This window comes from Onychomys torridus, chromosome 19 (genome assembly GCF_903995425.1).
Source record: "Onychomys torridus chromosome 19, mOncTor1.1, whole genome shotgun sequence".
Taxonomy (NCBI): domain Eukaryota; kingdom Metazoa; phylum Chordata; class Mammalia; order Rodentia; family Cricetidae; genus Onychomys; species Onychomys torridus.
Window position 1 is genome coordinate 6,088,781 of NC_050461.1, and position 144,179 is coordinate 6,232,959.

General features: G+C 45.9%; 1 protein-coding gene across 1 annotated transcript; it reads right to left on the minus strand.

The window, feature by feature from the left end:
* Positions 1-9,918: 9,918 nt before the first annotated feature.
* Positions 9,919-113,836, minus strand: LOC118570525 (prolyl endopeptidase). The gene is made up of 15 exons (XM_036169082.1): positions 113,730-113,836; positions 108,925-108,999; positions 88,977-89,110; positions 87,247-87,377; positions 84,923-85,132; positions 81,268-81,389; positions 64,276-64,381; positions 55,242-55,433; positions 51,124-51,321; positions 45,627-45,730; positions 20,321-20,457; positions 17,951-18,045; positions 15,411-15,542; positions 12,966-13,122; positions 9,919-10,659 (listed from the first exon to the last, which is right to left on the minus strand). Exons 1-15 carry the CDS (start codon positions 113,772-113,774, stop codon positions 10,365-10,367), a joined length of 2,133 nt encoding a protein of 710 aa, XP_036024975.1. The 5' UTR covers positions 113,775-113,836; the 3' UTR covers positions 9,919-10,364.
* Positions 113,837-144,179: the final 30,343 nt, after the last annotated feature.

Consider the following 144,179-nt stretch of genomic DNA (forward strand, 5'->3'; position numbering starts at 1 on the left):
ATCATGTGTGTTGATTTGTCTATGTTGAACCATCATTGTATCACTGTATAGACTTTTTGATGTACAGTTGAATTCAGTGTGTTCTATTGGCAACTTTGGCATGTGTCAGGGTCATGAGTCTAGTTTTTTTCTTGTTCGTCTTTGTTTCTCCTAACATCAGGGTGATTTTGATCTCTGTTAAAAGAGTTGTACAGATTTCCTTCCATTGGAAATTTTAAAATATTTTAAGAAGAACTCCAGTTAGTTCTTTAAATGTTGATAGACTTTATCGGTGAAGCCATTAGGTCCTGGACATTTTTTTTAGACTTAATTACTGCTTTGATCTCATTATTCTTTATTTTTTCTGCTTAGATTTTTCCATTTCTTCTTGCTTCAATGTTGTTAGTTTGTATGTGATTGGGAATTTGTCCACTTATTCTATATAGTTCAGGTTTGGCCTAAAATCCATAAATGCCTCCTTTTTCAACTTTGATTCTGTTTGTCTTTCCTCTTTTTTTCTTGATCAGTCTACTTGAGTGTGTTTTGTTTGGCCTTTCCAACACATTCTCTCTCTGTCTCTCTCTGTCTCTGTCTCTGTCTGTCTCTCTCTCTCTCCCTCTCTGTGTGTGTACATAAATGTTTGTATGTGCATGAACATATATGTGCTTATTTGCAATGAGCTTAGAGGTCAACCTTGGGTGTCATTTCTCAAACATTATACACCTCTAAAAGACTTATTTATGTTCTTAAATTTATGTGTATGGATGTGCATGCCAATGTGCATGCCTGAGGAGGTGGGAGGAGAGTGTTGGGCTCCATTGTCAACTGCCCAATATGAGTACTGAGAATGAACTTGGGTCCTCTGGAAGAGATGCAAGCATTCTTGTCCACTGAGCCATCTCTCCAGGCCCTATTGCCCACATTTTCTTGAGACAGGGTCTCTCACTGGTTCAGAGCTTGTCTATTATGCCAAGCTGGCTGGTCAGTGAGAACCAAGGATCTTCTTCTCTCCAAGAATAAGTGCTGGGGACTGAACCCAAGGCTTACTACATGCTGGACAAGTAGTGCACATCAACCTCATCCACAAGGTGCCTTAGAGATGATGTTATAGGAGCCTGATGCTGTGGTGCATGCCTATAATCCCAGCACCTTTGGAACTTGGGGGACTGAGGCAGGGCACTGCAAGTTCAAGAACATACTGGGATACACAACAAAAAAATCTAATGAAATAACCTAGGGGTGGGGGCAGGGTTGATGAGTAGAGATAACAGATTTAAGGGCCACTGTGCAAAATTATGCTGAGGTTTTCATAAGTCTGACACAGAAAACCTTACTTCTGTAAGAAAACAAATAGTGAACTTGATATAAAAACTACTCGCTTAGATTTTATAAATTGCTTTTTAATTTCTATTTGAAAATGTGTAAAAAAAAAGCCATGTATCCAATAGATGACCTTCATTTGTCTTCAAGCCTTGGGAATCACTATGAGGCACACAGTCCCACACCCCACTCAGAGCCTAGTAAACAACTCTGTAGTGCTTACAATCTTTACAATAAGACCACAGGACCTTGTATCATGTTGGAGTCCATTTTTCCTAGTGGCTTTTCCCAGCAGGTCTTCATAGAGAGGATGATTGGACCACAGGCCTGAGTGCAGTTGTCTGGGATGGTCTGCACTTGGCTATGCTGGGGGAGGTCTTTTGCTCCATCCCTTGGCATTCCTTTAAATACCCTAGGGCAGAGATAGTCGGGGGTCAATGGATTAGGATCCAGGCCTTTGTGGTGGATGTTATAAGACAGTTCTGTTAGTAATATAAGTTAGGATAGAAAGTGAATCAGGTAAACTTTTGACTTACCAAAATAGGATAGATAATGGAATTATTTTCTCTGAATTTGTCAAATACAAATGGACTAGACATTTTAGTTATAACTTTTATTCTTTATTAAAATAGAAAAGGGGAAATGTGGTGATACTATATTTGTAAAATGTGATTTTATTTGTATGTTAATAAAGTTGCCTTGGGGTCAGAGCAAGCCATAGTAGAAGTTGGGCGGTGGTGGTGCACACCTTTAATCCCAGCACTTGGGAGGCAGAGCTAGCCGGATCTCTGAGTTCAAGGCCACTTTAGAAACAGCTAGGCATGGTGACACAGCCTTTAATCCCAGAAATCCAGCCTTTAATCCCAGGGAGTGATAGCAGAAAGCAGAAAGGTATATAAGGCCTGAGGACCAGGAACTGAGTTAGTTAAGCATTTAGCTGGTTAAGCATTTGGCTGATTTAGCATTCAGGCTTTGGAGCAGCACAGTTCAACTGAGAGCCATTGGGATGAGGACTCAGAAGCTTCCAGCCTGAGGAAATAGGATCACGTGAGGAACTAGCAAGGTGAGATAGCTGTGGCCTGTTCTGCTTCTCTGATCTTCCAGCATTCACCCCAATAACTGACCTCAGGTTTGATTTTATTAATAAGTACCTTTAAGATTCATGCTACAGGCCCTCTCAAGACTATCCTGTATTTTCTATCCTTTTCTCTCCCCTTTATCCTTCTAACTAATATTTCTTGCTGTTCCCACTGAAGAGTACTCTGGAGAAATGTGGGGGTGGGAAATGGCCCCCACAATATCATGATCTCCAAAAGGATTATACTGTGGCACTAGGGAACTAAATTAAACACCAAGTGAGTATTTTAGGGTTGGTGGCACATTTGTGAGGTAATGTGATCCTCTACCCTTCTAAGTCATGGTGAACCAGTTAATCCTTTTAGTGTATATTTCTTCTCATGTTCTAGAAACACCCAAAAGGTGAAGGGCTGAGGCAAAGGCTGAGGGAAAATGCAGACCCTTGCTAGTGCATATGTATAGGAAAATATCCTGGTGCTTAGTTTTTAATACATCTGGAATAACATATCTACAGTACTGAGGACAGTTAAGCACTTGGGGAAGTTTGACTATTAGGAGACATAGCTACTTCCTGGTTATTCCTTATCTAACACCATTTTGAGAATACTCACAGTCCATGACTGATCTAATGACCATCTATTGGTTAAGACACCGTGTTAGTTTTTAAATTGATGTTTTATACTAAAGGCAAGGGCCAGAGTTTTACAACAGATTGGCAAGCTACTTAACAAGAAATAGGACTCAGGCTCTCTATAGGATCCCTTCACAGTTCTGTCCCTCACATCTATCTTCTAACAGGTAAATAAGGGAGAGTCTTCAAAGGTCTTGTCATCCAAAAGAAAAGAAAGACAGGCTCACAGTCCCTGATTGGAGGCCCTTGGGGCAGCAGATCCTAGTATAAACAAGGATAATCTAGTGGGGTTACATAGTCTGGTGACTGTGGGTACGTCAACAGGAGGGAGATGCAGGTGGAGGGCTGATGTACTCTGCACTTACAAAGCAAATTTCCTGTTCTTAAAAAAATACAAGCAACACTCATTTTACAGCTATGTAATATAGCAATTTAGTAGACAGTGGAGTTTCTGAGACTTAATGTGAGTGCCGTGACAGTGTGTGTGTGTGTGTGTGTGTGTGTGTGTGAGTTTGTGTGTGTGTGTGAGTGCTGTGACACTGTATGTGCGTGTGTGTGTGCGCGCGCGCACGTGTGTGTGCGCGTGTGTGTGTGTGCGTGTGTGTGTGTGAGTGTGTGTGTGAGTGTGTGTGTGTGTGTGAGTGCTGTGACACTGTATGTGCGTGTGTGTGTGTGCGCGCGTGTGTGTGCGCGCGTGTGTGTGCGTGTGTGTGCGTGTGTGAGTGTGTGTGCGCGCGTGTGCGTGTGTGTGCGCGCGCGTGTGCGTGTGTGTGCGCGTGTGTGTGCGTGTGTGTGAGTGTGTGTGTGTGAGTGTGTGTGAGAGTGTGTGTGTGTGTGAGTGCTGTGACACTGTATGTGCGTGTGTGTGCGCGTGTGTGCGCGTGTGTGTGCGTGTGTGTGCGTGTGTGTGTGTGTGTGTGTGTGTGAGTGCTGTGACACTGTGTGTGTGAGCACTGTGACACTGTGTATGTGAGTGCTGTGACACTGTGTATGTGAGTGCTGTGACACTGTGTATGTGAGTGCTGTGACACTGTGTGTGTGGCCTCGCCAAAGCACCTGGAATTCTGCCTCCACACTCTGGCTGGCTCAGGGGGCATCATGGGGTCTTGACTCTGTTCTGAAGCTGGAGATGGACAAAGTCACTCCTGTCAGAGACACTAAGATCAGGAGCATAGGGCTGGAGAGATGACTCACAGGCTGTGAGCACTGTCTTTTCTCTCAGAGGTTCTGAGTTCAATTCCCAGCAACTACGTGATGGCTCGCAACGATGTATAATGAGATTTGTTACCTTCTTCTGGCATGCAGGCATATATGCAGTGAGAAATCTACACAATAAATAAATATTTTTTAAAAAGAAAATAAATAAAAGACAATAAAAATCAGGTGTACAAGACAGGCCAACTTACACATATCTATTTCTTAATGACTGTTGTGGATCCATACCTTACCAGGACCTCTCTCCCTACACTGCTGTTCGTTCCTTTACCAAGTCAACCTTAAGTGAGCTTTACCCAAGTCCTGTGACTCCTCACCACCCTGCTGTCCACATGTGACTCCTCACCACCCTGCTGTCCACATGTGATCCCTCACCACCCTGCTGTCCACATGTGATCCCTCACCACCCTGCTGTCCACATGTGATCCCTTACCACCCTGTTGTCCCCATGTGACTCACCACCCTGTTGTTCACATGTGACTCCTCACCACCCTGCTGTCCACATGTGACTCCTCACCACCCTGCTGTCCACATGTGACTCCTCACCACCCTGCTGTCCACATGTGATCCCTCACCACCCTGCTGTCCACATGTGACTCCTCACCACCCTGCTGTCCACATGTGATCCCTCACCACCCTGCTGTCCACATGTGACTCCTCACCACCCTGCTGTCCACATGTGACTCCTCACCACCCTGCTGTCCACATGTGACTCCTCACCACCCTGCTGTCCACATGTGATCCCTCACCACCCTGCTGTCCACATGTGATCCCTTACCACCCTGCTGTCCACATGTGACTTCACCACCCTGCTGTCCACATGTGACTCCTCACCACCCTGTTGTCCACATGTGACTCCTCACCACCCTGCTGTCCACATGTGATCCCTCATCACCCTGCTGTCCACATGTGATCCCTCACCACCCTGCTGTCCACATGTGACTCCTTACCACCCTGCTATTCACAAAGAATAGCAAAAAGCAACTCAAAGGTACAGAGGGTACCAGACGGCAATATCCTCAGCCATTATACTCTCAAAAGCTATTAGAGTTTAGCATGTCTTGATGGATCACAGGGAATTTCCCACTGCAGCGGGGGAAAGAGTAGCCACAGAGCTGGCTTGGGTGAGCCATGTGTTCTGTATCCTGCACTTTGGGGAAGCAGTTTGCAAGCATCTGTGGAAAATACCACTTGCTAAGCCAGTTCCTATTCCCATGTCCTACTGACCTGCCTTTAGCCTTTCCCATGGAATCTACTTGGGTGGTTGGTTACACTTATGCTTGATGCTGCCCTTGTCTTCTAACTAACCTTAGTTCACCTCGTTATAGTGACTAGGGGCTTTCTCTTGCTATTTACTAAAGCCTTTGGCACTTAGGAACTAGAACACAGTTTTATTTTCACTGCCAACTCATGAAAAATTCCCTAAGTCACTTGCTACCATTGAGGTATTTGTTTACAATCCCATGGTTATTTGATACTGATAATTTCTAAAAATGGCCACCCATTACCCCCTGCTCCATAGATAAAATACCAGCCTGGACATTTACTAAGCCTTGATGGAGCCAGTCAGGAGTGGGCCTAGCCTGCCCTGGGCCTCCTGGCTGCCTCTCCCAGGCAGCAGGCTGCCTTTTGAGCTAAGGAGCCATCTCAGTGGAGGGAGCTGAACAGCTTTGCCCTGAGGAGTGAACTCTGATGTAAGGACTCCTACTTAGACTATCCCTACCCTCTTAGCACACGACTGATATGCAAGCTCAACTGCTCCCTGTCACTTGCTTTTCTTACTTGGCATTGCGGTACCCAGGCTAGTCCTGGATGACGCCCGTCCAGAGGGACGCATTGCTGCTTTTCTCTCTCACCACCAAAGTCTGACATCTGTAGTGAAGCACAATTTCCAGAGCATGAAACGCATGCCCATGAAGCATGATTCAATCATGTCGGAAGTTTACTGGGTTGAGCAACTTTCACATTAATATGGCCCTTTATCCCTAAGCAGTGAGCCATTTCACCTAAACGGTTGGTTGTTGGAGCCTGGCTTCTTTACTTAGAATGTCTTTGAGGTTCTTCTATGCTGGAGCATCCCAGGACTTTGTGAGTTCCCACTGCTGTTAGCCCAAACTCGCTCAAGGTGTCAGGGCCATCTGATCCAAGCAGCCTTCTTGCTTCACTCAAACTCCTCTGGCTGGGGTCACTTCTCAGTGCCACCCCAGTGGCTTCTCCTGGGTTGATTCTACTCTTTTCAGCTTGCCACCCAACTCTGCCTGCTCCCTGCTCTTCCCTGGAAACTTGGTTGTTTCCTGCTTTCAGCTCTGCCCTGATTCCTGCCCTCACACCAGGGCACAGTTTGTCCCCAGTCAATCCAAGGCTTTATTGAAAGGTAACCTCTTTACATTGACTGAAATAGCATTTCTTGTCACGGACTATACATCTGTCCTGCATTGTCTCTTCAAAGCTCTTAGTTCCTGAAATTGTTGTTTCTTTTATATTGACCTTTTTTATTTTTTATGTGCATTTGATGTTTTGTCTGTATGTCTGTGAGAGTGCCAGATCCTTTGGAACTGGAGTTAAAGACAGTTGTAGGCTGTCATGTGGGTGCTGGGAATTGAACCTGGGTCCTCTGGAAGAACAGCCAGTGCTCTTAACCACTGAGCCATCTCTCCAGCCCCAGTATATAGGCTTCTTAACAGAAGGGGGCAAGTGTCTTCCTCTGTTTGGGCTGTTGTAACAAAACACCATACACTGGGTGGCTCACACACAGAAATGACAGCTCTGTAGGTTCAAAAGCCCAAGATGGAGGTGGAGAGGACCACCTTCCTAGTCCAGAGGGCACCTTTGCTTCTGTGCCCAGATAGGGTGGATGAGCCTCTGACTTTCAGAAAGGCACCAATTCCCACTCACCCAGAGGCCTTGCCTAATTCTACCACTTTGAGAGCTGAGATTTCAAACATCATAAGGATTGTAACAGTCCCCAAGGCCCAACTGCTAGAGTTATGGTTCTGTGTACTCCTGGCTGGGAAACCTTGGGTCTTTCCTAAATAAATGGAGTTATAGCACAGGCTTCACAGCACTGCATGAGGAGAAACACACGGTAGCTAGTGCAGAGTGGGTCAGGGAAAACACCTAAAACGTTATTCTTCGTTTTCCTGCTGGGAGGGTCTACTCGGTGAGGGGAGGACTCTCTCTGTACCTACAGGCCCTTGGAATGTGGCCCTGCTCCAACAGCCTTGGTCCTCTTTCCACTTGACTGAACATCCTGACAATGTTTTCTTGGCTTCTTTCTAGCTCCCACCTACCCCCTCAGCTTCCCAGCCCACCATTAACCCACCCTTGGATGTCTGCACCCCGTTCTGAGAGTCAGTTCTGTGGTCTTCCCTGGAAAGCTCCCCACGGTTGCTAAAACTGTCACCAGACTGGACAGATGGCTGTCAACTTCCTTTTCAAACCGGAACCACCATTTGCATGTAGTCACCTAATGATTACTTGCAGGGCTTCACAACACTCCACGTATGAACACATTCACCGTCATAAATGTTACTAGGGATAAGATGCTCTGAGCAGGCTCAGCAAGACTCCAGACCAGGCAGTTAGACTGTGTGTGTGGCAGGCAGCCCCCCCCCCCACACACACACAAACACACACACAAATGCCACAAGCAATGTAAGACAGGTGACAGGCAAAGCATGGACAGAGAAGGGTGGCAATGAGTGGGGTAGACTGACTGACAGGTCTGGAAAGACCTGACCTCCAGTCTTGATTGACGCTAATTAAAACTGCCTTGACATTATTTATTTCCTATGTGTACATGGACAAGCCAGAAGACAGGTTGCAGGAGTCAGTTCTCTCCTTCCATCGCGGGGTCCTAGGGATTGAACTCTAGTTGGGAAGCTTAGTGGCCAGTCCTCAGACACCAACCGAACCACTCTCACTTTATTTCCTGTTTAAAGCTTAAGAAAAACAGACAGGTGCTTTTCCGTGTGGGAGCAAAGCCCGTCTAAAATTCAGATATGAAAATGAGATTGGAAAAGAGAAGTGATGTATGTTGGCACTCAGAGACATTGCTCTGTTTACGCCCCATCATGGCCACCACTCAGTGAGAGCTGGGCTTTGAACACAGGCTGTGGCACTGCCACAGGCCCGAATGCCACACTTCTGCTATCAGCTATCTGGATCTCAGTGGGGGAGGTTCTGCTGGATTCTGCGTGACCCGGAAGACACCCTGTGTGTGGACGGCTCAGCCACCTCCCCTCAAACGACTTACACAGCCTAGCAAATGTACTCCTTGTTCTCCGCCACGCTGGCCAGAGGCTGCACTGTCGACTAGTTAGCATCTCTCTAGAAGAAGCTGCCTTCAGTCTCAGTGTGACCTGCAGGCTAGTGGCATGTGCTTTCTCCAGAAGTGTTAAGAGTCTGATGTTCAATGCCAGCTGCACTATGCACGGCGCTCCTGGAAGCAAATGAGTAGACAGCATGATTCTAGAATAGAAAAAACAAACCTATTCCCATTTTTTAGTTGTTTGGTGTGCAATATCAGGCATGAATGAAAATGCTGTATCTAACCTTTGATTACAATTTGAAAAACTTCAACGAGCAACAATGCTTAAAGGGCATATATATGTGATTCGTGATCTGAACACAGTCACTGGGACGATTGGCATTGGGGTGACTTTGTGTAAAGTTAAGACCTCTCTTTTAATCACATTTGGTAAAGTAACACAAAGACCCTCTTTCTTATAAACCCGATCAGCAGTCCCAAACTGAAAGACAAGGAACAGTACTTTGTGAGATGTTAAAACACACCCAGAATATTCCTCCCAAAGCCTAAGTTTGAGGAATCTGTATGGTTCCCTCAAAAATTACCGGAGTGGGGTAGAGCGAATGGAAACATCTCCTCTTTACAGTATAATTGCATCTGGAAAGTAGTCTGTGAGTGAGAAGGGGCTTGGGAAATGCTGTGGGTTCCAGTTTAAGGGGAGACTGGGTAAACGACTCTTTTTGGGCAATTCACTTGTGTTGTCTGATGTCCACAAGTACTCTGTAACCAAGCCAACACAAGGGCAAACAGGTGAGTAATTTTAATTTTGCAGTCCACAGTTTTTGTGTGTTTATGTTGTCTTTGAGTGTGGTGCAAGCATGTGAGTGTGCAGGTGTGCCCATCTATGCACGTGCACTCGGAGGCCTGAGGATGACCACTTCCTTCCTGTCTTTCTCTGTCACCACACAGTCTCTCCATGAACAGGAAGCTCACCATTTGGCTAACCTGACCGGCAACTGGATGTTCAGGACCTGCCTATTGCTCCCCCACTGCTAGGGTTACAGGCACATGTAGCCTTGCCCAGCATTTTATCTGGGTGCTGTTATTCAAACTCCGCAGGTCCTCAGGCTTTCAGAGCAAGCACCCTTCCTACAGAGCCATCTACCCAACCCCAGTCCAGGGATTTTTAAAAACAGAAACATTCAAACCAAAAGATCTCAATCAGATCTTTACCTGAGTAGCTAACAGTGGAGATGACGAACTGTCTCCCACAGCTGCATCCCTCAAAGTGAGATGAGGTGGATGGATCAGCCTCCTTTTGGTGGTCCCAAAATTCTAATTGTTGGGACCTAACCTGTTGCATGAAGGTTACAGTCTTCATTCTGATAGTCATCTGCATTGTGAGGGCTGGCTCTCGTTGCAAAGGAACCAAAACTAAAGTCCCCACTCTTAAATAGCATTTATTAGTATGCAGTGGAGTCTCCCTTGAGGTCTCCCATGTAGTTAAAGGTTACGTTATGGTTAGAGAAGTAACTTCACTGAGTTATTATATATGAGTATGCCCAACTATGACCCTTCCTCAATCCAAGGGTCTAATATTATTCACATCATGTCCACTGTCATTTAGTTTCTTATCCAAACATGCCCCCTTTCCCCCCTTTTAAAATATGTGCCTTGATAGAGAGGGAAAAAAAAATAAAAAACAAAACATCAAGGGCTTGCTACAAAGGAGAAGCCTAGAAAAGATAAAACCCCACGGCGGTTCTCAGTTGCTGTCTGTGGCCGAGGCACAGTGCTCACACGGGCAGCTCTCTGCCCAGTGGTTTCTTGGTGAAGATGGTGTGAAAGCCCTTGAGGTTCTCTGTGACGGTTGGGAGGAGCTGGACGTCCCGTTTACTGAATCCACTCGATGTTCAGGCACCGTGCTATGAACGCAAACATATCTGAAACTTCTTCTATCACTTTGGCGGTGGGTTTCCCGGCCCCGTGGCCAGCCTTGGTGTCCACGTGGATGAGCAAGGGGTTGCTTTGCTTCCGGCTGCGGCCCACGATGTATTGAAGCGTGGCAATGAACTTCAGGGAGTGCAGCGGGACCACTCGGTCGTCGTGGTCAGCAGTGAGAAGAAGCATGGAAGGGTACTGGATGTCATCTGCCTCTGGAAGCTTCACGTTGTGCAGCGGTGAGTATCTACAAGGCAGAGAGAGGTACTTCCATGAGGATGGTATGATACCACAAGCAGAGCTACTACAGAAAACAAGAGGGCAGAGCGGTTCCAGGACCCACATGCTTTACCGGCCTGACCACTACCAAGGAGAACTGTCGAGAACAGCAAGTGAGGGCCACAGCAGCCTGTGCTGTGTGTTTAGGCCATGACTGTTGAGGGCTACTGGAAACTGGGGAGCTGGGTCGTTAACCTTGAAGGCTGCTGAAATAACTGAACTGCTTTGACTTGAACATTTCTGTATTGTCTACACAGCTGTTTATCTCTTGTTGAAGGACTTATGTCTGGCCTTTAACAGCACTCACACTTGTATCTCAGGCTAAACGCAGCTGCTTTAGGAAGGACACGTCTATCCTCTGGGATTGGCTGCTAATCTGCACACTGAGGAGGCGTGGTTCTCAGTCCAGCCCCAATGGAGAGAAAGCAGTGGGAGACAGTTTTGAAGCAGAAGTAAGTTTAACTGGTGAGTTAAGATGGATTTTAAGAAGAAAAGAACTGAGTTAAAGAATGACTGATAACAGTTAATGATAGGAACATCTGGGTATCTTTTCTTCACATTTGCCCATTATTTTCAGCGTGTTGCACTAATGGATATAATATATTGTTTCAGCACAGACTCAAAGTGGGAAGTATGAAAACAGCATCAATTCTGCTCAGTTTATCCTGTGAAATCCAAGCAGCCTGAGGCTCAGTTTCCCACTGTGCTGGGCAGCAGCGGATCTGGCTAACTGCTTCTCTTCCGCCCCACACACATGGGTTAGTTTTCTGCAGGGTGGAAACCCTGCCTATTAAAATTCAAAGACGTTTGTGGGGAGAACAATTCTCCGTATGCTACGGGGACACCCAGGAGTCCATGCACGACCCTCTCCAGCTGATGTGCAGGGCTGAGCTCTACGCTCACTCACAGGTAAAAGGAAGGCTCAGTCCTGAATGAGCAACATCAGAACATGGGAATCTCAAGTGCCATAAATTCCTGTAGAACCTTTCCTCCCTTTATAACTATTAGGAAGCACCACATGCTGTGGAACATTGTGACGTCTTGGACGTACAATTCAAACTTCATCATTTGAAGGGTCTTGGCCCCCAGGTGCACATCCAGTTAATCTCAATCATGACTTCTTTGGACACAGTTACACCAGAGAGTAACCACAGTATTCAGTTAGCTTTTGAGAATAAAATTAGTTGTTTCAAAACACTTAATCAGACACTTTAGATGAAGTTCAAAGGAGGGAAGTTAGCTACAAAAACCAAAAACGACAAATTAAAAAACGTTTTGAATTAAAGTTTATGATTTTTCTGAATTAAAAAACGTTTTGAATCAAAGTTTATGATTTTTCTGAATTAAAAAATGTTTTGAATCAAAGTTTATGATTTTTCTGAATTAGAAAACGTTTTGAATCAAAGTTTATGATTTTTCTGAGAAGACTGGGAACTCCTAAACACAGCTGATAAATAATCTGCAAATACTACATGTGGGGTGTGAAGAGAAGGAAACGCTCATCACTCGCTGCTACCCCTAAAGCTGCTGGGGGTTAGGAATAAAAGAAGTGTCTAACGAATCTAATTTCAAATTTTGTGGGTATACTGAGTGAGCACAAAAATGTTTTAACTGCGTTCCCTTTTAAAAAAGGCACCTGCCTCTGCTGACGCACAGCGTTATGCCGTTTTACGTGACTCCTGGTTCCTACAGAAACAAACAACCACTAGCACAGAACCACAGACTCAGGGCAGTCTTGTGTCATGGCAGTTTGGGCTGCCTCAGTCAGCTCCCTGCTCCAAGTGTCGCAAGGTCGTCAAGGTGTGAGCGGTCAGCACTTCTCCTGGGAACTCGGGGCAAGAATTACAGACTCCAGTTCTGAGCAGAATTCAGCCTCACATAGCTACAGGGCTGAGGTCTCCATTTCTTCATGGCTATGATTCATAGTGGGTCTCAGGTTCCAGAGGACCCTTTACCACCTGAAAAGTCCCTCCACAGCATGACCTACATTAGTGTTTGACAGGAATCTTAGACAGCCATTTTTATGGAAAGCAGTGTCTGGGGGTTTGGCTGTGACTCAGTGGTAGAGCACTTGTCTAGCACGAGCAAGGTCCGGGATTCAATCCCCAGCACTGCAGATAAACAAAACCCAAGGAAGGCAGGAGGGTGCTACCATCTCTGAGACTCAGCTGATTATATGCAGCTGAAACACCAAATGCTAATCCTGTTGACAATGGTCACTATTAAGATATCAGGTTTTGAATAGCATACAGGTAAATGTTAAGGAAAACATACTTGAGAAGCCATTCAAAGTGTTGTTTGCTGTCTGAGCACCCATAGTCAGTGGTCCAGGCATGACCGATGGTAAACTTATGGAACTTTAACATGTCCATCACTCCAACCTGGGCAATAACACAACCGAAGAGGTCTGGACGCTGATTTGCACAAGCAGCTGAAAATCAAGAAAGAGAAAAAAGGGAAGGTTTATAATTAAACATCTAAATGAACCCAGTACTTTATATCTTCAGGACACTGGTTGTTTCCTCCTTGGGCATAGGTAGTTTCCAGAAATGATTCAGGCATGAGTTTCCAGCCAGACCAAAGGAGAAGGCAGGGGTCTTACCGGTAAAGGACATTTACACCCAGTGTGAACATCGGTGGGGCCTGTGATGTTATCTGGTGCCCTTCTCCTAGCCAACTCGCTCTTATAGGTGATGGGGATTGGAAGGAACGTGTTCAGATCTCAGAACCTGTTCAGCGCAGAAGACGGGCTGAAATGCAGCTCTAGCCAACACTGGCATAGACTATCCTGTTTTTACAGGTTTTGTTGTTGCTTTTTTAACAGATAATCTACTGAATATTTGCCAAGTAAAATTCCCCAGTAAATAAAACCAAACTTGCTGGGCAAGAGAACTGAATGAGCCATTAAAACAAAACATGATTATCACTGCTGAGAAAGAGGGTCAGATGCCATGGAGTGGAGTAGGTGTCCCCAAACAACAGCCAAGGAGGCGGGTGGAAGCCCATCAAAGCTGCATGACTAGGAGTCTGTCAAAAGATCTGGACGACTCCTGCCTCTGGCAAAAACCACAGTTCACACCTTACTCTGATTCCATCCCATGTTAATAAATAGTACAGAGGTCCGAGCCACTCCCTCAGAACCCAGATTCTCTTGGAGGGTTAGGAATGTGCATGCCTGGAACGAGCATGCCAGCATTTTGATGCAGCTCTGTCTTTGTGGGTTTCTCAAAGGCTTAGAGGGATAAACCGAACTCACAGCAGAGTTGGTGAACCAGTAGAGTTCGACACAGATCACATGGTATTTACAACGTTCTTTCCCAGCAAGCCTTGGACTCCTTCATAGTTCTGTTGAACCACTTACTTGTAGTTCATAATATATCTAGACTCTGTCTACTTATTACTGCCAGAGCCAGAGCTTGGTCCAAGCCAGAGAGGCCTCTCAGCTGCCCAGGACTCCCAAAGCTTCCTGTTTCCAGAGAAGGGTGAGCGCTCAGGATGTATTCAAAGTTTGTCCTTTCTCGTTTGGCCTTGGGACACCTACCTGGCTCCATGAGGACATGAGCCTCCGTGTTAGCCTGAGGGCCTTGGTTTATGTATGACTCATCTGAACAGAAGTAAAGTTCTGTGAAGGTAGAGACATGTGCTTTGCTGACACATCTATGCCTAACACCTGAAGACACGCTTGGCATTTCTTGATGTCTAATAAAATTTGTAAGCTGCCCAATGTGAGTCCTAAGAATCCAACTTGGGCCCTCTAGAAGATCAGGAAGTACTCTTAACAGCTGAGTCACCTCTCTCAGCCTCACCCTTTCCAAATTTAAACAAGTAATTTTGGACAACTGTATTTTCACATTCATGAGCTAGCTTCACACTTATTTAGCAGGGCTCAGGATTTACCCAGGTCCTCAGGCATGTCAGGCAAACACTATCACTGGCCTACAAAGCATTTGGCTAAAGACCATGTTCAATGGGGAAAAGGTTAAGCACAAAAATCATGTTTTGACATGCCCCACATGTTTCAAAGGTAAATGAACAGTCACCTCTGAACTCCCAGGGGTAAGACTGAAAATTGTCATGTATTTATGCTGTTTACACATGTACCAGGAAACCATCTTTAGGACACTGGATGAGGAAGGACTTAGCCTGCCATGTACATGTTCATGAGTATGCCAAGAGCCACTGAGGGAGCAAAGATAAAATCTCACTAACCAGCAAAATTAGCAAAGGGACAGGCTTAACCCAGTATCACTAATCCCTGTTACGTGGGAGGAGCTATCCAATCCTCTGCTCTTTAAGATCTGGACAGTAACAGTCCATCTACCTCCCAAGGTGCCCAGCAGGTGTGAAGTATTCACACCAACCACCCCCTTCACTTCTGCATTACTACGAAAGTATGGATTCCTCTTTTGCACCCCTCTCTACGCCCACAACATTTAGCACCACACAGCAGAGGTTAGAACACATGTTCCACAGGGCTCACATCTTACTAGGTCTGAGTGGCACCGTCAGGGGTGGTGCCGAGGACTGCCAAGCTGTGGTTTTAGTGAAGCGGTCAGGGCAGGCTGAGCTCACTCAGCATGATGTAGGTGCAGATGTTCAAATGCAACGGAGCTTTGCGTTCTCTGCATTCCTCCCACGCTGAACCTCAGAGTAAAGTGGAGCTGTGTGAAAGCCCCGAGTGGGTCAGCCAGCGACTGATCGAATAAATGCAGCTCTCACCTACTAAGAGGCCTCCATTGGAGCCTCCGTTGATGGTAAGCCTCTTGGGGGATGTGTAGCCTTCTTTGACGAGATACTCGGCAGCACACTGGAAGTCATCAAAGCAGTTTTGTTTGTTGGCCAAGATACCACCTGTAAAGTGAAAGACAATTAAAAACAGCACAAAAAACAAATCTGAGCCAGGGAGGTCTCCACTGCTGACCAGTGTCAACAATGGCTGCTTAGGCCACACTGACAGACAGAAATGACTCAAATTGAAGTTTTATGGACCATGGAAATCTCACCAGCACACAACTGCAAACTCATAGGATAAATTAGTATTTTATCAACAAACTGTACAACTTCTAAGGTAAGAGCCCCAAAGAGAAAAGGATGATCTGTTCTGTGAGAGAAACAGGACATAAGAAGAATCGCTACTCTGAGAAGCTGAATGAGAAATGGACTAAGGACTCCTGTGGCCACCAGCCCTCCGAACTCCACCTAGTGCACACCGCCAGAGCTGCTGGCAAGGACTGTGCATGCTTCCTGCCCTGGAGACCTCCCCCTTCCTCTGTGCAGTGTTTGACAGAAAGGCGGCCCACCGTGCTCAGGAGCTGATTTAAAGGGAAAGCTGGGATCAGGTGATAGTGCAGCAGAGCAGCTGGGAACTTCTGACTGTTACATATTTCCCCAGGGACTCATCCAAGCATCATCACCTATCACCCCTCCTATGTATGACACCAAAGAAACCACTCAGAGGGAGGGTGAAAGAGAAGGCCTCAAAGGAGCAGATGTCTGAGGTAACTGCCTCAGAATGAACAAAGAACAGACTCAGATCTAATTAGATATTCAAGATTAACCACTTGTGCAGAAATTCAATTAAACATGAAGCAGTGCTACGAAAAGAATTTTTTCACATCAAAACAAACGTTATTAAGATTTTAATAAGCAATTACTGGTGAATTAGAACAGCTAGGATTACTTAGTTCCCAGGAACAATACCATTTGGTGTATGCGTCTATTTTGAAGCTCACTGAACAGAACGAGAGTTAGACACCGGCGTTCTGCACACCAGGCTGCAACTGGAACAGGTCTCCTTCTGGTCCTTTCATTACCTTCAAAGCAGCCAAAAAGTAACTTAGCTTTAGTCAAGCTCCGACTTGCCTACTCCCAAGGCTTTGGACAACGGTTGGTCTCAGGAATAAATGAGTGCAGAAGCAGACCAGGGCCAAGGCATCCTCCTTCTTACATCACAGGACCCATTCATCCAGAGGGGGTCAGGGTCACGGCCCATGGCCAGGATGTGTACACACACAACTGGATGAGTGAAAGGGGCTAGCCTCAGCCTACAAGTCAAGTTTATGCTACGTACACATTCTCTTTCCCTTGTTTCAACCATCTTTTCCTATCATAGTATGTATTATAAGTAACTGAGCTCCATCTACCATCAAGTCAAGAATCACACAGTCACTTTTATGTTGTTTCAAGTAAGGTGACAACTTGGTATGTTAGGAGCACTCAGTTCTGCTGTGATGGATCTCCTGCAGTTTGGATGATGTCAGGGAGCCCATGAGGATGTGCTGGACAACAGGGTCAGCACCTCAGTACTTACTACTAAGCACTTAGAAGAACCTTTTTAATAGATTCATTGTTGTTGCTGAACTGATGTGAGAAACCAGAACCCTAGACCTTGGAGGGTGGAGAATGGCCTCAGGTGTTCCCGCAGTGAGAGAAGAGGCCTGTCGGTTGGTGCTGATGACAACTTCTGGCTCTAACGACCACTCAGCCATGTTGTAAATGATGGATGGCAGAGTTTGGGGAGTGTGGGCTGGAGGGAGAGCTGTCTATGTTCTCCTCCACAAGGAAACAGACCAGAGCAAGTGAAGAACAATTCCGGCTGCAGGACAGTCTGGACAAGGTGTGGGAGGCTCCAGATAGAAAGAATGAAGAAACGGAGCCTTAGGTGAATCAGCAAAGATCCAAGCCGGGGCCTCTAAAGAATGAGGCTGGAACTATTACACGTGCTCCATGAGGCCAGGAAACAGATACAGAAAAATCAGGGAAGAAATTCTGGTATCTAAAGGTTACTCAGCCTTGCCAGCACAATACTAGGTAGGACATGCTGTCTCCAAATGCTGGTAGCCAGGATGGGCACACACTGGGGGCAGGGAAGTCATGGGACTGATTCTTTCTCTTAGCAAAAACTGGCCTGCTTTGAAACCTCTTTTCAGATAGCCAGAGAATGCCAAACTGAAAAGCAAGGCCATCAGGAGCCGAACTAGATACAGAAGCCCCCACAGACTACTCCTCCAGCACCTCAGGTGCTGCTGAAAAAAAAATTCCATTATGTCTGAAAAACCAGTGCTTCATTATCCCAAAGGAAAACAACACACGAAGAGAGCTGTTTTTACTTGGAGTGGTGTGGGCAATGAGTCTGAAAGGGCTCTGGCTCTGCCAAAAAGCTCTCAGCTCTCTCTGCCCCAGCTCTTTCCGACAGGAAGACCAGCGTGACCCGAGCTGGGTCAGGCCAGACTCGGGTTTCTGCAGAGGAAACACCCCACCTTTATGCCACGTTTCTCCATATTCACCGCCGCCTCTGATGTTGGCCACTGCAAGGACGCCGCCCATGTGTCTCACGAAAATGAGCCTGGAAACGCTGAGACACAGTGAGGACAGTTTAATCTTCCAGTAGCCACCCAGCATGACTCCTCCCTCCACCTCACAGCAAAACAACGATCCATGCAGCACAGCATCCAAATAGAAGCCCAATATTTTTATATTACTTAATTAAAATGAAAAACATGTAACTTTAGATTACTGTTTGTCTGCAAAGCTCATACACGTTCATAAACAGTACATTTCACTGTTCTGCATGGGCAAAAATCCACTGTGCAATTCATAATGCACACGTGATACGGAAATAACCAGAGGCCCCCATTTCACACTGATCTATCTACCTTTGTAACGACCATCATGGCAAACAGAAGCATCAGGCCAGGCAGGAGTGGTGCTGGGCTCCCTGGCCCTCCTGACAGTGGACCCACCGACAGGTAACAACACCCTGTCTAAACTGCTTGACTTGGATAAAGCAAGCTCCTCTCAAGGAGCGACTTGAACTGCACCTCTCCACTTCTCAGGAAATTTAGATGGTAATTAGACAATCCAGGATGTAAAGGATGGGAGATCACAGACTGGAAGGAACGAGCCTAGAGGCTGGATGTTCTAGAAATAAAAGACACTATAGCACGGAGTGTCCAGAAAAAAATACCATGCCTCTTGGAAACCCTGGGTTTTGTTTCCTTTTATTCTTTTTACTGGCCCTAAAAGCGTGCAGTGATACCTTTCTGCTAAAATTACTTTGCTTTGAACACTATTTCTGATGCTATCCTTCTTCTTTTTGTGAGAGGTGAGGATATGAAAGGGAGTCGGAGAAAGGCAGATACAATTAGACTAACCATGAACAATTAGCCAAAATGTTTTCAGACATCTCTGACGGTCTCTCTTGAAACTATGACATCCACTACAGGGATGAAATGGTCTGGGGATCCTCTCCAGATTCCTAGAGGTCTAGAAAGAACTCACTGTACAAATGACAGACTACTAGCTTTGAACACAGTAGATCCACTCAGGGACCACTGGGATGAAGGGAATGTGGAACAGTGTGCATGTGTCCTGTTATTCTCTGGACAAATCATGTGTCACCATCCCTGTGTAAACAGCACTCACTGGAAACTATATATAAAGAGTGGCAAACAATGCCATACTTAGGCTAATCTAATACATACTAACTAGCTTGAGTTTCCAGGTAACTGTCTCAGAATCAATGTGGCCTGTGACTGAACCACTGAGATATGGCTGAGATAGGAGATGGCAGCCGAAAGGGTCCCCAGCAGTGAGACTGCGACCTTTCAGCCTGACTTTAGGCTATGCCTCGGGAGTGGCACCATTGTGACACTCCACTGGAACCCACATCATGAATACTGCTCTGTATCATGTTTTTATACAAGAGCTCCCTTCTTCAGCCAACCAGAGCAAACAACCAACTCCTCAGTGTAGTCCAGTCTCATTTAAAGATTCTGAGGGCACGGGCCATCTTTCAACTTCATTAAACCTAAAATAATGAGCAGTTTCAGTTACTGAATGTCCAAACCAAGGCAACAGCTTTCGTATATCACGTTTGGGCTGATGGGTAGGAATTAGTGTGTCCCAGTCATCATTAGCCCAGAAACCTTCTCACAAACAGAAAGAATTCCTGGGTGAATCTGGGAAAAGATTTCAAATGAGGCACTGTTCACACTGCTGCTTCAAGTATGAGCTTCTTTTACTAAAAATACTCAAAGCAAATTCCATTTCACACTAATAATGGGATACTGAAGTTGGAAAAACAAAACAAAACCGCAACAGAAGCTATTTAAACAAATAATAGCAACGGACATAGGTAGATATAAGCATTCGTGATCTGATAAATAATCACAGAATCGTTTAAAATGGATGAGCCATTAGAGTACTCATAACATGTATTTATGGTTAAATATCAACACAATGTATTTTAGGCCTCGCTGAGAAAAATACAATCATTAGCTAGGGAGGCATTCCTCGGAAGAGAATCAGAGGGTAGTGACATGCTAGCCAGCGGCATGCCCTGGGGACAGGATGTCTTCCTAAGACCTCAAGTAATGGTAATCTTTCACAGCCAGGCAGCTGTAGACTCCACAGCTACTTCTTGAACAATCTATGCTATCGAGGGCATCAAATAACAACAACAACAATAATAACGACTGGCTTGTAAAGGTCCTATGGTTTCTAAGCAAAAATTCAAGAAGTTATTTAAAAGTCCTCTGTCCCTCTAAGAAACAAGCAAGAACCGTGTGAGGCAGCAGACCCCCACTGTGTGCAGAAGACCGTGTCCATGCCACGAGCCCTGTGCTTACCTGTAGTTGGGTGTGATGGAGATGTTGAAGCCACCATAGCCATATAAGAAAGCAGGATGTGAGCCATCCAACTTTATGCCTTTTTTATGCACAATAAACATTGGAATCTTTGTGCCATCCTTGCTAGGGTAGAAAACCTGTAACAAAGGAAAGCAGAAGCCTTAGTTACAACATGATGTGGAAAACACATGCAGGATTTTAAAGGTGAAAAAGAAAACAGTTATTGAATTCTCTGTTTAACTTGTACAGCAGCATGGTGGAAATCTAGTACTGCCAGATGGGTCATGTGAGAGTGAGACACGTTTTCATTTCACGGAGACTGGAGGTGAGCACAGGGAGCATGGATCTGGAAACCAGGAGGAGTCTGGCCTCTCAACCCATCGCTAGTGGGAAGGCTGCTCACTTTCCCTTAGCGGGTTTAATCATCCACTGTGTCCATTGTGCCCATCTCAGGGCCTTCATGGAGCCACAAAAGAGAATGGGCATTCAGTCCTCTGCTGCTCACCCACTCAGGAAAGCCAGACTCTGCCAATCAATTTAATCTAAGGAGACTCTTGTCTTGAAGACAAATTTCACATTCAACTTCCTCTGGAAAGGTCAAGACACTCAATATGTCTTCATTTTTCTAGGTTCAACCATTAAACAAATGTTAGTGAGCACAAAAAGGATTAGCTTAGAGAGCTGACAGGGACATCATGGAATCCTATTATTCTTGGCTAAACAAAGCCATTTTCTCAGTGTTGGTAATTAAGCCGCATAAACCTTTTCTAAATCTGGTCCATCTAGGGCAAGTTCAGTCAACATTTCCATATTCATTACTTTTGGGATATAGGACTAAAAGAAAAGGACAAGGAAGGGAACATTAAATGCTACTCAAGCGATAAGCCCAGACTAAGTGATAAGCTACAGGCAGCAGATAAACAGAAACGCTGTAAATAGCCTTTCCTTTGAGCAAACATGGTACTCTTACCCCAGCTGACATTGTGTGTGTGTGTGTGTGTGTGTGTGTGTGTGTGTGTGTGTGTGTGTGTGTGAGAGAGAGAGAGAGAGAGAGAGAGAGAATTTGACATGAGTTAGGGTCATCTGGGAAGAGGAACCTCTGTTGAAAAAACAAACAAACAAACAAACAAACAAACAAAATACCCCCTCCCCCATCAGACTGCCCTTAGCAAGTCTACAGGGCATTTTCTTGATTAATGATTGTATGGGAGGGCCCAGCTCACTGTGGGGGACGTCACTGCTGGGCAGGTAGTCCTGGATGGTCTAAGAAAGGCTGAGCGAGCCACATGGAGCAAGCTGGTAAGTGGCCCTCCTCCATGGTTCTGCTTTCCCTCCTGTCCTGAGCTCCCACGCTGATTGCCCTCAGTGATAAACTCTGTGGAGGCCAGATAAACCCTTGCACTCCCAAGCTGCTTTTAGTCACGGGGTCCAAAGGTAGCCAGGAAAGTAGTTAGTACTCATCAGGTTTAAAAAAATTTTAACTTGCCGATAAAAAAACTTCTGTTTCTGACTGTGGAAAGAAATACTGCTGAGGCATAGGATAATGCTCTGCAGATTTCAAATCGATCAGAGGGGACGGTTTTGTGTAAAGCCACGCTGTATGAAGTGGCTGGGAGCCACTAGCGGAGCCTAACTGTGTGCAGGACAGTGAACACAGAGGAAGAAACCCCGAGAAGCAATGGCATCTAAGGAACAGAGGAGGAGCTGGGTCACAATGGAAACATCTGTGCAAGCTTGGTGTTCCCTCCAGCTGTGCACAACTGCGTGAACTGCCTGTCCCCGCCCCACTCAGCTTCCCCTCCCTCCAGCTCTTGGCTGTCACTCAGGCAGGTGGACATATGTTCCTCTCTTCAGACCCTCATGTGCTCCCCGCCGTGTGACATTTCAACTCCCCACCCCCTTTCCTGCTCCATACTGCCATTGCCTAGGGTTGGCCTGGCACCCCCATGTCACGTGGCTCCAGGACCGAAGCATGCTTCTAAGGTGTTATGAAGTGAAGACAATGAACCATGATTTAAGTTGGCGTGGTTCCGATGTTACAATGACGGTATTTTAAGCTGTCTAAAAGACAAAGGGCAAGAAACCACTCTGTAAAAAGGCAATTTCAGCCTTAAAATACGTCCACTGCTCCTCTTCCGCCAATAACTGCGCCTACGCTAAAGCCTGATCCACCATGTGAGCATTTTGGAAACTGTCATTGAAAGTAGTCAGGGCTGGAGACATGGCTCAGTGGTTAAGAGCACTGGCTGGTCCTTCAGAGAACCTGGGTTCAATTCCCAGCACCTATCTGGTAGCTCACAACTGTGCATGACTCCAGTTCCAGGGGACCTGACAACCTCTTCTGGCCTTGGAGGGCATCATGCACACACACACAAGGTACAGAGACATACATGCAAGTAAGGCACATACAATAAAAACTAAAACACACACCAAAGGAAGAAAGGAAGACAGAAAAAGTAGTCTAGGCATTTCCCATCATACACTGGTTTCCTTTCAAGGCCACTTTGCTAGATTAGGAGAAGCCACAGACTCCTTACTTCACAAACACCACCAAAATGTTCTGCATTAAGTCTCTGCCAGGGGAGTGGGGTTATGATCCTCCTTTTTGGGGTCTAAGCATCTATGAAGAACCATTTTATGTTTCCAGGGGCCTGGAGCTCCTAGACGTGCAGACTTGGTACATTTCTGGATACTCGCCTAGGCAATCTGTCACTTTAAAGCTCCTAGACATTCAATCCTTTGTCCTGTTTCAGTTGTCAGCTTTCCTTGCTCTTTTTGGCCCAGTTCAGGATTCCTGGTCAGTCCTGTAACTGTCACGAATTCCTGAAACCCTGTAGCTCTAATCTCAATCCACTGGCTTCTGTTCTCCAGCAGCCGGGCACCCAGGGAATGACAGTCACTTCATCACAAATTAGCAGCGCCTGAGCTTCCCCGGCCCCCGAAGCTGCAGTGAGGCTGTCTCCATGTGCATTCCCTGCATTTCTTTACCCACGCCTTTCCCAAATGGCTCCTTGCCCTACCTAGCACCATAACTGCTTCCAACTGTTTCACTTTCTCTCTTTCCCATCACCCCACAATGGCAACCCCACTTGCTTTTGTATCTGACCCATCTTTTCAGAGGCCATCTGTTTGGAGTTCGCAAAAGACCTTCTCCAACCCCACCTCACCTTTGCAGCCTGGTGGCAAGAAGAATCACCAGGTCCTGGTGTTGGTCCTTACCTTCTCCTCCACTACAGCCTTCTTCCAATCACCACTTAAGCTTTCCAGGGCATGTAAATAGACTTAAGTGTCTCCAACCAAGCCTTCTGTCTGACCCGGCCTGCTCTTCAAGCAGAATTCATCGTTGGCTTTCTTAGGACTGACCTTCCCTAAGTGTGATCTATCTTCACAGCTTACTCATCTCCTGCCTCCTTTATTCCTCTGTTCTGTCTCTCCCAGCTCTTTCAAAAGTCACCAATGAGGGCTTTGGTTTTGGTCTTGCCCTTTGGTCTTCTACATGACTTCCATTTATGGCTATATCCTTCCCCACTTTGCCGTAAGCCTGGAAACATGCCTGCGTATACAAATCAGGGTCACCTCAAAACGCCTCTCCTTTCTCTGCACCTGTCCTTTCAGGGTGTCTACTGTGGCCACTGCCCTGTAATGGGATGATCGTGCTCTTTTGGAAACCTTTTAGTGGACAGGAAAACCAAGTGCTTATGTGGAGCTAGCAGATGCCCACTTACGAGGCAGGAAAGCCTGTCTTCCTGGCCTAATGGCTCCTCACACTGCTTCCATCCTCCTACAAGGGGCAGCGCAAATGGGCCATCCACCGGGCCCACTTTTACAAGGAGCCTGTGATGGGTCCATCTTTGACTTGAGTGGATTATAAGCCCCACCCAAGAGTCTATGTGCACAGATGGCATTTGGAAGCAGGGTTAGATCTCGAGAAAGCCATTTCAGTCCCGAGCCTTCATCAAAGATACTGCCAACAAAAAACAATGCCATAGCAATGCAAAGCTGAGCAGTAAATAAGAAAGCCTTTTCCCTTAAGTTTTTTCCCTTCAAAATGTAATTATTTTGGAATCCCAAGGAGCTGGAGTAGAGGGCTCTTCCCTTTGCTACTGTAAAGAAACAGACAAAAGGCAGGCCTTCTCTTCAGAAAGGCGCAGGACTCTGACACTGCACGACAGCGAGTCTATGTAAAGCTCGCCTGCTATAAGTGCCCATCCTCAATGAGCAGCTGAACGCATCTCCTGTGACCACCCAGCCCGGCCAGACCCGGGACCGAGCACTCAGGCCGGCCAGACCCAGGACAGCCTGGCCAGACCCGGGGCCGAGTTACCAAGGCCACCCAGACCCAGGACTGAGTACTTAGTTTATGCAGACCTTGGGTACCAGTTAAGCTGTCTGGTGCCTAGGTCTGTTCATAAATGCCAAGGTAAGACAGAGAAACAGTAGACACTGTTGGACAGGGTCGAGAAGATTTCTGTTTGCAAAGATGATGTCCTCAGTAAGAGACCACCTGTATTTTGAGCAGTGGCTAATGCTGAGGTGGGAGCTGCAGGATGAGCCCTGTCCTGTGGTAAGATGGGCTTCCTCATGCTTTCTCAGTGGCGGACCAGACTCCGGCCATCTAGGCCATCGAGGACCTGTGTGACTGTCACCTCCACATAAGCTAGCTTAGAAATCAAATGAGCTCAGCAGGTTGAAGTAGCCATGCCAATCACAATGACAGGCACGCTAACACCAGCCATCCCTGGAGGAGGCAGCATACTGGCTCCAGACTACCCAAAGCCCCAAAGGGCAAAGGTCAAGGAGTCTGACTCCAAACTAGTTCCACACACACTACTGAGGTTTCTGTACTCACACATTCTTCCACCCTAGGAAAAACTTAAACTGCTCATCTTGGACACGCACAGTAGTGTAACAGTGATACTCCACACGTACACTGGAGGAAGTTTAGCACAGTGAAGCTCAGGCATGTACACACTCACAAGGTGGGGCCTCTGGGAAGCCTGATGATAATTTCAGTGCTCCGGGTCTAAGGGTCAGCAGTCTTTTTTCCTCCCACCGGACAAGCATCACTGCTGGCTGCCAGCCTGCCGCCCCCTGTCCACGCTGTGACCTATTCCTGTTTGTAAATGTCCTCCCTGGATACAACTATGCAAAATGCTGCAAATGTCCCCACCTGTGTGGACTGGACAACATCATTTCTCTCCTTTCAATGGAGTGACTGACAGCCTCTAGGGCCCGCAGGACAAGTGTCTCTGTCTTAGAGATACTAGCTCTAGCATGCTTTGGTGTCATCACCGCCTTAAATGGAGACTAACGGAAGCGCTCTAGAAGCCGCATTTGATAGAGAGAATGACCACTATTAGACAATGAGTCTCCTTAGGAAGCCCACCCTGCTCCAGATGCCCAGTGCCACACCCTTCTAGTAACCGTCTAAACAGTACTTTTAGGATAAAACAGACACACTTCACTTCACAGGTGAAACAAAAACTGACGAACGAAGTCATTCCACTTTCTTAGACACTGTCATCACGCACCTCCAACGCACAGCCAAAGTTCCGAACTAAACAGATTCGTTTATCTTATTTATGTCTGGTGTGCACACATGTGTGGGTTCTGTGGAGGTCAGCAGAGGGCACTGGATCCCCTGGAACTGGGGTTAGCCATGGTTGTACACAACCCAGTGTGTGATTAATCACTGACCCATCCCTCCAGGCCTCTCGGGCTGAAACTTAATCCCTCAGATTCCTTTGCCGGTGGTGACCCCTAGGGACGAGGGGAGGCTGGGATCACATGACCTCATCAGAGGTGGACTACTGGCTTTGAAGAGACCTGAGCAGCCGCCTGCCTGCCTGCAGGCTGTGTCTTGTCAGCCCACCCTCTCCAGAGCCAGGCCTTCTTGGGCTCCCCAGCTCCCAGGAGCAGGACTGAATAAACCGTTCTTTACCAATAAGCCAGCCTTAGGTATTTTCTTCAGCTACAGAAACAGACTACGCAAATAATGAATTAAATTTAAAGTCATTTCTAATTCTGCATATTTACTTAAAACCATGCTGTGATGAGGGGTGAACGTGCTTGTGAGTGCTAAGGTTGAAAATACCAGCCTGCCCTAGAAGACTGCAATTCATCTGTCCTTCCAAGTATTTCACTTTGCGGGGATGGGATGGAATTTCAGAGTCACCTTTGGAGAAAGATATACAGGCAGACGCTATTCTAGACTACTGTGGGGTTGCAAGAGATGGAGATTTGTAATTCCTTCAGGGAACCTCCACACAGCCTTGGCCTATCTAACAGCCTGTTTTCATTATGAGGGGCCGACAATGTGTGTATGCCACACTCACTGTCTCAGTGGCAACTCCCCAGTTAAGACTCCTAACGGGTCTCTAGGAGAACGAAGGTTTTCCTGCTTCACACTGTGGTGTAAGCCCGGACACAGAGGGCAGACTGAGCACAGGAGAGATGAGCAGTGCGGCAGACATACCTCAACCCAGTGGGCAGCACCCCTGCCGGGTCACCTGGGTTTCAGTCAGTTGGGTACAAAGCCTGGCAAGACTACAGTGACCACGTGACAGGATTACAGAAGAAAACCTTGTCAGTCCCACTGGTGTGATCTCCTGTGACCTGTGAGCACACCGTGAGCCATTCATTCAGTGTGGGGATGTCCCCATGTGCCAGCAGAAGCCAAAGACAGCACCTTCTGCCACGGCTGTCTGTTCACAGTGTGCACGTGTGCCCTCATGCTCCTGTGCCCAACCAGAGGATGCACACATCCAGGGTATGAGTCCGGCACCGTTTGCCATCAGCCAGTACCTGCTAAGTGAGTGACAGGCGAATTGTACACTGAATCAAAGTTCTAATCCAAAACGCCCACACCAGCTACCATTCCTGCCCTCGGCACAGCAGCCTGGCCTTCCAATAGACTCCGACTTTCAAACTCTGGGCATGAGTTACTGGATTTACCCTTTTAAATACGTATTTTATTTTAGTGCGTGTTTATGTGTGGGTGATGGAGGCCAGAAGAGGGAGTTGGATCCCGGCCCACCAAGCTGGAGTTATGTGCAGTTGTGAGCTACCTGATACGGGTGCAGGGAATCAGGTCCTCTGGAAGAGCAGCAGGTGCTCTTAACCATCCAGCCATCTCTCCAGTCCCCAAAGCCTCCCCAGTACAGATGTGGTCCCATCCCCGCCAGGGCCAAATCCTTTCTAGCTTCCAATCCCTGTCGGGAGAAGCAGCCATCCTACACTTTCAGATTCCCATGCCACATTCCTTCACAAAGGAAATTACACCTGAACAATTAATTCTTTGGTAACCCTGGCTGCTCGCTGTATTGACCCTCTCCCCACACATGCAGCTGCAAGCATTTCAAAGCTGCAGGTCAGACACATATGTTCTTCGCTTGAATATTCCTACTCCAGAGAAAGAAACCTCAGTGTACAGACCACTCACTTCATTGTGGAGCTTGTTAGAAAGTTACTCCTTCCCTCAAAGTGTTAAAATTACCCAGACCACAAGACAACAAGCAAACCAACACCAGAAGTTAGGAGTCCTGGAGGCTGAACCTGGGAGCAGTAAATTCCTATGCAAGCCGATTAAATACAGTTCCTCATATTCAAAAGCAAACATGAGGGGCTGGCGAGCCAGCACAGCAGGAGAAAGCGCCTGCTGCTGAGTCTGATAACCTGAGCTGATCCCTGGGACCCATGTTGTGCTGAATGGTTTCTATCAAACTGCCACAAGCTGAAGTCATCTGAGAGGAGGGAGCTCAGTTCAGAAAGTGCCCCCAGGCTCAGGCTGCAGGCAAGCCTGCAAGGCTTTTTCTTGATTCGTGATCCACGGGGGAGGGGCAGCACATTTTGGGTGGTGCCATCCCTGGGCTAATGGTCCTGCATTCCATAAGAAAGCTCAAGGAGGAAAGGAGGGGTGAGTCAACTCCAGTAAGCTATTCTCTGTCACACCCCCTACTCCCCATATACACCACAAAACAAAAGCCTGCCAGTTGGGCTCCACACTTTCCACAACAGGGTTTCCTTCGTTTGTAATTTGGTGAAAATGTACTCTGGCATACTTGGACTTGTGTAGCAACACCCTTGCAGTGCTTACCAGGGAGGCCTGCATCTAAGGGGAACATTCCCTATACCCCAGACAAATGTCAGCCAATCAGGGTCCTGAACCCTGAATCCCCTCACCCCGACCTCTGCAATGATAAAAACCCCACCCTGCCTGGGCTCCAGGCTCTCTGCTCTCACCGCTGTATTGGACAGAGTCTAAGCTCCGAGCTTGAAAATAAAGGCTCTTTGATTTTACATACGGGATTCGGTCTCCGTGGTGGTCTTTTGGGGGTCCCTGTGATCTGGGACTGTAATCCCAGCTCAGAGAGGAAGATCATCAGTTTAAGACCAGCCTGAGCTACAGTGAGGTTCTGTCTCAAAGAACAAGGAAGGAAATACCAGAGAAAAGCAAAAACAACAACAACAACAACAACAACAAAACAGGTAAGAAAATTAACCTGTCCAAGCCACACGACCTGTAATTGATGGAGCTGAGGTCTAAGTAGGATCTGGCCCCAGACTCCATGTTCTTTAGCTACTGTAAACAAGGAATCAGCCAATCCCTGGCCTCTCCTTCAGGGGTGCTCCTGGGAGCTCTGTGTGGTTCCTTCGGTGCCTTTCCCAAATATGTGTGTCTCTTTGCCTCTGCATTTACCATGGTACCCAGAAGAGTCTGTACTTGGAATCCATAGGCTAGATATCCAACTGGGCCCTACACTCAATTAAGCCACATAAGAATTTTAAATGGCCTTTCATTAAAAATCCACACAAACACAGCAGCCTGGAGTCTGGCCACAAAATGCTTTGCAGGCTGGAAAATAATAAAATTAACTTTGGCTGAGGGTTGTAAAGATTATATAAGCCTTTTAAGGTCATGAGTTCCCAGCTTATTACTAATAAAAATGTTTAACATCTGACATTTTCCTTATATTTAGCTGTTAGACTATTAATTTAGCAATGCCAGGGCAGAGAGCTTTATGGATCTTAAACTGTTTAGCTCTGGTAATTTATTGCAAGAGATTGCACCTGCATCATAAAGCCAACAAGGATACTGAACTTCATTTCAAATCCTCATTAACTCAAAACTACAGCAGAACACTTATTTACTGTATTGGGAAAATACAATAAATAACCAAAATGCTCTGACTAGAACATTCAATTACAGAACAGAAGGGAACTGTGTGGCTCAAATTTTTGTGGCTGGGAGTTAGTTATTCACTCCTTAAGAGAGCAAACTATTAAAAAGAGAGCCAGACGTTAGTCAGGAGAAAAGGGAGCGAGGTCTGTGCAGTCCACAGCAGCATGGGAGGATTAAATAGGACTACATAAAGAGTAGCCCTGAATGGACAGCTCTGCCAAATGTCCTAGAAATACAACCCCAACATAACGTTAGTCCAACGACCACTATGTTATTTGCACATTCAACATAAAACTCATACTCACTGTGAGGCAGTGAGGAGCAGGTATACACAAAATAGAATCTGAAGGGTGTGAATCTGGTGTTGGAAAAACCTAAGGCTGCTATGATCCTCTGATCTGCATCTCTTGAATGACACAAACCACCAAAATAGACCCTCCAGGTGAATCAGAAGAAAGGGGTCTATGAGGGATGGTTTCAGGTCACTTAAGGAATAATCCTTAGGAGCCCTGGGGCGCCCCAGGGCTCTGCAGCCCCCAACTGAGAACCGTGAGCAGGCCAAGGCGCTGGACTTGAATGCATGCTGGCAGTGGCAGGCTTCAGAACAGCAGTCAATTAGGAGGGACTGTCCAGAGTCGCAGAGGCAGTATCTCCTTGCAGCTTCTAGGAAGAAACCCACCAGGAAAAGGAAAAGGGGTTGCTGAGGAGGATGGCAAATCACAAAGTTCAGAATTCCTGCTGGGAGAATACAGGAACAAATCCTTTCTGACTTATGGTAATTGGGTTGTGTGAAGTGTTCCTTTGTATGGGTGCATGGAGATCTCACGGGTGAAACTGGATCCTTACCCCGAGAGCTAGCATGATAGAAAAGGTTTTGCGTATTGCTTTGAAATGTTCCTAAACACAGATAAATATACTTTTAATCACACTCAGCCTTTTTTTTTTTTTTTTATCATCAGTGGTGATCGAGAAAATGAAAAGCCAAAGATGAATAATGGAATCGTATTCATGGGAGTCTTGAATAGAACATCGGACGCTGTTCTGATGATAGATAAACCACCAGGAGTGTGCAGGAAAGCTGATACAGAGCCAGCACACACTGTACAAAAATCCCCACTGAGTGAGTTTCACAGAACATCCCTAACAGTCAGCACACAAAGACTAGGCTCTCCACTGGAAGCAAGTAGGCTCCCCAACTCTACCTACCCACAGTGCCACTTTCATCCCCCTGCTCCAGGCTGGCGGGAGAGGACTAACTGGGGTACTCATCACTGCTCTGCTACACAGCATCTGCTACATCAGACCACCCCCTTGAATCCTTCTCCCGGCTTCCACGATGCAGACTTTCCTGGTATCTTTCATACTGGTGTCCTTTGAGACAGTCCTCCTTTTCCTTCTTACATGCTACTGGAGTTTGCAGCTGTGGCCATGCTGGCCTGCAGGTCCCTGCAGCTCTCTGAGCACCTGGCAGGTGGATGACCCCATGTATATCCTACACAGGCCCTTTCAAGTCTTGCTGCTTTGCTGGGACAGACCCTCTCCTTTGGAACAACGTCCTAGGTACCGCCTTCCAGAGTGGTCCTAGATGCTCCGCCTCTGGCTTCCTTAGGACCTAACAACCACCCCACATTGAATTGCCAGACATGCTTATTTTCCCTAGTAAACTCCATCTCTCCTTGTAGCCTGGGCATGACCAACACCGCCAGATAAAAGGTAGAGTGCTTAAAAGACTGATCTGTTTCAGCAGGCCTTCCCCGCGCCCCCATTCCCGCCCACTCACTCTCAATCTGCAATTCCGGATTATTTGCAGCAGGGGGTGCCAGCACAGCCGCCACTGTAGCACCCTGTATGTGGTGACTTCGGGACCTCACTTAAACGAAAGCCACAAGAAGGGGATTTTGCAGAAACACAAATGCTGCTGAGACTCATAAAGAAAATCTTGCAGCACTTCTCCTGCTTTGGTGATAAAAGTATGACAAAAATAATTCCTAAAGACTAGACCTTACAGAAACAGTTAGAGAGTAAACCTGTGGCGAATGTTTGTTTTGTTTCTAGTCTGCTCTGAGTGGGCAGGACCAGGGGAACAGAGAGGTGCCCTTACAGAAAGGCGGAACGGCCTTGTGCTTCTAGGTTTCTAGCCTTAAGTGCATTTCACAGTCCATCACTTGTCACAGCGGCTCTCATTCAGTCAAACATTTATGCGCATCTGTTCTGTGCTCTGAGCATACAGCAGTGGGCAAAACTGCATTCCGCTGGGAAGAAAGAAATGCAAAAATGTGAAGTCAGCTCACGGTGAGAGCAAAGAAGCAATAAAAGCTGACACAGGGAGGGAGGAGGGCTCTGCGGCACTCGAAGGTGTCTCCAATACACCGACAAAGCGCAGGAGTTGTCAGGTGGGGTGACGTGGGGGTGGCGCGTGTGTATAAGCAAAACAAGGTGGTCAGCCTGGCTGTGATCTAGAGGGCAGGAGGGAGAAGTCGTGGGAGGTGAGGCAGAGAGGCTGGGGGCCTGTGGGCGCTACCCAAGGCCGCACAACGAGCAGATGAACACAACCGTGAAAGACAGACTGGTGGTTAAGAAGTCCCAGCATCCTATGAAAAATGGTAAAGTCATTTCCTCTTCACCCGTGAGCTCAGGATGGGTTGCCCTGTCTGTGGATACCAAGCCTGGCAGTGAAGACAGTTTGCTACAGGATCAAAGATAACATTAGTTACTCACCTATGCAGCCCAATAAGAGCTCTAAATCCTATGGGGCAAAATGTTCACAAGAGGCTGCAGTCCACCCATGTCACCCTAAGGACAGAGCCAGCCAGATGGCTCATGTTCTTCCAACTGATAAAGAACATGCTTAAGGCAGTCTAGCTGTTGAAACAGCCCGCCCCGGTATACATTAACTCTGCTCTCAGCCTTGCAGCTGGGGAGATCCAGTGGCTGTGGGGGACACAGTGGTCATTGTGAGTGCCCCTGCTCTTCGAGAAGGGCCTGACTCTAAAGGTGGGAAAGACAAGGAGCAGGGAGAGGGAGGAGGAGGGCCAGGGAACCAGAGGGACAGGACCAGTCACCACATCTCCTGTCTGCCCTCTGCTCTTCAGCCTGCCCTCCTCTCATAGACCCAACGCTGGGCCCAACCTAGGGTTTCAGGATCCACAGGGCCCAGAGGCAAATGCTGGCAGACTAAGAGCCACAGGAAGCATGCCTGTAGGAACTCCATAAGGTAGGAAACATTCCTTAATAACAACAGTGTGCTCAGGGCACACACACTCACATGATTTGGAGTGTGCCAGAGAAAATAAGTAATAAGGTCCACAGAGAAAAAAGGAAAAAAAAAAAAGACTTTTTAAAAAGAGATATTTTTAAAGAAAGTGCTTGGAAAATGAACACATTGTAGTTGGAAGTTTTCCTGTGTCCTGCCTGGTCCTCGGTCAGGACGAATCTCTCTCACCCACCAGTCCTGCAGCCGCTCAGACCCAAGTAAACACACACAGGCTTACATTATTTTTAAACTATGGCCAAGGCAGGCTTCTTGCTACCTGGCTCTTCTATCTTAAATGAACCCATTTCTATAAATCTATAAGCTGCCACGTGGCCATGGCTTACCAGTATGCTGGCATGCTGTTCCTGTGGTGGCAGCTGGTGTCTCTCTGCTCTCTGTCTTTTCTTCTCTCCTATCTTTCCAGTTAGAATGCCCTGCCTAACCTTATTCTGCCTCACCACTGGCCAAACAGCTTTATTTATCAACCAATCAGAGCAACACATTCATAGTATACAGAACGATATCACCCATCAAAACATATAGTAACAAAATGGATTTTTTTTTCTTGATTGAATTTTAGGTAAAAGAATGAAAGAGTTCTGAGGTGACCCCCACATCCTCCTGAGGTTGTCTTGGTTCCTGGGCTCCAGCCCACTCTGCCCAGCAGAGGACTGGCTCTCACACCCTGCCTATTCTCAAGGTCTGCCCTATGATATGGTGGTATGCCGGATGTGACATGTGGCTGATGTCACTTCTAGACGAAAGAACTGAAAGCCACTGTGGAGGCCAAATCCTGTGCCACAGGGAAAAGCAATGCTTGGGCGGGAAGGCTCTGCAGACAGGTGCTGGTGTGAGGCTTGTAGAACAGCCTGATAACAGGATGTACACACATGAGCAAGTGTGGGTCCTTAGGCAAGTGTACTTGCCTAAGACACACAAGGCCCCGGGTTCAATGCCCAGTGCTGACTAAGTAAGTAACTGATCTCTGGCTTTAAGGCCCTGACATTCTAGAGTGGCTTGTTAATTAGCAATGAATAAGTAGTGCTGGTTGCAATCTAACTTTCCTTAACTCTGAGCTCAGACCACCAGCTACTGGAAATCTCACCTGTAAAGTAAGTTTTATAAGTCTGATAATTTTTCTTGGCATATCTCTGCACATTATTCTTCAGGAGCAAATGCAAATTTGAAGATAACCCGGAGGAGTAAGAGAGTTATGACAATCGGGAAGCTGCTGCAGGCCACAGCTTCTCAAAGTCAGATGCGTCCAGTAAACCTCCAGGGGAGTTTTTCTTTAAAACCATTAAGTGTTTCCTCTTGCAGGATCAGTGCAGGACCACCCCGCATATCAGGAGCCAAAGCTGCAAGCTCCGCTAAACCCTCCTCTCTTTCTCCAGCACGACACTCACACTGTCGAGAGATGCTCTTGTTACGATCAAATCTAGAAATGCTTCTTTCCTCCTTATCCATCAGCCAACAGCACGCAGCACAGTCTGCCACTCTTTCTGCCTTTTCATCCACCACATCTGCATTTCCCTTCCCTTCCTTGTTTCTCTTCCTTCTCTGGCTTTTCCTTGTCCAACCAACCCCCAGAAGAGTGTCTTAGTTCCTCTTCTATTGCCCCATCAGAACACCATGACTAAGGCAACATGAAAGAAACTGCTTAATTCAGGGCTCATGGTTGCAGAGGGTTCACGACCACCACAGCGGGGAGAACGGCGGCAGGCAGGCAGGCACGCATGCACGGTGCTGGAGCAGAAGCTGCACCACCACCATGAGGCAGCAAGATAAAGGGGAATGGCGTGAGCTTCAGAAACCTCAAAGCCCATCCTTATGGACACACCTCCTCCAACAATGCCACACCCCCTAGTCCCTCCCAAACAGGTCCACCAACTGTGAGGACCAAGCTCTCTAAATACATGAGCCTCTGGGGCCCATTCAACCTGACTGTGAGTGCCTGCCAAGAGGAGCCAGCACAGCACAGCTCAAGCGTTCCTCTCAAGAAATGAGGTAGTACACAGGGTCCATGGGCAGAGCCTGGCATACAGTGGGCAACATCCACACTCACTGCCACAAGGCAGCTGCTGCTCTCTGCCGTCTTTTGCTCAAGACTGACCTGCCAAGGGCAGGAATGATAAGAGAGCCTTACAGAGTTTGGGAAATGGAACAAAGACGAGAATGCCAGCAGTCACGTGGCTTGGCCGAAAACAAACCTGGACCCCGGCAGGAAGACGGCACCCGGCAGCGCTGAGTCAAAGCAGGCACTGAGTGTACAGCTCATACTCCTTTGTTTATGAATATCAAAAGCCAAGACTCTTACAACAAATGTAAACCCACGTATGATGATCAGGACCCGAGTGTCCGGCATGGACTCTCACATGACCTTCCTGTGTATAACCAGGACAGCACACCCATGTTCTAGGGTACATTTGCTCAACACCAGGCATGAGCTGGAATGAGCCAGTCCACCCCTCGAAGCACAGGCCCGGGAATTCATAACACCATCAAGGGATTACATGGTGGAAATGGAAAAGTTTTCATCTCTCTTCACAGCCCAATGTCAGTTACGCACGTCATGGTTTTTCCTCCAGGGAGGTAATGGAACAACCCCAACCCTGGGGATATTTATACTCACCCTGCCATCCATCCATCCCCATCCATGTAATCCAAGGCAAAGCAGAAAGGAAGGGAGGGGGTAAGAAACCAGAGAGCAGGTTAGGAGCCCACATTAGACTCATTTACCCCAAAAGACAGAGTAGAGCAGGAAGCCAAAAGCAGGTATACAGAGGGCCACCACAGTGTCCTCCTGGGAACCAGTAACAGAAAAGCAGGCAGGGCACCCCACTGCCTCCTGACCAGTCTGAGGAGAAGACATGGGTTTTGTCAGTCAGATCCTGTTCTAACCCCTTAATTCTTTGCCTAATGTCACTTATTAGAAGGCAGAGCTGTGGGGATGGACACTGAGTGGATGCATGTCTGTGAGGCGGAGCAGGAAAGAAAGCCACCTGCCTGGCTGCAGACGCTGCTACCCACACTCGGTGCACAGGGAGTCGAGGTGTTAGGTTGGTTCCCATCATCAGAGCCTCTGGTGAAATCACAAGGATTAAAGCACACAGTTTCCTTTCATTTCTGAATATATTTTAAATGGGCTCATGCTTCCATGTGTGGTGGTCAAGATTTAAACATGTAAATAAAGTCACACAGAAGTGTGAGTGTGCTGTGTGGCATGTGCAACAAACATGCAAATGGCAAGCCACTGAAGTCCTCACTAACCCAACGGGTGACATGAAAACACCACAAAGTATTTGTGCCTTAAAATAGTTTGTTAGAAATAACGTATTTAAAAATGTAAATTTGTGAGATTTTACCCCCTTTACACAAACAGTATTTCTAATATTTAATAAGTTCCCCAAGAATTTACAAAGTACTTACTTACCAGACACTGAGTGTTGAAAGTCTGAGAGGCAAGAGCGAGCATTTAGGAAATCTAAAGCCCATTAGTCTTTTTTCCCTCCGAATTATTATAGAGGTGAAGAAAAGGAATACCAAAGGCACACCCTGAACTCTTTCAGAGAACAACTAACTTAGAAGGATCCCCACAGGCTTGGAATCCCAAGCCCTGGCCTGGCTCTGACCTTAGGAAGCCATCGCCTCTGCTAAAGTGCTCACTTCAGTCTCCTAGTGTGAGACGACTCCGTCACAACTCTACACACGGCCACGGTCACTAGAAAGCATCTGCCTCAGTTTACCTTTCCCTATTACAAAATACCGAGGTAGTAAACTAAGATGCCTGCTGACCTTAGTTTCAGAGACTGGAAGCCCAGCCTCCTCGCTTCAGCGATCTATGGCACACGTGGCCGTGACAAGCGCACGTGGCCGTGACAAGCACAAGCGCAGGTGTGGGAGGAAGGCCTCAAAGCCCGAAACAGGAAGGCAGGTGCAGGTTCAGGTGCTGATGAGTTCCCGGCAGTTCTCAGGAGTGCTATCTCAATCCCTTCCAAGAGCAGGCAGCTTCCGCCCGTCTAGGGCCTCAGCTAGGTCTACTCCTCAGCACAGCCCTCAGGGACCCTCCCTATGGGTGAGCTCTTCAGGGACACCCCAGGAAGCCACAGCTCTGTCCGCAGGGCCAGACCCCACGATGGGACACACACGCTATGCAGGAAAAAGGAAAGAAGGAGCTATGAGACCAGCAGCCCAGCCTCAGGCTGCAGACCTGCACACCTGCAATGCCTCCACTTCTCACAGTAGGCCCCCCAAGGAGGCACCATGTCCACATCCTTCACACGCTAGATGGAAAACAGGAGTTGGTTATCTTAGGTTCCAGCACCAAGTCAAAATCCCAAAGAGTCATGTGGACACTGGCTTCCCTTGCTTCCTCACTGACCCAGACAACCAACCCTTCAGAGCTCATCTTTAACCTCAAATACTCCTACATCCTCAAGCCACAAATTTCTCCCTTTATTGGAGAAGCCATGTCCTTGTCAAGTGTTTCTGTGGGGACAGGGGAGATGACTCAGTTGGTAAAGTGTCTGCTATGCATGTATGAGGACCTCAGTTTCCATTTCCAACATCCTCCTAAAAGCCATTATATAGGTAGTATGTCTGTAACTCCAGCACTGGGATGGGGTTGGGGCAGCAGACAAGCAGATCCATGAGACATACAGGCTGGCTCGTCTAGCTAAACCAATGAGCTCTAGGTTCAAGGCCAAAGTGTAAAGTGATCATCAAAGATACACAATGTTGACTTCTGGCCTTAGCACGCACATACATGCACATATCCACACAAACATGAACATATACATACATCACTCTCTCTCTCTCTCTCTCTCTCACACACACACACACACACACACACAGAGTGCTTTTGTCTTTGTAGTGTATGATCACTAATGTTAAAACAAGAAGGCGAAAGGATGGAAAAAGCATTCCAAGCAAATGGAACCAGGAAGGAAGCAGGTGCTGCTATTGTAACAAACTAGACTGCAAACCAAAACTAATCAGAAAAGACAAAGGACAACCATTCTGATCAAGGAACAGTTAACCAAGAAGACACTGCAGTCCTAAACACATCTGCACCAAATGCTGGCGTTCCCACCTCCAGTTCAGCAGCAGTAAGTGATTCCAGTACCCCACTTTTCCCAATAGGCAGGTCATCCGGACAAAACCCGAGAAACATCAGAGTTGAATCATTACCACACATCGACGGATCTTGTAGACATCTATGGAAAATTCCATCCAAACACCAAAGGATACGCGCTCTACACAGCAGCAAGCCGAAGCTTCTTCTCTAAAGCAGGTCACATCCCGGGACACAAAACAATCTTACATTTGGAAAAAGTTAAACAACTGTACATCCTATCTGACCACAATCCAGTAAAGTTTAAAATAGAAAACAAAGTTCTCCTAAGTACACAAACTCAGTGCTAAATAAACAACCGCTACTGAATGATGAATGGGTCAAAGAAGAAATCAACAAAATTTCAATAGTCTAAGTTTTCATTGTTTACCAACTCTAAGAGTGAGATTTAGGTACCTGGCCAACAGGGGGTATGGCATCCTCTGTTTTCAGGGCACATTCCAAATACCTAGTTGGCTCCTATTCTGTCCTGTGTGGAAAGCTACTAGTTGTCCCCCAAACACAGTCAATACGCTTTAATAATAAGCTCCACACGGGGCACATACCTCCCCCTAGGATTTATACATTTCAAACCTCCTTGCCTTACTCTTTGCCCATAACATGCCAACAGATGTGACATATGCCACTTTCTACTACACAGCCAGAGCTGGTGTGGGCTGAAGACTGGATATAATGTGGCCAAACCCCCAGCAGCCCTGAGACCATGAGTCATGCCGAAACAGCAGAAGAGGTGGGGAATCCTTGAGTAGCTAGGCCCCTGTGTACTCTATGACCTTCAAGCCATGAACATTTTGATTTACTTTCCCTGGTGTTCAGAGATGTGTCTACACTGAGAAACAGTTTGGTCCGTTTGTTTTGTTTTGGCTGTTTGAGAAAGGATAAAGGCTGGCCTCGAACTTAAGATCCTCTTGAGTCAGAGAGCTGAAATCACATCCAGACTGATCTCATTTTAAAAAAAAACAATTATTAAAATGTCTAGGAACAAGTATCAATGACAGACACACTATGCACCTGATGTTGTTGACTATGCTCCAGAATAAAGACACCATGCCTCTGTTTTCTAAGCAAGGTGGAGCTTGGAGTGTACCTGCCTCAGTATCAGCAGAGCTCACCAGCAGTAGCCTTTACACCTCTCAAAGCCACAACTCTTAGGGAAAATATTAAACCTGCGTAAGTGGCTTTATTATATTTAACAGAAAATTCAGTAATATATGCAGATATCTGAAATACTAGAAATTTTATACACATTAGGTAAGTGTGAAGACATCTACAGCAAGAACAACTGTCACTTAAGGTACTAAGTTTGTGTTCAAGTGATTCACAACAGTTGCTGCATCTAATTTGAAATACGTATTACTGAGCAATAAACAGGTCTAAGCCATTGACATTAAATCAGTAGCTGTTTGACTCATTAACAACTCAGTAAAGCAAGCCTGTAAAGCAAAATTCCTACCGTGGGCTGGGCTACCGTCCAGGAGAACCAATCGGTTCCTGTACTTGGTGCCCTCCCTTATTCTAAGGCATCAGGCACAAGTTGCTGATTTCCTGGACCAATGTCAACTTAGACCAACTCATAATCTAAAACAGGACCAAGTTCAGAGGAACCCAGAGGAAGCACAGACATATTTCATGATGCAGATTTTATTTTTTATTTTCATCTTTGAATGTCATAAACTTTATCATAAATAAAACACCACATACCAAAACTAACCAGCTCTAAAGTCCACACAACTCAGTGAATTTCTATACAGTTAGAATAGGCATTTGGAACAAAAGCTGTGGATTAGCATTATATTTGACACTTTCAGTATTGGATATATATTTTATGCACATATCCACCACCAAAACCAAACAAACCAAAGTGCATGTCGGAACCAGACTAGAAGACAATCAGCTTTATGTCCTCCCTAACTTGTGCCCATCACTGCACTCAGCCCTTCCCCATCCGCTATGGTTACCCTTCATGTTCTCTCCCCTCATGTTATACCCACGTGTAATGTGTTTACACATAGACTTATTATGAGATTCCGCATATGAAAGAGCATGTGCTTTTTCTTTCTTTTCTGAGACATGTGACCTTTCTTAATGTTATACATTCTAAGGCCATCTATTCTCCTACAAATGTTTTAACTTCATTTTCCCTCAGAGCTGAGGAGTATTCCATTTTATGGCCTTTCAATGATCCAAATTTTATTCGGTTACCCAAGAGGGCTAGCGAAATTCTCAAGACGACCTTGATATCTACACATTATGGCTGTTCCTAGGCTGACAGTGATGCTGTGTTTTAGACATTGAAGAGAAGGTGTGTACCACACTGAAGCCAGCACCAACCACAGAGCCAGGGCACAGAGCGTGCTTCTCTCCTGTAAGGAAACAGCCCGTTGCCATCCTTCTCATTCTACCACAGCTGACCTTCAGAGAAAAGGACAGACATGCACTCTGCACAGGAGCATCACACCTCGATCCGGAATGCTGATGCACTCCATAAATCTGTTTACGCAGGACTACGTCACCACAAAAGATAAACAACACAGACACCGAGGCAACAAACAGAGAACGGATGGCATTTCAGGTGAAGAGTATTTCACAGTGAGTCCAGAACCAATGAAGTATTTCACAGTGAGTCCAGAACCAATGAGACCTCAGAGCTCCCCAAAACAATGGCCTTCACCCCCCTAAGCAACCTTCAACAATGTTAAATCTCTCTCTCACTGTGGTGTGTGTGTGTGTGTGTGTGTGTGTGTGTGTGTGTGTGTGTGTGTGTGTGTGTTGATGTGCTGAGGAACACACACTGGGATCAGAGCACAACTTGTGGAAATTGGCTCTCTCCTTCCACCGTGTGGGTCTCAGAGGCCAAACTCAGGCTGTCAGGCTTGGCAACATGCACCTTTACTGGCTGCGCCTTCTTGCCACGGCCCTTCCATTTCTAACCAAGGCCCAATTTCCATGAACCCAGTGCTACAAAAAGAATAATATTATCAACAATGCCACAGTCAGTGCTCTTGATGCTACATACGCTGTGAGCTTGGAGCAAAAGCTCATGGCATTAAAAAGCTTACTCATGTTCACAAATATACTCTCTCAATAGCAGAACCTGTACGTTGGCAACCACAAATCAGCTATTAGCAAGGTCATAGAAACCTAAATTAAAGAAAAGAGAAGCCCAAATCTAATTTAAGAAAACAGATATGCCTCTACTTTGACCCTAAGGCATGCTGGCAAACCCAAACAATGACCTGATGCTAACTTTCAAGGCTAGAGCAAACCACTGTGAGGACGGTCATCCTGAGGGAGTGTCCTACTAAGTGTAAAGGAGGCATGTACAGGCAGTGACACCATGGCCAAATGCTATCAACCCTTACTACTGTCCATCCCAAGCAAGTCTGCACCCGCTTATTGGATACTTGGATTCTTCTGATTTATCTTCTTTTATAGAATGTGAAGCTGTGGAGAAAGAGTTGTTGGAGTACATTCAGCTACTGGTGCATTTTCAGGTCTATGATTTTCTTTCTTTCGTTTTAGTCTGAGGTGAAAAAAACCAATCTCTCAGCTGGCTGAACCACAATGAGACTGTGAGAAGCCAGAAAGTATATTCTGGCTACGCTCCATTTCTTTGTTATGCCCTGCTCAACCACAGCACACAATTCCATCTCCCGATGACATGGGCCAGAGGCACCACAGAACAGTGGGGACTAGAGGCTTAGCTTCTTGAATTGACTGAAATTATGGAACCTCACAAACAATGAAACAGCAGACGCATGCTCTGAATGGCCGGGGGTGGCAAACGGTCAGTGATTAGAAAAACATGCACACCCCACACCCTCCCCAGTCTCCTGACTGCTCTTCGCCCCGGCCAGGAACATCTCCACATACAATAGCATCTTTCCCTGGACCACGGCAGTAGCATCCTCAGCTCTTTTCAGAACTTTGTGTTCAACTCCCAGGCCTGACTACATTTCCTAGGAACAGGTCCCACATACGTAATGGCTGCATTCACAAAGTCCCTGGCAGTGTTATAGGTGTGGTATCCACTGACAGACTAAACTTCCCTATTCTTTCACTTTGTTAAAAAGAAACGATTACTGGTGATACATGTAGATAGCTTTTTCAGGCGAGTTCACAAATCTGTTTCCTAAGATGGCGTTGCTAATGATCTTAGGTTCTTTTGCAAAGACTTGGGCAGACATGTTCTAATCAACCAGATATGATTGTCTCACAGTAAAAAGCAGAGGAAATGCTAATCAACAAGGGATTTAATCAACCCTCCTAAAACTCAGATGAGGAGAAAGACAACAAATTTCTTGAGACTTGTTTCTCAGGTTGCTTGGAACAGTAACTTGGACAATTAGTAGAAAAGTTGTTTCTGATGCACTTGCTTTTCCCAGAACTGCCACCAGGATGGAGAAAAACTGTAGACACTGGCTTTGTTCTGTGTCTGCTGACAAAACTCAGCATCAGGCTGTTCACCTCGTCTTGTGAAATACAGACTGTCCAACAAACACCCTCGGGGATGCGGGGGCTCTAGCCATGTGTTTCCTTGCCCTGCCCCTCCTCTCCTTGGTGTGGTCCTTTGGTCTGCTGCACCTAAAAAGAAGGTAGTTCAAGGATGTAGGAGGTCATGGACACTATTAGCGGCTGCCAGGCCTACAGGCTACTCCAAGCTTCTGCAGTCATATACCTTACAGACGGCAGAAGAGAGCAGCCTGCGAGGTCTGTTCAAATCACACATGGAATAACATAAACTCAAGTCATGTGGGACTGAAAGGGCCAACACCCAGAATAACTGAAAATAAAATGAGTTTTCCCAAACTGCTGCCTTTACTTATTGTTTTACTACACACTGCGAGGATGCTTTTCATTCATGCACAAATCCTTCCCTAGAGCCTGTGAAGTGGTTGCAGAGCGCACCATCAAACTGAGCACACCTGCGTCCATCCACGCTCTGCTGCAGAAACGTAAACTCAGACCCCTGTATATAGGCCTGAAAGGACAGAGCTCCACGGTGTGGTGACATGATCAGTGTGATACTGTGACAGGCACAGACCACAGGAGCAGCAGCGGCATGCTCCCTTCGGCAAGCCAGTCTGCTAGCCTAGGCTCCTTAAATATTTACCCCAGGGGCTAGGTATAGCTCAGGGTTGTGAGCACTTGTCCAGCATAATACAACCCAAAATGGAAAGAGAAATGTTTTCTATTCACCACAAATCTTCCCCCAGATAAGTAGCTCTAACTCTGTGAGAAGGTCCAGCTTTGAGTCAAGGAGTGCCGGGGCCAGGGAAGTCTCCGAGCTGTACAACGATACAGGCACTGTGCAGCCAAAAGCTCTGTCTCCTGGAATTTCAGCTGCTCTCTTCACAGCTAAGGGGTTTATATTCCACACAAGCACTTGCTGAGCTCTACAGCCTTATCCTCCCGTGTGGAACTGAAAAGAGTACATATACCATCCTCACTGGGACGCCCAGGCAAGGACTAGAGGAAGGCCTTACGAGAGTCAAATGCAACAGTGGACAGGGACACACTTTCTGCAGAGCCATGTTACAGGCATGTGGGGCAGCAACCCGCCCAGAAGCCATCCTAGATGCCCAAGTGTCAAACGAAGCTGGGTGTCAAGTAAGTCCAGCTGGCTTAGAAAATTGCACGAAGACTAGTTATTCTACTGAACTAAATAGATGGTGCTCAATCTAGGTTACTTCATAATACATATTACCTTCTGTGGGGCATTTACCCACCAACCCCACAGTTCTCCAGAGTTTTCTTGAGTGTGAGCAGCAGGAAATATTAGATAGAACGGTTTATATTGCGGAGATAAACAGATAGAAAATACAGGATAGCCTCGAGAGGGCCCGGAAACTATGACTATCTCTGCCCCAGGGTATTTATAGAGATGCCAACAGGAAGAGCAAAAGACCTCCTCCCAGCACAGACAAGTGCAGACCATCTTAGACACCTGCACTCAGGACCTAATCATCCTCTATGTGGACCTGCAGGGTAAAGCCACAAGGAACCTGAAAACGGGCTCCTACAACCTTCTAATAATCCTGAAGGGATCCTGAAAACTGCTTACAATGGAAACACAGTGGCAGGAAGGCTATGTGACTTACCTAATGCTGCTCACATGTGTAAGGCAAAGTAAGGCCTGTCTGAAAGTGTCTCAACTTTAAACACTATTCACACAGATCACAATCCAGCAAACTCTCTGAAGGATCCTAACATACTAAATAAATTCGGACACGTATAATGGGTCATGGAGTCTGTGGTGCAGCCATTCAGTCAAAATACCCAGCAGTCAGACAGTGAATAAGCACATGGGTGTTGCTGCTCTCCAATCAAACAGGTCAGCTTGCTAACAGTAAACATAGGACACAGATGGTGAACCACACTCCTGTACCAAATCCAGTTTCCACCAGTTTTTGTAAATAAAGTTTTACTTACAGTCTCTATCTAGCCATCAACTAGACTAGTTCTAGACAACTGAGGCACTTCACCCACCACAGTGACTGATGTTAGATGTCATGGGAATGCCTTTGGGAGCTTCCAAGATCCCTGAGTTCAACATCAACTGCTTTCTTTCCAATATTCTGGTTCCTGATCTGTAGCCTGTGTGACTCAGCCTTCCAGGTGGGAGTGCCTTTTATTTTAAGCTTCTTTGAAATGCTTATTATATTTTAAAAATTTATTGAAAAATTTTTATTGAATTTTTCCACACAATGTAATTTTGATTGTTTCCCCCTCCTGCACACGTTCATCCCCACCTCCTTACCCACCCAACTTTATGCTTTTTCTTTTTTTTAAAACAAAAACACACTAATAAACGAAAACAAAACTACACACACACATACACATACACACACACACACACACACACACACACACATGAAATCAAAATAAACAAACAAAAGACCACTATGACATACAAACAAACAAAAGTCCCAAACAAAACAAAATGAGGCAAAATGCTTACACAAAACACCATCGAGTTTGTTTGCAGTTGGCAAACTACTCTTGGGCATGGGGACTACCTGAAAGTGTGGCTAATATACCCAGTGAGATTCCACTGGCAAAAACTGGTTTCTCCTCTGCCAGCATGCTCCAATTACAGACAGCTTTCTTTGATGGGGTGGGACTGTGTGTCTGGGACCTGTGCGGGTCTCATGCATGCTGCCAGTCTCTGTGAGTTTTTATGTGCATCGGTCCTGTATCTGGACTGGGACTGCCTCCTGAGACACCCAGCACTCTGGGCAATCTCTCACTGCAAAGGAACAGACGTTTGCCACCACGTCAATCAAACAGCAATTCATTTTTCTGGAAAACTCAACACCCTCAGGGAGCTAAACAAGCCAAAAGGAGTCTCACACCCTGGAAAGACAGCGACCAGGGGCCGAGGTGTGGTTGTCTGAACAATTTTTTAGCTCATCCATTCATTCAGGGGTGCTGTAAGTGCCTGCTCTACTGAGCAGGAACATACAGACTTCAGACTAAAGAGCAAATCTCTTGACAACCTGAGCTTGGCAATCCCTACTTGTTTCCTGTCGGAGCAGCCATGGGAGCAGAACCCAAAGGCTACGAGGGCAGTGACTACAGAGCCTCCTGCAGAGCCCCAAGCCAGGTTCAATGCCTGGAAACAACAGGAACTCTGAAAATATCTGTCTTCTGTATTCCCATAGGTTAGCTCCACGGCTTCTGACAAGGTGGAACGTGAGCAGCAACTGTCCTGTTCAAGACATCAGTTTCTCCATACCTGGATTGTCTGGTAATCGGAAGCATCGATTCCCTTCACTGTCACCTCGCGGAAAACCATGGGTTCCAGTTCCTCTTTGGTAAGATCACAGTGGTAAATGACACCTAGGAGAGGAAGTCTCAGGTTAGCCTCCAAGTCTCATTAGAACACAAGGGCCACAAGGATGCTAGGTACCACCCGAGGCTAGCACCAGGCGGGGCCCTAGCCCATCAGCACCTGGTAGGTGTGCCAGCAGACGAGAAGAGTCTGACATGAGCAGTACCCTGGAGGAGCGGCGGTCTCCTCATCAGCACCACCGCTACTGCCTCCCTCGCCAGCACTGTGACCTCACTGTTTACTGCCCTGGGTGTTCCTGAAGAGCATTTGCAGAGGTTTCACTGAGGAGGGAAGATTCCCCACAACTGTGGGTAGTGCCATGCCATGGACTGGGGTCCTGGACTGAATATAAGGGGGGGAAGGATGAAGGCAGCTGAGCACCAGTATTCAGCTCTCTCTGCTACCTGATCCACCCTCGAGTGAGCGAGGAGCCAACTCTCAGGTCTTCCCCACTGTCTCAGTTACTTTTAGATTGCTGGGATAAAACACCATGACCAAGGCGATTTACAAACAAGGGTTTAATCTGGCTCAAAGCTTCAGAGGGTTAGCGTTCATGATGGCAGAGTGGCGGAACACTCCAGAGCTCACATCTTGATCTACAACCATGAGGAAGAGAGAGACTAGTCTTCTGAAGCCCCAAAGCCCTCCCCCAGGGTCCCACCTCCTCCCACAAGGCCACACCTCCTGACCCTTCCCAAACAGTTCCACCAGCTGGGGACCAAGTAGTCAACTAAAGGAGCCTATGGGGGTGTTCTCACTCAGACCACCATATCCACCATGATGGGTCACACACATTAAACTGTGAGCTTTCTGTCCAGCACTTCGTCACAGTAACCAGAAAAGTAGCCAACACCAACAGCACCCACAGCACTCACTGCAGAAGGCTGGCGCACTTTGGGGATCTGAGAAAAGGTAGAATACCTAACTGACCTCAACAGCTTTTCAACCAAGTCAGGTCAGAGAGATTGCCACCCTCTCAAGCCCCCCAAAATGATAAACTCATCTGCAGTCATTTACCTAAGGATACTGCTGGGAAGCCCCATGATCTATTCAAGGTCTACAGCCACTCAGGGGTCTCTCCCTCTGGGGCTGTGCCACCTGACACACACCCAGCCAAGGACACACATGCAGGCAGCAACCAGGAACCAAAGGTGATCCATTACATGCCATGTCAGAATCAAATTTCCAACTCTGTCCCAGTAATTGTGCATGGCACAAAATAACTAATATATACCAAGAATTCCAGCATATTAAACCACTAATGAAAATCCTACTTCCTGAATTTAATGCTACCCTCTTAATATTCAAGAACTATGTCGAGGAAATAATTAGACAATGCAGTGCTATGGTTGAGAAAGCGAGCCAGAGAGGCTGGTATGGAAATGGTACCTGCTGTACTTTAAACACAACTGTCAAGTTAGAGAAAAATTGGTCCTGGGACCCTAGTGTTTACTGGGATCCCACGGGACACAGTGAAACTGACTGCTCATGGATTAAAATGGCAGCTCTCTTTCCTCTCAACCCCTCTGTGTAGGTATTTCTCTAGCAACTGAGAAACAATATTCTGTATTTATGTATATAACTGTATGACAGTGAGTGAGGCTTTTAAAATTAGTACAGGGTACCTACCACACACACACACACACACACACACACACACACACACACACACACACACATATACACACACACACACACACACACACACACACACACACACTCACGCGCACACACACCTGCATCAGGGAGAAAAAGATGCTCTAAACATTGCAACAAAAACAGGATGGAATAAAGAGCAAGCATGTGCCACGTGATCACTTGATTCACCTTGATGTCACCACAAATAATGAAGGGTTTAGGGGCTAGAATTAAGAGCTCAGACAAGTCACCAGGAACTGGAATTAAATTCCCTAAAGATGGAGAGGAGCAGGCAGATTCTACATTGCTGTTCATTCAGATAAGCTGAGATACAATTCTAAAAGCAGAATCAAATGAATACACAACAGAGGCTGGTTATCATTACAAGGAGTGACCCATACTCCCTCCATTCCGTATAAAAGTATACAAACATGAAGGAGGGAGGCATAAGCTTGATGGTTTCTATGATAAATGTATGTTATCAATATTCCCTGTGTACAGTCATCTGGGTTAGCCCAGGTTAGTCTACTGCACATTCTTAATACTACAATGTGAACCACTGTAACCCCCTGAAACATCAGGTCCCACCTGATCATGTAGGGAAAGTGGCCTTGAAAAAAATGTTCTGGACCACAAACAGCAGAAAGCTGTCTAAAAAGTGAATTTAAGATTGAAAGAACTCCATTATGGAAGGAGTGTCTGGCCTTAAGATGTTCCCTGATGAAAGTGGTGCCATTTCAACAGTAAGATGGAGACAGGAGAGCAGCTGGCGTGGGCTGAGGATGGACAGAGACAGGAGAGCAGCTGGTGTGGGCTGAGGATGGACAGAGACAGGAGAGCAGCTGGTGTGGGCTGAGGATGGAGACAGGAGAGCAGCTGGCGTGGGTTGAGGATGGACAGAGACAGGAGAGCAGCTGGCATGGGCTGAGGATGGACAGAGACAGGAGAGCAGCTGGTGTGGGCTGAGGATGGAGACAGGAGAGCAGCTGGCGTGGGCTGAGGATGGACAGAGACAGGAGAGCAGCTGGTGTGGGCTGAGGATGGAGACAGGAAAGCAGCTGGTGTGGGCTGAGGATGGAGACAGGAGAGCAGCTGGCGTGGGCTGAGGATAGAGACAGGAGAGCAGCTGGTGTGGGCTGAGGATGGAGACAGGAGAGCAGCTGGTGTGGGCTGAGGATGGAGACAGGAGAGCAGCTGGTGTGGGCTGAGGATGGACAGAGACAGGAGAGCAGCTGGTGTGGGCTGAGGATGGACAGAGACAGGAGAGCAGCTGGTGTGGGCTGAGGATGGACAGAGATAGGAGAGCAGCTGGTATGGGCTGAGGATGGAGACAGGAGAGCAGCTGGCGTGGGCTGAGGATGGACAGAGACAGGAGAGCAGCTGGTGTGGGCTGAGGATGGACAGAGATAGGAGAGCAGCTGGTATGGGCTGAGGATGGAGACAGGAGAGCAGCTGGTGTGGGCTGAGGATGGACAGAGACAGGAGAGCAGCTGGTGTGGGCTGAGGATGGAGACAGGAGAGCAGCTGGTGTGGGCTGAGGATGGAGAAGAGGCAGTTAGGGAAGAGAGCACTGGGAAGAGCTGGGGAAAAAGGGCCAGAGGGATCTCCGACATTGTCCACATGAAGAGAAGGCGATGGGGTTCTGTAACTCAGGTAGGTATCTTATCTGCTATGTTATGTGGCTGGATTTAATGCTATAAAAAATGGAGTAAAGACAAAACACAAAAGCCAAGGCTCCTAAAAGGTCTTTTGTCTTTCCAAAAACATGTGAAAGGCTTTTTCTTCTCTGCCTCCCAGAGCTAGGCCTAGAATTTGCTGTCCTGGTGTAGTACAAAGTTCAAATCTGGCTGAAGCTAACCCCAGGCAACCCCTACGCTTCCACAAGCACAAAATTAATCAGTTCAAGTACTAAGCAGTCTGTGTCACAGGTAGTCACCATATCCTGTTCCAGACTGTCCTGTCTGTTTCTTCCCAAGCTGGACCTGAGGTGCAAACGTCACAAATGGTCTGGGGCTCAATATGTGTCCTTGCCATGGACCTCCATGGGATGTGACCTCGGCTGTCGTCCTTGCTAGATGTAGCACATGCTCACAGTAGGAAGCTGGGGCTGTACTTACCATCTCAGGCCTCTGCTACTGACTGCGGGAGTGAATGGCTAATCCCCAGACTGACACAGGCCGTCTTTTGAATAACGCCTGTGTCTGGATGCATATATTCAGAGTTCTTGCTTTCCCGAGAACTTCTTTAATTATTTGATGGCTGCTCTGCACTGCCTTTAGAAGGCCTGAGTCTGGAAACGCCACTCTCGGGTTTTAGGTGTCAATTACATTCAGAGAGAAGGGAAGGAAGGGGAATGAGCGAGGAGACAGGGGGAGAGGTTAAAGCTTTCTTGGAAGCAGCCAGTAGCGTGCAACTAGGAAAACACTTTTCTCCAACCTTCCCAGCCACCGCCACAGGCAGCATTTCATCACTTGGCACAGAAACATCGTTTCCCACTAGGACAAGCCCTTTCCCTCCGATAATGACGAGCCTGTTCCTGAAATAAATGGTCACGTGGGGTCACTGGAGGAGGTTACGGCCCCCGAGACCCTGAATTTTATTAAGAGCAGATGAGTCACCCCTATTCTGTGTTCCTCTCTGTCCTTCATTCATTTAAGCGATGGAAGACAAGAGAGTTGAAGGTAAAGAACCAGTGAGAACTTGAGAATAAAATGTGGGTCCTATGACAGCAGGGACGGGATGGCCGCCTCTGCTTACTGGTCACTGCTGAGCTCTAGGTTCCAGGGATACGGGTAAGGGTCAGGGCTCCTGACTGTCAGCTCTGGGCCTGCTTCTACTCTCCTGGGCTCCTGTCCTACCTCCTCTCAATCCCCTGGAAGGTAATGGGCAGTAAAGCCTGATGCACCCCAAGCTACTGATGGGACATCACTCTCTCAGCTTTAATAGCCCTGTCACCAGCCTGTCATGACGCTAAGATTTCTTATGGACTCGGAGGCTCAAAGGGAATTGCATCCAGATGAGGCATCACTGCAATCTGGCCACATTCCAAGGAGGGTGGTCACTTCATCACCTGCTGGATTCTCCCCAGCCAACAATGGTGACAGGTCAGAGGGACAGGAAGTGCTCCCGAGGAGCCTGGCAAATGAGCAGCACAAGTGTGGGAGCTTTTTCAGCCAGACTGCTGTAAAGACGGGGTTTGCCTGGTCAGCTACAAACTACCAACAGAGCAGACTCCTGGGCAAAGCACAATGCACGTGTGGTGACAACTCTATCCAGTGGAGGAGAGAAGTCCACACAAAGCAAGATGAATGTGACCGGCCTTACAGACGGCGTAGGACAGAATGACTTGACCTTGGGAGAAATGAACCCATGTCAGGAAGTGTAAAATCTCACCGTTGAAGCACCTTCCTTTCCCATCAGATCCAAGATAACACACGTTCTTTCAGAACCACAGCTCATTCTGGGAGGCATTCTGTAAGCTGGCTATGGCTGTTCCTGGGGTTTGTCACCGTTACCTACACTGTGAGTCTTTGTGCAGATCAAGGCCTGGACTAAGGGTTACATTTGTTGGCACTGAGAACAAGAAATAAAAACAGTTCCCGTTCCTAGCCAGAGTTAGTGGGAATACAGTTTTTCTTTTCCTTTGCTCTGAAAACCTGATTTGTTCTAAGTGGCTGTCTATAGTCCAGCCCACGTTAGGCACAAACATTAGGTACTGCCATTTCCCAGAAGACTCCACCTCAGCCCCCGTCAAGAACCTCACCCGGAGACAGAAAGGACGTGAACTGGTAGAAGATCTCGGAGTCCTTTTTGCGCCCGCTGTATCCCACCACGCTGCCCACGTCCAGAGGGAAGGTCTTGAGGAGAGCACCTGTGGTCAGGTCGTGGAGCTGCAGAATGTTCTTCACATCGTGGAGGTAGCACAAGACCAGGAAGTTGGACCTGACGCAAGCCACCCACTCTGAAATGACACGGAGAGAAAACCAGATGCCACTCTGAAAATCAGAGAACACGTCACTCATTTACTTGGACAGCAGTGCTGAAGCTCTGTGTGTGCCGTTAGGACACTTCCAAAGTCGTTTTAGGATCCGTTTTAACCCCGTCCCGGTCTTCGGCATGGGGACAACTGCCATGTCCACTTCGGCACTCACCGTGACAACACAACACACAACAAAACAAAGCTCAGTCTTCAGAACTATGGAGAGTTTAGGTCACACTCATGGCTACCCACGGCTGCATGAGTCCTGCAGACCGGACACTAGACAATGCTGCAAATATCCCCGCTGCAAACTAGAGCAGCAGGTATTCTGAAGGCCCATGTGTGAAGGCGGAAGGGAGTTAGTTACATGGGACTGTGTCCTGGAAGATGTGAGGCCCCAGCCCTCCCTCCTCCTCCGGTTTGCTTCTGACAGTGTGGAGGTTAAGTTAGAATTCCCAATATGGCTCACCAGAAGAACAGGGCAGATCCGCCACAGACAGGAACCTCTAAAACTCTGAGTCAGAACAAGGCTTTCCCTCGTATAAGGTGATTGGCTCAGGTATTTAGTCAAAAATAAGAGGAAGAAATGAAAATACCTACATACATATCTTACATTTGATATCATGCTATAAGGGATATAGAGAGGGAAAGAACAAAGCCAAGCCATATTCCCGTATATAAGAGGACTGATCATTGCACAGAATTATACTAAGCTCTCAGTGTGTCATCAGATACCCTGAAAGGTCTTGGAGACACAAGTAGGGGACTGAGATCACTCTGGCACAGACACACCCGTGACCACACAACAGAAAAGTGTGGACATAAATATCACTGGCTGAGGACCCAAGACAAGTACGAGCTCTCCAGCAAGGAATGAGTTTTGTCTGGAGTGCAGGGGTGTGGAAATGCGGGGTGGGGTGGGAAGACTTCCAGGGAAAAGGCCAGAGTGAAGGCAGCGGAGAGGACTCTATGCAAGCCTGAATGAGTGAGGATCAGGAGGGGCGGACGGGAACCGTAAAGACAGGCGATCCATTTTGAAGACTCAGAAAAGTCATTCAGTTTCGGGGGATGGTGATGTGGTCTGTTTTGAGGCATTTGGTGAGCTGTGGGGAAGTGGGGGCTTGGTTAGCCACTAGTGAGGAGGCAACTGAGTGAAGGCTCAGGTAAGGACAGTACAGGATGCTGCAGCTGACAGGTAAATGCACAGCAAAGGACGTAACAGAAGGTTGGAGGGAAATAAGAACATCATCGTAAGTCAGGAAGAACCTCGGGGACAAAGCCGGAAGCAAAGTGAGGATACAGACTCCACGTTACAGGGCCTCCTAGCTTGGTTTCTGTTTCTGTGAAAAACACTATGACCAAAACCACCTTAGGAAGGAAAGGCTTTCCTTGGCCTGAAGGTTACAGTCTGTTATTGCAGGAAACCAGGGCAGGAACCTGTCTAGAACTGGCACCATCCACAGAGGGCTTTTGGCCTTCCTCTATCAACTAGCAATCAAGAAAATGTCCCAGTGACAAGCCCACATGCCGGGGAACAGTTCCTCAATTTAGGTTCTCTCTTTCCAAGAGTGTCAATTTAGCACAGGGATATGGAGAGTGAGGGAAAGATGCCAGCTCTTCCCACAGAGAGCATGGGGAAGGAAGGGGCAGAACGGCAGACACAGAAGCCAGCCGGAAGCAGAGACAGGCCATCCACAGCCAGGGATGAAATTACAGGACAGATAACTGTAAGGTCAAGCTGTCCGTGGGTTTCATGGTGCGGTTCTTGACATTGCTGATTTTTGTAACCCAAAAACTGGTAATTCACACTGGGAATGTGACTACTTATTCCTGAGCACATCAAGACACTGGCCACAGGGAGGCCCATCAGGGCATCGATCTTGGGCAGCTTTGATTACTGCACAAACTTTTCCAAAGCCAAAGCTAACTAAGAATTCACATATCCAAAAGTAGCTTGCTTAGGAGTGGTTCAGTCCAGCAGCACAGCTCACATGCTCATGTGACTTACTGCTCTAAAGAAAGCAGCACAGGGGGAAATGGAGTAAATTACAGCCGTCAGAGAATCATCAAGCTGTGCTAACCATGAGAACATCCAAATTATAAAACAGACCAGGTGAGTAGGAAAAGGGCAGGAGATTTGTAGAATGTCATAAATAAAAGCTCTGACTTTGCAGCTGTCCTTTGAGTCTGCTCTAGACTGTCTTCTCGATAGGGCATTCTGTGCTGCTGATGGTGTAGTGTCAACTTTGCTTCTATAGATGTGACGAGTGCAGAGAATATTGCAGGCTTCCCCTCCTGGCCTGAAGAGCCTAGAGAAGGAAATCTGTCACCCCCAATCTCCAGCCACTATCTGCACTTCGTTAAATTTATAAATGAGAAAGGATATGTTTTAACACAATGGTAGAAAATTCAGATGGTTAGGAAACATTGACAGCATCCATGAAGACTCCTTCTACAAGAATTATCACTCCAACCTAAGTTATACCTAAAAAATTACTAGGGCACCCACACAAAGCCAGAGGATCCTTGAGACTCACCCACATATGTGGTCAACCACAGAGTAGGGCCGAGCATGGTACCTCGGCAGTGCTCCTGGCTATACCCACCCCATGTGGCTAGTTCTGCCTCAGTGTAGACAGAAGTCATCTGGCTCTCAAAGTAACATTGAAAGGGGTTTGGCCTGAGGATGCTCAAAGGAATGAAATGGTCCAGCATCTGCTCTACATCTTGTGACCGATGCAGGATCCAAATACAGAAGAAGGTCAGAGCAGATGCTTTTGAGGAAGAGAAGAAGGTACCCCTGGTATGCTGTAAGTGTCTCTCCCCACGCTGAGGAGCAGGGTTAATCTCTTCTACTTACTGAAGCTTGGGAGAGACAAAACACTACCCTGACTACTGCCTGGCACGTCTACACTGTGGCAGGATCAGGGAGGCATGGCCAGCTGCTACCTTCGTGGAAAACCTGGGCTGAGCTGCGGCTCTCGAGCTGCAGGTGTGGATTTTGCAGGAAAGAGCAGGTGGAGCTGTCTTGGGGCGTGTCTGACACTGGCTGGGGGTTGAAGGTAGGGATGTTATCACCAGAGGGTGGAGGGTAGCCCAATGCCCAAGGTGGGGAGAGGCCCATGCAAATTCAGCTTCCTCAAGAACCACAGAAGCTGTAGCAAAAGACACAGTGAGAAATGCCCATGGGAACCTGAGGTCCCGAGGTCAGCTCTCCACTGTCCACTCCAGCAATATCAGAAATTTCGGCCGAACCTGGTGGACAGGGAGGAGTTTCTCACAGGTCTAGATGTGGACCTGGGTCTGCATGGGTGCACACACGTGTAATGCACTGTAGAACACATTGCAGGCATGCTCTGGCTGAGAAGGGGCTACTCCGCAGCCTGGGCGTGGCTCTTCACTACATACGATGTACTTCTGAATGGCCTCGGAGTTCCTCAGTCAACTTACCTACGTAGATGCTCACTTCCCACAGACAAACTCTGCATTGGTACATTGAAGGACTTTTGTGTAAAACCTTCTCTCCAGACTAGTGAGCCGTCTAGATAAATTCAGTTTTCGTGCACTTATTTATAATAAGTCAGCATATCATTTTCGATCAAATGAGTAAGTGCCTATGGCAGCTTTCAATTAAACATGGGGCAGTTTATTCTCTTTTCTAGCAAGATGGCCAGAAATCCACCCTCATATTACAGGAGGTAGAAACAAACAGGCGAGATGACACAGAGGCTTTCAGTCAGGAGCTGTCCCTCTTTCTCAGACAATGTGTACTGTTTAAGCACGGCATTCCTAATAATCACAAGCCAAAGGTTCTACACTGACGAACTAGTCACCATACCGTGAAGTGGGCCAACCTGTCAACGTGCTCACAGGCACAATTTCCAGGCAGCCACTGTTCTTACCTAAGACATCTTTCTCGTGCTCTGGAACAAGCACTTTCCACTTAGACTCGTCAGGGTCCGTGAAGTCGATGTTGATCAGACGATAATTAGGAGAATTGCGGTTCGTCTTGAATGTGAACACTGTCCCCTCGTTGGTGACGTAGTCATATTCTCCTTCAAAGTTGTCTATCAGCTTGACCCAGTTCAGGATTCCTGGGAAGAGACAAGGGTTCCTGTCACCTCTGATACTGGAAGAAATGAGGCCCGTTTCTATGGAGGGAGGTGAGGGACTCTTTCCTTTCTATAAAGCTCAAGACACAGATGGTACTGGAAGCTCCAACACGCAGGAATGAGCAAGGGCTGGCTGTGAGTGGATGCCAAGGAGCGCTTGAAAACTCTGGGCTAGGGGAGACTAAAAGATCTTGTCTCCTGTCCTACCACTCCACATACCTGCTAAATCCTCTTCTGAGCAAGTCTCAAATCAAAGCCTGCCTTCCTGCCACCCCACAGTGTCCTCATCAGCCACCACCTGTTCTACTACAGCGGTCCTCAACCAGGACAACAGACACACCTCTTCCGGGCAGCATTTGAAAATACTAGAGATAATTTTGGTTGCTGTGACTTAGCAAGTGAGGACTGCTACTGCCATCTAGTGGCGGAGATCAGAGATGCTGCTAGCACAGGTCCGGCCTAAGGAACGTCAGCAGTGCCAAGTCTTAGCTCTGGCCTATAGCGTTAGCTTTCTGCCTGGTTTTCCCACAGCCACTCTTGATTTACTTCATTCCAGACAGCACAATGTCTTAATACCCTAACCCACCGTGGCGCCTTTCCCATCACACTCTGAATAAAGTCCCCACACAACAGTCTTTTCATACCTAAGTCAACTTCAGCACTTTCCAACGCTTGCCTCACCTCCTGAGCGCTAGTGGTACTCAGGCCTAGTGGTACTCAGGCATGCCACAGGCTGTGTCTCTGCCTGACCCACTCTCAAAAGGCTGGGCACTTCTAACAGGCACACGCTTGGTGACATTCCTCTCAAGATATAGCAGATTTAACAGCTGATACCTCGTGGGTTTTACTTGCTATGCCGAACTCAGCTTCGGGCACTCTGAAGGTACAAATAAAGGGTGTATTCAATGAAGCTGGACACTTCCAGTCCTTCCTTCCTAAGAACTGGTATAGAGTAGTCATCACTAAACATCCTAACTACATCTGCTATCACCCTGGCTCTGTGCCACCCTTAGTGATCAGAAGCTCACTGGAAGACACCTGTTTCACAGTGTACCTGACACACAGGCTCAATGAACATCTTAGAAAATTTATACATGAACGAACTCTACGACGTTATATTCTCTAAACATCTCCTGACTTCAATTCCACAGCAAACTTCTATTTTAATTTGGACAATTCACTTCTATCCCAGTGTCTCCAGTAAGTATTTGCACTTTACACTGGTGTTTTATTTGTAACCACAGAATATCTTTCCATAATGTGTCATTGAATTAAACTTATCAGGGAAAGTGTAATTTCAGCACAGGAGACCCAGTCCTGTGGCCAGACACGTTTGGATCAAACTCCCAGCATGAGCCTGAATGATCTCTTTATTCTGTTTAGTTTTATTTCCTCAACCGTCAACTAAGAGTCATAGGAAACATGAAAAATCATTTTTAAAGTGACTGTTAGTAACTACTCCACAATAAAAATTCAGTGAAATTATTTTTTAAAAGTAATTTGAATTAAGACTAATAAAACCAGCAGTAAGAATAAAAATTTAAGCCTTCCTAAATGTTGGCAATAGCCTGTTAAAAACAGAGAGAGGGTCTTCATTTATAGAAAAGGTAAGCTTAGATCACCTAGGAATGCACCTAGCACGAAATGTGGGGTCTACACAAAAACAACAAAACCGTAGATCTCTGTCTAAGGAAACGTTAAAATAAAAACACACCATTGCCCTAAGTGTGAAGAATTCGTATGTCAAAGACAACGAATCCACTGGAAATAGAGAAACGTAGCCCAGGAAGGTTGGCAGGGACATGAAGTCATTCTGAAACTCAGCTGGAAAAACAAAGCAGGAGGAGGGCAGTGACGGGCCAACCAACCCAACAGTCCCTGGAGCACCTTCACAACACTGTGGCTCTGCCTCTCTCACAGCTGTGCTTTACCGTCACCACGCAAGCGCCCTCTGCACACAAGCACTCTCTGCACACAAGCGCTCTCTGCACACAAGCACTCTCTGCACACAAGCACTCTCTGCACACAAGCGCTCTCTGCACACAAGCACTCTCTGCACACAAGCGCTCTCTGCACACAAGCGCTCTCTGCACACAAGCACTCTCTGCACACAAGCGCTCTCTGCACACAAGCACTCTCTGCACAGCATGTCTTCACACAAGCGCTCTCTGCACACAAGCACTCTCTGCACAGCATGTCTTCACACAAGCGCTCTCTGCACACAAGCGCTCTCTGCACACAAGCACTCTCTGCACAGCATGTCTTCACACAAGCGCTCTCTGCACACAAGCACTCTCTGCATGGCACGTCTTTCACGGGACCCTTTTGAACTTACTAACGGCCTTCTGACTGCAAACTCTGTTTTGTACAGAACTGAAGAACACACTGAACTCACTGGGAATGATGTGTCAAATAATCCTGGGATCACTCCCTGTTCATACCTCTCAGTGCTATGCATCTGATGGGATTATGCCATTCATTCTATCTGCCACAAAAAGGCCAAATAATCGTGTGTAACAGTTGTGTGGCCATTTCAACTTATATGTGCTTTACTAAAAGTATTAGTAATCTTCTGATCTGTCATTCACAGTCTTTATTTCTTGCTTATGCTTCTAAGGTTTTTTGTTTTGTTTTTTAACGGCAGTATTATGCTGATTGATGGTTTATCTTTTTAAAGTGTGTTTAACACACTTGACACTAGGGATCTGATAATCCCACTCCAGTGTGCCTACTGACTCCACTTCTCATGACAGCAAATGTGTGATGATGTTGACTGTGCGATGCTGGTCTTATCCTTTGGAACCTTGTTTGTGGAACCCCTTGGGGCCTGGGTTTAAGGGCCAATCTTCCAGGGAAGGTCTGTATTTCCTTTTGCTTGCCTCTTCAAATATAATCAACATAGGAACACTTTAAATTTTTGGCATGTAGAGTTCTAGACCTCAGAGGCATCGCTGTGGCCTCCATATGAAGGTCAGTGTCTCTCTCCTGCATCTTGGGAAAATACTTATCTCATCTATGGCTCCATCACCAATGTCAAGGTAGAACTTCCTTAGTACACATCTCAGACCTTCCCTGACTGGATGTTTCACCTATCAATCACCCCTGCATTGCCTCTCAACCATGGCGAAGCACACAGCCTTCACTGTCCGCCCCTGGGCTCCTGCTTCCATCCCATTGCTGTTCTCTATGACTTCTGGTCCTTTCTGCCAACAACAATATATTTAGAGATCCCTGCATAAGCGTTTAGTATTTTAGTTGTTTCAGCCCAAAGGCTACTCAGAGTGCATACTCAGACAAACTCCCAGACCAGACCTTACAATTATGCTTCATGTGAGGTTAAATATACTTTTTAACTTTTAAGTGGCAAATTGTTGCCCTCACACAATTACTCAGTAAGTGACCCACTCTATGGCAATCATAACTTGTTCATGTAAAACAAGGCTTCACACACACACACACACACACACGCACGCACGCACGCACGCACGCACACACGCACGCACGCACACGCTGTCCCTCATGTCGTAGAGAAACAACAGTGTAAGTCATTAGCTGCCAATCAAATATGTGAAGGTAATCAGAAAGCTTCATTTGTCTCTAGTAAAAATGATGAAACTCTATTTTCTGGACTATGACATTTGTGGACACCAAATCTTGATGCAGTGAAATGTCAGATTCTTTAACTATCCCCCTGCCAATAAAGCATTTCACAACATAACCTTCTTACGGTTCTGCTTAAAAAGGTCATGGAGACAACGGCATTTATCACAATCCCAACCCACCCGAAGCCACTGAGTATGGACCTGACCCAATACACTGCAGGAAATTCCTCTGGCTCTGCGGTGCACACAAGTGATTCTGCACACAGGCAAAGCTCCTCAAGTACTCAGGTTCTGCTGAACACCAACACCTCCGACAGCCTGTAGGCATGTCACTAATTCTCAAGAGCTGACTAGCTGTAACGGTACACTGTAAGTCTGTGGCACATCAGGATCCAGCTGTGGCTATATTTGTGTAAAAACAGTTGTAAAATTTAAAATGTTTTCATTTAAATTAACTTTATTATAAAAAAAACCAAAAACCTTGGAATTCAAAAGCATCACACACAGAAATTAACCAGACCCAAAGTCTACATATGCATCTCAATGGACTTCTACATAGTAAGGACAGACATGCAGCAGCTGTGGAATTTCACACTCACAAATATGTCTTACACACTTTACTACCTCCAAAACTGAAAAATCCATGACACAGTGATAGAGTCAGAACTAGAAAAATAATTTGCTTTATATCCTCTAACTTATGTTCATTACAACATCCCCGAATATTTAGCCTTTCTTATTCTTTTCTATGTTATACTGCACCCATGTATATCTTTGTTTAATATAAATTGGTATATATATGTTTATACAAATAAAAATATATTCACATATATATGTAAACAAAGACACACACACACACACACACACACACACACACACACACACACACACACACTATAGACTAGGTTCCCCATGAGGGAAATTATGCATTTTTTTCCTTACTGAGATTGTGTGACCTCACTGAATATTATGCATTCTAAGTCCATCCACTTTCCTACTAGTCCTCAGGGAGGTGGTGTCTGGGTCAGGTCTGGCTCAAGTCCTTCAAGTCCTATATCCGCAGGGACTTACCCTAAAGTTTTGGGAGGCTGCCAAGGGCAACAGCAGCCATACTGTTGTGGGACTCTCTTGGACTTCCCTGACCAAACACTCAAAAGGAGGTTTTTCATGGCTGTTATTAGGTCTGGGGCGGGGAATGGCATTACACAGCGTGGGTGTAATTTCATTTAAGCTACACACACACACACACACACACACACACACACATACACACACACAGAGTAACTTCTGATAACATAAAATAACACGGCTTCCTCAGTTTTTAAAAATATGCTTAGTGTTATCTTTTTCCAACCTTCTTCCTTCGTGCACATTTGTGTCTTTAAAGGGTGCTATGAAGCAATGTGGCCTGCAACCCCCTGGGGAGAGTAAGGCCAGCCAGCTACTGGGGGAGAGACTAAGGGAGGGATCGCATGTGTCTCTCTGAACCTGGTCCCAGGAAACCTTACAAATGCAGCATTTACCCCAATTACCCCAGCATTCAAGTGCTAAAAACAGAATGTGATGCCTTTGAACAGAATGATTGCTAACAGTTATTTTTTTTAAATCTAATTTTCCTCTACTGTGCCATACTGCCATTTTCCTAAGAAAAGTCATTATAATCAATAATTTTAAAATGATGACTTCCCCAAACCACTGGGTTATATGCATTCATGAACAATTTTTATGACATACCTAATATAAGGGGTTCAAAAGTTAAAAAAACAGCATAAATATGAATTTTATTATTGGTACAGAAGGAGGAAGGCTTACAGGCAGGACACGGGTCTCTAGAGGGACCTTAACTAGTTAACTAGTCATCTGCCACAAGCTGGTGCAGCTCTCAGGAGACCATCAAGTACTGTGTGTGGGTGACAGACAGTGAGGTCTAGGCTCATGCAGCTCACTGAAGTGAAATGACTCTCTTCTTAAGGAAGACAACTTTGTAGTGTCTAACAAAGAGTTTCTTGAGAAGTGCTGACAGTTGATTTCTGCCTTTGAGGAGCAAATGGGCTTTAGCGTTATCAAAAGAATACTCGGGTTTCGGTATTACAGAGGTAGATGGTTTAACATTCTGTGTAATTTTTAGTTCTCCACCATTTAAGGTAAACTGGACCTTTAAGTTCTGTGGCTATCCTTCCTCCTAACAGCATCACAGAGTGAGGAGCAGATAAGGAGCAGGCATTCACTCTATCAATCACAACCCTTTTTCCCTGACATCAGCCTGCACACTGAGACCTTTCCCACCAGCGGCCCACAGAGGCACACACAGAGAACGCTTCTGATTACGAATCTGTGCCGCAGTGAACAAATTCATAACCAAAACCTGTATTTAGAGTAACTTGGATGATTAGGAGTTAAAAACCAAAACCGAAAACAAAAAAAACTTCCGTATGTCCTTAACCTACTCTTCTGTTATCTAAAGCGAATGTGTCGTGATTCCAAAACCCACTTCCCTGTAAACAGGTAAACAGGTGTTATTCTTCCATTTGCAGACATGGACATCTGAAAGGGAAAAACAGCCTCCTAGTCACGATACTCAGCTGTAATTGAAGTGAACATGTAAGTAACTTGCCAATCACCATTCCCATCTGCCGTCTGCTTTTCAGAGACTACACCGACTTAATCTCTTCAGGAGCTAAGCACACTGGTACAGTACTTAACTGTGATCCAACCAGCCAGACTGAAGAGACAATAAGGAGAAACCGCATCCATACTGTACATTAGACTGGTCACTCCCCTAGACCATCCAGAACAGCAACTGCTTACATAGCATTCATACCGTCTCAGCTTACTAATCATCTAGAGACGAAGTGAGACACAGATGTGGGAGGTCCCGTGAGAACACTATGACATGTTAAGGAACAGACTGGTGGATTCTGGTGTCTGCCAGGGGTCCTGGGATCCATGTCATATGGACATCAAGGAACAACTGTATTGCTTCTTCAAAGAGTTGTGATCATGTGACCACACTGAACCAGTGATTAGTATGAAAATCCCAAACAAGATGCCTCTACCACACTGTCCCATGCAAGTGACTTTTTGAACCTATGTATGAAACTGAGTACGTGGCCCAGTAGGTCAATCCCAACCACTGTGGCTTCTGTCATCCACAGATGTAAGGCCGGTGCAGTAACTATAAAAAGAAGAGGCTGGTGAGATGGCTCAGTGGTAAAGAGCACCAGCTTTTTACCAGACAACTCCCGTTTGATTCCCAGCACCCACATGGTGGTTCCCAGCTGACCAAAACTCCAGCTCTGGGGATCCAATATCCTCAACTGGTACAGACATACATGCAGGCAAAATACCCATACATATATAGGGACAAATGAATCTTTTAAAAATGTAATAAATTAAAGATGACAGGCAGCTCACAGCTTTGGCTCCGGGCACCCTGACAGTTACTCAGAAGTCAGCTTGCTTCTGTGAGTAGGACAGACGATGATGGCAGGCTTTCAGTGACCTCCAAAGTGTCCAGTTAGTAACCTTCGGAAACAGTGAACTCAGGACAGTGTCATGTGAGCTATTTGCTGCACTGCTCTCCATGTGGATTCCCATGAGCTCGTGACAACGGTTGTGGGCCTGGCCAGCCCAATGTCTCTATTTAACCTAACATACTAACTTAGGTGTTTCTGCCAGGGTGTTTTGTAGATGTTATTAAAGTAAAGCACAGGGTATTGATATTGGCAACACATGAGCCTTGCTCAATAACTGAAAAGTCAAAAGGTTAGACACATGGCTTCCCCAGAGAAGACAGTCCACTTAGGGACAACAGCACCAGCCTGCCTGACCTTCCTGACAACCGGCCCTACAGAGCTCACACTTCCCTGAATGGTTCCCACAAGCACGTGAGCCAACGCCCATACACATCCACAAACCACGCAGGAACCATCTACCTCACAAACATAACACTGCTATCTGTTATTCACGTGGAGCTAGCAACTGCAGCTCAGTGTACAAACATGTGGACGGAACTTCCCTACCTATCTTAAGTTAAGCAATTTGTGGCTTTTCATTTGTTAGCTTGTGTCCTTTAATAGCATAATCCTACTTAATAATTTAAAGACATGATGAAGTTGTGAACAGAAAATGCAAACAGCTCTCTCTTGAGAAGGAACACTGTAACTGGGATTTTTAATAAGCCAGGGGAAGCCCACATCCTCTCTACCGCATAAGAAACACAGGTTGTGAGCAAGGACAGCAACGATGTTTCGTTTGGGCTCAACCTAAAGAGGTTTGCTGAGCTCCGCAGAGATCCCGTGGAAAACTCGGTAGTGGCCTGCTCCTTACAGAGAATGTGAACACTGATGTGGCGGCTATAGCTCTGTAGGCACAGCACTGTTGGAATAAATTACCGACCAGCCTCCTGCACGGCTGTGTGTGTTCAGTGACTGCCAGAATGGCAGCATGGAGCTCAGCAGTTAAGTGAAGTAATACCCAATCAAAAGGAAACACCTTCATATCAGAATGTCTGATACTATTAACAAGGCAAATAAATTATTCAGAAATGTATTAGAATTGTGTATTTTGGAATCCCATGTGAAGGGTCTCCGAAATAATCACTAGTTTACACTAATTTGTTAGGCATCCTCATCTAGTAATCAGCTATGTGACAGATTTTCTGGGCTGGTCAAACTTCAACAAAGTAAACTATGGAGCCAAAAGCTTTAATGCCTGATCTTAGTACTCCCCGGTGCTGGAGTTAAAAGTGTGCATCATCTGCCCAGTGACTGCCCTGGTTCTGTGCTCACTATGGTGATGTATGTGACTTCAGAAGGCAAAAGTTGGCTGTCACTGTGTACACGGCTTAGGAGGGGTCATCGTATGACTACCTGTTAATCTGGTAAATACCCACCTTTGTACTAACCACATGCCTGGGACAGTTTACATCCTAACAAATCTATGACTATAAACCGCTGCAGGCCAATACCCCCACTTTTCCCTACCACACAGGACCTCATCACAAACAGGTGCAGAAAACATGCTTAACCTCGATCTGCAGGGGAAATGCAAGCAGCCAGCTTCATCTCCTTGTTTTTAATCACATGCAAGAGCACAACCATGTTTATGAACTGAGATGGCATGGTAGGAAGAAAGATGGCTGTCTGAGAGCCAACTGAAGGTTGATGTACCCCCTTTTTAATGGGGTATCCTAGGGTAGTTATGTAAGACAAATAACTTACCGGTGATACCGTCGGATCCCTGCTGGAGGTCACAGTACCACAGTCGGTTTACAGGATCACATCCCTCCCAGATGGACAACAAGACGTAGCGACCATCATCAGATAGCTGCAAAGAGACAACAATATGTAAGCCGAGTCAGAGGACTTGCTCTCAGCAGCCTGTGGAGTCGGTATTATTGCTGTTCCCATCAACGTGACCAAACAGTTGACAAGAAGCTTCTCGAGGGAGAAAGCACTAATCTTAAGGGGCTACAGTCTGCCATGACAGGGAGGGCATGCAGCAGAAGCTTGTTCATATCCTCTAGGTCAGGAAACAGACAGGTCAGGAAGCCAGGTTGGGCTACAAACCTCAAGGCCCACCCCAAAATGACATACTTCCTCCAGGACCACACCCCTTCAAGGAGCTACCACCTCTCAAAACAAAACCAGCAGCTGGGGACCGAATGTTCAAGAGGCCGTGGAGGGCACTTTATATCCAATTATAACAAATGCTAAGGAAAAAGTAACTTCAAAGTCAATGTCTTCACTCCAAACTCGGGATCTGAGAGCACAGGAAAGCAGAATGCAGTGATTTTTATTTAAATTTCTCCTCTATTATCTAAGAACATGGAATGTGACATTTTGAACATTAACACATTTGACTTCTAGGTCTGTTGACCCATTTTAAGAGTTACGGTTCTCAATGAGTAAGGATTAGCAGAGTGGATGCTCATATGGAAGTCAAGGGGCTTCACTTGCACATTTCTACTGAGCTCTTCAGGTATTTCCTCAGTCAATTTTAGCACAAGATCAGAGGTTGATGGGAACTGGCTTCTGGAAATTTCTAGTATGAAAAAGTATTCACACAGGTAGTGAAAAGAATCATGATGAAAACCTATGATAAAAACCTAAAAAAAATTCAACAGGTAATATATTATTGTTTTGAGTTGTCAGGCCTGATATGAGCAACATCAAGCTATACATGTCCTTCCCTACCTAACTCAGCTCTTACATAATAGCTTGTTGACAACTAGCTTGCAGTGATCTATATAAATTTGTTTTACAAATTTTACCTGCTTGATGCTATATATACAATCTAGGGATACCACACAACTGATCCTTCTCCCTACTATTAAATATTTACATTGTTTCCATTTCCTTCACACGATAAACAATTCTTTGGAAAAAAAATCTTAACCATATCTGTGACCTCAAGTACTTCTCAGGTTATAATACAGAAGTAATCCGTTGCTGTCTGTGTGTATATATACTCAACTCTATTAGATGGCTGAACCAACTTATGCCATTACCTGGCTGTACTCTGTGTGATTCAGGTACCTCTACAGTCTTATTAGGATGGTTAACTTGATGTGAACTTGGCTGAGCCACAGTGCCCAGATATTTGGTTGAGCACTAGATGGTTCTGTGACTGCAGCTCTTGGATGAAGTTGTGTTTAAAGGAGCGGACATGGAGCAAAGCATACTTTGTGCAACCAGCCAAGGGTCTTAATAGAACAGGAAGCAGACTGCTCCGGGCTTAAGTACCACTCTTCCTAGAGTTTCCAACCTGTTAGCTCACTGGCTATTTCAAGAACTGGCAAGCCTCCACAGTAATGAGGTGATTTCTTAAAATTCTTTTGTCTTTACACACACACGCACACGCACACACACACACACACACACACACGCACACACACACACACACGCACACACAGTTGGTTCTTGTTCCCTAGAGAACCCTGTGAGTTACCGACTATTACTCTTTTATTTGGTCACTCCAGACATAGTCTACGATCTATATACAATCTCATGTCTGTTTTGTTTCTCTAGGTTAAGGATGTATCAGTGAACAACTCAGGGAAATGTCACAACTAACAGAGGAGACAAACACATAAATATGGAATTATGCCACACATTACTCATGAACAAATGTCATGAGTAACAGGAAGAGATCTTAGTAAGGGAAGCAGTGGCGAAGGTCTGCAGCTTTAAGAAGAGCGCCAGGGTAGGCCCACAGGGATGCGTCTGAGCATTGCTCCTGGGCGGTCACCGCTTTGGAGCTGTCATTTTGTGTCCCTGTTTATCTACATGTAATGTGTGCTTTATCTTCTGGAAGCCTTTACTACTTCCTTGTTCCTTTCACTTATTTGCAAGTCAGTCTCAACAGTCTTGGCTGTAACGGTGTACTGGGATTCACTTCGCTTCTAGGATCTGTGGGTTTGTGTACTTTATCAAACGGAACAGGTTTCTTTTTCTTTTTCATCTTGTTTACATTTTAAGAACAGCCTTGTCTCTATCCTGGCATTTCAAACAGACATTGTGCTTCACCCAGCCCTGCCTAACATTTTCTAAGAGCCTTTGTAAGTTATTCCTACAATTTTTAAAAATCTTTGCCAACTTACTGGCCATTTCTGAATCTATTCCTATGATTAAGGCTTTTTCTGGCTTGAGGTCACATTATTCTGCTTCATTAAACATGTATTGACTTCTGAATTAGATTCTGGGCATTTGGAACATTGTCTAGATTTTTTTTTTTTCCCTTTCTAATCTGCCTATAAAATGTTTTGAGTCAATTAATTTCCTGGCAAAGCAGCTGGCTCCATTGAGGCTTGCTCTGCATCTTTGCTGGCGAGGGTCTGCAGCCTGACTGTGACCATGCGGCCTCTCCAGGCGCCACCATGCCCCTGGATGCTCAAAACTTTGTCACCTGGGCCAGAACATGGTGACCAGACTTTAGCAGCTGTCAGTTTACAGCTCCTGGGTGTTGTGCTGAGCCTGAATTAGGGAGCATCATTCAATGCACACACCTCTTGACCTAAAGTAAACCCCTGTGACTCTGCGCGGAAGTTCCCACCTTCAGTGCCCGGTTCCACAGCTCTAGCAGCTTCAGTCTCTTTGGATCTTTACTTCAGTGAGAATAAAGTGTTCAGGTCTTCATCCTCATGCTGGGGTCCCTAAAACACCTAGAGGCAGAAGGTTGGGGCAACCTCTCAGGTATCACTCCCAACTATCTGCTAAGCAAGTTCTGGAAAGTGCTGTTTAATCTCTCCCATTCTGCTCTCCAGCTGTGTGGGGCAGGAGCTGAGGCTAGACCCATACATATCAGCGTGGCCAGTGAAGAATAGCCCACTGTCTAGTGGGCCTGCTGGAAATGAACGAAACACAATTTGGTTTTCAATATCCAATCTGAGAATCTAGAGTTTTATGAACCAAAGCAAGCAATTCTTTTGAGTGTTCTATTCATCTTGCTTTCTCCTTTTCTTTGTTCTTGTTCTGGGGATTGAACCTGGGCTTCACACACACTAAACATGTGCCAACACTTAGCTACAACCCCAGCCCTCCCTTAAAAAATACATATTTTTGAGACAGTACCTCATGTAGCTCAGGCTGGCCTTGAACTCACTATGCAACCACAGGTGGCCTTCAATTTGCTTCCTGGTCCTCCTTTCTCTACTTACTGAGTGCTAGGAGTACATACATGTACCACTATGACAACTCATGTCCCCACTTACAAAGTGCTAAGATTACACTCATGTACCACTTATGACAACTCACAATCAACTTCTTTGTGAACCTTTCTCTCTCATTTCAGATTTATCTAAAAATCATACATTTTATTTCTTTGCAGTTTTAAATTAAGAAAGCTAAGAAACTAATGTTCAAATTTTTACTCCCACAATTTAGACTGTCCTATATTGAAAGTATCCGTAATCCACAATTATATCTTTAGTAACTATCATCCAAAGCAATCTCAAGGACCTTCACACTTTGGCTCTCCTGTCCTTTGAATACAGACAGAACCTGCCAGCCTGCAGCTTAAGGCCATGCCACACCAATCACAAACAACGTCCACTTCAGCTGGAGTGCCTCAGTCACCTGAAAGACAGAACAGCAGCTTCTGTGCTACAGCCGCCCCAGACCTGGGCCAGCAGCTGCTTCTAGAGCATCCCAGGAGCTCTGCTCAGCACAGACGGACCAATAGTCACAGCAGTTCATGCTTACTTTAAGGCAGAAGTCCCCGGGCACCCTGCTGTCACAATGTAGGGAAGTCAGTCAGGCTGGATCCTTCTGGATCACCACATGCAGAGATGCTCAGAGCCACAAAAATCTGCTTAACCAGAAACACCTCTACATTTTCAATGCTCAAGCTGGCAACCTCAAAATCACTGTAAGTTGTTTTCCTCAGAATGTACAGATTAGGAAAAATACCTTTCTCCACTAGAAATTAATCAGCAACAACAGTTGCTTAGCCTCTTAGAGTATTTTAAGGCAATTTTAAAGATTTTTTTTTCCTCTTTTTTTAGAGATTACTGGAAAGACAAGCATTCTGCTACCACGGAGGTCTTTCTGACTCTAATGGATATGCTGATTTTCCTAAAAGCCAGAGAAAAGAAAACAAAGTTGTAAGAGAACCAGGCCATGGCTCCATCAGACAGCCCAGGGCCTCCATTACAAAGCATCATTGTTTCCATGTACGATAGCGGCTATAGTAACCACCATCTGTAAGCAACCCACTAAGAACACTGCCCAAAAGACATTAACATTAATCTAACCAAGTAAGAAGTATAGAATTCCCAACTTCCCAGTTTTCACACATTTTATTTTGCAACATTTTAAGCAAAATTTCTTTAAAGTCACGGTCACTTTTTTTTTTCTTGATAAAACATTAACACAAGCAAAACTCCAAGAATCATTACAAGTGAGACAGTGCTGTGTGCTGATACTGGATCACCTTACTCCCCTGATGGGGTCAAAGCTGGAAGTCAGCATTCTCGCTAACAAAGTTCAATATGTCAGCATGCTGATAGCTTAGGTCTGTGATGTCATCTGGCTTACATTTAGAGTGCTGATTTAGTCCCACTAGAAAATAACTAAGGGATACAAAACCTGCTGGTATCTGTATATAAAAACACCCGGACAGAGGCCAGTGTCTAGCTGAACAAAGAACATGGGGTTCTATAGATAAGCTAAAAAACATTTAGTGGTTTACTGGTTAAACAGCTTTTCATTGTCCTCAACCAGAATATTTGAGAAACACACACAGAGTCTACAAAGTCACCCGCTTTTTGCTCCTGTCTCCTTGGGGTGGAAGAAGCAGAGCTCTTCTCCAGGCCTAGGGAGTGAGATGCCACAGTGAGATTCACAACCCAAACCTTCTGATGATAAAGCATATTCCTTTCTCAGAGTGGATGAGGGCAGACAGGCTGACTTCAGCAGGATCGTCCAGGTTTTAGCCAGCTTCCCATTTTCTCTCCCAAAGACTAACCACCAGACATAGTCAGCCACTCAGGGGAGCTGGGGCTGAGGATGTGTCTGTTTACTCAATCAATACTACTGAGGGGCTATCCAGTGACTGCCACTCAACTCAATCCTAGAACACACAGAAAACCAGGACAGGACTTTTGAGAGCTCACAATGCTTGAGACAGACAGAGCGATGGACAGACACAAATAGGAACGACCCACACTGTTGAACATGAGCAACATGAGAACAGAGGAAGCTGTGAAAAAGGAAGCTCCCAGAACGCTTTGGGAAAAGAAGTCCCCAATTCCTATGAAGGAGTCCATTGGTTGAAACTTTCCATCCTTACAACTGTTTACGCTAGTATAAGCATCAGGGACCATCACCAGAGAGCTGTCCAGTGTGCATCAGGCTGTATGCGATGCGCTCATTCTCACTGTCCAGCTCAGGGCAGGCAGATGCCATCCTCTAGGATAAAGCACTCAGCCCATTCTGTGCTGGATCTGTTGGCGCTCATCTCCAGGACTCACCCTCATGTGCATCCTCTCAGGTTCATCCCCATAGACTACCTGCTAGTGCGGGTTATAAAGGTCTTGACACCGACTCCTCTTCCCCAGTTAGAGCGAGGCTGAGGGGCTAGCCTGGTGGAGAGCGCTCTGAATGGGCAGTTACGACCTATGAGTGCTTCCAAAGCTCGCTTCCCCACTGTCACCACCCCCAGCACGGCAGAGGGTTAGAAAGCATGCCTGCTAAACTTCCGAGACACAAGTTTCTACGTCAGTTTGATTCTCGAAGATCTAATATCTGGCAGCATGCCAGCTGGATGTGAACAACAGCATGGACAGCACCCTAAAAATATAATATGCTTAACAGGAAAGCCCATGGTCATCCAAACAGTCACTTCTCCCTGGGCTCTGGAAACTAGAGGTGGCAGGTAGAGAACTAAGATGTCAACTCTGTTGCTAATAAAGTACACACTCAAGGTGACTAAACGTTGGGAGTCCACTGAGTCACAAGCTCCCAACCTCTCATGTTTGGCCATCAGGATACCACATCAAACATTCCTCAGAACAGGGCTCAACAGAGCGGGGGGGGGGGGAAGCCCTCCACGCTTTGTGGTTTCCTACTTTGGCGTGCTTTAGGCTCGCCAAAGAAACCTTCACAAGTGGCTGCTACCATTGCCAAATTTGTTTATGTTCATCAAAAACCAGGGCAGAAGGCCTGGAGTTATAGTGCCATTAAAAACCACAATAGCCTAGTAACAAACTTAATTGTGCACACTGTGGTATCATACTAGAGTGTAGCTAGCGAAGGTTACCTAGACAACCCATGATAAACACTGTTCAGCCAATTGCAGCTTGTCTCTCATAATTTATTTTCTTAGGTTGCCGAAAATTGGTCCACTACACACACAATAAAGCAGCCTGGCACGGACACTGGCCCCAGAAAACTCCCAAACTGAAAACAAACTGCATTAAAGGAGATCAGCATCTACCAGAGGCATCTACTGACGAACAGTTTTATAAACGTTTTCAATTAATGCCTCATGTAGGTGAGGAAGGTCTTTCAGTCAAACCAGAGACGCAGTCAAGCTGTTCTTGTTCAGAGAACAGCAGCCCTGACGTAAGGTCATCTGACTGTGAAACAGAGACGACAGACAGAGACATCATCACTGCTAGAGCTTATGCCTGGACAAGGGGCACTGGTGTGTTTGTAAAAATAAATCTGCATCAATTTGACTATCTAAAGCTGATGAATTTAGCTATCATCAGTCTTAACGGGGTCACAGTCAGGGTAGCTGGGTTTTCCAAATAACCTAAATGAGCAAGGCTTTCCTCATGCATCTCACAGTAAAGGGAGAAATTAACAGAAAAATGATTATCATTTTAAACTCGTGATCACTTATCTAAAAAAAAAAAAAACTACATTATCATCACACAACAGGCCACAAATCCCACTTCTGGACACACAAGGTAACATTCATCACACATTAATCAGAGAAGAACTCAAGCTACTGTGTAGTTTCTGGACTCACACAGGCTGTGTGGCACCCAAACATGGACATAAAGTCTCAACTTGACTTAGAAAAGAGGGCATCTAATTCGTGTCTACGGGCATTTTCTCAAGGTAACGACAGTATTTTCTTCCGTGTGTCACAGGAGAAGCGTGTGTAAAAGGTGTGAGGGAGCTCTGACGCCTGAAACTGGAGGCCAACGGGAGGAAGGAGATGGATGTTAACAGCTTTAGAGTTATTATTGCCTCTCAGAGCAGCAATCTTTTCCACATTGATTGGATTCCTTTTATAACAGCTTTGAATCATAACACCACTTTGATATTGAGTTTGTCTCCAACACTTAATTAAGGAAACCATTTAAATGCCAAACTACATGCGAACGATGAGTTCTCGGACAGGGCTCATGGATGGTGTAGGAGGCAGTGTTGGCGTACAAGCAGCCGTGCACACAGGTGTATGTGACTACACACTCCTAACAGGCCGTCCTGTCAGACTGGCCAGCACTGCCCAGACAGGACGATACTACACTGAGGAAAACATGAGTCTACACAAACACCATTTGACTGACCTGACTAGCCAGAATGGGGCAGGGGAATGACAATAAACAAACAAACCCTCTTCAAGATAAAGTAAAACAGCTCCTGACTGTGTAGCCACTTTGTTCTAATCCGTCTATTTTCTTCTTTACTGTAGACAAGCTTGGTTATTCAAGATCTACTATTGTTCGTTCTCCTTCCTCCCTTACTGAGTGGTAACACGAACTGGAGAAAGTGGTCCACCAGCCCTCCAATCAACGACAGGTCCATCATCTCTAGTTTAAAAATCCAAAATCTGAGCTGGCAAGATGGCCCCCTAGATGAAGATGCTAGCTGAGCCAGCCTGACGACCTAAGTTTGGTCTCCAGCACCCATAATGCAGTGGTTCTCAACATGTGGGTTGAGACCCATCAGATATCCTGAATATCAGATAGTTACTTTACGATTCATTACAATTATGTTGGGGGGGGGGGGTCACCACAACATGAGGAACTGTATCAAAGGGTCGCAGCATTAGCAAGGTTGAGAACCACTGTCATCATGGACAACATGAACTAACTCCTGATAGTTGTTCTTGGCCTCCACACACGTACTGTAGCGAATGTATGTCGGGATGTTGATATTACGACACCACAAATGGGAAATCCCCACACCTGAGTTCCAGTGACAGTCTGCAGTCAACTTATAGGCACGCTGACTTCCAGCTACGCATGTGTCACAGAACACTAATGTCAACTTGGGTCCTGTGAGGTCTTGTCCTATGTCAACTTGACACACTTGAGAAGAGGAACCTCAAGTAAACTGCCTCTATCGACTGGCCTGGGGCAACTGTGGCCATTTTCTCCACTGCTAACCGATGTGCCACGACCCCGCCTACTGTGGGGTACCATCCCAGGGCAGGTGGGCCTGAGCTGTAGAGAAAGGGAGCTGAATGTGAGCCCGAGAGCAGCCAGTAAGCCGTTTCCCCAAGGTTTGTGCCCCAGGTTCCTGCTTGAGCTTCTGCCCTTTTGGTAACTGACCAAGGAGAGGAAATACACCCTTTCCTTCCCCAGGTTGGTCTGGGTCCTGCTGTTTCCTACAGCTGCAGAAAGGCAAACCAGACTAGGTCCCATCGCCAAAGTGTTTCATCAAGTACATACAAATGCTGCACCTGAGGACGCTGGGCCCAAGCACTTCAGAAGGGGACTTAGCCTCCACTAGGGAACGGCATCCCAGCAGCAGCTACTCTGTAAGGGGCAGCACCTCTCGCTTGCCACATACAAATCTCTGGTTTGGTATGTGAGCCCTCCTGTCTTCCAGTCACCCTGCAGAGATTTCCTCTTGTCGTAATCAGCACGGTGACTGGGAGGTGCTGTGCAGCGAAGGGGGATGCTGGGTGAAGAAGCCATCGACAATCTTACCCAGCGATGCACCCTGGGCTACGTTATCAAGATGGCAAGATGTGCCCGTGGCCGCAATAGTAACAAGAATGCTATGGGTAACCAACTGCTTTCTGACTGAATTTAAGGTTCACTCCTCAGGAGGAAATGCATGCCTGACACTAAAGAACCAAGGGTTGGGGAACTCAGAGGACCCACAGAGAGCCTACCACTGTTACCTGGGTAAATGGACATAGTCAAACTGCCTATCTCTATATCCACAGATTAACGCAGCTCTCAGACCTTATCTGAGACGGTTTTTGTTTGTTTGTTTGGTTTTCTGTGCCGTGGATGATGGTTAAAAGTCAACAACCGAAGTCCATAGAACCTAAGTTTAGTGGAGTGCACAGACACAAATGGACGTCTATATCACAGCCTTCCCCAAGGCTCAGGGACCACGCAGAAGGTGGCGTGGAAAGTTGGTGGGAGCCAGAGGCAGCGGAGGACTGGACCCAGCAGGACTGATGTGCCCAACCACTCACGGCAGCACAGGACCTGCACAGAGTCAAGCCGCCATCCCCACCTGAGAAGCTACGGACACTGGCAGCTTCTAAGGGATGAAAAGTCACTTTTCCTGCAGGGTGTACCCTAGCGGGCTGACCACACTCGGGTGGACGGCGGGTGCCACGTCCATGGACGAATGGGTGGTACAAATCTAATCAGTGAGCTATTTAAAAAAAAGCAGAGGACATGCAGTTGGGAGGGGGCGGGACAAGTGGGGAAAAGATGTGGGAGTAGGTAGTGGGTAGATAGGACCAAAATATATTATATGCATGTTAAAATTCTCAAGATTAATTTAAAATTAACTTTTTCATTCAAACGTTTTCATTCAATATACTTTGATCATATTCTTTCCCTTCCCCCCAACTCTTCCTGGGTCCTTCCACCCACCTCCCAACCCACCAACTTCACGTCCTTGATCTCTCTCAAAAGGAAAGGAAAGGAAAAAGGCAGAAAGACTGTTCGAGCCTGAGCAGGCTGATGCACACGTGAACTGCCCAGACCGTGACAGCACACAAGACCTGCACAGATTACAACAATCCTAGCATGAAGAAGGGGCAGCGGACAGAAGTCCCACCAAGAAGCTACTGCAGTTGATCCCTGATGGGAAAGGGAAAACCCGCTTCTCTGTTGGAGCGACACTGGATGTCGTACATACTGTTCTACTGCTGTGAAGAGACATCGAGTCCAAAGCAGTTTATAAAAGAAAGCATTTAATTAAGGGCTTGCTTACAGTGTCAGAGGGTGAGTCCACGACCCATCATGGGAAAGAGTGACAGCAGGCAGGCAGGCACTGGAGCTGAGAGCTTACATCAGATCCACAAGCATGGCAGAGAGCCACTGGCCTGGTGTCCCCCCAGTGACACACCCCCTCTAACAAGGCCATATCTCCTAATCCTTCTCAGTAGTTCCACTAACTGGGGACCAAGCATTAAAATCTATAAGCCTACGAGGGGGGGGGGGCGTGGGGCAATATCATTCAGATGACCACCATAAGTATACCAACCACACTCCAGGGCAGGCTACATGCCCAGGAGTAGTTGGCCAACACAAAGCAGACTCCATGTGAATGTGAATGTGAATTTCCCATGCGAATATATGTTTAACATGTATAATTGTTACATATTAATTGTGTGTACAAGTGTGTATTTTTGAATTATTAGGGATCACAAGCCAATATATAAAAATGCTTATGGCTATATGTGATAAGTATTAAGATTTAGGATTGCCAAAAAAAAAAAAAAAAAATCTTTCAAGAATAAGGTGCAACAGAGTTAGGACTCAGCAGTCTGCATCCTCAGTTTGTGCATTTTCCACAGTCTTGGCTCTGTAGCACCCCCTGCTGGGCACACTGCCTCAGCACATTTGAGTTCTTGGGAATTTTTGTTTATTTGGGTTTTGGTTGTTATCTCAACCTGAAATGTTCACAAATGACTTCAAAATAATCAAGTTTTTGGTGAGGAGGTCTGGGCTAACCTAAAACACAACAACCTCTCCTCCACTGTCTCCCTTCACATACACTTCATCATGTACACTACGAGCTGACCTCTTCCCATCCAGTCAAATGTTTTCTTGTGCTAGGCCCCAGGGCCCCAGGAAGGGTCCTCACGCACTGCAGGGTGAGATGCACAGGAGGGTCCCTGGAAGGCAGGTGAGGAGGCGGTGGTGACCACGGCCCGAGGGACAGGGTGATCTACAGGGGTGGGCCAGGAGGCACTGCTGATCTCAGTCATCTTGAAAGACTCCCTGCTGAAAGGGATGGAGGTGTGACCCTCACAAAGTACCCCGGAAGAAACAGAAGCTTGGCGGGAGGGGGTAATGGTTAGCCACGGACAACAGCACAGAAGCCCCAGAACAAAGGGCACCTAGCGACAGAGGGGTGCCACTGGCAAGCTGGCACCCGCACACATGTCACAGCTGAGCAGCCAAGACAGACCAACCCAGCAAACGGCTCTGGACAGGGCACACCTTACCCCCTTATCTGACTCCTCTCCCTTCGTGGTACTGGAGAAACTAAGAGGAGAGACACACCTTCCCAGCCCTGCCTGACACCCGGGGGCAGCCGGGACAGAAGACAGCAGAGCAATCAGGTTCCAGCTTGGACCGCAACAGATTTAGTGACCACCACCTAAACGCTGTGACCAGATGCTGGAGGTGCTCCTTTCCTAGAATCCACTAATTCTTCCTGCTCAAGGTGAAAAAGACCTGTACAGAGAGGCTGAGGCAGATCCAGTGAAGGATGGTGGTGACTCTGGGGTCAAACCTGGACTAGAAAGTGAACATCTGTTAAGTCTGAGGCGAGAAGGACCTGTCCAAGCAGAAAGGTCAGAGGCCTCACAACAGGACGGAAAGGCTAAGTTACCCTCTCCAAGAGCAGACCACAGGGAGGAGGGTGCAGGCAGCCTGCTCTACAGCATTTCTCCCACCTCAGCCCAGCATGAACACTGTGCCCCACTTTTTTCACACCCAGAGAAAAGTGTATTCTCAGCCAACAAGCTCCCCAGACCACCGAGACACCGGTAAAGCCTGCACCCACAGGTTCTCAGAGCCCTGGGACAAGAAAGAGGACTCTGATTGTCCGTTTGCTTATTTACTTATTTCAAGTCACTACTATGCAGCAGACAAGCACCTGTCATTTGCTGCCATTGTTTAAGTGGTCTTGGCTATCACTTTTGTGTGGCCTCTTTCTTTCTGAAGAGAGAGGCCAGCTGCACAGTGCTCCTAAGGATGTGAATAGCTGAGGACTTCAGCCAGCCAGCCAGCAGGAGTTCTAGCCATGGTCCGCGTATGTACCCATGCAGTACTTGATGCTGTCTAAGCATGAAGAAGCCACCTCCTCCTCAATACTGTGGTCCAGACTGGGTTAAGCATTGGACTAACATAGTCAGTTGACTAAAAAATGATAGGATTCCCTCAAGTACTAAAAAATGCCTTTCTTTTGGTTTGCTTAGCTAAATATACATGAGATTCTTCCTATTGGTAAATGTTAGCTGCTCATAGGAAGCCCCACAGGTGTCCCTGGATGAATGAATAAAGAAAAATGTACATACAGACAGCAAAATCTTGCTCAGCTTCAAAACAAAAAAGAAGTCTTCAATATGCATAAACCTCGAGGATCAGGTGAGTGTCAAGTGCTAATCACAAAAGGACACCGAGGAACACAAAACAGTGACATTTACACAGACAGGAAGTGGAGGAGCAGCCACAGAGGAACACAGAACAATGACATTTACACACACAGGAAGTGGAGGAATAGCCACAGAGGAACACAGAACAGTCACACACACACACACACACACACACACACACACACACACACACACACACAGGAAGTGGAGGAGCAGCCACAGAGGAACACAGAAGAGTCACACACACACACAGGAAGTGGAGGAGCAGCCACAGAGGAACACAGAACAGTCACACACACACACAGGAAGTGGAGGAGCAGCCACAGAGGAACACAGAACAGTCTCTCTCTCCCTCTCTCTCTCTCTCTCTCTCTCACACACACACACACACACACACACACACACACACACACACACAGGAAGTGGAGGAGCAGCCACAGAGGAACACAGAACAATGACATTTACACACACAGGAAGTGGAGGAGCAGCCACAGAGGAACACAGAACAGTCACACACACACAGGAAGTGGAGGAGCAGCCACAGAGGAACACAGAACAGTCACACACACACACAGGAAGTGGAGGAGCAGCCACAGAGGAACACAGAACAGTCACACACACACACAGGAAGTGGAGGAGCAGCCACAGAGGAACACAGAACAGTCACACACACACAGGAAGTGGAGGAACAGCCATAGAGGAACACAGAACAGTCACACACACACAGGAAGTGGAGGAACAGCCATAGAGGAACACAGAACAGTCACACACACACACAGGAAGTGGAGGAGCAGCCACAGAGGAACACAGAACAGTCACACACACACACAGGAAGTGGAGGAACAGCCACAGAGGAACACAGAACAGTCACACACACACAGGAAGTGGAGGAGCAGCCACAGAGGAACACAGAACAGTCACACACACACAGGAAGTGGAGGAGCAGCCACAGAGGAACACAGAACAGTCACACACACACACACACACACACACACACACACACACACACACAGGAAGTGGAGGAACAGCCATAGAGGAACACAGAACAGTCACACACACACACACACACACACACACACACACACACACACACACACACAGGAAGTGGAGGAGCAGCCACAGAGGAACACAGAACAGTCACACACACACACACACACACACACACACACACACACACACACACACACACACACAGGAAGTGGAGGAGCAGCCACAGAGGAACACAGAACAGTCACACATGCATGCCTGAAGCCCTGGGTTTGATCCCAAACACCACAGAGGTCTGGTGTGGAGGCATACACCTATCCACCAAGCACTCTAGAGTGCAAACCAGCAAGCTCATGCTCAGTGAGTTCAAGGCTAGCCTGGGCTACACAAGACCACCCCATAACAAAAAACAAAAGCAAAAATGTTCTGCTGCAATGAAATTATTACTTCCAATGTTTACAAGTTCTCTAGGAGATCAAGTTTTCTAATTTTATGAAAAAGCCAGAGGGAATAAAATTTGAATATTAAATAAATAATTTTAAGTTTCACTCATTAATACTCCTGTCCAAAAAGGTAAAGAGAAATCCATAAGACTTAACATTTTAACTTTTGGTAACATAATCTCCCAACTGTTTTTACTCAGCTAAAGGTGAAAGTGTGTACTATTTGTAAACAAGCACCCAGGGAACCATGCAGCAGGAAGCTAACCAGAAACAGTCACAGAGATGGGAGATAAACACAAACCTGGAAGAAAAAAAAAAAAAAAAAGCATGTTAACGCTGTTGAGCATGACTGGGCTCAGGCAAGTCTCCTCTACAAAAGCAGGTGCATTTGGCCCAGGGGCAGTGATGTGCTAACTCTTGATCAAGATAATAAGACCAACTGAAAACACTGCACAGGAAGACACCCGGACAAGACACTGTTACTGTCTTCTGTCCTTGAACCAGACTTGGAAACAGCAGTTTTAAATTTAAAATGTTCCTTTCCAGCTGAAGCCCTACTTGCCTTTCAGATAAGAGAAGATCCTTGGTGTGCTAACATATCTCTGGTGGGTTCTTACGATAGGACACCGAGGGTTCCCCTTTCTTTAACAATAAACTTTCCTTGGTTTACAGACAGAAACTCTCGTCTTACTGGGAGAACTCCTAAGTTTCTTCACAGAACACTCTCAAGGCACAGAATACAACATGGCCACCTATTTCAAGAGCACAGCACCTCAGAAATTACTGTTAGGACGTGCCGCCCCCCCCCCCGCCCCCTCCCCCCCCCCCTGCAAGGAATGTATGAATATTTATAAAGTGGGAAAATGTCTAAAAGATGCCTAATGAGAAAATATAATATGGATGAAGAAAGCATACAAAAGAGACTCTCACACTCTCGCCTGAGGCAGCAGGAAACAATTTAGAATACCATGGTGCTGATCTCTGGAATGTTCATGTTGTTCCTCACATCATCATCTACTTTTATACATATAACCATAAGCATTGTGTGCTTTTAAGATTTTAATGTTGATCCTTAGCCATCAGGGAAATGCAAATAAAAATGAGTTTGAGATCCTATCTTACACCTATCAGAATGGCTATGATCAAAAACACAAGTGACAGCTTTTGTTGGAGAGAATGTGGAGTAAGGGGAACATTCCTCCATTGCTGATGGGAATACAAACTTGTATAGCCACTTTGTAAATCAAAATGGTGGTTTCTCAGAAAACTGGGAATCGATCTACCTCAAGACCCAGCTATACCACTCCTGGGCACATCCCCAAAGGACTCTCTACCATACCACAAGGACACTTGCTCAGCTATGTTCATAGCAGCTTCATTTGTAATAGCCAGAAACTGAAAACAGCCTAGAAGCCCCTCAACCGAGGAATGGATAAAGAAAATGTGGTACAGTTACACAATGGAGTACTACTTAGTTGTTAAAAACAAATACATCATGAAATTAACTGGCAAATGGATGAACTAGAAAAGATCATCCTGAGTGAGGTAACCCAGAAAGAATAACAAGGTATGTACTCAGTTAGAGGCGGATATTAGCCATAAAGTAAAGGATAATCATGCTACAATCTATAGATCCAAAGAAGCTAAGGAACAAGGAGGGCTCAAGGGAGGACAGATGGATCTCCCTGTGAAGGGGAGATAGATTTCAAGGGTGGACTGGGGGTAGGTGGATTGGGAACATGAGGGGTCAAGTGGGGGGGCATTGAGAGAAATGACTAGAATTGGGGGACACTGGGGGGGGGGCAAGGTGGAAACCTAGTGCAATGGAAACTCCATGGATTCTACAAGAGTGACCCTAGCAAAGACTCCCTGCAAGGGGGGAATACAGAGCCTGAACCAGCCATCTTCTGTCACCAGGCAAGGCCTCAAGTGGAGGGATTGGAATATCAACCCCAAAGCCTTCACCCTATAGTGTGTCCTGCCTGCAGAGTGTTCTGGGACCAGAGCCTAGTGGAACTGTCATCAAAGAGGCCAGAGAGACTCCATCCAGCAACTGATGGGAGCAGATGCAGAGTCCCATGGCCAAACATGAGGCAAGTTCAAGGAGTCCACATAGGTGGGCGAGGAAGGATCAGAGGAACCAGAGGGGCCAGGGACACCAAGAGAATACACTCTACAGAATCACTTGACTGGAACTCACAGGGGCTCACAGAGATCAGGGAGCCTGTACAGTTCTGACCTAGGTCCTCTGCATTATGTTATGGCTGAGCAACTTGTTGTTCTTGTGGGATTCCTGACAATGGAAGTGGGGCTGTCTCTGACTCTTTTGCCTGTTTGTGGGCCCCTTTCCTCCTACTGGGTCACCTCATCCAGCCTTGATCTGATGGTATGTATGTGTCTGGTATTATTGTAGCACATTATGCCATGTTTGGTTGATGCCCTGGGAGCCTGCCCTTTCCTGAGCGGAGGCAATGTGGGGGATCTGGAGGAGAGGAGGGAGGGGAACTGAAATTGGTATATAACATAGTAAGAAGAATAAAGCAATAATAATAAAAGATTTTAATGTTGAAAAACAGAAGATTTGCCATCTTCATTATTAATAATCAATTTGAATAGCAGTATTTTAAAAACACTCGTTCTTGTACATCTACCATCTATGGGACATCTGTTACCATATAACAGGAATATTTACATGTGCACCAGGAGACAAGGTCTTTGAGGATGAAATTTCATAGTATACAATACCTCGGCTCCCCCCATCCATTTGGGCTCATCAGGGAACTCAGCACACAAAATATCTTCGGACTGATCTGTCCCCAAGACGTGGTAGCAGAGCTTCTGGTGGAGATTGGTGGAAGTCTCTGTCCCTGAAGAATAAAACATGTTTACTGAAATGCAATTGGCAGTTTTAAGACAATCTCCACTACGTCCACCACACGATGCTAAGAACACCTCAAAAGTTGAATATATGGTTGAAGGATGCAAGGTTAACAGGTAAGTCAGTACTGTTCCTACACACCAGCAACAAATGAGGGATTGTTACCACAGCAACCAGGAAAAAAACTCACTGTAAATCTAACAAAGTGTACACGAGGTCTATATAAGAAAAATTATGAACTATGGCAAAGAAATAAAATAACTAATACACAGAGATACTCCATGCTCATGGAGAGGAAGGCTCAGCGTCAGGAACACGTCAGATCCTCTTGACCTGACCCATGGAGACAAGGCCAGGATTCCAGCATGTTAATTTGTGGATAGGGACTATCCTGGTGGTTTTGTTTGTTTGTTGTTCAACTTGACACAACCTGGAGTTATCTGGGAAAAGGAACCTCAATTGCACAAATGCCTACAGGCCATGTGATAAAGGTATTTCTTGATTGATGATTGATGTGGGAGGGCCCAGTACACTCTGGGCAGTGCCACCCCTGGGTAGGTGGTCCTGGGGTATACAAGAAACAAAGTGAGCAAGTCATGAGGAGCAAGCCAGTGAGCAGCACTCCTCCCTGGTCTCTGCTTCAGTTCCCGCCCTGAGTTCCTGTCCTGACTTCCCTCAATGATGGAGTACTACCTGGAAATGTAAGAGGAAATAAACCCTCTCCTCCCCAGATTGCTTTTGGCCATGGTCTTTATCACAGCAACAGAACCCAAACTGAGACATGAACACAGATTCTCAAGTTTTCGTGGAAGAACATGAGGAGTCAAATTAACTGGGAACACTGAGGGCCAAGGACAAAGGTGGAGGACCGATGCAGTCTAACATCAATGCTGCCATCTGGGATGGGCTGGGGACTTGTCATCCCAGCACCCCAGGGCAGGGCCACTGGAGCCAGCCTTAGCTAGGTCTGCACAGCAAGGCTTTGTTTAAAAATAAAAGACCTGGGGAGGGGGGGCATAGATAGAAGGCAGTGGAATACCCTAGCAGAAAACAGAAAAGGAAACTAAATGGAGGAAGAAGGGATTAGCTGGAGGGGAGGAGCAGGCCAAAGAGGGGGAGTGAGATCAAAGTATAATAACAAAAACATATGAAAGTGCCATGATGACACCAGTACTTTGAACTATAACCTAAACAGTAATAATGAAAACATGCTACAGGACTCTTGATATGCAGCACAAACGAAATAAATCAGCAAAAAGTTTAGCAACAGAATTAAGAGCCCAGAAATAGACCTGCATAAATACAGTCTGCTGATCTTTAATCAACAATCAAAGGAAATACAGTGTGATAAACACTAACTTTTCAATAAATGGTACTGGGGGAAAAGAAAATCTAGATATAAATTTTGAATTCCTCACAAAGAAGCTCGTAGACAAAAAATATAAAACACTGAACTATAAAATTCCTATAAGATAAAGTAGGAGAAATGTAGGTGGCCTTGGAGTAGAAGTCACTTTTTAGGTATAACAATAACGGCCATTGATAAACTAGACCATTAAAATAAAAACTCAGACTTGGCCAGAATTCTACTGGAAGAATGAAAAGTCCGAGGCTGGACAAAATCTTTGCAAAATTCCAGTATGACAGAGGGCTGTTAACTAAAGCATGCAAAGAACCAGTAAGGCTCAGGAATGAGAAAACTAAAAGCCAATCAAATAATAGGTCAGAGACAGAAATAAGCTGTGAACCGTAACAAGAGGTAACTATTGCAGAGCTACCTGACCCTGAGCACTCAGACACTGACAGGCAGCCAGGCAGCCTCACTCTTTGGGAATGCATTGGAAGATGGTTCTGGGGGTTTCTCACTCTAAGATCTGGCAACTGTACTGCTTCCATTTCATCACAAGGATCACACACGTCCACATAGAAATCTACCCATGATAGCAACTTAGTATGTAACTGCTAAAACAAGGAAACACTCCGTTCCCTTCGGTTACTGAATGGATAAGAACGACAAACAGTGGGATGCTATTCCTCACTAAAAAGGAAAGAGCTAGCTGGGCATGGTGGTGTGCATGCACCTTTAGTCCCAGCATTTGGGAGGCAGGCGGATCTCTTGAGTTCAAGCCAGCCTGGTCTACAGATCAAGTTCCAGGACAGCCAGGGCTACACAGTGTAACCCTGTTTCAAAAAAAACAAAAAACAAAACAAAACAACAACCAAACAAACAAACAAAAAAACTGAAAAAAGGAAAGCCATGAAATATAACAACAGGAGCCAATCTGGAGGCCGCATTCTATACAGCACCGTCTACAGAACTAAAACAGACAGAAAAGGCCAGTGGTGCCTGTCCCCTGTACCTGAGATGCTAAGAGAGAATGTTCAAGGCCAGCTTGGGTAACACAGTCAGACTCTGTCTGAAAAGGAGGAAAAAGGAAGGGTAGGGGGGCCATTAGGCACCAAGGGAGGAGGGGTCTAGGTGGAGCACAAAATAGTTTCAAGGCAATGAAAATCAGCACCATGACTCTGCAATGGGGACATGTCCTAACTGTTAGTACAAGTGCCAGGGTGTACGACATCAGGAGGAAACCTAAGCTGGGCACGGCACACACCTTTCATCCCAGCACTCGGGAGGCAGAGGCAGGCAGATCTCTGTGAGTTTGAGGCCAGCCTGGTCTACAGACTGTATCAAGTTCCAGGACAGCCAAGGCTACACAGAGAAAGACTGTTTGAAAAACAAAAACAAAAAAAGAAAAGAAAAGAAAAGAAAAAGTAAACCTAATGTAAACTACAGACTTTGGGTGATGAGTGATGACGTGTTACTGCAGATTAGCTAATTACAGGGTGCTAATTATCCCTCCTTGGGAAGACTCCAAGGATACATGTGTGTACCTTTTAATTCTGCTGTGAACTAATGCTTATTATTTAAAAGTGTTAGGCATCAGCTGCCTTTCACCATAAAGCAATTCACATATATTTGCTGATTTTGAATACTATGAGACTAAACTTTATTTTCTCACTGTGAAAATGTACTAAGCTATCAGGGCAGTAAATAATCACACCAAAATGTAAAAAAAACAATTTATAATCCTTAAGGACACTCACTTTTTAGGGAATGCTGGTAAAGTACAATATGAACTGCTACTGTCAATCATATAGCCCTCCATTTTAGTCTGGGAGGCTTTTTACACACTGCACCAAACAAGCCTAGGAAACTACAGCTGGGAGCCACAGGCCTTCTTAAACCAATCACAATGACTAACCCACCTGCAGCCTCAAGGCTGCCACTGACCGCCTGTGGGCCACATGCAGTCCATGAATGGAGCCAAACAGAAACCAGTACACATTGTGAGATTTTTTAAAAATGTCTGATAACTTAAGTGCATGCATCTGTGGGCAGCAATACTGTACTGCAAGGTTGGCTATGTCCAGTACAACAAGCAGTGTCGATCAATTTGGCTTCCTTATCAGTCACAGGAAGTCGAGTCTTGTATACCGTGCTTCACTGGAGTGCTCACATACCATCACTCTTCCCATCCTGCTGTGGGTACGAGTTGTAGAACATCCCCTTCCCATCATGGGTCCAGGCCATACAGGTGAACTTGACTCTCTCCAGCACATCAGGAAGCTCCTTGGCACCATCAACTTTCATGAACTTGATTGTTACCCAGTCTGAGCCACTGGCACTCAGCCCATAGGCAAAATATTCACCATCTTCACTGAAGGCATACCCTATGGGGCACAGGAGACAGTCACGTGTGACACACCACTTTTCACCTTGCTCACTGTCGTCACCCACAGTCAAAGCTGCCTGACACAGCAGGGAGACCAACCGTGGCAATGGAGGAAATAGGGCTCAGCTGAGGTCTTGAAGGAATTACAATTATGATGACAAGGTCCCTTTACCTCCTTAGGTCACACTTTCTTCCTTGATAGAATGAAGCCTTGGGTTATATGCCCATTAAGATGCTCTCATTTTGAAATGTTTATAATTCAATGGGTATAGCTCAGTTAAAAGCAGAGCTCACCTGGGACATGCAGCATATTTTATTCATACTCTAAAGGGAGTAAGTAGAGGGAAACCTGCTTTTATAGTAATGAGTGAATTATGATACACAGCAAGTAATAGAATTAAATTGTAGCCATTAAGTAATTTTGGGGATGAACTCCAAAGCACTTGAGATCACAGCCTCATTTTCAGAGCATTACTGGCACTTGAAGATTAATATCCATACCATGACATCACAGGCCCAGGTAAAGACAGCCTGAGGGTTTGCAAGGAAGGATCATGGTGTGTACATTCCAAAAGAAACAAAAAGCACCCGTCTGCAGACTCCCATGTCATGTCCAAGTCCTTGGGGACCCAGCAATGTTCCCATCTTGGGAAAGTTTCTTGATAAACAGTCATGTTTTATGTTGGTTTTTGTAGTTATGTTATCAAGCTATCCTAGTAGAGTAAGGTTCAGATACCAGTGATTTCCTGGGAAGTGTGCTAAATTGGATGGGGGGGGGGGGGAATCTAAAACTTATAGGAGGCTCAATTATTATCATGCAACTTCAATTAGTAGGATATTACTTTAAAATCTGCTAACATGCTTATTGAAATTTTTCAGGAAAAAATGAAAAAAAGCATTATTTTGATTAAAAGTATATGTAAGGAATCATATGCCAGGTCTCAGTCCTAAATCACCTTGTTTTCAGTGGACACCTAAAGAAATCACCACACCACATCACTAGGGCGAGGGGTATTAGGACATCTAAAGAAATCAACACACCACGTTACTGGGGTGAGGGGTATTAGGACACAGCCCTCCTGGATGGGATGCAAGACAGACCTTGGTGAAAACTACGTGGATTCTTATACAGGACACATGACTACCTTGGAACCATAGCATTAAATTAATTCTAAACTGCAGGCTAGCACATGGAAATACTAATATACTCTTATCAAGATAGCTGGTACCTGACTTCCAAAACACTTACACACTAAGCCTATTTGGGAGTGGAGAGGACCACCAAGTATCCAAGGCACAGCTAGAAATGGTAAGAAATGCCTGCATAGAGGTCTTTGTATGGGTCCATTGAAATGTACCTGTCATTCCCTTCCTACTGAGCAGCAGATAATACTGTTCCAATTCACAATTCTAGGGAGCCAAACTGTGCTGTGCTTTAGCATTACAGGAGAGATGCTGAGCCCTCTTCATTAGGAACAGGTTAAGAGGTAATTTAACCACGTGATTACTAAACCATAGAACTCGAGAATAACCTCATCCTAAAACCCTGCTCATAGCACAACCGAGGTTTATCTTCTCGATGGCCTACGGAGGGTACACTGGAAGCAGTTAATGCAAAGGAGCACCAAGGATGCACTTAGGCCGTATGGCAGCATCTTCAGGTCAGGGTACCAAGTGATTCAACTCCAAGAGACTGAGAGCTTTTGCTTTTAATTCTAACGAACTGTCAACTGCCTAGGTTTTAACACTCTGATCAGTCTCCCCCATTTACAGCTGGAGCGTTCCTTACACAGATGAAGTTTCTTGCAAGAAGGTTTAAGTGTTTGTAGTCAGATGCGTCTCAGATGTTATGGGATGTTAGGACACTTCAACATCCCAGAAGTCAATCTGGGTCTAGTGTGACTTATTCTCCAGTTCTGTTTCATGCCATCAGAGTGAGAAAGATGAATGTGACTATGCATGTGTTCTAAATATAGTGTGCAAAGCTAGCTTTCCTAATACTGTGTGTGCATCTGTTCTATAATATGGCTCACACCCTGCTTGGAATCTCAAGACTTCAGAGCTCCAAGTGACGCTGCAAGACCTCCTGAGGGCCCAGCATGCAGCACTTACCTCGGAGTGCTACTGTGCCATCATCCGACAGAGTGTTGGGGTCGAGGAACACCCTGGCTTCCCCTTCTAGGGAGTCTTGCACATACAATACACGTTGGTTCTGCAAACCTGTATTGTAAAAATAAAAATACCTGGGGACAGAAATTCCCTGTATTTAGCTGTGGTATTTTCTATTTGTGGAGAAGAATCAAACACACGAAGAAGCAAATTTCACAAGACCACACACAGAAGAAACAGCTGCAACCAAGAAAAACCTGCCATCAACAGGGACAGGAGGAGGAGATGTGAGTCCCTCTGGCATCCTACTTGACAGTGTGTTACTTGAACTGCTTTCTTTCTGTGTGCAAATAATTTACTGTACTTTGGTATGTCAGCCAGAGACAAATAAAGACCCATTTGCCAAAAATAACACTGACAGTTAAATAAAGCAGTGACTATTGCTTCTAAATGAGGAAGAAAGCAGACTTTCTACTGTAAAATTCTGGTCTGCTTCCACAGCCTGGCTGGCTGCCAAGTGTGAAGGTCATCGTGCTTCTGCAAAGAGAGGAGCGTGTGCATTCAGGCTCCGTGGGTCAGAGTCACCACACTCACTAAACAACCAAACAAATGGGCAGGACTGTGCTCCAGTTAGACTTATGGAAACAGGTGGTAGGCAGGGTTTGGCACACTGACTCTACTTTGCTGGTATCTGTGTGAGGTGGGGGAGGGCCTGAGAAATTCCAGAGTAAATGTGTGATGGCGCATCCAATGAACAACAGATTATATTCAAGTGGATGCGAGAAAGAGATGAACAGGAGGGCTAAATTAACAGGCTCTACTTTCTGGCCCATTCTTGGAGAGAAAAAAAGTATATATAATAAAATGTTTTCAAGTACTGCAAGCCAAAGATAGTATTAGTGGAAACACATCTACCCTGTCGTTTATGAATCACAGGCTCACCAACTAACCACGGGAATGAAGATTTCCCATAATCTACTTTCACAGGCCGTATCATTGCCAAATGTCTTAACTGCTATTTCATAAATACGAACAGCACTTAGCAGTACAAAAATCACTCTCATGCTCAAACACAACAATCGCTTCCTTTCATAAATTGGTAAGTCAGTTCAAATGTGTACTTCATTTGTTTGAGACAAGGTCTCACTATGTAGCCATGGCTGGCCTGGATGGAACTCACAGAGATCCACTGGCCTCTGTCTCCCAAGTGCTAGGATTAAAGGTGTAGCCACCACACCTGACCTGTACTTGGCCATTTAAGTAAGTACTTGGGAGCCGAGCCGCAGGGATGGCTCAGCAGGTAAGGCACTTATTGCATGAAGACCTGGGCTGGATGGAATCTTCAACACTGACATAAAAGTCTAGGCACCGTGGTTCATGTCATAACCCAGCACTGGTAAACTCCAGGCTCTCAGAGGAGCCCTGTCTCCAAAAGTAAGGTAAAGAAGCAGGAAGTTGTGAACGCCTTTACTCCCAGCACTCAGGATGCAGAGGCAGACAGTTCTCTGTGAGTTTTGTCAACACAGTGAATTCCAGGACAGTCAGAGCTATGTAGAGAGACCCTGTCTTGATGGGAGAAAGAAGAAGAAGGGTGAAAAGCAAGAGAGGAAGAAACCTAATGTAAATCTCTGGTGTATGCACACCCCCTTCCGCACGCACAAATGTACACACACACACACACACACACACAGCTGGAGAGTGCACAGAAAGCTAAGACAAGCAACCTCACGTACCGCTTTCCTTTCTTGAAGTGGCAGCTGTACTTGGGGTAGTCATACAGTTCAGTCATCCTCTCCTTGTATAAGCCTCTGATGGGACACTGCTCGAGAAACGGCACCGTGATCTTGTTCTGGGCCTCCACGAAAGCCTGCCGCGAATTAAAAAGGACAAAAGGCAGACATCAGCAGAGGCACAGTTGTGAAGGTGTGACGGCTCTGCCTATAATTCAGTCCGGAGGCTGAGGCAGGAGGACCAGTGACTTGAGAGAGAGAATACTGTGCTACATAGGTATTTCTAGACTGGCATGGGCTACCAAAACCAAAACTTTCCCATTGCTAACTAACAACCGACTCGTACATACTATCAACTCAAATGCTTACAGGGCAGTACTACCTCATTAGTCTCTCTTTAGAGAGGATTCCTTTATCAGAGGACAACCCGTAGAAGATGTTTTTGTGTTATATGGGTCCCAGGGATGGAACGCGGGTCACCAGGCTTGGAGACAAGCACTTAGCCCACTGAGCCATGTCTCCAGCCCAAGAAGATTCTTTCATGAGGCCAACTTTACATAATATACGAAAGTTGAGTCTTGAAGTGGTTTGAAAAGCTATCCAACATTATACAGCGAGGGAATGGAGCTGGCTTCTGCATCTACGCCCTCAACAAAAACACTGTATCACACAGCTCCGTCATAGCCTATGAATAATATATATTTACTTATAAAGTCCCCAGGGGTCCAGCTTCAAGCCCCCAGGTCAAAGTCAGGAGACAATACCCAGGCATTATTTCAATGGCTTTGCTTTCTCATATCATCTAAGACCTACCGCTATGTCAGCTCCAATCAGACTGTCACTGAAATGTGCAGCTGGAAACTATTTAGATATTTATGAGAATGGAAGTGGCATTGGGTAAGAATGTCCAACAATCCTGGTTTATAAACAGAGGAAGGGGCCCACGAGAAGTCAGGAGACCCCGGGCTGAAGGCAGGAGAATAGCTGCATTCCTGCTCTCCATTTATCCTATAATGCAGTTAGTTACAGACCTCAGCTAACATACACTGATTGTACAGAACATTGGGTTTCATCGTGGCTTCTTCAAAACTGCCCATAATGCACTGTGAGCTAGTCACTGACCCCCATTACCCTCTGTCTTCATTTCTCTAGGTGGTTTAGAGCACTGTGAAAACCTTGACCTGTAACTCATGTCTGCGTGTTAAAAATGAAGCAGGTGTAACTGCACTGGAACTATAGTCAGTGGGTTGCATCAGATGTCTACAGGTAAATAAGCAGCCCAGGAGAGGCCAGGAAATAACCGAGCATGTGATTTGCTAGATAGCACAATACAGCATCACCTCCAATCCTTTTCTGGATACAGCTTAAGCAACGGGGGCCCATCCAGGCACCAAGTGCTATTCTAAGTGGAGAGATAAGTCTGGGTTCTCCCTACTGAGATCTCATGCTGGGAGAAGCAGTGCCAAAACCCATTAATGTTTATGACTTAAAGGAGAAGAATGCTGCATATGAATATAGAGATTGACAAGGCTTTTATAATTTAAGAAACATAATTCAAACAAACTAAAACTGAGTCCCTCAAAATATGACTCTCAGTTGTTTATTGCTATGGATGGCAAACTCTGGGCTACACAATCAGACCCTGTTCAAAAAATACTAGTTTTGCCCAGCTCTGCTTTCGGAAGTTCAGCTAAGAAAAGTGTGTGTGTGTGTGTGTGTGTGTGTGTGTGTGTGTGTGTGTGTGTGTGTAAACATGTATTACATCTCTATGTGTTATATAACAGTTTCCTCCTACATTAAAACATTCCAACCTTCAGGAAAGCTCTTTAAACAGGAAGATGAACTCAAAAACTCTTCAGGAAGTCCCTGAAACTGACCAGGTTCACTAAACCCCCTCCCTTCCAGAGTAAGCAGGGCCAAGCTGCCAAGACTCAGGATAAGCTGGGCTGCAAAGATTCCTAGGCCAGACTAGCTGCCCGAAAGCAGCAGAAACCAGCCCAGCTGCTTGGAAGAGGTTGAGCTTAACTGGGGCACCTGGAAACGACACGCTCTAACCTGCTGAGTTTCCTGCAGGCTGCGTAGTGCGCTCCAGGTTCTCAGCCTTGTGAACTGTCACCTATGCTGGGCTAGGCTTTGGGGATGCAGCTGTCTTTGAGTCATTTCTGCTCCTGTGAGTAACCCCAATGAAATTCATGGTTCCAGGTTGGACTTTGGTGGTGTCCACACTCTGGTCTGTTGGGAGTAGACATGAATTTTGCATCTCCCCAGGAAAAGTTCTGGCACACAACCATGTGTGTGTAGAGGTCTGAGGTCAACACTAGGTGTCTTCCTCAACTGTTCTCCACCTCATTTTTTTTGAAGACAGAGTCTCACACTGAACTTGGCGCTTGTCAATCAGCTAGACCACCTGGCCAGCAAGCCCCAGGGATCTGCCTGCCTCTGCCTCTGCCTCTGCCTCACCAGTGCTGGGATTTTATACAGGTGCTGGAAACCTGAACTCATGGTTGTGTGCGAAGACTTTACCCACTGGGCAGCTGCCCAGTTCCTAGAGCTTTGATGTTTTTAAAGGGTTGGGGTAGAGGGATAGGAGGACAGGGCTCACTGGAAGAGTGTTCAAGACCCTGGGTCTTCAGGAAAGAAAAGAGGAGGAGAGAGAAGGGGAAGGAGAAGAGAGGGAAGGAAGGAAAGAATGAACTGGAGATGGGGCGACTGTGCTGACCAACACATTCCTACATGGCACTGCGGCTTGCTGACCCCAGCTGGTCTCACTAAGAGTCTGAAGGAGGAAACTGATGCTTTTATATAATCCACACAGTAGCAGCATTTTGGAGATGAGTGTCCAAGAGTGTGACCTAATTTTATTATGGAAGGGAACACCATGCCTGCTTCAAAGACCGAGACAGAAGAGTTGTGTTAAATACACCTGGTAAAGTCACGCATCAAGTTGACTCAGCAGTTTATTATTCTTGACTGTATTATAATGAATTTACAGTATATACATGGTACATATTATATATTGACTATATTAGCAATATAGTTGAGACTGGATTGCTTTATACTAACAACAGAAAGTAACACACACTGGATGGAGAGATGAAGACAGGATGAGTGGGCTGAGCCCCCTGTGAGATTTTCTGCCATCCATGTGGCTTTCCTTGGGGTCTAGATAACATAGATCTTGGCATAGTGAAGGAAAAGGTGATGGGACTGAGGCAAAATCTCTGCCACTGCAGGGCACACATTCTACTGGGAACAGACACAGGACAAGCTCCAGACTCCCAGAGGGCATGAAGGACGGTGGCTGCTCAAGGCCCAGCTACAGACCAGGGCTGCTGCTCAAGGCCCAGCTACAGACCAGGGCTGCTGCTCAAGGCCCAGCTACAGACCAGGGCTGCTGCTCAAGGCCCAGCTACAGACCAGGGCTGCTGCTCAAGGCCCAGCTACAGACCAGGGCTGCTGCTCAAGGCCCAGCTACAGACCAGGGCTGCTGCTCAAGGCCCAGCTACAGACCAGGGCTGCTGCTCAAGGCCCAGCTACAGACCAGGGCTGCTGCTCAAGGCCCAGCTACAGACCAGGGCTGCTGCTCAAGGCCCAGCTACAGACCAGGGCTGCTGCTCAAGGCCCAGCTACAGACCAGGGCTGCTGCTCAAGGCCCAGCTACAGACCAGGGCTGCTGCTCAAGGCCCAGCTACAGACCAGGGCTGCTGCTCAAGGCCCAGCTACAGACCAGGGCTGCTGCTCAAGGCTCAGCTACAGACCAGGGCTGCTGCTCAAGGCCCAGCTACAGACCAGGGCTGCTACTCAAGGCCCAGCTACAGACCAGGGCTGCTGCTCAAGGCCCAGCTACAGACCAGGGCTGCTGCTCAAGGCCCAGCTACAGACCAGGGCTGCTGCTCAAGGCCCAGCTACAGACCAGGGCTGCTGCTCAAGGCCCAGCTACAGACCAGGGCTGCTGCTCAAGGCTCAGCTACAGACCAGGGCTGCTGCTCAAGGCCCAGCTACAGACCAGGGCTGCTGCTCAAGGCCCAGCTACAGACCAGGGCTGCTGCTCAAGGCCCAGCTACAGACCAGGGCTGCTGCTCAAGGCCCAGCTACAGACCAGGGCTGCTGCTCAAGGCCCAGCTACAGACCAGGGCTGCTGCTCAAGGCCCAGCTACAGACCAGGGCTGCTGCTCAAGGCCCAGCTACAGACCAGGGCTGCTGCTCAAGGCCCAGCTACAGACCAGGGCTGCTGCTCAAGGCCCAGCTACAGACCAGGGCTAGTCCCTCCACTAGCAGGCCCAAGACAAGGGCTGAAACTGAAAATGCTGAAATCTTTGTAAAAATCTGACACACCATGACGTCTCTGTCATATTTTATAACAACCAACCCTGCTTTGGAACCATACAAACAGGACAACTGTGTAGAACGTGAAGACAGAGAGAAGGTGTTTGCTCTTGTCGGTGGCCAGGCATGGAAGCTCTTGGTGAAGGAGGGAATGTCTTCAACTGAGGTCTGAGGGCTTGGGAGAGTAGCCAGGCAAGGCAGGGCCAAGGTGTGGCAAAGCCAACAGCAGGTGAGTGGCCTTGGCAACAGAAGCGCTTGACAGGTATGAGGCAGAGCAAGGCCAGCGGGCCGGGAATGAGCAGGAGAGGAGGAAGCAAATATAGAGGTTTGGCCTTCCTTCCAAATGCAAATGAGCCATGTGTGGGCCAGGACACAGGGAATGTGGTCATCTTCTTAAAAGATCACCCTACTTTGGTAGAGAACACACTCTGGGACTGCAAAAGCGGGGGGAGACAGCCAGTCAGGAGACCGAGGCAACGGTCCCGGTGAGACTCAAAGTCAAGTGGACCACTGACCTCTAAGAGGAATGGGCCTGGGAGTGGAAAAGAATGGGCACAGTGTATATCAGTCTGCAGTGTTAATGGCAACTTTCTAGATGGCCTTGCCAAGATACTCTAAGAAAGAAAACAGCCTGATCTGTGAGTGCAGCGCCCAGCAAGCTGAGGACCTGGCTGATCGCCCCTTCCCACCAGGGGCACTTCACTCTGGGCACCCAGCCTGGCATCAGGCTGCACTCTGGCCTCAAGAGGGCCCGGGAGTCACTGCTCAACAGACTGTGGTCTTAAATGTTTCCCTTTGCTTCTCTGACCTGCCCTACGCCCCATGACCACAACAGACGCTCCCCACTGTGAGCACACCCTGGCTTTCCCCACACCAAAGTGTCGTGCAACTGTTACCCCAGGCAGAATCATGCTCAAGGGATTTTAAACTCAGTCCAGCTTTGTCAGCTCCCACCCACAAATGTCAGTCAATCATTTTAAACAGAGCAATATTTAAAGACTGACATCTTCCAAGTCAAATGCTGAGATGCAAAACCTAACAGTGTCCAAATGCTAAAGCCAAGTTCTTCGTCACCCCTTCATAACTTGGAGAGCCCTTCACAGTAAGGGGGTGACGAGGGTTTTCTGTGGAGGACTTTAACCTGGCTTTCCTGGGATGTCTGGTTGTTCGTAATTACATATATTATATATCATACATATATAATAGCTCTGGCTTCTTGATCTAAGAATAACATGTTTGGGAGAGGTCAGGGGTGAAGGTGAGGAGAGGAAAACAGGACCGAGGAAGGGAGTTCAAACCCTGCTTCTCAAGGGCTTCAGCCACCACGGGAACAAGCAGAATGTACTTGAGGTCAGTGAGACACAGTCCTTTAACATCATAGCACATGCAGGAGGGCCTCTGATGGGAGACACAAGGGTTTCTTGACTCTGCAGACGAACACACTTGTTTACTCAAAGCCAACAAGTTCTCTTCCCATCTTACTTGCTTTGTTATTATAACATTTAAAACAAAGCAGAGGCTGTGAGCGTCGGCCACGCCTGTAATGCCAGCAGTTGGGAAGCAGAGGCAGGCAAGCCATGGATTAAGGCTGGCCTGGCCTACACAATGAGACCCCATGGAAGAGATGGGTGACAGGAAGCGGGGAAGGGGGAGCTTGAGCTGCACAAGATGGTTATCTAGAGATCGGCTGCACACACTGTGACTACATTAGTACTCTTCAGGCCTGAGGTAGACAGAGCCTGTGATACACATTCTCAACACAACTAAAAGATAAAGCATGGCTACCTAGATAAGAGCGACTGCGTTTGGGAGCTGAAGACGCTACGACCCATCCTGCCGTCCAGAGGAGTGTTTCAAGTTGTCTCCGACACATTGTACTTTCAAAAACAAAATAATCAAGGCTGACGGTAAGCCAGGCGGAGACCAACACGTCACCATGGAATCTAAAGAGGTCACTCTTCAGTGACAAGGAGTAAAATGGAGGTTATCAGGGGTCAGAGGTCAGGGTGGTAGACAGTGGGTGTTACTGGGGAGATGGTGGTCAATGGACACAAAAGTTCAGTCAGGAGGAGAAAGTCAACAAATCTAGTGTGCATCATGGGGACTAGAGTTAATGACAATGCTGTACACTGAAAAATTGCTTAGAGTAGATTTTAAGTGTTTTCACCATAAAAACAGTAAGTATGTGAGGTAATACGTTGCATAGCTTGATTTAGACAGTTTGCAATCTTTAAATACACGAAAATATATTGAGAACTACAAACACAAGCAATTTTTACCCTGTCAACTAAAACTATATATATATATTTAGGGAGTATAGATGCAGATCCATTATTGGTTGCCTTACATGAATATGTGCATTCTAACTTTGCCCTTCTAAGGTAAGGTATAAACCTGTAGTGGGTACCTGTTCTACCTAGGACCTTGAAGTACCAGCCACCAGGGCATGGCCTCAGGGCTAGTTTACGCTACGTATGGCCGGCCGCCCCTCTCCCTGTGGGCTTAGCTGGTGTGGACTAACTCAGGCGCAGGAGCAGCATGGGACCCGACATCAGCCTTCCAGGACCCTGCGATGACTTTGTCTATCCTGTTTAGTGAGTTGTTCTCCTCAGTATAATTTCTAAATAAATGGTTCCCTTGTCAGTATCTGTGGATTATCTGCTACATAAACCAAAATGCAGTTCACTAAAATAAGACATATTCATGTTCTTCAACTCTTATATATATATTAATAATAAACATGATGGCCACAGTGACCTGGTAACTAAACGTCTCCACATAACATGATGTGCAATAGAGAGAATGATTAGGGACAGGACACAGGCTACGGAAGAGCACAGGAAGGAGAAGCCACCTCCACAGCAGGGCATGGCCTGCAGGCCAATCGGTGACCAGGGGGTACTGGGGACTGGCCCTCCACAATCCTGCTTCTTCAAATGCCACCATCAAGTAAGGATGGTGCTCGTACATGCCACAGACTGGAGTAATTCCTGCTGCATAAGCAGTCGGCTCTCCACACCCTCACTGGGACTCAATCACCAATCAAAAGAATCTGAGAAAAAACACCACTGTATCTGCACTAGACACACACAAGTTTGCTTCCCCTTGTCATTATCCTGTGGAAAAATGACAAGTTTTTACAAATTCTGTACTAGGTCTCGTGGGTAATCTGGGGATGGTTGGAGTGCTCAGATAACGTGCAGTTGCAAATCACTTTACATCCAAAGGTTCCGGTGTTCATGGACGGTCTTAGACGCAATCCTCTGCAGATGCCCCGTGATTGACATAATTAGCAAGTAACCCAGCTTCTGGAGGAAGTGGCTGGTGCCCAGTGAGGCCTGGCAGGAAACTACAATCCAGCCAAGTGCAAAGCTGAGTGTTCAGAAAGCCAGTGGGGACACACGTGGACCCTTCCACTCAGCAGGCCACGTGGGGCTCCCTAGAAGCCCAGCCATGTCTCCCTCCCAGGCACTGCCTGTCCCTGAATCAGTTTGTTTCTCACTGGGGCTAGTTACTGTCAATCAAAGGAAGAGGAAAGAAAGACCCTCGTTTGACTATGGAGTCCAGCACCGTTCATGACCTAGTCAAAGCTAAAATTTTAATCTCACTTGGGTCTGAGGCTCTACTGACCAAAAGTCTGGGAAAGAAATTTAAAGTTCAATCCTAAATACCTAATTATTAAAAAATTAAAACAGAAGACACAGCCTCGCCTGAATAATCAATAAGCAAATCCAACACACAGTAAGTGTATTTGGAAAATAAAACCAGACATGGAGCAGGGGTTATGGCTCTGTGCAAGCTGGAGGACCGGGCTGGGCTGGCTGGGGCTGGGTGAGCCAGTCAGCTGTAGACTGAGGAAGAAGGTGCCTCAAAAATGGGAGACGCCACACTGCTGGCTTCCACATTACAAGCATACATATCAACCTACACGGAAACGTTATCTGCGTGCGCTCTCTCTCTCTCTCTCTCTCTCTCTCTCTCTCTCTCTCTCTCTCTCTCTCACACACACACACACACACACACACACACACACACACACACAGAGACAGAGACAGAGACAGAGAGAGACAGAGAGAAACAGACAGGCAATTCTAAATTAAAGTTCACAAGTGTCCAGAAAGTGTGTGTGTGTGTGTGTGTGTGTGTGTGTGTGTGTGTGAGAGAGAGAGAGAGAGAGAGAGAGAGAGACTATTAAGTTCATGAGATGTGCCGAGAGAGAGAGAGAGAGAGAGAGAGAGAGAGAGAGAGAGAGAGAGAGAGACTATTAAGTTCATGAGATGTGCCCAGCATTTCTTTTCCTTTGGGAAAGAAAGCCTGACACCCCCCACCCCTGCTGGCCAACCAGAGTATCCACTCCTCAGATCCAACCAAGGCCAGCACAAAATCCACAGGCTGCAGTCTACTCCACAGTATTTCACCAGGGCCGCCCAGGGCAAGGGTGTGGGGCCGAGGGCACACCTGGATATGCTGAGCACTGAGAGCGGAGATCTCCCTGTGCCTCATGACGAGCATCTGCTTCAGGTGAGCGCTATGTGCTCACAGGAAACGCCAAGCTGGAAAGCAGTGAACAGTTCTGCCCTCAGCCTTAGACTCTAAGGTCAACTCCTGGCCACGAGGCCTCATCATCTGCAATTGCTCATTCTTCCTTGGGATCCGGGTCCCAGTGCCGGCACCTCAGTTGGACTGGCGTTACAGCTCCATGCAGTCTCCAGTCTGTGCTATGTGTCCTCTGCACTGTTCTCTAAGTATAAATCCTGCTCATCTTAATGGCAGTTTCCATCAATTCTTGTCTACAAGGCCAAGCTACAGATGCTTGCCCGAGACCAGAGGGAAGCACTGGTAGATAGATTACCTCATCTTTGGAAGCATCAGGCTGTAAGGATTGTGGAACCTAAAGGAACAAGACCTTCTTTCCCTACAACAGAGCAGTCAGCTGGGAAACAGGCAAAGACCCAATGGACCAAGAGCCAGGTTCCAGGAAACACCACACACAATCCCAGGTCAGACGGAACCTGAAATCACACACACCCTGGATCCACGAAGCAACACTGCTATAAGCCACTTTTCTTGGGTTTCAGACCTGGCAATCATGAAGCCTGACAGACAGTTCTAAGAGTCCACGGTTGGTGAGAGTGTTCACCCAGAACCAGGAGAGGCTGACGGGAGCTTGAACCAGGACTGACTGGGAAGTCCAAAAAGAATGTCTATACCAAGGAACTTGTCATCAAGGGAAACTAAGCATTCATTTTTTGTTTTTAAGGGTGCCTGAAACATTTTATTTATTTATTATGTATACAATGTTCTGTCTGCATATATGCCTGCACTTCCAGAAGAGGGCGCCACATCTTATACATGGTTGTGAGCCACCATATGGTTGCTAGGAATTGAACTCAGGACCTCTTGAAGAATAGCCTCTGTTCTTATTAACCTCTAAGTCATCTCTCCAGCCCCAAGCATTTACATTAAATTTTTTAAAAAGTAAATAAAAAAACTTATGAGTAGAAATTTTAAAAAGCATAATTTGTAAATCAAAGAACTACTTTTTCATTTAAAAGAAAAAGTACATTCCGCCACAGCTCTAGTCAAACTAATGGGGAGTGAGGAGATGGATATTCAAAATCGGAAGGGACACAGCAATACAGCACCAGTGAAATCATAGAGTATAATGCCCAACCTCACCCTAGCAAACTAAACACCTTGGTAAAAGGGACAGCCCCTTAGAAATACGGATGATTGGGTTGGGGATTTAGCTCAGTGGTAGAGAGCTTGCCTGGCAAGCCCAAGACCCTGGGTTTGATCCTCAGCTAAAAAAAAAAAAGAGAAAAAAGAAAGGCTACTGATTTTGCCGGGCGGTGGTGCACGCCTTTAATCCCAGCACTTGGGAGGCAGAGCCAGGTGGATCTCTGTGAGTTTGAGGCCAGCCTGGGCTACCAAATGAGTTCCAGGAAAGCCGCAAAGCTACACAGAGAAACCCTGTCTTGAAAAACCAAAACCAAAAATAAAACCAAAAAAGAAATACGGCTGATTAAAACTGATCCAAAAAAGTCCTGAACAGAGTAATGGGAAATCTGGGAAAGGCTCAAAAGTTAAATTAATATTTGGACTTGTCCCACACAGCTCCACAGAGGAGGTACTGGAATCCTCAAGAAGCAGGGAACGCCCATGCTATGTAAACTGTCCTCTAGGAGTGCCGGGACCAGCATTTGCTAAGTGCCTGCAACTCTGATAAGTGCCTCGAAACCATCTAATCATTTAATTTCCACAACCATGTGAGGTGGTTTTCTCCAAATTACAAGGTAAGAAAACTGAAGCTTAGAAAGGGTAAAAACATGACCACATGACTCCTAAAATTGTGGAGCTGAAATCCAACCCTATTTTTACTTCTAAAGTTGCTTATTTAATGACTACACATTACCACCAAATCACCAGATTCCAAGTCTGCAAGGGTTCTCTTGAGTTGCTGGAGGGAAGCGGGGAGGAAGAAAACTCTGGAGGAAGGAAGAGCCAGTAGGAAGCTGCCATAAGCACCTAGGTGCACAACCAGCCTTCGGTGAGCATGGGTGAGAAGAAAGATGGGGAGAGTGTACGGAGGCACAGCTGAGTGCCAGAGACTCACGGGACTGAACAGCCCAGGTCCAAATGCTCAGGTCACACACAAGTCCAAGGGTTTTGATACCTGGCTTCCCCAGTGAGAAAAAACTAGACCCCCCCTCCAAACCCTACACACACCCCACTCTCCGACACACACACTGTGATTTACAACGATATAGGAGAGGAGTGGGGCTGCAGAGCCTGACAAGCAGGCCCTACACAAATCTACATTACTTCCTCTACTCACATCTTAGCATCCTCGGAGACAGTCTTCCCAGGCCTCCTAGACCTTAAAAACTGAGATTTCTACCACAGCCAGACACTCCAGAAGTGAAGCATCCGTGCCTTGCACAGGTGTCTCTGGTGTCTTCCGTGAGTGAGGGCTGTTCCCCATAAACATGGCAAATGGACCAAGAGCAGCTAAATGTGGAGAATAAAAGAGTTGGGAGACAGTGATGGTCCCTCCACATTAACCACTAAGTTGCACATCAGTTGTCACCTGACGCCAGCATCTCCGAGAAGAACCACAGACCTGAGTCAATGCCTACAGGAAAAACAGACATGCTCTATGCCAATATCCTTAAGCATCTTGCCAGCGCCTTGGGGGCAGCTTTTCCACCAAGGCGTTTTCTCAAATAGTAATCAAATGGGACTCAAGATGGAACTCCACGTCTCTTTGGCACTGATCTCTAAGAGCTCAAAGGCAGGCTCTCCGGCCCACGTTAGCCCGGACACTCCACCATGGCACAATGCACACCACAGCATATGTAACCTAAGAGTTAGAATGGGAGCTGAAGACAGAGGAACGGAAGGGGAGGGAACAAGTTCAGAGAAAGATGAGACTCTGGAGGCAGCGGCCATCTACTTCGCTTCCTTCCTACGTGAACAGAAATTCTAGGTGTCTGGGCTGCTGCTGCAGGAACCAGTATCCTGGGTTCCCACCACACCTTGTTCTACTCCCACAGGAGACGAGAGATTCTTGTCTCCATCCAGGTCCCGACATGAGGCTTTAATGAATGGGTAGAAGGGCACTTACGTGGATGTTGGCTGACAAGCCCCCCAACCCCCACCCCTCACACCCCTTCTCTCTCACATCCCCCAGGAACATGAGGCAGAGGGCTCCATCACTACAAACAGCCTGAGCAGTGGTGGAAGTAAACGTGAGTTCCTACACTGAGCGCCGCCTGCTCGAAGCGTGGCCCTCAGCACATCCCTGCAGCGGCCCTCCAAGCCTTGCTGTGAATTCCTCATTTGCCTAACTTGGCCAGAATCAGTTTCTACTGCTTACGTCAAAAACCCTGGGACAAGGCCAGTGAGATGGCACATACAGTCCTGATGACCCGAGTTTGATACCCAAAACCCATACACACATGCATTAACAAGAAACAAAATCAAACAGCTCCAAAACTCTGCAACAGAGGCGAGACAAGAAGGAAAACAGGGCAGACAGCACTTGGAAGGAGTCACCGGGCACCAGCAACTTCCTCATGCTTTTGACAACTATGTCAGCGGGACAGCAAAAGGAATTTGTACCCTAAATGCAGAATCTCAAGTGTGGATTTAGGTAAAGAATGTTTACAAACGGAACCTGGGCTACACATTCCCACAGGAGGTAGGTAATGAGGCATCTGAGACGGAAGTCCTGCAGACTGCAATAACATGTGGTAGTATGTTTACTTCAAGCATTTTCTGTCTCCACTTGATAAGGTAACATACAGTGTAATTCTCCATCCAGGTCCCGACATGAGACTTTAATGAATGGGTAGAAGGGCATTTCACAGGCCCACTTTGCCAGCGGGGTTCACCATGTACCAATTAAAAGAGAGGCACCAAACAGCCCTGAGGTGACCACTGGCCCAGTTTAACCATCACACTTTAAAACACTGAAATCAAGTTTTCAAGTAGGGTGGCAATCGAGACTAAGAATGTTTCTTTTTTTGTGAAAAATCTACGACTCAAAAGGGAAATCTGGCTAAGGTTGTGGACGAGGTGAAGGGTCTTTAAAGCTCAACACTGAGGAGCTGACTAGAAAAGCAGCCCAGCCACCACTATCTTGGTTTACTCAGTGCATATGTTAAACAGTTTCACACACATAGCACATATGCTCACAGCTACATGAATAAACAAAATTTTCCTCTATTTTGTGTGTGTGTGTGTGTGTGTGTGCACACATATAAACATGTTCACACGTGTGGGCACACCTGTGCATGAAGGTGCACGTGTATATGTTGTGCAAACTAGTGTCAGGTGTATTCCTTGATTGGTCCCTATATACTGGAGCAGGCTCTCTGGTCGAACCCAGACCTCACTGATTCAAGCAGTCCAGTTAACCAGCTTGCTCTAGGGCAGCAGTGCTCAATGTGAGAGTCAAGGACTGCTTCACGGGGTCACCCACGGCCATCAGAAAACACAGACACTTGCATTACGGTTCAGAACAGTAGCAAAGGTACAGTTATGAAGTAGCAGCAGAAATAATCTTACACTGGGGGTCACCACAACACGAGGAACTGTATTAAGTCACAGCATTAGGAAGGCGAGAACCACTGTTCCAGGACTTCCCTGCCTCTGCCTCCTGTGCACTGGGATGACGGCGGCAGCGGCGAGCCACCACATCCTCTAGGCCTCAGCATGGGTTTGGGGATCGGCACTGCAGTCCTCAGGCTTATACAACAAACGCTCTACCCCGGCTGTCTCCCAGGGCCCACACATTTGTTCTTACACAGGAAACTAAACTTAGTGGTTACCTCTGGTCACAGAAGTGCAAATACAACCAAGGGTTCACTTGCGCCCTCTGACTTCTAGGTCACCTGACAAACATTCCATTCAACCACAGAAGCGAGTCACCTAGACTGGAGGAACAGAGCAAATGTCTCCATGTGTCCTGAAGTCTTCAAAGAACACACTGGCTTCCTGTGTGCCTCGGCTCCCCCAGCGAGGGCCACCGCTACTTCACCAGCTCTTCACAGCCCTGAAAATCCTAAGCAAGCTTCCACTCCACTGGCTTTCCTGCAACCTGCCAGCCCGGTGGGATGATGCAGCCAGAGGGATCCCCGTTCACCTGGCTCTGGACCACACTAGGAAAAGCTCTTGCTCCACGTAGCCCTAGGCCAGACTAAAACAAACAGCAACTCCTGGTTTAATACTAGAGCATGTGCAAAACTAAAACAAGACAAGCATGTGGAAAACCGGTATGAGGCGATGCAGGAATGGAGCCCAAGAAAGCAGGCGCTTTTCTCCTAAAATCCAGCCTCCGCTGGTCGGCCCAGGGAGGTCATTAATCTCAGAGAAACTATTGGATTATTTAAATGTCCCAGACAAGGAGAGGAGAGGCACTGAATAGAGGAAGAAGACACTTCCAAGCTTCTGTCCCCAAGATGGTAGGCGGTCGGTCCCACTTTTCAGCCCCTTGCCAGCAGGTGTAATGTGGTTACCATAAACAACCTGGTCAACAGGAGACTGTGAAGAGAAGGTACGACATGCTCTAGGAAAGGGCATCGACATTACAGTCTCAAAAAAAAAAAATGGCAGTTCATCTTATTTGTTTAGAAAAGTAACTATACACACAATGTTTTGCATTGATTTTTCTGTTTGCTATTAAGAATTCTCTCAAGAAACAGAAGGAAGCCAAGAGAAGCTCCCAAGGGGGGGAAGCCACTGGAGATATGCAGCTGACTATACATTTGGTTCCTGGAGTGCCCGATCCCCAGGAGTTCTGTGAAGTCAGAGACTGACTTCACAATCAGAATTTAAGCAGCTAGCGCTTGAAAGGTGTAAACGCTTCCTTTCTCTGTACATATATCTTTCAGCAACGCAGCACCAACTCCAGGAAGTCAGTTAGAAGGGTAAAGATACCCTAAGATGCACAAGATAAGGAGAATGTGATTATAGACGCCACTTCAATCTAGACCTGAGGGCTACAAAGCCAAGCCTGGGGAGTAGGAAGAAATGATCTCAATTATCACTATGGGGGCAGGGCGGGGTGCCCTGTGGGTCATTGCCAGCTCCCAGGAGAACACACACAGGTCACTACTCCTGCAGTGACCCAGGTGATGAAAGCAAGGGCAGCCATCTCCAAAGTCCCAAGGGGCCAGGCAGAGCCAAGGGGAGGAGGATCCCCTTACGAGGTATACAGGGACCGAGCGCCCCTATACAAGGCATACTGATTTCTGAAAGGTACTGGCCTTGGCAGCCGGGCTACCATTGATCTTTAAGACAGTGGTTTACAGACGCTCCTCAACTGAAGTTATATCCCGATGAACATACCAGAAGTTTAAAACAGAGGAAACTCTCGGTGTTTGGCTCTCACTCCTGTCCATGGCTGGGCGCTTTGGTGCCACGGCTGCTGCGATGGCCAGTGAGCACCACACCCCATCACCAGCTGAGGAAAAGATACAAACCCCAACTGCTGCTGCTCGCTGCATGCTGCTGCTGCTTTCCCTAGACAGTGCTGGGAAGTCATTAAGTCCTCAGCAGCTGTTTCTGGGGCAGGAGATGGAGGGCAAAGGCAGGCACATCCGGGAACACGGAGAGTTGCTTGTGGACCAGCACGGAGTGACTTCGAAACACAGACTGACTTTTTTTTTCAAATCACAGGGAAGGACTGCAAACCTCCTGGGACCCAGGCACCTGACATCTCATTTCCACCAAGAGATTTACTGTGTCTAGAGAGAACGCTTCCATCCTACAGAGCTCAGCAGATCCTCTCCCAGGGCTCCCTCCAGAAGCCAAGGGACTCAGGACCTGGAGGGAGGGCAGGGGTGCAGGGCAGTCACAGAAGCCAGCAAGCAGGGCAAGCAGAACAGTGTTATGTAGCTGCTTCTCAAGAAACATCTAGAAACCACAGCTAGAGGAACAGAACGTTGCACTTTCCAAGACAATGTGTGAAGCCAATTTTTTAAAGTATCTTTTATTTTCAGTATTTGCTGAACATTAACACAAACAAGCATCAGACTACACAGAAGCCTTCACCCCTCAGATGCAAAGTCCATTCAGCTGATTACTGCACAGTCCTCAACTACGTAGTGTGCCTTTCCCTTGGGGTCCCATGGCCCTCTCCCCCAAGACATAGCTGATTCATGCCTGGCCCAAAGTCTCAGACCTGCTAATGTAACAACCCCAGGGTAGGCGCCCGTCTCCTCTCCAGGGCCACCTGCCCTCAGATCAGGACGGCTCACGGTCAGCAGGCCAGGTGGGGCCTCCCAGAAGCCCCGACAGGCCTCCCCCCCCAGGCTCTGCTTCAGACTGTGCACTGAGTTGCGTGTGATCTACAGTCGGGAGCGTCTGCTGTAAAATGGGTCCTTGACAGTGACACCTTGAAAGAGAGTTTTCCAAGTTACATATATGTCTGCTGATACTCTTCTAAAGGCACAGCCTAAGCGGCCAGCACAGTCACTGTCAGACAACATGTATTAAACACTAGGTTCAGTCAGAGACTATCTCAGAACCCAGGACAAAGCAGCTGCGAGCCAGTTTTCGCTGCTGTTCTGTGCCAGCTGTGTAAACACTCTCCTCCCGCCACCGAGTGTGGCTAACACACCTCTGTGGCACTGCCGATGACCGAGAGTAGAAAATGCTTCTGCTGCCTTTCTAAACCGCAGAGAGGCTGAGAATGCGTGGCAGCGTGGTGGCTCACCATCTGCCTGGTGGACAAGGGACCCTGGTTTTGTGGGCTGGGGAGACAGCTCAGTGGGTAAAGTACTTGCCGCACAAACATGAGTATCTGAGTTCAGATCCCCAGCTCCCACATAAAAGGCTGGGTGAGGTGGCGTGCCCTGTCACCCCAAATCCTGGTGCTAAGGCGGCAGTGAGAGGAGGATCCTTGGGGTGTGCTGGCCAAGCAATCTAACCAAACCAGTAAATATTAGATTCAGTGCGACAGACAGACAGACAGACAGACAGACACACACACACACACACACACACACACACACACACCCCTGTGTCCCATCTCCTATTGCCCCTCCCACTCACCCAAAGAAAGAAAACATACTCTATCTTGGTTATCCTTTTAATCTGAAAACAAAAATGTAACGACGAGCAGGCACAGCTGCAGCTGCCATGTGAGCAGACCACAGCGTGGAGGCTGGCAGGTGCTTTCACAGACACGGTCCTACAGCCAGCATCCACAAGGCTCACAAACCGCAACAGCGCGCTGGGTTCTTTTATTTATTGATACTTCTTTGTTTATTTTAGTTTTAGTTTTTCAAGTTTCTCTGTGTAACAGTCCTGGCTGTCCTGGAGCTCATTCTATAGACCAGGCTGGCCTTGAACTCACAGAGATCCTCCTGCCTCTGCCTCCTGAGTGCTGGGATTAAAAGGCATGCACCACCACCTGGCTTCCATTTTTATTTTTATTTTAATTTTTGACAATCAACTCTGCTGCTGGGTTCTACTCCTGGAAATACACCAGAAGGTGACCTTGGCAGGTTACTTAGTTCATACTTAGTTCTTCAATTTCTGTAAAATATGGGGGCAAGATCTATTTCAGAGTCCAAAAATCAAACATACTAGGGTAGGCAAAGCTCTCAGTAAACTGTCTGACACACAGTAAGCATACAATAAATCTTAACCATGAAAACAATAATGCGTTATTAGCATCATCAAAGGCTGCCTGCATCACTAATTAGCAAAATTTCATCTATTAACTGGAAGCTTGGCACCTACTAATAAGTGGCTTATTATCCACAGGACCAGTCATTAGGAGAGAAGAACAGCCAAGCAAGTGTTCATTGACACACTAAGTGCATCTGGTCAGTATGACATTGCTAAGTTACTTGGACAACCAGCATCAGAGGCTGGAGAAACCCAGGTTAGACAGATGCGTCAGGCAAAGGAATCCTCACTTCACTGGGGGCAGTTTTCCAGAGGATGTGCTGGAAACCCTTGGGAGAAACATTACAGTCCAGAGTCTCTCCTCCACACATGGAAGATTCTGTTTTCCTTGGGGGGAGGTGGGAAGCAAATGGAGGACTGCAGACTAGAAAAACCTCAGGACAGAGTAGTGCTGACTTCAGGCACGAAGGATGGGAAGTTGAAAGAATCATGGTGAACAGAGAAGGTGGCTCCAGTCACACAGGTCAGTGAAGCTGGCAGAGCCAAGCAGAGCAGGCAAGCCATTCGTGGGATGGAAGGAAGACACAGAGGACATTAACTCTGGCCAGAGCCATCTCCTCCTCTGCCATGTCTCACATGTCCTAGGAGTCTACTCCAGTTCTCCCCTGCTGGAGCAGGGAGAGCCCCATCCCACTAGTGCTTTCCAGAGAATGTAAGCAGATTTGCAAATATGGATTCAGTTCTCCAGAACACTGATGTCACAGCGCTGTGGGCTCATGACACACGGATACAGGATATGGAGACTGGCCTGAAAATGACCTGGACAGCATGTCACTTTTTTTTCCTTTTCAATCAAAAATTTAAAAAGAAATTTTTTTCTAAGGGGGAAGCATGTGCTGGAATTCTAAAGACACTCAAATTTGGGAAATGGTGAGTATTTCCTAGCTGGCTTTTTGTTGCTGAGATAAACACTATGGCAAAAAGCAGCTTGGGGAAGGAGGGGGTTTAATCTGGCTTGCAGGTTGTTCAGACCCTCACGGCAGGAAAGAGGCAGGAGCTCAAGCCAGGAACCTGGAGGCAGGAACTGCAGCTCACACCATGCAGGACACTGGCTTGCTCCACCATCTTCCTTGTACAGCCCAGGCCCGCCTACTTAAGGATGGTACCAACCATGGCAGGCTGAGTCAAGAAAAATGTCCCACAGACTTGCCCATGGTCGGATCTAATGGAGGCAATGCCCTAGCTGGGGTTCCCTCTTCCCAGGTGACAGCATAAGTCAAGTTGACAAACACCAGCCAGGACAATGAGCATATTAGAAACAGTATACGCATGTGTGTTCTTCGTGTTCCATATGTGTGTTTCCATATATGCAGATGGTGGCTGAGTGTCTACGGAGGCCAGAAATCTACTGAATCTGTTGGACTGGCTGATCAGCAAACCCCAGCATCCTCACGCCTCTACCTCCCCAGCTCTGGAATTACAGGATACATCCAGCTTTCTTTGAGTATGGGTGATCTGAACTCAGGTCCTCAGCCTTGTGTGGCAAACACTTTACTGCTGAGCCATTTCCCCAGCCCCAGAACACACATTCTCAGGTACAAAATAGTATGTGCGGCTGTACTTCAAAGAGGTTAGGAACTTAAGATGACAGCCAGGAGTGGTAGCATACACCTTGAATCCCAGTGCTCTGGAGAAAGACAGAAGCATCCCTAAGTTCAAGGCCACCCTAGTCTACAGAACGAGTTCAAGAGCCAGGGCTACAAGAGAAACCCTGTCTCAAAAACAAAAAGATGAAATTGAGACACAGTAGTCCCTCCCAAGGAAACCTAACCACTTAGAATACACACACACACACACACACACACACACACACACACACACACCCCTGACAAGTTTCACAGTGCAAAGGAGCAATCTCCACAGCTCACAGCATCAGAAACTTCATTAACAAAATGAGACTTCAGCTGAGCCCTTGAAATGTTTCTCCAAAACAAAAACAGGTTTTATGTTCTTAGAGTTTTCCCTCTGCCCTGACAATACTCTTAAAACCTAACAATACTCTTCTATTTACAATTTAAGTTTTTCTCTTTGTTGTGTGAAAGCCAGCCCTGAGTTATCAAAGCTAATGTCCGTCTAATGTGTGGGCCTCCCCAAGGTAGGCTAAGCCATGGTTTCTTTACACCGTTCTCTTCTCTAGTACTGTCTGTTTTCTTCCTTTTAATGTTTTCACTCCAAATACGTTAGTCCCCAGTGTCAGGACAAGCCACATTTACTGAACATTTATTCACTCTGGGGACTGAATGTGTTTTCTCCTCCCCCTCACAAAACATCTGACAAAAAGTTGGGGTGCCCACAGGTACACGCCTTGTCCCAGGGCAGAAATACAGGGAGACACACAGGAAGGGAAAGCTCTCGCTACAGACATCTGCAGGTGAGTGCTGGTCACCAAGGTTGCTTCTCTCTTACTGTAAGCCAAAATTACCTTTGTCTGCTCGCTGTCTGGGTCTTCAAGCCAAGCATAAGGATCACAGATTTTATGTCCATGATAATCCTGTACCTGCAAAAGACAACATGAGAGGTCTTGAGTAATCAGTGCCCAAGCCCTGTTAAAAAACATATCATCTGTATGTGGGGAAAAGCGAAAGGGCCAGACAATGATACTAATTGGCTCACTGGCAACTTGTCTGCCCAAATTACCACACGAACCAAGTTGGCAGGTTCTCAAAGGTGTTAAGTCACTCTTCGTGAAAAGAATGTTTTAGCAGAAAGAAAGATGAAAGTCTGAATAGGAACTGGCTCCACCTGTACAACATAAAACAACATGGCAGGCTGCTGGGATAAAGAAACTCAAAACTCTGCTGCTGGGTGAAGCACTGAAGGACACAATGCCGTGGGCACACACAGAGGACACATCTGGGAGTCAGCACACACGCCAGCACACACATGTTCATGCTGACCTTGGCTAATGAAATCAGCTCCCTACAACACGGCATATGATCAGTTTTGCTTTGGGTCTGAACTACTGACCGCAGCCTCTTTTGGCCTGTTATGAGATCATCACTTGTCACTTACACACAGCACAAATGCCATCACACACACACACACACACACACACACACACACACACACACACACACACACACACAGAGAGCACAAATGACAGCACACACACACACACACACACACACACACCACAAATGCCATCACACACACACACACACACACACACACACAGCACAAATGCCATCACACACACACACACACACACACAGCACAAATGCCATCACACACACACACAGCACAAATGCCATCACACACACACACACACACACACACACACACACACACAGAGCACAAATGCCATCACCACTTAGACACTTGAAAAAATGAAATTGCTCCATGTTGACGGAGCCTGGTGCAGGGGGAGCCTCTAGAACTCCCGACTAAGATGCCCCTAACAACACAAAGTCCAAGGCGTTGGCCCCAAGGACCAGGGAAGGGGCTGGAAGACACAATCAGACTTGCTCCTCACCACTCTCCATGTGATCATGCCTGAAGACACAATCCAAAAGGAAAAAGCATTACACAATCTCTCCACCTCAAAGGGTCAAGATGAATCCTATTAACTGAAGCCTGCTCTCAGTTTCTCCAGTCTGGTCTGTGGGTGACCCTAACACTCTGGGTAAGGCTTCTTGCACTGGGCTGTGTGGGACCGTCACCTCTACCAGGATGAATCTGTACCTCGTCTCCTTGCTTTACACCACAAAACCAGAAGGCTGGGGCTATTCCCCAAGGAAGACAAACTCTCCTGGAAAGAGCACCTGAACGTTCTTTGTGGTTCTCCTCCAAGCTCAGTGTCACCCGCCTACACCCCTGGCTGTTGGCGTGTCTCCCTATGTGGAGCCACCTGAGAGAAATGGAGGATGGACAGAAAAGGCTGGGTGAGCAGGAGGAAGGTCTGGAATGGAGAGACCTAAGAACAGACTAAGCCTGCTCCTCAAGGGTCTTCACAAAAACCGATTCTCCACCTTCATTACTCTCAATTGTGGCTGAACACCACTCAATGAAAGCATTTTAGTTCTCCTCACCTACAAATCTTTCCCACCTGACACCTTGAGTGGTTATACAATAGGTTGATAGTAAAAACTTTCTCTCTGTTGTCAATACAGAACTCATAGTTTTAAAGTCCTCTGAGGAGCTCTGGCAGGTACAGGATTGAGCAACATGCCTACAGCCATCCACATTCAGTGAGGGCTGTGACCACACCAGTCAGCCAGCCTGGAGTACAGACCACTTTAAAAACGTCCTCGGGCATACCCCCAAATTTGCTTTTCCTAAGAAAGTGGAAAAGTCAGTAAAGTCGTCATAGCAGTCCACACGCAGGCAAAGTGTTGCTGTGGTGTTTATTGAGCGTTAATAGAAGAAAGGTCAAATGGTTTACCATGTGGATTTCTTCCACACTAATTTATCCAACCTGTGCTGGGAGGTCAGGAAACTACAGCCAGAAAGAGCTAACAAGTGGGGTGCAGCCCATCTGACCCCAAAGCCGAGGGTCTAACACTCTGCTATGTCCTTAGCTAAGAAGCCTGACCAGGTGTACCCCAGCAAGTACATGGCTGAGCTCCACCTCAGGACCCAGAGCATCACATGCCAGACTGCCTAGCAAACGGTCCTCTATAAGAAGTCAATGTCTTTCCAGATCCAGCACTGTCTTCTGATGTGACTTATCACAAAGACATTAACCAAGACCAGAAACAATTCTCCAGTATGCTCCTGCTGTCAATGCCCAGGAGCCACAGTCCACAACATCCTCTTCACTGTTGCCCCCACCTGTAGTGGGTAGCCATTGGCCTTAATAATTTCACCAATACCCACCCCTTTGGAAGACCATGCCCTACAGAGTGGTCTTACAGCTATACCCCTTGAATAGAGACTACATACACCTAATTCATCATGATCTAAGTCTGGAAGCCATCTTTTACCTCCCCGAGGGGCTGTGAGAGCCCTGATGAGACACTACAGTGCGTGATGCAGTTCGTCACTGCACGGGGTATGCTGCTCTTTCCAGCTGCCCCAAGCCTGACTTTCCATGGGTGGTGTGGCCATGAGGGTCTTCCTGCTAGCCTCTAGGTAAACGCAATTTCACATCTGTTCAGACTTGCAGAACTGTGGCTTTATTTTAATCTCAGGTTCAAGTACGTCCTTTCTCCCGTAGCCAGTCAACTCTCAGGTTCAATTTGAAAATTATTTCCTTTTAGCCCCATCCTTCTCTGTGTTCTCCACTCACCCAACACCCTCTACAGGGCTCGGTTGTGCTGTGGGAGCCCTGCAGCTCCTGACCTGTTAGATAAGCAGCAATGGCACAGAAGGGGTGACGGTCTTCCACGAGAAGGGCCAAGTCCACACATGGGCTTCCTGCTCCAACTCCCCATTTACGGGGAACTAACAAGCATGGCCGAGAGATGCCCAAGTGAGAGACAGAACTACAGAAGTCTCCAGCATGTGGTCTAGGGACCAAACCCACCCTCCAAATGCTATGCTGGAGCAAATGCATGAAGTCAAGCCTAGGAGTTGGTGTTACAACCCTGCTGCAGGGAAATGCCACCCACGGAGGTTATCAGGCCAACAAACTACGCCATGAAAACCACAGGCTGCCCCTGGCCACTACTCCTGCACCAAGGTCTTGGTGAGAAGGTTCTAGAGCGTATTCTAAATCATCTCTTTACAGTTGTGTGTAAACCCTTAGAACATTTCATACGATCCCTACTTGGCCCTTTCAGGAACTGTTAAACTTAGGTAAACTACAAGATTGGTACAGACTGGAGTAGGGAAACATTAAGCAAGAACCAACACTACCCTCAACCCACTCCAAGATTAAAAAAAAAAAAAAGAAAAGAAAAACCCTAAGACTGTATTTATCAGTAATAAAATGGTAGTGGCTATATATACATGTAATGCATATTAATGATAATGTATTAGATGTGTATATATATGATAATTTGAAAACCAAAGGGCTCTCAAGATTCAGTCAACACAGTTCCCCATCTTCCTACATGACCCACTGCAGAGCTAGGCCATCTGAATGGCAAGTTTTAAGTCCATGTGGGAGAAAGGAGGCCTGCAACAGGTAAGAGATTTGCTCAGAAGTGTGGGACACCACCAGAACAACATTCCCCTTCCTCATTCCAGCATGATCATTCCAACCCTGTACATAACACAAGCAGCCCTTCCCTGTGGGAAGAGAGTGTGGAGAATGGTTAGGACAAATTCAATACGCAAGCAGCTGAACAGGCCGAGAAACATGGTTACCAGATGGCCACTGGTAAAAGAAACACTGCAGCAGATATTTGAAGTTCATTTGAAAAGAAGATGGGCTATCACACAAGCCTTTACCTCAGTGTGCTTCAGAGTACACTTTTGGGCATAAACAGGAAAACATAAACAGAAAAAAAAAGACAACTGAATTATACAAAAATATTTTTACTATGATCCTATTTTAAGTAACCTGACAAATTGGCCTATCAGCCCAGAAATCAGGGCCATTATGTTTGGATTTAATCCACCTCTTCAATGCCAAATTAATTTTTACACACACACACACACACACACACACACACACACACACACGTTTGCCCAGAATTCTGAATTTCACTATGTCTGAAGTTCACCTGCAGCTTAGGTAAACAATTACTCCCACTGCGCAAAACTTACTTTGTAAAAGGCCTCGCCTGACTTAACTTACTTTCTTAAGCAAACTTGGATGGCCTCAGCTCACCGGGGCCCCTGCTCCTACCCCACCACTCTGTCTCCTCATTGGCAACTCCAGCAACCCACGCCCAGCCCCCGACTCGGGGCAGGGCAGCCTGAAAGTGGAATGAATGGGCTTCCACTCGAAGGACCTGCAAATTCCAAGTTCTCAAAGTTTGCTTTTGTTTTAAAATCTTACATCATTTCCCACGCACACACACCAGCATACACTTTCTCCTACCACCATATTTAAGCCAGAAGGCTCCTCGACTTAGAGACGCGGGTACCTTCTGTGTCCCCACCGGCCCCAGGAGCCCATGCCTGCCGGGCGTGTGCCCGAGGGGCCGGGCGGCGCTGACCACAGGCTCGGGCACGTGGGCCGCGGCTGCCCGCGGGTCCCGTGCTGGGAGGAGCCCCGCGACCCCGGCCGGCTCGGGGAACAAAGGCCGGGGAGCCGCGCGGGGCGCAGGGGCGCGGGGCTGTGGGAGCTGAGCTGCAGGAGGCGCGGGCCCGGCGGCGCGGCGCGAGCGGGGTACTCACGGCGGTCTCGTCGCGGTACACGTCGGGGTACTGGAAGGACAGCATGGCCGGAGCCGGGCGCGGGCTGCGGGGGCTGCGGGCGAGGCTGGGCGCGGACTGCGGCGGAGGACGGCGGGCGAGCGGGCGGGCAGCTGGCGGCCGGCGCGCACGGGAGGACTCGCGGCGGGGTTGTGCGCCAAGCAGGAAGACGCTGTCGGCGAGGCCCGGAGCCCCTCCCCGGCGGGCGGGCCCAAGCGCCGGCAAGAGGGAGAGGTGTCGCCGCGCGGGCGCCAGAGCGGGCGCACAGCTCCCTCTGCAGGATCGCCGGCCGCGCCCGCGCCCGCGCCGCCCGGGCGCACGGAAGGGCACGCCGACGCCGCCGCGCCACGCCGCTCGGCGACCGGCCTCCCGCAGCCCCGCGTACCCCGCCTTCCCTACCTCCGCGCGGGGAAGGGAAACTTTGCCTCTTCGCTGGCTGTGGCCTGCTTTCCCTCGCCTGCCACTGTGGACCTGGGGACAGATACGCCCTATGGTGACCGTGAGGGAAGCACACTGCCCTCCACCCCAGCCGTTGAAGGACACCGGGAGCACGGCCTCCAGGCTGCGGAGGGTGTTTGGAGGTGCTGCCGGGACAATGAATGTGCGCGTGCGGGCGATTTACTGACGGCTAGGGAGCGCGGTGGGAGGACTGCTGGGTATCTAGGGTCCTCTGCGTGCTCTGTCTGGCTCCTCCCTTCTGCTCCAGGTTTTGTATTTTGAGCACCACTGTTCCTGTGTTGGAAAGAGACAAGATAGCCTGCCCGACCTCAAACCCATGAAGATTTAGTAACTGTACTTCTTTACCCCTGGGCTAACGATGGTTTGTGTTCTGGCCTCGATGTGTGGACCATCTAGAAGAGGCCTTTTAGCCTGGGTCCTCGTAGTAATGCGTGTGCCTAGTGTGGCCCTGCCTTGCTACCAGTCGTGGGGAGGAAAGGGGCCATCAGAAACAGCCTGCGCTGTGGGAGAACTCGCGCTGTTGGCTTCCAACAGTCAAGACATTCTGCAGGCTAGCACTACTGAGCCCAGTCGGCAGGGGGTGCCAGACAGGCCAGCTCCTGCTATCTCTGAGAGCTTCTTACAGACTATCCCAAGGACACTGGACCTAGAAAGCCCCAGAATAACAGTTGATACCTCATTAAACTTTGAGATGAAAACGTTATTGTCCCAGTGTTACAGTTGAGATAAACTGGCGCTTTCCTTTGTTCAGAGTTTCACAAATGGTGGGGTGTAAGAGAGAGAGCCAGAATTCAGTCTCTGGTGCTAACATTCATTTCCAACTGTCTGCTGCCTTCCCCTTCAAAAGGCAAATAGAGATGCAGTCTGTAGTTTACAAGGGCACCCCTTAGCAGCAGAAACTTGAGTCTGACAGCTTGTGGTAAAAAGCCTAGGAACCGCAGTAGCAGCCCTATTTTTTGGACCCTGTTGCTGTAATAAAACACTGACCAGAATCAATACCAAGAAGAAAGGATTTTACTTCTGCTTTGAGGTGACAACCTGACTTGCATGCCTACCTACCTTTATTAGATAGCCCAAGCCTACCTGCTACCTTTATTAGATAGCCCAAGCCTACCTGCTCAGGGATGGTACTTCCCCCAGAGGGCTAGGCCCTCCAACATCAAATAGAATCAAGAAAATGCCCCGCAGATGTGCCTACCTGCCAGTCTGATAGAAACAACTTCCATTGTTCCTTCTTCACAGGTGTGTCAAGCTGATAACTACGATTAGCTATCACCATACCCAAGGAAGAACGCAGCCTCAGATATCATTCACTTTCTTTCCTTTTAGTCAATCAAGTGCCCCTCTCCTGCCTTGAAAACTGAAAATGTGCACTCTCTGATTGCATACCCCTCATGTTTTCCAAGTTCTAGATCCTGTTGTCCCTTTTAATCCTGCAACAAAGTCCGTTTAACAGATGCAGAAAAGGAATCCCAGCAGCTGTAAATACTAAGCCAGCCACCCAAGGTTTACATTCTTCAGTGGGTCCTAAAGTCCACCTTGCCCATCAACAATGAAATCTTTGAACCATTGTAGAAATGGAGGTGCTGTCTCCAGCATGAACACCAGAGTGCCTCTGTTACCATGGGGATGGGTAAAGACGCTGGAGGACCTCAGGGCATCCCTCTGCAGCTTCTTCCTAGCACACTACCTCATGCGTAGTCCCTGAGAGGAAGGCTAGTGATCGCGTACTTCTTTGCTGTTCAGTACCACTTTGCTTATCAAAGTGCTCCCCCACCAATGCACGGTAGTTTGTGGAAGAGGAAGAGGGTGGGGGAGCACCAAAATCCAACCCACAACTTACCACACCCAACGGGCCTGGCTGTGCTCACCCGGAACAGGGAGTGTCTATATTTTCAAAGGCCCGTTTCTGTCAGGAGATTTTTTTTTTTATTTTCTGATTTTTCTGATTTCCCTTAGTATCCTTTAGAAACGATGCCGCAGATACTGTTTGGATCATCTACCCTTTGATTTGACTGTGGTTTCCAGGTAGGAAGTTAACCTAGCCACTGTTGTTCAGTCCTTTCAGGCCACCTTCATGCAAAGGTGTGTGTAAGACATTTCCCAGTGGAGCTGTTACTGAAAATTCACATGTGGTTTTGTGTATCTAACTCTGAAAGTTATTGGGAGTGTAAAGTGGTTCTAAAAAGACTGGGGTCCTCTTCACACTGAGCCACAAACGGCTCCCTCATTTTCTTTGAGTCGGTATTTCCATATACAGATCTGAAAAATTTTGGATCCAGTGGTTTCATAAATTTAAGAACAATATTTCTAAGTGAGAGCTACCCTGTGCGTGAACTTGGAGAATGTAGGATCTTCACCACTGACTCTGAATTAGTGAAAATTTCCCGAGGAATCTTGCCCATAGACATGGGGTGATCATCTATGCAATGAAAGGATGTCCATAGTTTTCTTTGTCTTCAAACCCTTGTGGGACGAAGGCCAAGTGAAGCCTGTCGTCCATGCTGACTCCCTGGCCTGACCGTTCTATAAACCGTAAGCTTCTGAGGCAGTCTCAACTGTCTTTGAAGGGTATGAGCAATGTATGGACGTCTAGGTCTGCACCTCCCTCTGCCCCTGCTCAATTAAACACGGAAGGAGGCATAGGGTTGAATCCAATCTAGATAACAAGTACCGGCAGAGGAAGCAGATTATGGAAGTGTTCGTGATTGGAAGAGAAGAGTCTTTTCCTTGTTGTTATTAGAGAGAATTCAGGTATGGTTCCACATGTAAAATGAACTTGGTTTATTCATAGAGAACAATGATATCATCTATTCATCTGCTGTTTTAAATTAAGAACTGAGAACTTACAACAATAGAAAACTATCAGTTCAAAATTACTGACTACAAAGTAGAGCTATAGGAGAATAGGAAGGAACAGCAGAAGGAAGAAAATGAGATAAGGAAGCTATAAGAAACCATCACTGGCCAGGCGTGGTGGTGCACACCTTTGATCTCAGCACCCGGGAGGCAGAGCCAGGCAGATCTCTGTGAGTTCGAGGCCAGCCTGGGCTACCAAGTGAGTTCCAGGACAGCAAGGACTGTTACACAGAGAAATCATGTCTCAAAAAATAAAAAAAATTTTAAAAATCACTGGTTTCCTAATGACAGGAAAGGTTAACAGAAACACCACACACACACACACACACACACACACAGTAGGGCACACACACCATATGAAAACATGCAGAAAAACTCAAAGCTAGGCACACTTTGCTAAGTGGTTCCCCTGTATGCACTCCTGAGACATTGCCCTGCAAACAATGATTGTATCGGAGTTGTGTGTCACATCGGGCTGTCTTTGAAAGAGAGCACTGTAGGTCTTCTGTGATTAAATCAACCACAGTGTAACTCGATCAGCTCTCAAACAAGGGTCTCTGCTGGTTTGGGCTTGTTACCCATCAGCAATGTTCTCACACTTCTGGTTTCTGTATTGCAAGGAGCTAACGCCTGGAAATGAACTCCCCTAAGTTCCCGTGTTACCTTGTGTCTCACCAGGTTCTGTCAAAAGAATAAAATAGATTAGAGGAGGGAGGAAAGAGAGACACTGAGTTCTTTTTTAGGTCTGTGAAGGGCAGGAACCCGCAGATCACTGTTCTCTGGTGCCAAAGTGGTCTGGGTGGTCAGTCAATAAGGTGGGATCGTCCCAGAAGCATCTGGAGTTAAGTGAGAAATTTAAAAGGGATGGAAAGTTGCCAGGTTGCCAGAATCAGTGGGAGTGTGGACTTCGGTTTGCCTATACAGTGGTGAAGCAGTCATCCCTGTTATAACAGGACTGACCCTATAGGGCCTCTTGCTTTTTCCTTTATCCTATATTGAGTCATGTCTGGCTTCAATCAGACCCTTGGGAAGTATGTCCAGTCTGGTAGCCAGCCAGTCGGGGACCTACCTGGCCACACCCAGGAACTGTTCTTGCCGTTTTCAGTCAAACAGACCCCTGACACAGCAACCTCAGTTGCTGACCAGATGTCATGAGCCAATCATAAAATGATCCCTGTACCAGTAAGGATCTACACCTAATCACTTCAAAGTACACTTGACCACAGCTGGAATTCCTCTAATCCTGCTCAAAAGGAGGCCGCAAGCTTCGCCTGGGTTGCCATTTGCCGCTGTGTCAGATGGTTTGACCCCTGCATGCTGGTTGCATACATGGCTGCTGGTCTTTTATGGGACTTGTCATGGACCGGAACTGTAGCAGCAGTGATAAATGTATTCTAGTGAATTCTGCCTGTTTGAAACATCTAATATAGTTCCAGCTTATCCTCCTTAACATCCTTTACCATGAATATAAGAAATAAAGAATGACAAAAAGCATACTTAGGCCACCTGAGGATTTTATATATTTGAAAAATAAAACCCAGCATGTGAATGGCTACATAATAAATGTTTCAAGAGAAACAAGAAAAGAGGGCTGAGGGGGAGGAGGGGGGACTGTGGATGGTGTGTGGCAGTGAGTAGAAAGTTTCTTAATAAAGAAAACGAACAAAAAAGAGGAGAGAGAGAGAAAAACCCAAACAGTAAGTGGCAAGGAATACAAATATGACTAGCTAGATTTGGAAACCAAAATCTAAGTTTTAGAAGTGGACAATTGGTAAGATAAAAAGTCATGGACAGGTTAAATACATAACTAGAAGTTACAAAAAGAATCAGTAAACTAGAAGCAATCTCTATAAAAAACACAGGCAAGACAAGCAAGGGGTGGTGGGAAGAAAGGGAGCAATGAAATATCAAAGTAAAGACAGCATTTAAACATTTCTGTGTGTTGTGGGAATGCAAATTTGTACAGCCACTCTGGAAATCAGTGTGGCGACTTCTCACAAAATTGGGAATCAATCTATCTCAAGACCCAGTGATACCTTTCTTGGGCATATACCCAAAGGATGCTCAATCATACTAAGGACACTTGCTCAAGCATGTTCATAGCAGCATTATTTGTAATAGCCAGAACCTGGAAACAACCTAGATGCCCCTCAGAAAATGATTAAAGAAAATGTGGTACATATACACAATGTAGTATGCTATTCAACTGTAAAAAAAAAAAAAAAAAAAATTAACATCATGCAATTTGTAAGCAAGTGGATGGAATAGAAAATATCCTGAGTGAAGTAACCCAGACTTAGAAACACACACATGGTATGTACTCACTCATAAGTGGGCACTAGATGTAAAGCAAAGGGTAACCAGACTACAACCCACAGCTCCAGAGAAGCTAGCTAACAAAGAGGACCCAAGAGGGATGCATGGATCTCCCTGGGAAAGAGAAAACAGATGAGATCTCCATGAGTAAACTGGGGGTGAGGGGGAGCAATAGAGGGGAGGGGGGGGGGTGAGAACATGAGGGAACAGGATAGTTGAGCTAGGGGAGGATGGAGTGGGAGAGCAATGAAAGAGATATCTTGATAGAGGGAGACATTATGGGGTTAGGAATAAACCTGGTGCTAGGGAATCTCCCAGGAATCCACAAGGATGACCCCAAATTAGACTACTAGCAATACTGGAGTGGGTACCTGAACTGGCCTACCCCAGTAACCAGATTGGTGACTACCTAACTGCCATCAGTGACTGATGGAAGCAGATGCAGAGATCCACAGCCAAGCACCAGATCCAACTCCAGGAGTCCATTTGAAGAGAGGGAAGAGGGATTGTATGAGCAAGGGCGGTCAACATCATGATGGAGAAACTTACAGAGACAACTGAACCAAGACCATAGGAATTCACAAACTTTAGACCAACAGCTGTGGAACCTGCATGGAACCAAACTAGGAGAAAAGGAGCTAAATCCCGTGTTCAAGGAGATAAAAGGTTAAAGGAAAACCTGAAGTTAAATGGAATAAAGGGAGTAGAGACCTCGGGGTGAGACCCCATACTGCTTCCTGGGCCAGCCTCCAGCAGCACAGGGCTCAAAGGGAAGGGAATCCACAGAGTCTGCGCATGCTATGACTTTTTACCTGAGAGGGTTAGGGGAAAAGACACTCACACTCTTCTTGATGGTTTCTCCCAGAACTTTTGTTTATTCTTCTTTTGCATTCTCTATTCTTTTATTTCCTGGTGATTTCCTTCTCTTTTTTTATTTTTATTTATTTATTTATTTATTTTTTGAGACAGGGTTTCTCTGTGAAACAGTCCTAGCTGTCCTGGAACTCACTCTATAAACCAGGCTGGCCTCAAACTCACAGAGATCCACCTGCCTCTGCCTCTCCAAGTGCTGGGATTAAAGGTATGTGCCACCACCGCCCAGCTCCTTCTCTCATTCTCGATGTTTTCCTTCTAATTCTTTTAAACTCTATCTTTATTCTTTTCCTTATAGCTTATATCTTTCAGGCAATATAAAAATTGCAATGTGGTTACATCCTGTTTTTCAAGTGAATGATTACAACAAATATGAGTAAAAAACAGCATGTTTTCCATATCCCTTACATGATTGAACATCGTGTATGTATTACAGGTGAAAAGCAAATTATCCTAAGAACCCACATACATTCGTACTCAAGCAACTTGTTATAGATTAACAGTGTGTAAGCAAGAAAGATATTCTTTTAGTGGCATGCTGCATTTCGTGGTTACAAATAAAAGACCAATCACTTTATAGCATCTCAAAAGGCAATCTTACAAGGAATCTTAAAAGAATCACAAATCTAAACTTTTATATATGAAAAAGAATCAGTCTCTACTTTAAATCTTTAGGGTGCATATCCACTCATCAATAGTTTCTTTTTTTTTAAGATTTATTTATTTATTATGTATACAGCATGTATGACTGCAGGCTAGAAGAGGGCACCAGATCTCATTACAGATGGTTAGGAGCCACCATGTGGTTACTGGGAATTGAACTCAGGACCTCTGGAAGAGCAATCAGTGTTCTTAACCTCTGAGCCATCTCTCCAGCCCTCAATAGTTTCTTATATCAGGAGATTGAGGGCAGAAATGGCTATAAGGAATTAATCATCACCTTTGGTCATCAACCAATACTAACAAAGAAAGGCACATCGGCTAATGATAATTGGGCTACTTTGTTCTTGTTCCCTGACCTTAATGAGTTCCTCATTCAACTATGTGCCTTTCTAAAACTTTAGATTGTCTTCTTGGGTTTTTCACCTCAAAGCTATTTAACAAAAACATCTTAGTCTAATTTTAAGTTATTTTCAAAGCTTTGTTTCAGCTGTGATGTGCTCTGAAACCTCTGAAACACGTCTCCCAACATTAAAGTTAATAGAATTTAAGCCAGGCGGTGGTGGTGAATGCCTTTAATCCCAGCACTTGGGAGGCAGAGCCAGGCGGATTTTTGTGAGTTGGAGGCCAGCCTGGGCTACCAAGTGAGTTCCAGGAAAGGTGCAAAGCTACACAGAGAAACCCTGTCTCGAAAAACCAAAAAGAAAAAGAAAAAGAATTTAAATCATCTGGGCTAACTGGGACTCAATTGTTTTTCTTAACCCTTAACCTAAACCACAGTCTATATGGTTCCTCAATAGAAACTCATGTGTTCTAGTTGTGTGACACTTCCTTGTTTTATTTTTATCATCAAAACTCTATTTAAACTAACTTTATTATTATCAATTAGACAATACAGCTTAGGAAGAAACCATCTTCATAATAATCCACCGGTAAAAATGCCCAGTAGAATAGGATGTATCCATGAGATAAACACACTGCATTATAGGCAGTGGGGATCTCCCCACACCCATTCACACCATGCCAGATACAAGAGAGATGGCAGCAGCAGACATGTGAAGACACAGCAGAAGCAAATGACATTCTGGAGTCTGTGGTCTCAGGTTCTTGCCTATTCAAGATTCACCCATCAGGGTGACTCCTTGTGGGTTGACACTCTGAAGTCAACTGCCATCTGTTGCTCCTCTGACATGACCACCAGCAATCCCACTCAGTTAAGCTTCTAACTTGTGAAAAGGAATTTAAAAACAGCTTAGGTTCAGGCATGTTGGTACATGCCTTTAATCTCAGCACTCAGGAGACACAGGCAAGGGGATCCCAGAGTTCAAGGGCAGTTTGGTCTACAGAGCAAGTTCCAGGATAGCCAAGCTTAGGCAGTGAACATCAAAAACAGAAAGCTGGTAAAGATGTAAACTGAATGAGGTGACCATGTTCCAGCCCCAATAAGTAGCAGAACTTGGAAGCTTCAGCTACTTGGTTCTTGATTTAGAGTCAAGGATACAAGAAAGGGATTATAGAATCTCCCCTTGTGACTAAGGAAAGCTACTGAGGCCAGGTGTGTGTCAGGGGTGTCCCTGCACGGAGGCCTGGAGAGTCCATTGTGTGAAGCTATGAAGTTGAAGCCTGGATTGCCTTGGAGAATCCAAGATGTTAGGGATTCCAGAGTTGTGGGATACTTGCTGAGGAAAGCTGCTAACAGGAAATGGAACCAGCCCAAGAAAAATAAGTGTGTTGCAGTCAACAAAGCTGAAAGGAAGTTGGAAATCTGAAGAACATTTTGAGATCAGACATGGAGCTGCAGCGTTTGGAGTCCAGTATTTCCTCACTACCATCCCTTTCCTCCATTTTGTTATAGTAATGTATATCCTGTGCCATTATCCATTTGAAATATGTGATCTGGTTTGTTGTTGTTGTTGTTTTATTTTATAGGGGATTATAGTTAAGAGATTGCATGAATCTTAGAACTTTGGACTTTTAAACATTTTTGAAACTGTAATAGACTATGAGGACTTTTGAAGTTGAACTAAATGCATTTTGCATTATGTTATGGCTACAAGCCAGGGAGTGGAATATGGCAGTTTGAATAGGTATGGTCCCCATAAACATGTGTGTGTGAATTCTTGGCCCATAAGGAGCAGCACTATTAGGAGGTATGGCCTTGTTGGAGTAGGTGTAGCTTTGTTGGAGAAACTATGTCACTATGGTGGTGGGCTTTGAGGTTTTATATGCTCAAGCTGTGCTCAGTGTTGGGTAGTCTCTCTCTGAAGCTTGTGGATCAACTCCTTCTCCAGCGTCATGTCTGCCTGCATGCCACCTCCCATGACAATAATGGACTAAACCTCTGAAACTGTATGTCAGCCCCAATTAAATGTTTTCCTTTATAAGAATTGCTAGCCTGGCAGTGGTGGTGCATACCTTTAATCCCAGCACTGGGGAGGCAGAGGAGGTGGATCTCAGTGAATTCGAGGCCAGCTTGGTCTACAAAGAGAGTTCCAGGACAGCCAGAGCTACATAGAGAAATCCTGTCTTGAAAAAACAAACAAATAAATAAATAGGAGCTGCCATAGTCATGGTGTCTCTTCACAAAAATAGCAACCCTAACTGAGACACTTATTGACTAGTGTTTGTGGTGTTGGAAGGTACTTTTCACGCTATCAGAGGAAAAAAGTAATCATCAATATTACCCCGCTACAAACCCTGCAACCTACAACACTAGCTACCTGCAAGATGTACTGGTGCAATAATGGCACGGATGTTATGGGAGTCCCCAATCATTTTCTGATTGGACTTAAGGCCCACTCTGTGAGATGGACCCATACCTTATTTTGCTAAATAAGAACCTGAGCATAGGCCCTAGAGGAAAGCTTTCTTCTATAATTCTGCTAAAGAACATAGTAATAAAGTGACTCCTTATGACATATTGCTATATGCATAGATTAAAAACATTGCTCAACCTTCATCAGAGAAGATTCTTCTTATAATAGATGGGAATTAACACAGAGCCACAACTGAACAGTGTGCCCAGTGAGAGACTTTAGAGCACTCGGCCCTCAATGGAATGTCGTCATCAAACTGTTTCCCCTAAGTCTCAGGGATCTATGTGGAAGAGGAGACAGGAAGACGCTAAGACCCAAAGGTAGTGAATGACTCCAAAGAAAGAGCATCATCCAGACACAGGAGGACTGATACACATATGAACATACAGAGAATGTGACCAGTATGCATAAAACCTGCACAGGTTCAAACCAGACAAAATCCCAGAACAGAAAAGGGAATGTGGCCACAAACTCCCACCCCATATCAAGAAGCTATTTGCAATTGGTACTAAAAAAAACCAAAACCAACCAAACAAACAAACAAACAACTCAGGAAAATCTATTTTCTCCAATGGAGTGTCACTTGATATACAACCACATTCTAATGTAGGCCTTGTACCCAGGAGTAGTTGACCAACACAAACTGGATTCCATGACTTTTTGTGTGCTTTTTGTTTTGTCTTGGTATTTTTTGCTGTCTAGTTTTATTTTTGTTTGTTTTAGTTTGTTTCTATTGATTTTATTTTTTTCATTTTGTTTTGAGAAAGAGAGAAAAAAGCATGAAGTTGGTGTGTAGGGAGGTTAGTAGGATCTGTGAGAGTTGGTAGTAGGGAGGGAATATGATTCAACTATATTGTGTAAAAATGTTCAAATAAAAAAAAATTAGAAATTTAGAAAACTTTAAGGGAAATAGTAAATGATATTATGGATAATACAGAGTAATGTGAGAATATTGTAAATAACTTATGCAAATAGATTTGACAAGTGTATGACATGGGCAAATTTGTAGAACACTATATTTTGAAAAGTGGAATCAAAAGAAAAACTAAATTGGCCTATACATTCAAGAAATTAATAATAAAGGTTTTTTTTTTTCACCAGAAAACCCATAAAAGGATATCTCCCAGTCTATTAAACAACCTAGGGGCAAGTTAGGCAGTCCTGAGTGTGGGAAGGAGGGAGGAAGTCCTAAGCAGTGTCACTGTGGAGGAAGACCTGATGAAGGCTGTAAGAGAAGAGCTGGATGTAGTGGTGCATTGAGAGGCTGAGGCACTGAGGCAGAGGATCATCCAGAATGTGAGACCATCCTGGACTACATAGCAAGACCCCCTTCCCCTTTCTTACACACACACACACACACACACACACACACACACACACACACACACACGGGGGGGGGGGGATATGAATATCCATAAGAAGAACAATTAAATTAAATGCTATGTCACACCATAGTAAGACACCAACTAAAATTTATTAAAGGCTTATACATAACATCTGGAAGTGTCAAAAAGCACAAGAAACGATGAAGCAAGGCCCCTGTGTCGCTGGTTTTAGGCAATGACTTTTTGGTGTGATCCCCACAGCACAGGTAACAGAAGCAGAGGGGAAAAGATCATCCTAGGCAGACACATCTGCACAGAGAAAGCCACAGTCAAGTGGGTTAAGAGAAAACCTACAGAATGGGAGAAAATGTTTACAAACCACACAGTTAATAATGGGTTACTATCCAAAGTGCGGAAGGGATCCAAACAAGTCTATATCATAGAAACAAATAACCTGCTTTAAATATGGATCACCGGCCAGGTGTGATGGCACACAGCTATACTGTTAACTGCCGAGGAGGAAAGCATCCTTCTAGGCTTAAATCTACCTAGAAGAATGAACACCTTTGACCCAGCATTTCCAGAGTACAGCCCCTGTAGTGAACTCTACTCTGACTAGTTTCTCTTAGGCCATTAGCCCACGCTTTAGCCAGTCATGGTGGCCAATGAACTAACATTTGGAACATGCTTTGTTGCCTTATCCTCGGGATCCTGTCATAATACTGATGGAGGGATGGATACTAAAAACAGCATTATGAAAAAATGATAACTTCAAAATAAACAGGGAAGACGTGAATTTGTCTCTGATGATGGTTGATTGCATGAAAATCCTAAGGACAGATGTCAAAAACCGTTGGAGATGATCAATGAGATCTTTAAAGTGGCAAAACACAAAATCAAAGAACAGACCTGGAGGCATTGCACTGCTTGATTTCCACAGACACTGCAAAGCTGTGGTAAGCAGAACAGCACATTATTGGGATGAAAACAAAAATATCGTCAATGGAATGGGATACAGAGTCCTGGAATAAAGCCATGTACCTACTAGCCTATAGAATTTTGACAAAAGTGTCAGAACACATAACTGAGACAGGATAGTCTTTTCAATAAAGATGTTAAGAAAACAGGCTCTCCATAAGCAGAAAGGATGAAATGGGACCCTTACCTCACCGCTCAAACACGAATCAGTTCAAAACTGATTAAAGTCTTAAATTCAAGGCTTAGCTATAGAAAAATCATAGGATAGAAGCTCTATCAGGCTGATTTTCAGGGGTATAATCCCAAGGTACAGCTAGCAAAAGAAAAGAAGACAAATAGGATTGCACCAAACCGAAATTTTTTGCATAGCAAAGAAAACATAATGAAGAGCTAAGTTACAGGTTGAAAGAAATATTGTAAGTCACACTTTAGAAATAGAGTCAGCATCCAAGAAACAGAAAACATCCAACAACTAGATAGAAAGAAAACAAAGCAAACCTTCAAGTAACCTGATTTTAAAATGGGTCAAAGACCTGAACAGAAATTTCTCAAACGACATACAAATGGCCAACAAAGACAAAGGAAATGCTTAATATCAATTGTTAGTAAACTACAAAAACTCTGGGTTTGGTGTCCCAGGTTTTAGCACCAAAATGTTAGTAAATTGATGGCTGAAACTGCAAGGAGACAGTTCAGCCCTAGAGGGCGAGGTATCCCAGACACCTTGAGCTACTCAGAACAAGAGCTCTGCCCTGAAGGTGTCCCGGACACCTGGAGCTGTTTAGCACAGCTGTGATGGCTGGGACTGCAAAGAAACAGCCCAACCTTGGAAAGGAAGTTTTTCTGACTTCTCAGGAGAGTCAGGCCTGGAACTGCTTCAGCAAGAAAGGATATCCTGACTCTTCCGGAAAGTCAGGATATACCTGGTGTGATGGGGGATGGTCTTCCTGCAGGACACAGCAATCCTGCTCCTCTCCTGGAGAGCCAATCTCCGGCTCAGTGTTAAAAGCTCTCTCTTACTGAGTCCACTATGGGACGTCCCAGCAAGGTTCTTCTGCTCAGCTCCCCCTTGCTCAGTCCACTCTGGGACGTCCCAGAAAGGTTCTTCTGCGCACCAGTGAATGAGGGTCTTCACCCAAAACTCTTTTGAGAAAGAGGTTTATTTGGAAGGAGGAGTCCATGAGAGTAGCTGCCTCTACCAGGGTGGAGAGAACAGCTCACAACAGACTGGGCAGTGTGGTTTATATAGGATGTCTTTGGGGGCGGAGTCAACTGTGATTGGTTAGTTTATTTTCTGCCCAGGGATTGGCCAGTTTTGTGAGCAAGGGGCAGAGATGGCCCTAATTTCAGGGCCAAACTGTGTTTCTTTCACTGGCCTTCCTTGGCTTTTTGACACTACCTCTAAGGCCAGGGCACATTTCTTTCACTGACTCTGATTCTAGGGGCCAAGAGTGTTACTTTGGTACTAGTTTCAGAGTCAGGGCATATTTCCTGGGTCTTGGGTTTGGAGATAAAGTGTTAATTTCTCTGGCCCAGGTCCCAAACACAGGCTGTGCTTCTTTCCCTGGTCCTGGGCCCTAGGGCCAGGATTCTGCTGTCCTGCTCTGTGATTGGTTGATTTCACAAGTCAGTTGGACAGGGGCAGAGATGGCTCTGATCTGATCTAAACTGTGTTTCTCTCACTGGCTTTATCTGAGCCATCCTTCCCTAATTCTGGGCTCCAGGGTCAGGGTGGAGTTCTCCAGCCAGCCCCTCTTTCCTACATCAATAATCAAGGAACTTCAAACTAAAGCCATGTGAGATATCCACCCCGATGAGCTTTCATTAAAAAGAAAAAGAGGGATAAAGTGCTGGAGAGGCGGCTCAGCAGTGAAGAACAACTCAAGTTCTTTCAAGGACCCAGATTTGGCTCACAGCACCCCTATCATGCCTGACAGCCACTAGGAACTCCAGTTTCAAGGGATCAGGCACCCTATCTGGCCTCCAAGGGCACCAGGCATCACATAGTCACATACATACATGCAGGCAAAATACTCATGCACATAAAATAAAAATAAATACATCTTTAAAACATGAAAGACAGGAATTGAAGAGGACATGAAAAAAAGAACATTTATGTACTGTTGATGGGAATCCAAATTAGCATAGCCATTTTGGTAAGCAGTGCAAAGAATCCTCAGAATATTAAAGGTACAATTGATATATTATCCAGCAATTCCACTCCTGGGTAGCATCCAATGTGTATGAACTCAGTATGTCAGAGAGTTACACTCATTCTCATGCTCATTGCAATTTTCATAATAAGCAAGATAGGAAATCAACTTTTAACTGCTCAGCAATAGCACTGACACCACCTGAATACTTCTAGCTTTCAAAAAAGGAAATCCAGCCATTTGTGTCAACACAGATGATCCTAAAGGACATTGTACAGACTGCAAAGAACCAGGCCCAGGGAGCTGCAAACACTTACATAGAAATATCAAACAGGCAATCCTAGCAAAAGAAAGTGGAGTGCTGCTTACCAGAGACCAGGGGCAGCGGGGATTGTGGAGAGAGTTTCAGAACACAAAATACAATAAGAAGAAAAAGATGGGAGTTCTAGAGAACAGGTTCTGGCCTTGTTGGTCAGTTTCCTGTGGCAGATGGAAGACACAAAGTTCCCACTCTGAGGCAATGGCATCCCTCAGCCCGAGGGCAAAGCTTTAAAGCAGTTCTATGGCACCAAGGGGCCAAGAACCCAGGCAGGCTCTGAAGCCTTGTAAACTTGAAGACACCAAAGCCAGGATGTGAATTCTAGCATTTGAGGCAGGAAGAATCAGAGCCTGAGTTGTTTGTGATTTGCAAAATAAAGAGTGTAGTGGATAGCCATCCCAGCCTTGGCCTGGAAGTTCCAACCCCCATTGAGGCTTCAGTAATGATCATGCCCACAAGGCGGGGCAGAGGAGGGAGCGGAAGACCGAGGATCAAGAGGAGGTCGCTCTCTTGGTTTGGGGACGCTGGGCGCTGGAGGTAGACCGAGCAGAGTTCTCCAGAGAACACCGCCAGACTGCGCTATACCTTTGTCAGACCCTGCAACCTACCCCTTCATTTGTAAGTTACCCCACAAAATAAACCTCCCTTTTAACTAGGTGGAGTGGCCTTAATAATTTCACCAATATCTGGCGCCCAACATGGGGCTCGAACCCACGACCCTGAGATTAAGAGTCTCATGCTCTACCGACTGAGCTAGTGATATTGGTGAAATTATTAAGGCCACTCCACCTAGTTAAAAGGGAGGTTTATTTTGTGGGGTAACTTACAAATGAAGGGGTAGATTGCAGGGTCTGACAAAGGTATAGCGCAGTCTGGCGGTGTTCTCTGGAGAACTCTGCTCGGTCTACCTCCAGCGTCCAGCGTCCCCAAACCAAGAGAGCGACCTCCTCTTGATCCTCGGTCTTCCGCTCCCTCCTCTGCCCCGCCTTGTGGGCGTGATCATTACTGAAGCCTCAATGGGGGTTGGAACTTCCAGGCCAAGGCTGGGATGGCTATCCACTACAAAAGAGGGTGCAGACAAGCCCAGGAGAGGCATCCTGATGGCCTCGTGAAGTTTGTGGCATTCATAATCAGCTATCATTTGTGATTTATTTAAGTGAGAGGCAAGGCATGATGATTCACTGAAACACTCAGGGCCCATGCACCAGTCAGTAATCATACATAGTGCCACATAAAGGGAAGACATTCCCAGTTGCAAGTGGGAATGCTCATTTTCTCCCTCCTGGAACAGTCCTTGGAAGCCCAGGAAGTGATCCAAAAGCATTTCTCCCCATTTGCTGGGAGAGGCTCCTGGTGTGGGAAGTGTATGGGCATGTTCAGTTCTAGGATTCACATATAGATACTGATAGCTCACTGGCTTAAGGGACAGCAATCTTGGCTGTCCCCCTGACTCTCTACAGTTCAGATGGAGAAATTTGGATTTAAAGATAATTCAGTCAAGCTTGCTCACTGTTCTCTGTCCCACCTATGAGGAAAAAGCAAAACCTCAAACACAACCCTTTCAAGGGGTTGAGGATTAACTCAGTGGTAGAGCGCTTGCCTAACAAGCACAAGGCCCTGGGTTCAACCTTCAGCTCGGGCAAAAACAAAACAAAAACAAACAAACAAAAAAACCCACAACCCTTTCAAAATGAGGGTGTCTTGCTGTGGGATGTCCTGTATGTTGTGAATATATGTTGCTATGATTGATTGATAAAAGAAGAAAAACAAAAAACACTAATTGGCAGGAAGTATAGGATAGGCGGGACAAACAGAGAAGAGAGGCTGGGAGGTGGAAGCTGGAGAGAGACTCCAGCCTGCCATCCAGGGAGCAACATGTAAAGTACCGGTAAGCCGCATGGCAAGGTATAAATTTATAGAAATGGGGTAATTTAAGATATAAGAACAGCTAGCAATAAGCCTGAGCCATTAGGCCAAACAGTTTATAAACAATATAAGTCTCCATGTGTTTGCTTGGGTCTGAGGGCCGCAGGAGCTGGGCAGGAACAGGATAACTTCAGCTACAGTGTCTAAGTGATTGGAATCCAGAGGATAAAGGAAAAAAATGCCTTCACGTTCCCACCATGGAGGAGCAGGACAGGACATCTTGCAATTCTAATCCTCACACTTTGAAAGCATGTACTTTGAGTACATCGGGAATTGTGGGTTCTCGGATCATTCCTCATCTTTTCAATGAAGCCGATTTCCCAGACAGTCCCTCACTCCTATTCTAGAATAAGCCACACTGGCATCTGCTACACTCTTGTAAGCCCTGGATTCAGTGCACTGCCCTCTGCCGGCCTGACTCAGATTTGTCTAGATTTGATTCTGTTGGTAGTAGTTTTAAATTGATTTCCTTGACCAACCTGTTTGCCTCTGGCTGGCTTTGCTTACAGGGTGGAACTTTTAATGCAAACAGAACCCAGGAAATGCTATGCTCTTAGGCTTTTCTCATAAACGTTTTCTAAGACTTCTGAAAAGGGGGGCTTCACTTCTGAAGGGCCCCCTCGACTCAGGGCCCAATCCCTGTAGCTCTACTTTCTTCCAAGGGACACATCTGAGGTTTATCCTAGTTTTTAAGCCACAGACTCTGGCTTGGTCCTGGAGTATATTGTTACCTGGGCCTTAAAGAGGACTTATGAGATTTGCCCAGGGATCCCTTGCTTTTCCTATGACACCAAGTGCATCCAGCCTGTTCTGATTGAGGCTTTCCCCCATCATCTGCCACAAGAACCTTATCCCTTGTACATACCTCAGGGTGACTGTGTTCCCAGGATGCTCCAGGAAGAAGTCACAACTACCTTTTAAAAGATTATCTATGAATAAATCAATTTATTATCACAAAACAGAGTAAGTCAGAGATGTGTTATTGAGAATTTACCTGGTAACTCACAATATCACAACAGTATTTTTAAAATGTAGTAAGAACAGGGTCTTCTTTGCTTTCCAGCCTTTCTTTACCTTCCTAGACTTGGATATTCAGAAATCCATGAATACTTGGTTTTACCTCTTATTTGCTGGCCTACATGATTTGACATTACATTAAAATCTGTTCCTCAGAGTTACACCTCAGTCGCCACTCTGAGGTTGATCTAAGATCCCTATTCCCCATACTTATTCAATCCTTTCATTTGCATTGGCCTTTATAGGTTTTTCCATTAAATGATCTTTCTTCCATACATGTGAGTACATCCTGAAAACTGGACAGAAGAGCCATAACAAGTCTAAATGCAAATATCAGTTCAAGCTTTAGAACTTCATCTTGTTTTCCCTTTAATAATAAAAGCTCTTTCCAAAGAAGATAGTCACTTAACATATAGGCATGTATAACATCTGTGTACAAGGGAAAGAATTAAACAATAGAGTTAAAAAGATACAAAAGATATGAAAACATCATCTAGTTTCCAAACACTATCAATAACTAGTTTTAAGATTTTGATGGCTGCTTTTGGAGTATGTCTTAATAATATCTATTCAATGCTTGTCATATTCCAGGCACCATGCTACAACTAGCTATAAACATGACATACACAGTCCATGTTCTCAAGGAACCTAGGTTCAGGAAGGGGCAGTGTCAGGCAACTATGACTTAGTGATTTACAGCCTTGATGATGTGGTACTGTAGGAGCAGTGGTCTCCTGAGGTTTGGAGGGATATCACAGTACTAAGGTAGTATTTAAGCTGAAATCTCAAGAATGTGTAAGGGTGAAACAGTTATAGATCTGGAGGGAGGGTGGAGGTGGGGGGAGATGATGATCAATGTTTAGGGTACATGCTGTGGTAATGGTAGGAGCTAAGAGGAAGACATACAATTGAGGGAATATGAGAGTTCAGTGTGGTTGGTGCATATGTGCAGAGCAGTGCAGGAGCCAGGAGAGGAGAAGCTGGAAAACAGCCTCCTACATTCCTTGTAAAAAGGGGAATAGAACAACTTACTTAATGGTAAATCACTTCTACAGTGTATGAGTCCGACAATGTTATTGATGTGATCAAAACTGTGAATGGGGATAGACCTTGCTGCTATAACAAGAGTTCAGGGGCCCAGGGAACAGACAGTTCATTTCCTTCTCAAGTCCTAGGACTGCATGGTTTCAAGTCAGCATGCAGAGGCTAGAAAGGAAAGCTAGCTTGGTGTCTTGCAGACTGATTGACTAAAACTGAACTAGTTTAAATGCATGGATTCTAGGGTTACTCACTCCCCAGCTGGGAAAGAGAGTCCTGAGCAGGTGGTTTTTATTGGTCAGGCCTGAAGGTAGCACACACGGCTTCATCTCTGTTCCATTAGTCACATCCAATCTTACGGCTATACCAAATTATAGAGGAATCTGAAAACTGGAGCCTGACCATGTAGCCAAGAAAAAAAGATGGATTTTAGGGACACTAGCAAGCCCCTGCCTCAGCCAGGATGGGAAGCCCCTGTTCAGCTCCCGGCAGAGTCTTTGATCTGTTCCCTCTGCCTCTTTCATGTCCCTTGTCTCTGTTCCATTTCTAAGTCCATCACATTGATGCACTGAGGCCCTTGTGAGTTATTTCTGCCAACCCTAGTCTTCCACAGTGAATTTTATACTTTGGTCAGCAATGAGCTGTTTGTTTGCCCTGCTGGCCCTGCTTTGAGGAAGCAGTCCAGCCTTGCTGGTCAGCTGGAGTAACTAGACATTCTGGTTGGTGAATCAGCAGGTGGTACTCTCAGTCAGCAAGACACCCATTCTAAAGCCACACACACACATGTAGTGAACGCCTGGATTCAGTCACGCTCAGGGCAACCCAACAACACTGGCTCTCGTGACCTACTTCCTCAAGACTCAACTTTCAAAAGAGCGACTACACCCAGGCTGACCAGTGGGTTGTTAAAAACAGGGATGTCAACATGCTCTGAACTGACTGCCAACAAAAGCATTCCCCTTGTGTCACGGCTTTCTTCATGATGTACTCAGGAAGACAAAGAAGTTTGACCTGTCTGGGTTTCTCTCCAGGAGGCGGAGAAAGAGGCCTGGGTGTTTTAAAATGAGAGTTGAGATGACTGCTCTCATAACCACTAATTAGTCCTATTGGCTCCAAGGAAACAGCTCCCCTTCAAAGGCCTCATTGTTGGGCCGCCTCTGTGTTCGGCTTGTGTTACCTGCTGAGGCATCCTTTCACTCAGCATCTTCCACGCTGATGCTGATGCTGACAGAGATAAGAAGGGACAGGGACTGTGTTGATGAGGAAGTCACCTGTGTATGCCTGTGAGTCTATTTCTTTTTGTTTGTTTATGTCCAAATCTAGACGTTTAAAGGTCATATGTCTATGGTCATGACTCATAAAGACCTTTGCAGTCGTGACAAACAAATCGTTTCATAGGTGACACTTCGAAGATAATCTGAATGTTAGGGCTCCCCATTTACCTTCATGTACTATACAAGCTCCCAGAAATCCAAGCAAGGAAGGGATGTTCCCTGATGCTAATTTGTCGTAAGCATTGTAATCATGTGAGATTAGTATTTTTCTATCACGTAAAAGCATCACCATTGACATCTGATTCTTAGCCAAATTTCAGATTAAGCCATCTATGTGAATACAACAGTGTTTTCATTCTCTTTGCCCATCTTTTATTTTGTTAGTCTTTTAAAAAATACATTTTTTCTAAAACTTCTCTTCCAAGAGAGGTAAGGTTGATGGCTATTACTATTTCCCTGATCTCTACGGCTTTCACCCTATAGTTGGCTCTGTGTTTCTTATTTAATAAGACCATTTAGAAATTTGTCTATAAATCCCTCTTTTATTTACCTCAATTGGATGCATGATTTTTAAGTACATTATATTTGTAATATAGATGTGGCTGGGTTTTTGGAACATTCAGGAAAAGCCACATAACGTGGAGTTTAACAAACCCCAAATCTCAGTGGCTTAAGTCAACAAAAGTGTGTTTCTCTCTTGTACTTCATATCTGGTGTGGGTAGGACAGGGTCTTTGTACCTGTTGAGTCTGCTAAGGGCCCACTCCAGGGCTCCATCCTAGTGAGCGTGCTGTGGTCATCTAGTTTGAGAAGCAGGCTTGGAAATTTCTACCTAAAATGTGTGTTGTTTTTGTTCCTTGTTAGGTTGGCCAAAAGAAGAGGCAGGGCCACTGCTAGTGCAAACCAATAAAAATGGTTAAATGGATGAGTACCTCCTTTGCTCAGACATTTCACAATAAAGATTCTCATGCATCTCAGAGAGGAAGAAAGGGTAGGTAATGATTTTATAGATACATACTATACATTTTTGTACATAATAAACCCCAACTTTTATAGATTAAAAAATGTTAAGATGCAATAACTTTCGTTTAGTTCAAATTATGATTGCTACTTCCTTTTTTTGACATTCTGTACATACCCTTTTGGACATCGTATACTTGGTGTTCTGTAGGCACAGATTCTATACCTGCAGGTTCCACTAACTGTGGATTGAAACTTCCTGCCAAAACAGTTGCAGCTATACCGAACATGTCCAGATGTTCTCTCGTCATTAGGCCCTGAACACTCAGCAGATGTTCATTTACAGCTTCTACACAGTGTCAGGTATTATTACATTTAGAGATGATTAACACACAGTACCTAGACTATATGCAAATATTCAGACACTTTGTGTGAGGGACTGAATGCTGGCAGATTTTGCTTGGTTAGTGGTGGGGAGACCTGGATCCAGTCTTCTGAGGATACCAACAGTTGACTGTATTTGTAATAGTGAAATTAACAAGCACCAATTTGTGACCAATCCTGGTGCTTAGAGTCATGGTAACAAAACAGCATTTCTCTAGCTCTGTCTCTATCGCAGGATTTGAGAGGACTCCAAACCCCGTTCTGAGCCTCTCCTAAGGAACTCCAGGCATCACCTGTGGTATTTCTGTGTGCTGATAAATGTGGTCAGCCAGGTGCCATCAGGCTTCTGACCTGGCTCTGCCTCCCCAAAGCCCTGGTTCTCACTAAGCCCTTGAAGCTGGAGTTTTCTTCTCCCAGAAGGATGCTGGCACCTGGGGAACAGTCCAGGCACCAGCTGTTTCTACTCCCATAGAGAGCCAGTACCGGGAGTCCCACCAAAGTGTGAAGAATTCTTTAAGATTTTTATTGACTTGTCCCAGCTCTTTGTTGTTTATACCCAAGCTTGCATCACAAACCAACCTGCCATCAGGGTCTTCCACATCAGCTCCCTTACTTCAGACAGCTATGCTGTCAGACCCCTGAGGCCCACCTGCCTTGTTTTCTGGACTTGATAAAACTTCTCTCAATGTCATTGCAAGTGAACCCACACTTACTGCAGTACTTTGGAGGGGTGCGGAATGGTTTCTCTATAACACGGCAGAGGATGTGACTGGTTGGTTTGGTGGATTGGCACACATCAGTGCTTCTGGTGTTATGTAAAGTGCACTGTGCATTTCAGGTGCTCTGCCACCTACACAACTTGGAGACTAACTTGTAAATGAAAACAAACAGTAAGCCCAGGCCCAGCCTACATTATAGCCCCAGGTCTGTTTCCCTGGGAAAGACTCATATTCCTTCTAGGACCTAGAAACTAGGTCTTTTACCACTTGAAAAATGAAGGCAACGGAGAAGACTGGGTTCTATGGGCTTTTTCAGCGGGGATGTTTGTGATTTGTGGAAAAGAGTTATTATTTGTGATTAATGTCAACAGGTGGCAGCAAAGCCTCAGCTTTCAGTGTGTGGAGAGCAACCCCAGGCCACAGCCCCAACATTGCAGATTCATCTCAGTTAACTGTGCTCATTCTACACCTGAAGAGGAAAACCCCACAGTTAAAGGCTTTCTGACAGAGGGAGGATTCAGGCCAGCTCTACTGTGAAGTGAATCGGAAGGCAGGCTTTGAAGATGAAGAGTCAATTTCTTCACAGTTTAAAAATGAAAACACCGTTTAGCAAAGAGTCGGATTTAGTATTTTCCCTCCGGTCATTTTGTCCTGTTGAGAGTGAGTAGGACACTGGAATTGCCATATAAGGCAATGTCCAGAGCCTGTATTCGATGCCTTTGCTGTTTTAGCTGAGATACAGAGGTGGACTGCACACACACACTAAGAACCTCTGTTTCAGTGTAAGTGTACTATTACAGTAAGTGAGGTGTATGAAAGTTCATGTACATAGCAACATTACATTATTTCAGCTTACACTTTACCATAGCTGGGGAAAATGACTCTCAAAGCCTTTTGAAAAATGTAAATTCTAACTTGTTTATTAAAATGTTCCTGATCTCAACAATTTAAAATGAATACCTGCTTTGATAACTTTGAAATTATGACTGTTTATGTTTTGCTGCAATCAGTGAGAACATTAATTTAAACACTCCCTCGGGAGCAGGAGAGATGGCTCAGTGTGAAATGCTAGGAGAAAATTCTCTGAAACATGGTGACTACGTTCAATAAGTCTGCCAAAGGAACTTATAGTAAATATTAAGATAATGCAACTCTGAAAATTAGAGATGAATTAAATAAAAATAAAGCACCTGAATTCCATTCGTATATTTGACTGCCTCTTGGCTTCCTGCTTAACCTGACTTAGTTCAGACAAAAATAAACCTAATCTTGTCATATGAGTTTAGTGGCTAAAAGAATCAAGACCCTTGATCTAGAAATGGTATATTATTTATTAACAGTGCTTGAATCTCCACTACATTCCTTATATAAAAGTACTTTAGGTTAAACCAGCCATTATCAAATGGATCACTAAGATTAAAGAGCAACCAAGAGGCAAAGGGAAAAAAAAGTATAAAAGATACAACTGTGTTGGCTGATTAGAAATGTATGATTAGTATAAGTGTCTGAAAAATGATCCCAAAGCCTTTTTCTCAGCTAGGTCACAAAATCCTTATTTTACAGCTGAAGAAATTGGATGGTAAAATGACCAGTACCAAGTCACAGATCTGCATCCTGTGTTTGGGGTTTTTGAGCTGCTAGTGGGACCTGCAGCCTAGGCTGGGTCTCTGCTGCTTTTAAAGAAGACAGAACCCACTGTCTAAAGGCACCTTGTCCAATAAGGTACCCCTAGCCATTTATGACAGTTGAAATGTAAATTAATACAAATAAATGTTTGTTCCATTGTAGTAGCCATATTTTACAGCTGGGACCCACCCTACCTCCTGGACATATTTCCTTATATCGCTACAAAAAGCCCCACTGGCTGATGCTGGTGGAGGATGTGGAATACTATGGCTGCCTTCCTACTCAGGAGTCTTTTCTGTACTTAATGCTTGGATATCTACAACTAGAAGGAATCTAAAAGGCACATTGGAAGGAAATGATACATTTGATTTCAAATTGCTCTTCCCAACCAATGATTTCTCTTGTGTATCAAAGCTGATGATGCTGGTTTTTGTTGACTGGCTAGTGTGTATCATAAGTCAGACATCATGTTGCTTTTGAAAGGCAATGCTTCCGTGGAATTCTAGTCACTATGGTAGGTGGTGGCAATTTTTCCCTCCTCTCTAGAAGGAGCTCACTCTTGTCATTGGCCCTAAAAGCTACACTCACTTGGTCACTATTGGGTAGTTGTGCATCAATTAGAAAATGGGCCGCAACACAATAGGCCACCCTCTGACCCATTTTGTCCCTGAGTGTCTGGACTGCTGCATTTAAGGAGTACAGAAACAGACGCTGTGATCAGAGTAGGCGCTGTGATATCTGCTCCTTGATCTGTGAGTGAATCTTGTGAACGTGACTGTCTCTTCTACTTTGGAACATCTGCTGTGAGTCAGCCAATTCAAAGGAGCTATGTGTTCTCCTGGAATTGAAGGAACTTGTTCAACTAAGGGCTGTATTTTACCTTCAGTGAAAACACTTAATTTTACTCTCAGTGAAAACACATTATTTATAAAAAGTCCTAATCTAATATGCTTCAGACCAGAAGTACTTCAGATTTGGGTATTTCTTTTTCCAATATTAGCATATATTGAAATATCCTTAGGGATAGGACCCAGGTAAATTCAAGGAATTCTTTTGGATGTCTTTTACACAGCTATAGTTTGGATCTTAAAAGTCTCCTAAAGGCTCATGTGTTGAAGGTGGGGCCTTTAGAAGTGTTTATATCAGAAGAGCTCTGTCCTCACCAACTGATTTCTCTGATATGTTCATAATTTAAAGGTCTATGGGCAGGTGGTGGTGGGAGCCAGCTGTAGACCGCAGGGCCTAGCAACAAGTAAGTCCCTGGGGACGTGCCCTGAAAGAGTATATTCTCAACCTCTTCCTCACTCTTGATGTCTCTTTCCCGGCTTCCATGAGTCAGCTGCTTTACTTCCCATCATGATGTTCTTTCTTGCTGCAGGCCCTAGCTAGAAGTCATGTGACAATGGGCTGAATCTTCTGGAACCATAAACATAAATCTTTCCAACTCTTAAGTTGTTACTGTAGGTATTTTGTCACAGAAAGGGCAAGCTAGCAGAGGTTATTTATTATAACATTTTAAACAATTTTGCATGATATAAGTCTGTGTACACTGAACCTTCATGTTGGAACTCAACACATTTCATAAATTGAGGCACTTGAGGTTTTTGAATCAGGGATGCTGGAATTGTAAGAAGAAAAAAAGGATCCTAACAATTCTAAGTGGCTACAAACTTAGTATCCAGAGGACCCAACTGAGTGTCTCTAGAGTTGGGTCTCTAGAGAGGTAAGGTGTTTAAAAATTGTCTAGTAATTCTCCTACATGGTGGACTCGGTTAAATGTTTGAGTTTCATCATTCATCAGAGATTCTGAGTCACTCCAACAAACAATGAGAAAGTGGAAAAGAATCTTCTTCCCTTGAAGCTAGCACCGCAGTGGGTCACCAAGGTAGGCATCCATGACTGGAAGGCACTGTTTCTGGAAGTTGCAAATCCCTGCTGTGAGCCAGTAAACATCTGGGCACACCATCACTGACATCCCATGGCCAAAGAGCACTTTAAAAGCAAAGACTCAAGAAATGTGATTTTTAAAGTCCTTTATTTAATTATGCTACTAGATCACTTTAGAGTTTAGAAATTGGTAAATCATTGGCAATTATATAAAATTTCTAGCTATGAATCTGATCTTTCCTTAGGAATTTGCAAATTAAAATGAGTACAGTAATGAGCAGAGGTAGGGCTCTTAGTAGATTCAAAACATTCAACTTTGGGGTTGGGGTTATTTTTAAGAACTTTAATAATATCATGGGTATGCATGACCTGTGTGGGCCACCACTCTCATGGGAAGGTCAGAGGACAAATATGTGGAGTCCATTTCATCCTTCCACTGTTACATGGCTTGCAGGTTGAAGTCTGGTTTTCTCCACCTACTGAGTCATCTTACCTCTTGTGGTTGGGTTTCTTGATGGTCAGGCCAGGGCACCACAGGGTCCTGCCCATCAGTCCTTTCTAGCTCATTTGGAAACTAAAGGGTTAGATGAGTGCACTACACATCTTTTAGGCCTCAGATACAATTCTTTTTATGTACTAAAGTTTATGTTAAGTAAGTATATATAATAGAAAAACTTCAATGAGACAGCCAGAACTTGCGTGCTTAAATAGATCTTTAATCCCTAAAATTGGAAGATGAATTTCTTATCTCTTATTCCTACTTCATTTAATGTTTAAAATGTAACTTTTGTGTTTGAATAGTTTTAGACTTATAGAAAAATTGCAGAGGTGGTACTGGGAATTTCCATATACTTTGCACCTGCTTTTCTGTTATTGACACTTTGTATTCCTGTGGTACATTTGTGTAAATGAACCAGTGTTAATGTACCCGTGTCAAGGCCCACAGCTTATTCACATTCACTTAGTTTATACCTAACATCATTTTTTTCTTGCTCTGGGACAGATCCTATCCAGTATCCTACCCAGACATGACATTTGACTGTCAGATCTCCTTAGGGGCTTCCCAGACTCGATGCTTTTGATGGCCTTGACAGTTTTGTGGAGTACTGGCAAAGCATATTGCAGAAAACCTCCACTGGGATTTTTTGGACAGTTTTCTCAAGATAAGGCTTTAGTTGTGGGTATGGAGGACAACAACTACAGAGATGAAATGCCTGTCTCATCACATCACCTGCTGCTGTTAGACTCCTGTGCTTGACTTTAGTCTTCCGGCCACGGCAGTGTTGTCAAGTGTCTCTGATGGCGAGTTCCCTTTTGTCTACCCTCTCCTTTCTAAAGTCTTTAGATCAAAACTGCTTTGCATAGTCCACACTTAAGACATGGTTAACCTTACCAAGGTGGTTTACTTACCGGGGACTATTCCCCTAGAGCAAACTGACCCTCCTTCCCAGCAGATAACAATTGCTGGTTGCTCCACAGCTGGGCACCGGATTGTTTGCCCAACTTTCCTGTCCACGAGGAGTCGTGGTCTGGCTTGAACTTGCTTTGGTTTTGTGCATGCTGTCACAACCACCATGAACTCATGTGTGCAGCTGCCCTGATGTGTCCAGATGTCTCCCTGATGTTATCCATTGCCTCTGGCTCTTATACTCTTCCAACCCCCTCTTCTGCAACAAACATTCAGCTTTGTGTCTGTGTGTGTGTCCAGCATGTATTAGTATATATGTTCCCTTTAGGGATGAGGATTCTGTAGTCTCTTGATCTCTATACCTTGGCCATGTGTAGTTCTCTGTGTTAATCATCATCTACAGCAAACAGAAGTTTCTCAGATGGGGACTGAGAGATGCAGGCATCTCTGTGAGTAGACCACGTATCTAAATACAGTGAGTTCCTAGGCAGCCAGTGCTAGTAGAGAGCCTCTCACAAAATCAACAAAATAATATTTGGGCATCACAAAGGTCATCTCAAAGTGTTTTTAAAAAAGAACTCATTTGGGTGGAAAGAGGACAGATTTGGGAAGAGTTGGGGCCCGGAAATACTATCACAAAATACCAAAAACTCCAAATTTTTAAAGAACCATTTTTTTTTAATGTAAAATAAAAATGTGGAAAGAAAATGTCATTTCCATGTCACAAAAAACTAATTTCAGATTTAAATACTCTCAGTGTTTAGCCATAGCTTTCAGGTTATTAGATAACTTGGGTGGAAATCTTTTAAGTTCCGAGTGACTAGAAATAAAAAGAAGCGTTTGAGGGAAGGGAAGAGAAAGATTTTCCCTTTCTAAACGCACCCCCACTCTTCTCCTGAGAAAATTATAAGGTTCACTTTCACTCCAGCAGGGCTGGAAGTGGAGTCTGGTGTGGGCCCATGCCTGTTATACTGGCACTGTGGAAGCTGAGGCAGGAGGATGGCAAGTTCAGGGCTGGCTTTGGCCATTTGACCATGGTGAGGTCTCATCTCATAAAAAAGGGGCAATCTAACATGACTCTCTCATGTCAGCCCACCCCTGGTCCACTGACAGTGAAGTGTTATTTTAGAAGGAGACCTGCCTCTTTTTAGCTGTGTTAGAAGCATGGGAGACAGGAGTTTTCCCAAGTTACTCACATGATTTTAGGACTCACACTCAACAGGTTTTTTGCTATAACACCTGTGACATTTTGTTGTTGTTTCGTTGGAACAACAAACTCCTAAATCATGAATGCTCATGCCCAAACAGAACATTTTCAGCCTTTATTTTTATAGCAGTGGATAGGAACAATGGATTTTTTGTTTGTTTGTTTGGTTTTTCAGTTTCTGTTTTGGTAACAAAAGTTCCAGAGAGATCTGTAGCATACGTTGACTACATACAGAGTACGGCTCAGTCCTAGAGTATTTGCCTAGCACTTGTGATCCTGGGCCCTTGGAGGATAGGAAGTCCTGCTCTGTCTACAGTAGAATTTGTTCTGTTACTGAGTGCTGATTTCTTCAGGCTTTCTATCAAAGACGGTACTACTGTTTTATTAAATGCACTCTAATAGAACATTGTCTAGAGAAATTGAATGAAGAAAAGTATTTAACATTTGGCTTGGTCTGTCCACTTACTACTTATTTGAATGAATGTCTATTGAACACCACCAGTTGTGTGCTGGGTTTTAAAGGTGTGTGGGGTATTAACGAAGCGGAAGCAAATGATTTATCCTTGAAAGTGCCAATGCAGATGGACAGACAGACTTCTGCAAGCAACGGAAGTAGACAAAGGCCTCTTCTGCCTTTGTTGCATAGAATGTGAAAATAAAAATTATATTTCAATAAAGAAAGGTAAGATTATATGCTATTCAGTAGATATCTATTAGTTTATTTAATTTTAATTTGGAACAATAATAAAAGCTCAGAGCTGATTTTGAAAACAAATGTGAATTGATAGTTTAGTGATATGGCACACTGGCAAACATCTGAGAGAGTAGTTATAATTTCTGGTTTCTTTTCTTCAAGATGATGAGAAAAAAAATTATCCATTTGGTCATGCCAAGAATGAAGATGCTGAATTTAGCACTTCAGTATTCTCAGGTGTGTGCAGTGTGTGCATGCACTTGTGCTTGTAAGTGTACACACACACACACACACACACACACACACACACACTTGAGTAAGTTTGGTACCTAAATCATATTTCTCAAGATACTATCTATAATGGCACAAAAAGTATTCTTGGGAACAATCATTCATATAATAAACATGACTTAATTTCATTGTGAATTAGTCACAATTAAGTCAAATTGGAAGTATTACATCAGGAAGTTCTAAAAGAGAAAAATAACTCTTGTGCTGGGGACATAACTCAGATACAGTGCTTGTCAAAGACATGTAAAGCCCAGGGTTCAGTCTTCAGCACTGAAAAATTACTTCCATTTTTATAGTTCTTTTAATAATATGAAATTACTTTGTGAGTATAGATTTATTGCACACATAATTTTACCTTATTTTTATTTGATATTTCCTAAGTAGTTTTTCATAATCACTTATCACCCTATCACACTTACTTTCAAAGTTGCCTAATTTTACATGGCATTGATATTTTCTTATTCAGCTGGCCTTTATTGTGGAAAATTTAGACTTTTTCCAATTTTAGATAGTATAATGCCACTGACAGCACATCTTTTTATTTCAAGATGTTTCTAATAATATATTTTTCTGCTTTTGAATTATTCCCTTAAGATATGTTTCAAAAATAGTATTGTATAGTTTGGTATTTGATATGCATTGCCAAGTTGTTCTCCAAAAGAAATGCTGCCAAGTTGGTGAAGTCTAGATGATAAGTGGATGAAGTCCTGCCAGTTCTGCAACAGAGGAAGGCCATAAAGAGGACAGCAACAGAATTTATTTCCTATTTTTCTCATAACTCTTGCCATTGTTTGGAAATCTCTCAATACTAACACAGGGCACACACATCAATCCATAGATGCTGCTGCTGAGGCCAGGACTGTGTGTGTGGAGCAGAAACCCAGTATAGGCTGCTGAGTCTCCACTGAGACTAGATCCATGCCTTCCTCCCTCCCTCTCTTTATCCTTCTCTGTTGGTGAGATTATTAAGGCCACTCCACGTAGTTAAAAGGGAGGTTTATTTTGTGGGGTAACTCACAAATGAAGGGATAGGTAACAGTGTCTGGGAAAAGGTGTAGCGCAGTCCAGCAGTGTTCTCTGGAGAACTCTGTTCTGTCTACCTCCAGCATCCAGGGTCCAGGAACCAAGAGAGCTGGCACATCTGGATCTTGGGTTTTCAGGGTCCTCTCTCAGCTCTGCCTTGTAGGTGTGACAGTTACCGAAGCCTCAATGGAGGTAGTACTTCCAGGTCAAAGCTGGAATGG

Excerpts from the sequence above, each read along its gene's own strand:
- LOC118570525 (XM_036169082.1), bottom strand. The coding sequence starts at position 113,774 with ATGCTGTCCTTCCAGTACCCCGACGTGTACCGCGACGAGACCGCC. Across the intron at positions 55,434-64,275 it reads GGGATCCGACGGTATCACCG|GAATCCTGAACTGGGTCAAG; the intron begins GTAAGTTATTTG and ends GTCTCTTCCCAG. Across the intron at positions 15,543-17,950 it reads TGGAGAAACGTGGCATAAAG|GTGGTATCTTGGCCAACAAA; the intron begins GTGGGGTGTTTC and ends TTCACTTTACAG.